Source organism: Dendropsophus ebraccatus, chromosome 15, assembly GCF_027789765.1.
Source record: "Dendropsophus ebraccatus isolate aDenEbr1 chromosome 15, aDenEbr1.pat, whole genome shotgun sequence".
NCBI classification, from domain to species: domain Eukaryota; kingdom Metazoa; phylum Chordata; class Amphibia; order Anura; family Hylidae; genus Dendropsophus; species Dendropsophus ebraccatus.
Genome location: NC_091468.1, coordinates 54,378,953 through 54,505,493, shown reverse-complemented (window position 1 = coordinate 54,505,493; position 126,541 = coordinate 54,378,953). Strand labels below are relative to the sequence as shown.

The 126,541-nt window shown below is 42.6% G+C and overlaps 1 protein-coding gene and 1 pseudogene across 1 annotated transcript; one reads left to right on the top strand and one right to left on the bottom strand.

Moving 5' to 3' along the window:
• The first annotated feature begins 6,393 nt into the window (after positions 1-6,393).
• On the top strand, positions 6,394-118,605 carry APLF (aprataxin and PNKP like factor). Its single transcript, XM_069955103.1, has 11 exons — positions 6,394-6,603; positions 15,704-15,775; positions 39,505-39,671; positions 52,222-52,378; positions 56,949-57,069; positions 72,712-72,800; positions 81,275-81,561; positions 87,488-87,613; positions 107,161-107,207; positions 110,887-110,919; positions 118,307-118,605. Exons 1-11 carry the CDS (start codon positions 6,511-6,513, stop codon positions 118,516-118,518), a joined length of 1,404 nt encoding a protein of 467 aa, XP_069811204.1. The 5' UTR covers positions 6,394-6,510; the 3' UTR covers positions 118,519-118,605.
• Positions 11,399-11,554, bottom strand: LOC138774608 (U2 spliceosomal RNA; annotated as a pseudogene).
• Positions 118,606-126,541: the final 7,936 nt, after the last annotated feature.

Here is a 126,541-nt window from a genome sequence, read left to right as displayed (position 1 = left end):
CTGCATCATCTGCCGAACAGACCCCTGGCCAGATCTTGGATTAAAAGCAGCGATCCGAAGGTAGAGGCAGTTTGGGGGAGGGTCAGATTGTGGGTACAGAGTCACTTTAAATACTCCCATCTTAGTCACTGAATTCCAGATAAAGCTATTATTTGATTTCCCCTGAATTGACTCAGCTAGCAGCATGCTTCCTGTCCATATGGTGTGGATTCATAGATAAGCCGTATACACGCTACAAGACAAGGTTTGGAAATGTCAAAGAAGACAGATGATTCCGGAAAAAAAGTTTAAGCGTTTTCAGAAATTGTTTAATTAATTTATTTCTGGTGGTTATCCAAGTTTTGTAAACTGATGGCCTTTCCTTAGGACAGACGAGTAATATTAGATCAGTGGGGGTCTAACTCCCAACAACGTCTATGGTCAGCTGTTTGATGGGGCCATGACACTCGGCCTCTTTCATCTATGGCGGTTCATATATACAGTTGCAAGAGATTGCAGTAATGGCAGTGATGGAACTTAAAACATCTAGTTTGTGAGCCTCAAGACATGATATATATATATATATATATATATATATATATATACACACACACACACACACACAGTGGTACCTTGGTTTAAGAGTAACTTGGCGTGAGAGCTTTTTTTGTAACTTGGTTTAAAGGGGTAGTCCACCCAAAAAAATTTTCTTTCAAATCAACTGGTGCCATAAAGTGCCAGAGATTTGTAATTCACTTCTATTAAAAAATCTTAAGTCTTCCAGTACTTATCAGCTGCTGTGTGTCCAGCAGGAAGTGGTGTTTTCTTTCCAGTCTGACACAGTGCTCTCTACTGCCACCTCTGTCCATGTCAGGAACTGTCCAGAGCAGTAGCAAATCCCCATAGAAAACCTCTGTTGCTCTCTAGACTGGAAATAATACAACTTCCTGTTGGGCATACAGCAGCTGATAAGTACTGGAAGGCTTGAGATTTTTTAATAGAAGTAAATTACAAATCTCTGGCACTTCATGGCAGCAGTTGATTTGAAAGAAATTTTTTTGGGGTGGACTACCCCTTTAAGAGCTCCCTGTACTGGGTGGAAGGGGGAGTGGGGAGGGGCGGAGCCTGCATAGTGGGATCTACAATACTCTGACCCAGGAAGTCTCCCTCACCTTCCAAATCATAGCAGATCCACTTCTGGGCTGGGGCTTGCATCAGGGGACAGGACTGTGAAGGTAATCTCTTCATAGCTGTAACCCCTTTCTTGCCTGACAGAGTGCTGCTATACTGTGCTCACATCTGCCCTGCTCATTCCTTCATGCTCCCTGCAGTCTCTGTCAGCCCTAGTGTTTCCCATCCTCTCCTTTCCCGCTATAATGTGCCTGTACTCACACTCAGCCATTCACACTGCTGTATAGGAAAGTTTCTGCCACTGTCCTCCTGCACAGCTCTGTGATTCTTACTTTCTTATTGGTCCATGCTGAATACACCCCCCCCTTACACATTGCTGTCATACGACCACAAAGACCTCTGACAGCAGCCCTGCTCCTCTATTCTAGACTTTCTTATTATCTCAGGATAGATCATCCTCTCCAGCAGCCACAGCCTGCACAGCTCAAGTCGTGACATCACCATTTTATCCAGGAAGTGAAGCCTTGATGCAGTAGTAAGTGCAGGGAAAAAAGCACTTTATGTGTATTTCCCATAATAAGTGCATATTGATAATTTGTATAACTTTGGGGGGGGGGGGCAATACAATACTTTAATAAAAATTTTCGCGGGACTTCTTCTTTAACCAGCCGCTGCCCAGAGTATACTTTTCCTGGTCTGCGCTCCGCCTGCATCTGAGGCTCCCGGCTCCCATAGATCCTGCACAGCCAATTACTGTCTGCGGCAGGGCCGTGCGCCGATTGGCTGAGCGGGACCTATGGGAGCAAGAAACAACTTTCTAAAGCCTGTTGATTTGAAAGAAAATGATTTTCGCTAGAGTAACCCTTTAAGGCTCTCAGAAATCAGTATCCCTAAATCCTTCTCCTCTGTAGTCCTTGCTAACATAAAACTGCCGATATGATGCTCGGATAGAGGATAGCTGATTTTTTTTTTACAATATTTTCTGAGCTACTTTTATAAACCATAATACTATATTAATACATGCAACGTGAGTGTTTACCACAAGGTGGCAGCATTTTCCTTCTTATTAACTTAGGATTGATATATGTTCATCTTAGGCAGGTTTAAATTCTCATGAAATTCCTGTTCAGTGTGCATGCATAATTATATATAAACACAGTAAGAAATCATAGCTAAAATGCATTGATTTATATAATAATTATTATAACAAAGTACAGTACAGTCTATGGAAGCTTTCTAGTATAGAGCTGTACAGCATGTAATTTATGTTCTGTTATCCTTTGGTGTATAATGCATGAATCCAGGGAAAACAGTACAGTGCCTGCGCCCACTATCATCGCCAATGATGCCACAGAATCTTATTACGCTGCAGTCAGGTGACCCCGGCACTACACCTGCAGACGCCCCATCTTCTCTCACCAATCAGCATCAGGATTTTCTAGTTTCTGAACATCATATTGATATCTGATCAGTCTTAGGCCGTGTTCCCACATTTACTGTACACCACCACATGCAGCCGAAGCCAGTCCCTCATGCGGTAACCAATAGGCATATGGCCAATAATCCTGGTAACAGCACATGACTACTGGGGAAGAAATGGGAGCCTGGTTTCGGCCACATGCATTTCTCTACATGGAGAAACATTGTCTGAATCGCGTTTTTCATGGTTTTTAACTGCTTAAAACATAAACAAATTTCCACATTGAATCAATGATTAGAGCCGTCTGCATATTGTCCGTGGGAATTCTCACCACAGGATTGGTAGATTGGTGATAATAGCTCCAGGCGTCACATTTAACACCGCCACACCAGACCTGAACAGCACCGCCATACTGTGACTGGGTACTACTGCCATACTAGACCTGACCAATACCAGCACACTGTGACTGCATAACACTGCCATACTAGACCTGACCAATACCACCATACTGTGATTGGGTAAAACCGCCATACCAGACCTGATACCACCATACTGTGACTGGAAAACACCGCCATACTCTGATTGGGTCATACCACCATACCATACCAGACCGCACAGACATAACTGAGGGGACCCGAACATACACCGGGACACCACACAGACATGACTGAGGAGACACAGGGACACCACACAGACATGACTGAGGAGACACAGGGACACCACACAGACATGACTGAGGGGACAGGAGCACACACAGGGACACCACACAGACATGACTGAGGGGACAGGAGCACACACAGGGACACCACACAGACATGACTGAGGACACACAGGGACACCACACAGACATGACTGAGGAGACAGGAGCATACACAGGGACACCACACAGACATGACTGAGGGGACAGGAGCACACACAGGGACACCACACAGACATGACTGAGGACACACAGGGACACCACACAGACATGACTGAGGACACACAGGGACACCACACAGACATGACTGAGGACACACAGGGACACCACACAGACATGACTGAGGAGACAGGAGCATACACAGGGACACCACACAGACATGACTGAGGAGACAGGAGCACACACAGGGACACCACACAGACATGACTGAGGACACACAGGGACACCACACAGACATGACTGAGGAGACACAGGGACACCACACAGACATGACTGAGGACACACAGGGACACCACACAGACATGACTGAGGAGACACAGGGACACCACACAGACATGACTGAGGACACACAGGGACACCACACAGACATGACTGAGGACACACAGGGACACCACACAGACATGACTGAGGAGACACAGGGACACCACACAGACATGACTGAGGAGACACAGGGACACCACACAGACATGACTGAGGAGACAGGAGCATACACAGGGACACCACACAGACATGACTGAGGAGACAGGAGCACACACAGGGACACCACACAGACATGACTGAGGAGACACAGGGACACCACACAGACATGACTGAGGAGACACAGGGACACCACACAGACATGACTGAGGAGACACAGGGACACCACACAGACATGACTGAGGAGACACAGGGACACCACACAGACATGACTGAGGAGACACAGGGACACCACACAGACATGACTGAGGAGACACAGGGACACCACACAGACATGACTGAGGAGACAGGAGCATACACAGGGACACCACACAGACATGACTGAGGAGACAGGAGCACACACAGGGACACCACACAGACATGACTGAGGAGACAGGAGCATACACAGGGACACCACACAGACATGACTGAGGACACACAGGGACACCACACAGACATGACTGAGGAGACACAGGGACACCACACAGACATGACTGAGGAGACACAGGGACACCACACAGACATGACTGAGGAGACACAGGGACACCACACAGACATGACTGAGGAGACACAGGGACACCACACAGACATGACTGAGGAGACACAGGGACACCACACAGACATGACTGAGGAGACACAGGGACACCACACAGACATGACTGAGGAGACACAGGGACACCACACAGACATGACTGAGGAGACACAGGGACACCACACAGACATGACTGAGGACACACAGGGACACCACACAGACATGACTGAGGAGACACAGGGACACCACACAGACATGACTGAGGAGACACAGGGACACCACACAGACATGACTGAGGAGACAGGAGCATACACAGGGACACCACACAGACATGACTGAGGAGACAGGAGCACACACAGGGACACCACACAGACATGACTGAGGAGACAGGAGCACACACAGGGACACCACACAGACATGACTGAGGGGACAGGAGCATACACAGGGACACCACACAGACATGACTGAGGACACACAGGGACACCACACAGACATGACTGAGGAGACAGGAGCACACACAGGGACACCACACAGACATGACTGAGGACACACAGGGACACCACACAGACATGACTGAGGACACACAGGGACACCACACAGACATGACTGAGGACACACAGGGACACCACACAGACATGACTGAGGACACACAGGGACACCACACAGACATGACTGAGGACACACAGGGACACCACACAGACATGACTGAGGAGACAGGAGCATACACAGGGACACCACACAGACATGACTGAGGAGACAGGAGCATACACAGGGACACCACACAGACATGACTGAGGGGACAGGAGCACACACCGGGACACCACACAGACATGACTGAGGAGACACAGGGACACCACACAGACATGACTGAGGAGACACAGGGACACCACACAGACATGACTGAGGAGACACAGGGACACCACACAGACATGACTGAGGAGACACAGGGACACCACACAGACATGACTGAGGACACACAGGGACACCACACAGACATGACTGAGGAGACACAGGGACACCACACAGACATGACTGAGGAGACACAGGGACACCACACAGACATGACTGAGGAGACACAGGGACACCACACAGACATGACTGAGGAGACAGGAGCATACACAGGGACACCACACAGACATGACTGAGGGGACACAGGGACACCACACAGACATGACTGAGGGGACACAGGGACACCACACAGACATGACTGAGGAGACACAGGGACACCACACAGACATGACTGAGGAGACACAGGGACACCACACAGACATGACTGAGGAGACACAGGGACACCACACAGACATGACTGAGGACACACAGGGACACCACACAGACATGACTGAGGAGACACAGGGACACCACACAGACATGACTGAGGAGACAGGAGCATACACAGGGACACCACACAGACATGACTGAGGGGACACAGGGACACCACACAGGGACACCATACAGACATGACTGAGGAGACACAGAGACACCACACAGACATGACTGAGGACACACAGGGACACCACACAGACATGACTGAGGAGACACAGAGACACCACACAGACATGACTGAGGAGACACAGGGACACCACACAGACATGACTGAGGAGACAGGAGAACACACAGGGACACCACACAGACATAACTGAGGGGACAGGAGCACACACAGGGACACCACACAGACATGACTGAGGGGACAGGAGCACACACAGGGACACCACACAGACATGACTGAGGAGACACAGGGACACCACACAGACATGACTGAGGAGACACAGGGACACCACACAGACATGACTGAGGAGACAGGAGCACACACAGGGACACCACACAGACATGACTGAGGAGACCCGAACATTCCCCACAGCCGCCCGCGCAATATTCCCACAGAAATTCTACCGACTGGGCGAGAACACGTCACGTGATTACTGTTTACATCATGTCCTCGGGCTCGCCTGTCATTGGCCGGACCGGCACCACGTGACACACCAGGAAGCTGCGCCGCACCAGGCAGTGTGGAGGGAGTTTTGTCCTGACTTGTGAGGGGAGCTGCCATAGTTACCGGCGGGCTGACACTCAGGTGACATGTCCGCCTATCAGCTGGAGGCCGCGGACGGCAGCGGGAACCTCGCTATCCCTGTGGGGGAGACTGTCCTAGGAAGAGGAGCCCTCCTGGGTGTAAGTGCTGATCAGCCTGCGGGGCTCCATCTGCGCCACTACTACTCCCAGCATGACCTCTTGACGCTGAGCATGCTGGGAGCGGGATAGGTGTGGTGGGCGGAGTCCTGACGTGTTATATGAAGTGACAGCTATTGATTATTGGCGCACAATTGCGATGTCTGTGTGAGGTGGCAATGTACATAGAAGGGGGAGGGGCAATGATGACGTCATTGCTATATATGATGTAATCCCTGTCAGTGTATTATCCATGTAGAGCATGTCCCATAAACTGTCATGCTGTTGTGTCCCAGCTCCCATTAATTTCAATGGCCATAGTGTTTGCTGACGGCATCAGAATGATTGAGGCCCATGCTGATCCAAGCTGGGAAACATCGGCGTATCATTTCTATCGTCTTCAGATGTATCCGAGCAAGCAGAGGCTAAAATCATGGTATGGACACTAAGCCGCTGTTCACACCCCAATTCTGGGTTCTGTCAGATTAAACCTGTTGCACTACAGACTCCAGCAGAGAACAGCACCAACACCCTTTGATTTATATAGGGTTCATTGGATTTCCTAAGATCACACATTTGTAAAAGATGTTATTAACCCTTTAAGGACATGGCCCATTTTCGTTTTTACGTTTTCGGTTTTTCCTCCTTGTGTTTAAAAGGTCATAGCACTTGCATTTTTCCACCTAGAAACCCACATGACCCCTTATTTTTTGCGTCACTAATTGTACTTTGCAATTACAGGCTGAATTTTTGCATAAAGTACACTGCGAAACCAGAAAAAAATTCAAAGTGTGGTGAAATTGAAAAAAAAAAAGCATTTCTTTTATTTGGGGGAAATGTGTTTTTACGCCATTCGCCCTGGGGTAAAACTGACTTGTTATGCATGTTCCTCAAGTTGTTACGATTAAAACGATATATAACATGTATAACTTATATTTTATCTGATGGCCTGTAAAAAATTCAAACCGTTGTTAACCAATATACGTTCCTTAAAGAGAACCTGTCACCAAAAATTATACCCAGTTATTTTATAGTAGGGAGGAAGTAAATATAACCAAACATAAAACAAATAACCCCTGGAAGCTTTAGGGCTGTAAGTTCTGTAATTATAAGCTAAGAAAACTACCATGGAAACAGCTCACTGGAGCTGCCATCTTGAGGCTGGCAGTTGTACACATAAGCCACGCCCCCAAATTCCAAACATGTATGCTGCAGGTTTCCAAGCTTGTGTGCATCGCAGCCTCTAATCAACAGCAGTCAGTTCTTTTACTAACATTTCTCCAGTGTAAAAGGGCAGGTTCACACTGCGTTTTTCCTATCCGTTCAATGTATCTGTTTTTATTGGTTACTTTTAACGGACAGAAAAACTTAGTCAACATTATATTTGTGTATGTTTCAATCCGTTTTTTTTTTTTTTTTTTTTTATAATGGAAGTCAATGGAAAAACTGATCCAAATAGATGTCACACAACTGCATCCATTTTTGCATCCATTTTTGCATCCGTTTTTTCCATAAAACGTAAATGTTAAACGGATCGGAAAAACACAGTTTGAACTAATACTGTCATCTGTGATAATGTCTGCTGAAAACGGGCACTGGGCCAGTGTATTTTTAACCATATTTTTTAGAGTTTGGGTGTGTTTACACAGAGATTTATCTGACACATTTTTGAAGCCAAAGCCAGGAATGGATAGCAAAAGAGGAGAAATCTCAGTCATTCCTTTATGAGCTGTTCACTGGTTATAGTCTGTTCCTGGCTTTGGCTTCACAAATCTGTCAGATAAATCTGTCTGTGTAAATGCACCATTTATCTGTACCTTTGCATCTAATCTAAAGATAATTGTTAATGTGCTGCTAACCATGTGCATCTAATCCTGTGGTAGTTCAGATACGTGTTAGTGAGCTAGTGTATCTAAACCCATGAAAATCTTTGACTTTGAATCCATGCCTGTCTGTGTGATGCTGTCTGCTCAGCATGTGTAATATAGCTTTTCTTGTTTGAGTCTATCTATAAGGCTGTGTTCACACATTGCATTTTCATACCGGTACTGCATAATTTCATTGCAGTAATTAACCATTCAATTGCCATCCAGCCGTCCATCATTGCATTACTACAATGAAACTCCAACGTGTGCGAACATACCCTTAAAGAGGATGTACCACCATCAGGTACATACTCTTTAATATGACCCACGGATAGAACGGCGCCATCACAGGGAAGCCGGTGCCGCGGTCCGTTTTTTAAACCGCGCCCCGGTTCCTGTGTACAGCGCCATTCTATCCACGTGTACCGGGATGGGGCTGAAGCACTAGAGGCGGGTCGGCCCGCCCCCAGTGGTAGGGAATTCCCTCCCCTCTATGACGCGGCTCCTTTAGAATCAATGGAGCCGCGTCATAGAGGGGAGGGAATTCCCTACCACTGGGGGCGGGCCGACCCGCCTCTAGTGCTTCAGCCCTGGCCCGGTCCCTGTGGATAGAACTGTGCCGTACACGGGAACCGGCCCGCAGTTCACAAACGGGATCAGAATTTTCATGGGGTTAGATACACATTCAGGCCTTATTCAAACGATCCAGATCCAGAGGAGGATCGCGGCACAGATGCCTTACACACTCTCACCGGAAGTGGCCTGGACTACGCTACCGAGAGAAGGCGGCAGCGTAGTCCAGACCACTTCTGGTGAACATGAAGTCGGCCGGTCTGTGGGAGTAGGTGAGTAGTAGATGCGATGACAGGAGCACACATCATGCTCTTCCGTCATCCCAGCTGCTGGGTGGTGGTGGTGGGGATCCTTGCTGCGATCTGCACTAGGACATGTCCTATTTTTTTGCAGTGCGGGAAATGGCACGGATCATGTGAATGGCTTCATTTACTTCGATGGTCCCTAAAATTGTCCGTAATCGTGGATCCGCGACCAATTTTACGGAACGTGTGAATGCAGCCTCACAGTTGCACACTATAACAAAAGGACAGCTTATATACACAAGTTTAACAGCTTACTATCAATTATAATAAGATTAGAGGTTGGGTGGACAGCCTGGGGCCAAAGGTACATTTTTTCCACCCCTAGTGGTACCTCACTTAAGATACCCACCATTTTGATTGGGAGGCAGGATACCTTTTAAGGGTGCGTTCACACGTAGCGACTCGCAGCGGAAATCTCGCTGCGACTTTTGCAGCGAGATCCGCTACGAGTTAATTTCCTAGCAGGTCGTGCACACGTACTCACAGCGGTCTGAAAGGCCGCTGAGTGTATGTAATGCAGCCCCCTTAACCGCTGCCACCCGGCTCCCGCTCGGCTCTCTGTATACATTACCTCTCTCCTGCACGGGTCCAGGCGTCCTGCTCTCCCGCCCAGCCAATCAGTGGCTGCAGCTGGGCGGCAGAGCAGGAAGCCAGGACCAGTGCAGGAGAGAGGTAATGTATACAGAGAGCGGGAGCTGAAGGGGTTAAGGGGGCGGCTGCATTACATACTCGCAGCGGTCTTTCAGACCGCTGTGAGTATGTATGCACTGGACCTGCCAGGAAATTAACTCGCACGTACCAACTCGAGATTTCCGCTGCGAGTTGGTACGTGTGTCAACGTACCCTAAGGGTGTGTTCACACATACAGGATCCGCAGCAGATTTGATGGCGTAGAATTGAAGTGGCAGATTCAAAGCAAATCAAATCTGGGCCATGAAATCTGCAGATCCCTATATGTGTGAACGCACCCTAAAACTCCTGCAGCTCTGCACTCCGTTCTAAAGCAAGCATAGTACAGGTCCGCCAGAAGCTCCATAGGCTACCCTTGGATATATACATACTATGGAGCTTCTGGCAGGCCCGTACTATACTCTTTTTACAACAGAGTGCGGAGCCGCGGTGTTTTCCTGAGTTTCCAGAGGTATCCTGACACTTGAACGAAATGGTAGGTATATTTTAACCCCCTAAGGGCCAAACAGTAAACCTTCCCCCCCTCCATTTAATACCTTTTTTTTTTCTTTGTTTTTTATATATTGTTATCCTGAGGGCTAAATGGATTTGGCAGACTATGTCGATGACCAGCATTTTTTAAAGATAAAGTTATCAACAAAGGGTGTGGGAGTGTTTTTATTATCAATTTAAGAAAAAAATTTCTCTGGTGTATTTTTTCTTTCTTTTCACTTTACAAGCTTAGAAGTGGAAGCTGCCAGACAGCATCCACAACTAAGGGTATGTGCACACTACAAAAGCCGGGCAGATAACCCGCTGCAGATTTTGCCACTCGATTGCATCTCCGCCCGTGCCATACACTCCATTCTATACAAAGGCTGATTCCGCTGTCTGCCCAATGAATGAACAGGTTTTTGCCCAGATTTTGTAGTGTGCACATACCCTAAGGCTATGTTCACACTACGTATGAGACCGGCTGTTCCATGACACCGGCCGGGTCACGGAACGGCCAGTCTCTGGCCGGATCATCTTGGCCGGTACTTAATTACCGGCCGGGTGATCTTTCCAGCCGCAGAGCTCTGATGTGGGCGCATTAGCGCGCGCCCGCATCAGAGCTTCCCATAGCCCACAGTGAAGAAAGCAGCCGGAGCCGCTCGCTTCACTGTGTGCACTGACAGGTCTTTCTGCGGCCGGAATTCACTGAATTCTGGCCTCAGAAAACTGACCTGTCAGTTTTTTCCGGCGCCATGTGGGATCCCGGCCGGAACTTATACGATGTGTGTACGCTCCGGCCAGGATCCCATTGCACATAAGGCTTTGTTACACACCGCAAAACTACGGCCGTAGTTCTGCGCCGAGAACTACGGCCGTAGTTTTACGTTGTGTGAACATAGCCTAAGCCTGTAAAATACCAGGTCAATGCCTGGAAAGGACATAGCAAGCTCTTTTTCCATCTCCCTGTTCTAAAAATCAATTTAATATATGGTCCCCAGATAAGAATAGATACTACACTCGATCTTAGCCAAAAGGCCGAGAAGCGATACACCAGTTTTTTTTTATTGAAATAAAACCACCCCATGCCCCCTCATTGGCCATTTTATAAAAAAAATAAAGAAAAATTCCAGTCATCGAAGTAGTACACCGAATCCAACATAGTCATCAGGATACCAATATCTGAAAAAGAAAAAAAAAAGGAGAGGGGGAAAAAAATCCTATCCCTCCCTGCTGCAGACTGTATGGCATCTTGCTTTGCAAGGCTATGTTCACACGGCATAAAAGTACGGCCGTTGTTGCCATTGGCAACATCGGCCATACTTTGTATGGTGTGGAACGCTGCCTATTCTTCTATGGGATCCCGGCCGGAGCATATACACATAGTATACACTCCGGCCGGGATCCCATACGGTGCCAAAAACAACTGACATGTCAGTTTTCTGCAGCCGCAATTTGGTGAATTGCGGCCGCAGAAAGACCTGTCAGTTCACGCAATGAAGCAAGTGGCAGTACTGCAGTACCGGCAGGGATGATCTTTTCAGAGATCGACCGCTCCGTGACGACCGGTCTCTTACAACGTGTGAACATAGCCCAAAGGAAAACACCAGCCAGAAATAGGGGGGAAGTGCAGAGTCCATCTACAGCAGGGGTAGGGCTGGGCAATACGGCCAGATTTTTAAATCTTTATTTTTTTTTTAAACAAACAATGTTTTTTTCTCCTTGCAGTCTCAAATAAAATTGTAATGGTGTGGTGTTTGAGTAGTAGCAGCAGAATAGGAGATGAGGGGTGCAGTAGTAGTAGCAGAATAGGAGATGAGGGGTGCAGTAGTAGTAGCAGAATAGGTGATGAGGGGTGCAGTAGTAGCAGCAGCAGCAGTAGCATAGGAGACGAGAGGTGCAGTAGTAGTAGCAGCAGCTGAATATTAGATAAGGGGTGTAGTAGTAGTAGCAGCATAGGAGATGAGGGGTGTAGTAGTAGTAGCAGAATAGGAGACGAGAGGTGCAGTAGTAGTAGCAGCAGCTGAATATTAGATAAGGGGTGTAGTAGTAGTAGCAGCATAGGAGATGAGGGGTGTAGTAGTAGTAGCAGAATAGGAGACGAGGGGTGCAGTAGTAGTAGCAGCACCAGAATAGGAGACGAGGGGTGCAGTAGTAGTAGCAGCACCAGAATAGGAGACGAGGGGTGCAGTAGTAGTAGCAGCAGCAGAATAGGAGACGAGGGGTGCAGTAGTAGTAGCAGCAGCAGAATATTAGATAAGGGGTGTAGTAGTAGTAGCAGCATAGGAGATGAGGGGTGTAGTAGTAGTAGCAGAATAGGAGACGAGAGGTGCAGTAGTAGTAGCAGCACCAGAATAGGAGACGAGAGTTGCAGTAGTAGTAGCAGCAGCAGCAGAATAGGAGATAAGGGGTGTAGTAGTAGTAGCAGCATAGGAGATGAGGGGTGTAGTAGTAGTAGCAGAATAGGAGACGAGAGGTGCAGTAGTAGTAGCAGCACCAGAATAGGAGACGAGAGTTGCAGTAGTAGTAGCAGCAGCAGAATAGGAGACGAGAGGTGCAGTAGTAGTAGCAGCAGCAGCAGAATAGGAGATAAGGGGTGTAGTAGTAGTAGCAGAATAGGAGATGAGGGGTGTAGTAGTAGTAGCAGCATAGGAGATGAGGGGTGTAGTAGTAGTAGCAGAATAGGAGACGAGAGGTGCAGTAGAAGTAGCAGCAACAGAATAGGAGACGAGAGTTGCAGTAGTAGTAGCAGCAGCAGAATAGGAGACGAGAGGTGCAGTAGTAGTAGCAGCATAGGAGATGAGGGGTGTAGTAGTAGTAGCAGCATAGGAGATGAGGGGTGTAGTAGTAGTAGCAGAATAGGAGACGAGAGGTGCAGTAGTAGTAGCAGCACCAGAATAGGAGACGAGAGTTGCAGTAGTAGTAGCAGCAGCAGAATAGGAGACGAGAGGTGCAGTAGTAGTAGCAGCAGCAGAATAGGAGACGAGAGGTGCAGTAGTAGTAGTAGCAGAATAGGAGACGAGAGGTGCAGTAGTAGTAGTAGCACCAGCAGAATAGGAGACGAGAGGTGCAGTAGTAGTAGCAGCAGCAGAATATTAGATAAGGGGTGTAGTAGTAGTAGCAGCATAGGAAATGAGGGGTGTAGTAGTAGTAGCAGAATAGGAGACGAGAGGTGCAGTAGTAGTAGCAGCACCAGAATAGGAGACGAGAGTTGCAGTAGTAGTAGCAGCAGCAGAATAGGAGACGAGAGGTGCAGTAGTAGTAGCAGCAGCAGCAGAATAGGAGATAAGGGGTGTAGTAGTAGTAGCAGAATAGGAGACGAGAGGTGCAGTAGTAGTAGCAGCACCAGAATAGGAGACGAGAGTTGCAGTAGTAGTAGCAGCAGCAGAATAGGAGACGAGAGTTGCAGTAGTAGTAGCAGCAGCAGAATAGGAGACGAGAGGTGCAGTAGTAGTAGTAGTAGCAGAATAGGAGACGAGAGGTGCAGTAGTAGTAGTAGCACCAGCAGAATTGGAGACGAGAGGTGCAGTAGTAGTAGTAGCACCAGCAGAATAGGAGACGAGGGGTGCAGTAGTAGTAGTAGTAGCAGCAGAATAGGAGACGAGGGGTGCAGTAGTAGTAGTAGTAGCAGCAGAATAGGAGAAGAGGGGTGCAGTAGTAGTAGTAGCAGCAGAATAGGAGACGAGGGGTGCAGTAGTAGTAGCAGCAGCAGCAGAATAGGAGATAAGGGGTGTAGTAGTAGCAGAATAGGAGACGAAAGGAGTAGTAGTAATATAGCTGAATAGGAGATGAGAGGAGTAGTAGTGGTAGCATCAGCTGAATAGGAGATGAGGAGTAGTAATATAGCTGAATAGGAGATGATCAGTAGTAATATAGCTGAATAGGAGATGAGGAGTAGTAGTGGTAGCAACAGAAAAGAAGATGAGAGGAGTAATAGTATAGCTGAACAGGAGAACAGGCGGGTGGTATGAGTAGCAGGGCACAGTACAGGCAGTGTAGTGTGGGGCGCTGTGCTGACTCCTCACCCTGTCTCTGGTGATACTGAAGTCTGGGTGAGTGTCCTGAGGGGCTGGAGTGGAGACTGAGGACCTGGATCCAGCAGGGGTGCTCTCCCTTCAGGAGGGCTGGCTGCTGTGATCAAACCCTTCTAGCCCAGCAAGGCAGGAGTTAATGGAGGTAACTTCTTCCCTGCAGTGTGTGTTGGGGGAGGGAGAGGAGGATTGTCGGCCCTGATACACAGCACAGAGGAGGAGATAGAACTCCCTTGTGCTTTCAACTTACTTCAGAGCCGATCACTGTCCGTCCTCCTCTCTCTTTACTTTGCAGCCAGGGAGCGGTGACAGAGCTGTCAGAAGCAGCCCCCGCGGGCCACATCCCAGCAGATCGGGTTACCTGATTACAGGAGGGTCACTCAGGAGGCCGGTGGAGGCTGCTTTTGAAAGCTCAGTCTGTGCAAAGTGAAGAGAGGAGGGCAGCACTGATAACAGCCCTGATTCATGCTGCTGCAGCCATGTATAGAGTGTAACAGAGGGCAATCTCGCGATACCTGTGTTTCTCTGTTCCCGGCTCGCAGAGGATGCTGGGAACTTCCGGATGGCAGTCTCGGGCCGGCTCTTTTGAAAAGAGCCGGCGCGAGGCACTAATTAAAACTGCTGTAACAATGAAAATCTATAACTAAAGTAATGAAAGTTATTTACAAAAGTAAAAATAAGGTAAAAACAAATGCAATTAAGTATTAAACCCAAAAACCCACACCCCCGTGATTGGTTCTCTTTAAAATCGCTCCATTCCCAGGCTTATAGCGCTTTTATCCTTTGGTCTATGGGGCTGTGCGAGGTGTCATTTTTTGCGCCATGATGTGATCTTTCTATCGGTACCTTGATTGCCCATATACGTCTTTTTGATCGCTTTTTATTACATTTTTTCTGGATTTGATGCGACCAAAAATGCGCAATTTTGCACTTTGGGATTTTTTTGCGCTGACGCCGTTTACCGTACGAGATCAGGAATGTGATTTTTGTAGATTTTTAGCACAGATTTTACCCATTACACTATAGCGGGTTGAAATCACTGGTCTATTGTGACTCCTCTGTATATATATATAGGGGTCTTACATAACGTTTTACTTGTATTTTTGGTCTATTCATCTCAGGCTTTATATTGGTCACTGATTTCTACATATGTTCTCCTTTTCTTTAGATTGCAGACAAGAGAGTATCTAGGAACCATGCCGTTCTTGAGCTGGTGGATGACAAGCTCCGTTTAAAATCAGTAAGTGCTGATAAATTGGAGTGAGGGGTATGATATGTTGTAGAATACAATTTTGTAATGTGTGTTATTTAGTGAAAAAATGTTTTACAACGCACTACACCTTTATTAGATGCTTTAGATTAGCACAGTGATGGCCAACCTTTCCAGCTTGGTGTGTCAAAATTTGGCAAATAAAAGAGCATAACTCAGGTTGTGTGTCACTTTGACAAAAAACATAATTTTGTGATATTTATAGTTTAAATAACAGAAATATACACCGCCCAGTCCCCATCCCTTCACCAGCATACACCCCCAGTTACACCCTGAGTCCCCCTGCTCTTATCCCTCCACCTGCAGACACCCTCAGTCCCCCTGCTCCTATCCCTACAACCTCCCCCCCCCCCCTGCCGAACATATTTACCAACTTGCTGAAGGGCCACCAGTAATCAGGTTTTGGCGTCAGCACAAAAACCCACCAAAATGCGCGCATTTTTCTTTACATTAAATTTAGAAAAAATGTAATAAAATGTGATCAAAAAGGTGCATTTAAGCAATCAAGGTACCGAAAGAAAGAACAGATTGTGGTGCAAAAAATGACACCTCACACATAGACCAAACAATAAAAGCGTTATAAGGATGGCAATAAAGCAATTTAAACACTTTTTTTTTTTTTTTTTAGTTTTAAATTTTTAAAAGCCATCAAATAATATAGTTCTACAAGTTACATATTGTTGTATTCGTACTGACTTGAGGAATATAGATAGCATGTCAGTTTTACCATAGGCCGAATGGCGTAAATACGAAACCCCTCCAAACAAAAGGAATTGCACCTTTTTTCCAATTTCACTGGACATATAATTTTTTTCTGGTTTTTTTTCAGCATGTTTTATAGAAAAATTAAGTCTGTATTTGCAAAGTATAATTGGTGTCGCAAAAAATAAGGGCTCATGTGGGTCTGTAGGGGAAATATGCAAGCACAGTGGCCTTTTAAACATAAGGAGGAGAAAACGAAAGCGCAAAAATGAAAACTGGCTCCGTCTTTAAAGGGTTAAGCCCATCTTTAACATAGGGTAAATCTTTTAAAAGACGTTTACAAGAAGTGATCTGCGAGTTTTTATCGAAAGATCAAAATGAACGATTTCTTGCTCGTTGCTTGATCGTTTGCTGTGTTTACACGGAACAATTATCGCTCAAATGCGATCGTTATTGCGAAAATCTCCAGAACTCTTTCTCCCTTACTCTGCTTCATGGGTTCCCAACAGTTTGTTCCCACACTTTAATGTCTTATAAACTATCCATTGGAAAATTAGAAAAGCCTGTGATAAGAAACCCACACTATGTAGAACAGTGGTTTTATCCCAATAAATGGAATATCTAATACAGAGGCATTTCTATTTTTATCCATATGTTTTAGGGTCCGTTCACACTACCGAATCCTGCCTGCTGTGTGTTTCAATGGGAGGCCTCGCACGCCTCCGCTCTCCGCGCCTCTCCGCGATTTTTTCAGAAATCAACATTACAGGCGATTTTAAGAAACGTTGTAATTGGGTTTATTAGGCAAATATGCCATTATCTGCATTCAAAAAGACTTTCCCCAGGTCTCCCCCCCTTCCTCTCTCTCATTCACTGCTCATTATCAGGAAATCTCGACCCTTTTACATCAGCCGAGCCCTGTGTAATCTATGGAGAGGGGAGGAGGGAGATTAGTCGCCAGCAGAGAACAAAGCAATACACAGCAGGACCTGCATGAAAGCCGGTATTCAGACGTCACAGAGGTTAGTGCTGACTTCAGAGGAGATAGCCCAGAGATGTAGCTGTAAATTAACTCTTTGTTGTCCTGTTTGGGTGCCTCATCTCCCTCCACCCCTTCCTTCTCCATAGAAAACCATGAAGACAGGGGGGAGAGCTTCAAATTGCTTTTTTATGCTAAAAATGCATTTTTCGGCTAATAAACCCAAATACAAAGTTTCTTAAAATCGCCTGTACTACTGATTTCTGCAAAAAAAAATTTAAACGTGTTATCCAGCGCTACAAAAACATGGCATTTTTTCCCCCTACTGTTGTCTCCAGTTCAGGTGCAGTTTGCAATTAAGCTCCATTTACTTCAATGGAACTGAGTTTCAAAACCCACCCAATCTGGAGACAACAGTAGTGGGAAAGTGGCCATGTTTTTGTAGTTCTGGATAACCCCTTTAAACGACAGTGACACTTTAATGGAACCTGAGTGCTTTGTATCATGCACAGAGCTGCCGACATGGGCAAATAGCTGAATGGGAGAGAAAACAAAGACCAGTCTCTTAGCTGATGGCTGTTTGTTATAGAATTAGAGAGTTATACAATCATGTTTTCCTTTCAAGCTCAGAAGTTGTAACTGCTGCAGCATGTACACCTCGCCCTCCCAGCCCTGCATGACTGATGTACAGAGTTTGGCTTCCAGCAATGAGCCTTGTACATCAGTTCTGTAGAGCAGGGATGGGTGGGGGAGGGAGGAGGCATGCAGGCAGTATCCCAGTGCTGCCTCTACAACTCTTGAGCTTAGAAGGAAAACATGACTTTAACTTTGCAAACAGCCATCAGCTGAGAGACAGGTATTTGCTTTAGCTAATGCCTGTGTCTGTAGTTTTAAGGATAATACATAGCTTGTGGATTCCCTTTATTGCAGATGAAGGTTAAAGGGGTTATCCAGTGAAAATCTTTTTCTTTCAGATCAGCTGATATCAGAAAGTTATATAGATTTGTAATTTACTTCTATTAAAAAATCTCAAGTGTTCCAGTATTTATTAGCTGCTGTATGTCATGCAGGAAATGTTTTTATTTTCAGTCTGACACAGTGCTCTCCGCTGCCACCTTTGGCCGAGACAGGAACTTTGTCTCGGTTTTCTATGAATCCCCATAGAAAATCTCTCCTGCTCTGGACAGTTCCTGTCTCGGCCAGAGGTGTCAGCAAAAAGCACTGTGTCAGACTGAAAATAAAGCAACATTTCCTGCAGGACATAAAGCATGGAAGTATGGAAAGACTTGAGATTTTTTCATAGAGGTAAATTACAAATCTATATAACTTTCTGACACCAGTTGATTTAAAAGAAAAAGATTTTCGCTGGACATCCCCTTTAACATTTCCCTTTGTATTGTCTTGGCCTGTTCCAGGGTTTATTTCACCCTGCAGCAAAAATCTGCATACAATTCCTCCACATAGCTACAGAGCAGGAGGTGATGTAAGGGAAGGGGGCGTGGTTTTGGCAACTTTAATACTTATACAATATATACTAATATCGTTCAGCTATTTTGTTATTTCTTTTGGTGATATATACCTCTGGTGTGTAGGGCATCCTGAGAGCTTACATTTAGGGGAACAGAGTACCTGGCATGTAATATGATCCTATTTGGTTTTCACTTTATGTAACGTACGCTGTTTTTATATAGGTCAACATGGTGGGTAAAGCCCCTGCGTCTACAAGTTCTTAGCAATTGAATGATTGATCAGTATTCTGCATACATCCTGGCCCAGTGTACAATCTGTCAATGTCCCACGAAGAACCTAATATATGTTGTGTTTTCCCATCATCATTTTCCTGTGACTGTCAGTATGCCATGTGAGGTGAGGGAACGTCTGACATCTGCTTACCAGGGATCTGTATCTTCCGGCGGAGAGCAGAAGATACCATCTCTCTAACTTTAAACATGGAGATTTAGTGCAGAACTCGACCTCTTTTAGATTTTATAAAGTGGGAAATGGACGTCATTTCATTTTTCAGTTCATGGAAAATAGTTTTTCAATCTGTTGTCTGACGAAATTACAGAAGGACCTTAATTCACATAGAAACCGTTCTGTCCATAAAGATGAATCACTGAGGTCCCTTAGCTAACATCATACGTACCAGATTCATAGAGGACATTTTAACATCCACAAAGCAAAGAAATCTCTCACAATACTGAGTCTCTGGATCTACTCCCTGTATCTCCTGGCTTTGCCCCTATTCTTATGGTATTTGCCACAGGCCTCAGAGAAACACGTTTAGCCCCCCCATATTATTCCGCAGATAAAAGCATCTTGTGATATGTTATAGGGAAATGTTAGTGAGGTACATGGAGCAGTTGATTATGTGTTGCATACACTGCTCGAAAAAATAAAGCGAACACTCAAATAACACATCCTAGAGCTGAATTAATTATGAATTATTATGAATTATTCTGGTTGAATACTTTGTTCTGTACATAGTTGAATGTGTTGACAACAAAATCAAACAAATTATCAATGCAAATCAAATTTATTAACCAATGGAGGTCTGCATTTGGAGTCACACACAAAATTAAAATAAAAAAACACTACAGGATGATCCAACTTTGATGTAGTGTCCTTAAAACAAATCAAAATGAGGCTCAGTATTGTGTGTGGCATGAGACCAACTCTACAACCCATACAAGTGGCTCAGGTAGTGCAGCTCATCCAGGATGGCACATCTATGTGAGCTGTGGCTGTCAGCGTAATGTCCAGAAACTGGAGCCGCTACCAGGAGACAGGCCAGTACACCAGTATATGTGGAGGAGGCCGTAGGAGGTGGTGTAGGGCAACAACCCAGAAGCAGGACTGCTACCTCCTCCTTTGTGCAAGGAGGAACAGGAGGAGCACTGGAGCACTGCTAGAGCTTTGCAAAATTCACCTCCAGCAGGCCATAACGGAACCAAACGGTTAGAAACCGACTCCATGAGGAGGGTGTGAGGGCCTGACATTTACAGATGGGAGTTGTACTCACAGCCCAACACCGTGATGGACACTTGGCATTTGCCAGAGAACACCAGGATTGGCAAATTTGCCACTGGTGCCCTGTGCTCTTTACGGATGACGACAGGTTCACACAGCGCACATGTGACAGACGTGACAGAGTCTGGAGACGTTGTGGAGAGCGATCTGCTGATTGCAACATCCTCCAGTATGAGTGGTTTGGCAGTGCGCCAGTAATGGTGGTGGGGTTGGGGCATTTCTCTGGAGGGCCGCACAGCCCTCCATGTGCTGCCAGAGGTAGCCTGACTGCCCTTTGTGAGACTGTGTGAAGCAGTACAGTTGCTGCTTCAAACACCATTAAAATAGTATCTGAGGCTTCCTGTAAGGAGAAAAAATGGATAAATGTTCTGTTTATTCAAAAAAAAAAAAAAAAAAAATTAAGATTTAAATTGAAAATTTTCTGTAATTAAAAAAAAAATATAGATTTTATTTTTTGGCCATATTGCCCAGCGCTACTGCAGCCATCATTTTCTATTACACTGAATGTTCCTGACAGGTCGCTTTTATTATAATAATAGACAACGTCCTCATTTATTTGCTTGTTGTTTCTCCGTCCTGTTCTTCATTCAGAATTAATTCCTTGTGTTGTATAGCTGTGTGCCATGTAATATCTTGCATCATTACATGCAAATTATAACTAACATTTCCATTTAGTCTTCATAGACTTTGTTTGTCCTAAAAACACCTCGGCAAATGAAGATATAATTATAAGATTCAGCGGAGACGAATGCAAAGTGTACAGCGGCTTATTGGGGATGTTAATAGAGCAGGCTATTGTTTCTGCCTGCAGCAAGCGGCATACGCTCACCATTGATCATGCACAGGCCTTTTGTTAGAAAATACTATTATAATATCTGAGCATAACCTCTGCTCATTTGTATATGTACACTCTGTATAGTTCACAGAAAAACAGTGGAAATATATATTTAACCAATCATATTCCATGTAGACACAGCTCTTACAGATACGATGGAATGGTGTAGGCAACACTATATCATTGGTTAGAGCCATGCAGTTCCTGATAGAAGCATTGGTGGCAGCAGAGGGGGCCGTGTCACCCAGACAGAAATGGATATGTAAACAAAAAAATATATACATTCATTTTAACAAGGTTATATTACAACGTCCAACCACATGAAGAGCAAAACTAGCACAACAGCATGACGGAATCTCAAAAATCCTTACCTTTGTGGAGACGTACTATGGTGGTGCTAAGCTCTGCCCAATCATGTAATAAATTGAAAAAATAGCTGCGCTCACCGTTTGGTCGAAATGGGATTCTTTGTTCGGGAAACACTTACAGATTGCGGTCACACATGGTGTTCTGAATGAAGAATCCTGTTTCAACCAAACGGTGAGTGCAGCTACTTTTTCTCTTTGCTAGATGATTATATTACAAAGTAATACAACTTTAGGCTGGGTTCACACTATGTATATTTGAGGCTGTATTTGTGAGGCTGTATAGCAACCAAAACCAGGAGTGGATTGAAAACACAGAAAGGCTATGTTCACATAATGTTGTAATTGAGTGGATGGCCGTCATTTAATGGCAAATTTTTGCTGTTATTTTAAAACAACGGCTGTTATATTGAAATGATGGCAGTTATTTACCGTTATATGACGGCCATCCACTCAATTTCAACATTGTGTGAACAGAGCCTTTCTGTGTTTTCAATCCACTCCTGGTTTTGGTTGCTATGAGGACCTGACTTGAGGACCAAATACTGCCTGAAGTATACAGTGTGTGAACCCAGCCTTAAAGTGTAAAGTGTCACTGTCGTTTATTTTAATTTTTTTCAGATAGTCCAGGCGATTTTAGGAAACTTTGTAATTGGGTTTATTAGCCGAGAAAAGCATTTTTATCATGAAAAAGCAGTTTGAAGCTCTCCCTCCTGTCTTCAGGGTTCTCTATGGAGAGGGGAGGGGTGGAGGGAGATGAGGCACCTAAATAGGACAACAAAGAGTGAATTTACAGCTACATCACCAAGCTATCTCCTTTGATGTTAGCACTGACCTCTGAATAGTGGCTTTCACACAGCTCCCGCTGTGTAATCCTTTGTTCTCTTATCTCTGCTGCTGACTCATCTCCCTCCTCTCCCCTGTCCATAGAACAGACAGGGTTTGAGTGATGTAAAACAGTTGAGATTTCCTGATAATGAGCAGTGAATTAGAGAGGGAGAGAGGGGGGTCCTGGGGAAAGTCTTTTTGAATGCAGATAATGGCATATTTGCCTAATAAACCCAATTACAAAGTGTTTTAAATTTCTGCAAAAGAAAAAAAAACACACGACAGTGACACTTTAAGCAATGTATTAAAAAAACACTCTTAAGAGTACCTCTTTAAATCCAAAAGGTTTCCTTTATTAGTGCTTCATGCAGGTATAACAAGGGAGATAGACACAATAAGAGGCCTATGGCAGTTTCATGTCACCAGGGGATTTATAGGGGGACTTCTCCAAGATACCACCATGCCGCATATATAACTTTAGTGTTCTTTATGTGATACTGTCTAGTATAACAGTGTATTCTTTCTTAAAAAATTGTGCATAGACAAACTTGTCATTACTGCTATCTATGTACAACTCCGTACCGTAGGGGAATACACCCTAAGACCCATTGTTTTAGACTATTCTAGGGTAATGCATAAAGAACACTTAAGTTATATCTCCTGCATAGTGTTACTTTTATCAGGGTTTGCACTGGTCAGACGTCTCCTATACTTGTCAATTGAATTTTGTGAATAATTTTGCAAGAACTTAAGAAAATGTCAGATTGCATTGCTCAATTTTTACCTTATCCATTGGCTCTGCTGTGTGTAATCCTGTATATGTAAATTAACATATAACATGGGTATGGGGTCACCAAGCTTGAGGACTACCTTGGCACATAGCGTGCATTGCAAATACAAAGGCTCAGACAAAGAACAGTGAGTTAGTTATTTCATTGGACGCCATTTCTCTTTGCGGACAGTAGATGTCAGTCTTTGTACAGTAGAAGGGACGTTGTCCTTATGTCCTATTGGGATGAACGGCTTGAAAATCAGAGACTTTTTTCATAACCAAAAAATTTTGGTTCCAGATTTCCAGGCTGTGATGATTTTCCGCTTCTGGGAATGTGAACGGTCAAAGTCCTTAGAGTCAGATTGTTGTTCCATCACAACACCGGACTGTTGCCAATGCTCTCAGTTAGGATGTTGTATCCATTAGAAAAATAACATTAAGTCATGTGCTAAAATATCAGGTTATACTGTCCTGGCACTGGTGTGGGTGACTTGGTTTGACAGCTTTATAGATGTCCCTCAATATTGGCAGGAGTATTAACACCCAGTGACCACCATTTTACGTATTACATTTGGTTTAAGGTGCGTGAAAATATACCTTAAAAAATGCCATAGTTTATTATTTGTTTTAATATTTGGTTTTAATGCTAGTTTTTTTTTTTTCTTGGCTTTGTTTGTGGTGTTTTTCATGTGAGCCAAAGCACCATTGACTGAACCCAGACTTCATTCCCTTCTAATAAAATGTGGAAAACACTGCAACCCCAATAATGTGAGAAACTGAAAATCTTTTTAAAGGAGTACTCCAGCCTTTTCCTTTTCCTTCAAATCAACTGGTTTCAGGAAGTTATATAGATTTGTAATTTATTTCCATTTAAAAAACCTTAAATCTTCCCATACTTATTAGCTGCTGTATGTACTGCAGGAAATGTTGTTTTCTTTTTAGTCTGACACACTGCTCTCTGCTGCCACCTCTGTCTAAGACAGAAACTGTCCAGAGCAGCAACAAATCCCCATAGAAAACCTCTCCTGCTCTGGACAGTTCCTGTCTCCGACAGAGGTGGCAAGAGGAGCACTATTTATGTTCCAGCACTCACAACCGAGTGAGACTTAAAGGAGAAGTCCAGTGAAAATTTTTATTTAAGTGTTGCACTGTCCCCAAAAGTTATACAAATCACCAGTATACACTTATTACAGGAAATGCTTATAAAGGGCTTTTTTTCTCTGCACTTACTACTGAATCAAGGCTTCACTTTCTGGATAACATTGTGATTTTACTTCCTGGATAACATGGTGATGTCACTTCCTGGATAACATGGTGATGTCACTTCCTGGATAACATGGTGATGTCACTTCCTGGATAACATGGTGATGTAACTTCCTGGATAACATGGTGATGTCACGACCCGACTCCCAGAGCTGTGCTGGCTGTGGCTGCTGGAGAGAATGATGGCAGGGGGACACTGAGGGACACAGGGCACATCGTATATGCTCCGGCCGGGATCCCATGCGGACCCGCAAATAACTGACACGTCAGTTTTCTGCAGCAGCAATTCAGCGAATTGCGGCCGTAGGAAACCTTGTCAGTTCACACATTGTGTGCTTGCAGTAGGGCCATCGTCATTATGTAGTGTATCTGCGTAGCTAATAGGAAACCTCTGAGAACTGTGGTTGGTCAAACTTTGATCAATATTGTGTTGATAATTGTCCACAGTATTATAACATTTAATAAATATTGTAGCAAAGAAACACTGTGTAACTACACTTCGTAAGTGCAAAAATCATTTATTACAAAAGGCTAAATCATGTGACAGACACAAGTACAAAGTACGAACATACATAAATGTATACAAATTAATCTGTAGTATCCCTGCCTATGCTAGTTTAGGTGCCCCTGGTATGGGCGTCCCCAGAATCCAGGTGCAGAGAGACTGTCCCTGCACTAAAATAATAAGACATATATACATATATGGTACATATGTGATATAAGCCCGAAAGTAAATTAGATAGCAGTGATTACAGGCAATTGGTCATAACAACATGAGATTAATGCTTTGATATGTGCTAGCATTGGCAGGCATAGATGACTGATGTATTGCACTGACTTGCATATATGGCTCTTATGGTTTAACTAATATCAGATTCTGTCAAACCTAAACTGTCATAAGCCGTCGTGAGAAATAGACGTCACACTTTTTCCAACGCGTTTCCCCCTGCTGTTACAGGTTAGGCGGGTTCATCAGGGAAATGTGTGGGTAACGTATACAGGTATCAGTATAACTTGATCGTCAGAGTAGATATCCTGACAGTAGAGATATAACGCGTTTCCCCCTGCTGTTACAGGTTAGGCGGGTTCATCAGGGAAATGTGTGGGTAACGTATACAGGTATCAGTATAACTTGATCGTCAGAGTAGATATCCTGACAGTAGAGATATAGTGTATTTCGGATGGTATCTAATCCGTTGAGCCTAGGAGACAGCGAGGATACAGGGTATTCCAGACACTTGTGTAGTCAGGTGCGTTCAGGATAAATTAGGAAGGCCATAAGATATTGTTGACATGTAGGGATAATTGTCCGAATGTCTGTATGATGGCGTCTGCGGATAGCGTCTGCGGATAGCAAAAAGGTGCTTTGCGATGCAGCTATACCAAAATATAGTTTTATGGTCTCGGCGTCCCTGGTGTCTGGTTTGTCATCATAGTGCATATCCAAGATGCGGTAGCACGTGTCTGGAGCCAGACACGTGCTACCGCATCTTGGATATGCACTATGATGACAAACCAGACACCAGGGACGCCGAGACCATAAAACTATATTTTGGTATAGCTGCATCGCAAAGCACCTTTTTGCTATCCGCAGACGCTATCCGCAGACGCCATCATACAGACATTCGGACAATTATCCCTACATGTCAACAATATCTTATGGCCTTCCTAATTTATCCTGAACGCACCTGACTACACAAGTGTCTGGAATACCCTGTATCCTCGCTGTCTCCTAGGCTCAACGGATTAGATACCATCCGAAATACACTATATCTCTACTGTCAGGATATCTACTCTGACGATCAAGTTATACTGATACCTGTATACGTTACCCACACATTTCCCTGATGAACCCGCCTAACCTGTAACAGCAGGGGGAAACGCGTTATATCTCTACTGTCAGGATATCTACTCTGACGATCAAGTTATACTGATACCTGTATACGTTACCCACACATTTCCCTGATGAACCCGCCTAACCTGTAACAGCAGGGGGAAACGCGTTGGAAAAAGTGTGACGTCTATTTCTCACGACGGCTTATGACAGTTTAGGTTTGACAGAATCTGATATTAGTTAAACCATAAGAGCCATATATGCAACTCAGTGCAATACATCAGTCATCTATGCCTGCCAATGCTAGCACATATCAAAGCATTAATCTCATGTTGTTATGACCAATTGCCTGTAATCACTGCTATCTAATTTACTTTCGGGCTTATATCACATATGTACCATATATGTATATATGTCTTATTATTTTAGTGCAGGGACAGTCTCTCTGCACCTGGATTCTGGGGACGCCCATACCAGGGGCACCTAAACTAGCATAGGCAGGGATACTACAGATTAATTTGTATACATTTATGTATGTTCGTACTTTGTACTTGTGTCTGTCACATGATTTAGCCTTTTGTAATAAATGATTTTTGCACTTACGAAGTGTAGTTACACAGTGTTTCTTTGCTACAATATTTAATAGGAAACCTCTGTCAGACTAGAAATGTTCTTTATGATCAGGGCCCCCGCCATCATTAGCATAACATAGCCGTATACTCTTATATATGTCATGACCTTTCTGCTTAATGTACAGGATGAGATCAGCCTGTGACTTTTCTTTATGCCTGAATAACACATGATTACGGAAACAAGACGCTATTAAGAAGCTGTCATTATTTTAATATGCATTTTATTTTTTCCTGCATTTACAGTACTTGAAAGAGTAAAAAAAAAAAATGTGGGTTTTATTCGCCCTATGGATACATATAAATTGCATGGTGCCAGCATATAGCAGTGTTCTACAAAGTGAGAAAATTGCACTTGTACTTTTCCCATACCAGAATCTGATGCCCGCGATAACCTTAATATTGCTGAAGATGAGACTTTCCCCTCCGATGCTGGGAAATATTTCATTACAGCTCAGATAGCAAAGATACATTCATGTTGACTGAGGCGACAGTATTTTTTGTGTGAGTAGTGTTGCTTTGGAGGAATCACTTGTCAGAATTGAAAAAAAAGGGGCCAAGCATACGTTTTTCATTTTTTTAATGTAGTTTACAAATAGCTGTTGGGCAATTTCATTGTCTTTTAATAATTCCAGTATTGGCTCAATACTTAAAGGGCAACTTCGGCAAAATGTTTTTTTCTTTTAAATCAGCTGGTGTCAGAAGGTGATTTGTAATAGATATGACATAGATATGTAGGACATACAGCAGTTAATAAGTATTGGAAGACATGAGATTTTTTTTAAAGGAAGTAAATTACCAATTGTGGCACTTTCTGACACTGGTTGATTTGAAAGAAAAAATTTAAATAAAAATTGTTGGAGTTGCCCTTTAACCCTTTCACGACCTAGGGTCATTGATGCATCAATGCCCTGGTTGTTTTAGGATATCAACTAATGGGATCGTAATGATCCCATAAGCTGATGTCCCTATGTCTGCCCAGGGCTGTGGAGTTGGTAAGCCGCAGCTCCGAATCCAACTCCGACTCCTGAATTTTATCAGGACCGACTCCTGCTCCTTCATAAATGGTCGGTCATATACCAGGGGAGTTATTTATCACTCTGGCTCAGCAGCTCCTCCCTAATGTCCTACATGATCCTGGGGCGAATAAAGGAGTGAATAAAGGAATACTGTATATAAAGCAGCTTCTCCTGTGGGTTCAGTGGATGCAGCCAGTCTCCAGCCTCCATGTCCTGAACTACTCACAACTAGACTAGATGGAGCAGGTGATCTTTTCCTGCTGACAATCTTCTATGTTTCTAACTAAATATTCACCATACTTAAAGAAACACTACTAACAATTTCAGATACCTGTAATAGAGAGGGGTCATACATAGTGATATAGAGAGGGGTCACACATAGTGATATAGAGGTCACACAGTGATATAGAAGGTCACTGTGGGGGCACGCAATAACACACACACACACACACACAGCCTGCTGCAGCCATAGCATACCCACACAGCCTGCTGCAGCCATAGCGCACACACACACACACACACACACACACACAGCTTGCTACAGCCATAGCGCACACCACACACACACACATACACACACACACACACACACACACAGCTTGCTGCAGCCATAGCACACATACACACACAGCTTGCTACAGCTATAGCGCACACCAAACACACACACACACACACACACACTTATGCCTTGCTGCGGCCATATCACACATACACACAGCCTGCTGCAGCCATAGTGCACACACACACACACACACACACACAGCTTGCTGCAGCCATAGCACACATACACACAGCCTGCTGCAGCCATAGCATACACACACAGTCTGCTGCAGTCATAGCACACACACAACCTACTGCAGCCATAGAACGCACACACGCGCGCACACACACACACACACACACACACACACACACACACACACAGCTGCAGCTATAGAACACTGAAGAAAAACACAATCTTCTCCCAGAGAGAAAACACCACACTGAGGACAGAGGTTACTGCTACACTACTTATGTCTTCTCCTCCTCTATATTACACAGGAAATCTTCATATTACACTGCTGCTTATATACAGTCATCCAGCATCCAGGAAGAGAACAGCACAGATCTCCCCCCACACAATGGACTCTTCCAGCTCAGAAACAAACTGCCAAAAAGTGGCCGACAACTTTTCCATGACCACCCTTATGTAATAGGGCCAATGTCCTATTGGAATGTTGCTCATAATATATTTTCATGAGCAAAACTTGTAAAATTCATATCAAAATTCAATTCTACATTTTTTAAAGATTTTTTTTAAAGCTGGAGTCTTGAGTCGGTACATTTTTTTCCGACTCCAACTCCGACTCCAGCCAAAACTAGCTCCGACTCTGACTCCAGCCAAAACTAGCTCCAACTCCGACTCCACAGCCCTGTGTCTGCCCCCTCTCCTCTGTCCCCTGCCGCTGTTACAATATTGCGACAGCGGCAGGGGAGAGAGGGGAAGGTGCAGGGCTCACAGCCATGCGCCCAGCCTTCCCTCCCTCCCCCTGCTGGACTCTGTAGCCAGCTACCATTGGGGCTCTTCGATCACTTCAAAGAGCCCCGATGGACAACGGACAAAGAATTCTCTCTCCGGAGCCCTTCAGATGCTGTGGTCTTGCTGACCGCAGTATTTATTGGGTTAACTCTCAGCACCGGAGCGCGGCTACGATGCTGAGAGTTGCGGCGGATTCCCGGCTATCACTGATACCCGGGACTCACTGCAGATTACACAGGCGCAGCTCCTGCGCCTGTGTCATCCTGGATTGTAAATTAACGTTGCTGCAGCATCTGTCATAGGTTGCTGTGACGTTAATTTACAGTGCAGCGGCGGGAGGGGGTTAATATTATCCCCTATCCTGATAATAAGCTGATGGTTTTCCACCAATTTGGAGAAAACTGTCCCCCGAATGAACAGAGAATATATTCTTGTTCATTTTCCATTTGGACTTCCAAACATTGCTAAACATTGCTATTCAAAGGCCTCATGTAGAATGAACGAAGAGAGCTGGGCGCGACTCTATGGTGAGTTCCTTTCACACCAGGTTTTTGTTCCTGTTTTCTGGTTTGGTGGTGGTTCAAGTGGTCAGACACCCACTGATCAGCTTGTTATTCCCTATCCTGTAGATGGGGAATAACGTCTTGAGCATAACTCTTCAAAGATTGTAAGCTCTTGCAAGCAGAGCCTCACTCCTCGTGTTTGACTTGACAGCCACATGGGTATGTCTCATTTTATCTGTATATGTATCCCCAGGATTGTAAAGTGCTGCAGAAGTGGTAGTAGTAGATGGTAAGTAGAGGTTCACTGTAGGTGAGCTATGAGACTCTCGAGAAACTAAGTAATAAAAATGGATCATGTAAATATGGCTTTGTGTATTTATTTTTTCCCTTTTTTTTTCGTTTCGTTTTTTCTTTATTTGTTTGTTCTTTTTATCTTAAATATAAATTGATTAGAGGTTGGGTCCTCTCTTCCTGGTGGATTGTGTTCTCGAATCTAGCTGGTCGGATGTCGCCGTCTTGGGGCTCGCGAGGGTTCGCAGCTTGATCCCGTATATATGGCTTCAGTTTAAGTCTATTGTAAGGTTTTTTTTCTTTGACGATTGGTTGTTATGGATGGGGTCTTCTCATATCGGTACACAGTATGGTTATTTGTAATATATGTGGGGATTCAGCTAGAATTATTGTGGTTTTTGTTATTTATGGGCCCTACCCTCCGCTCCGAAGTATGTGGATAGGTATTCTTTTTTTTTTTTTTTGATTGAACGATTCTCTCAATTTTATTATGGTGATTCTTTCTATGTGTATTGCTTGTTTTTTTCAACTTGATGGCTAAAATATTCTGGGTCTTTTTTTGTTTTTATAAGAAATATATTTATAAATAAAGATTATTAAAAAAAAGTGCTGCAGAATAAGTTGGCGCTATGGAAATAATAAAATTATTTTTCGTCTTTGCATTTTTACAATTTGCTCCTCACGATCTAAGAGCCATAACACTTATTAATCCATAAGCAGAGCTGTATGAGAGCTTATTTTGTGGAACCAATTTTACCCTTGATTTTACATAAAAAAGGTAATGCATAACTAAAATAAATTATTTTGACCGTGGCATCTAGGTGGTTAAATGGCTATGGTCGCATTCCACTGATAGCAGCTGCCAGGTATGGCAACCAACAGTTCTTGGACCTGCATTTTATATTGTTATAGAGACTCTGTCAGCAGGTTTATGCTGCCCTCTAAGGGTAATATAAACTAGTGACAGAGAAGCTGAACAGAATGATGGATCACTTACATTGTTCTATGTAGCTGATCCAGAGATATCCTCCTGAATAAAATGGACAATAAGTAGTCCTCTCAATTATGTGCATGAGCCCAGTAGTCCTGGATATTCATGAGAAGCAGAAAACTCTTCCCACCAGCTGCTGATTGGCAGTTATCTATCCATGCTGTGTATAGGCAGTCAGCTGTCAAGTCAACAGCTGGAAGGCGGGGGAGAGGTGCGGCAAGAATCCTATTCTCCTGCATATTAGGAGAACGGATAAACAAGTAATACATCAATTTGTATATATCACTCGTTCAAGCTGCCCTCATTTAAGGCAGCATAAATCTAGTGACAAATTCCCTTCAGTGTCACCGTGATGTATATGTATACTTTTACTTTCATGCTACACCCCTGTTCTCAAGATATAGCGGTTTTACTTTCTGTATGACTGTTATTTTCCCTGAATAGTAAGATGGGTGGGAATCTTATTGCATAGTGAAATGTGAATGCTAGGGATGAGGGGGTAGTGATCAGGGGACTGAGGGGGCTTGGATTCCCATTGAAGCTCCTTAGCACATCTCTTTAGCCCTGGCCTTCACACCCAATTTTGCACCTCTGACAATTTCGTGAAAAGTCTATAGATAGTCAAACAAATAGTATGGTCATGAATGGAGGGTTGTAGAGAGTAAAACAGCAAGACAATAACATGATATAGAAAATGTTTTTATTATTTTTTTACAGGTCCCTTTTCAGGGTTTATATTTGCCACATTTATATATGCCAACTTTTCATAAAGAACTCACAAATGGAATTTATCAGGTCAGAATAAAATCATGTTCTATATAGCAGGTCCACAATCTGCAGAGTGCAGCTCAGATAGGAAAACCATATAGTAAATTGCTTGCAAAGCAAATAGCAGTTCTCTTTGTACAGGGAGTGACATTTAATACTGGTGCCCCGGCGATGATTGTGTACTTCAGGAGTGTGAAGTTCCATGATAAATCTTTGTTATGTGACATAAATAATAGCCAGCGCATTTTGGAATCTATCAGTCCATGCCTTGAGAAGGGCAAATCCTCCCAAATCTGTAATGCAAATGGGAAAATAGGCTAGGATTTTACATATAGTTTACATGACTTTTTACAGCATGTAGGCTTAAAGTGACTCTGGACCCACAATCTGACCCCCCCCCCCCCCCCCAAACCACTTGTACCTTCGGATAGCTGCTTTTAATCCAAGATCTGTCCTGGGGTCCGTTCGGCAGGGGATGCAGTTATTGACATAAAAACAACTTTTTATCCGGCAGCGCTGTGTCTAACATCCGGGGCTTACATTTGTATATGCATTAGGCTGGCACACCCTCTCTGTCCTTCCTCCCCACCCTCCTCATCATTAGGAATGATCCAGGCAGATTGCTTCCCATTCCCCACCTGTGTGTATAATGAACATGGGCTGGATCGTTAATACACCTGTGCAAAGCTCAAACAGCAGTAAATGTTCCTGAATCATTCCTAATAATTAGGAGGGTGGGGAGGAAGGACAGAGAGGTGGTGCCAGCCTACTGCATATACAAATGTAAGCCCCGGCCGTTAGACACAGCGCTGCTGGATTAAAAGTTGTTTTTAGGAGAATAACTGCATCCCCTGCCGAACGGACCCCGGGACAGATCTTGAATTAAAAGCAGCTATCCAAAGGTACAAGTGGTTTTAGAGGGACAGATTGTGGGTACAGAGTCGCTTTAAAGGGTTTTTACAGTCTAAGGGTCCTTTTACACACGCAGATATCTGACCAATTTATCTGACTGATTTTTAAAGCCAAAGTCAGGAACAGACTATATAACAGGGAACAGGTCATAAAGAAAAGACTGAGATTTCTGCTCTTTTCAAATCCATTCCTGGCTTTGGCTTCAAATCTTTGGCAGATAATCTTTTGGTGTAAACGCACCATAACCTGATGAGTAAATTTACAGTAAAAAGGAAGGGAATCAGCCTGCTGCCTTTTAACTCGGTGCTGCTTTGCTGAGGGTGCAGGGAAAAGCTGGATTCAGTCCTTGGAAACTGGGATCCAGTTTTTCCAGGCACTTGGGGAGAAGCAGCACTGAGTTCAAAGGCAGCAAGCTTTACTATGTGTTACTCCTTTACTTCATCTGATCCCAGCAAATGAAAGAACGATGAGGAATCACACTAAACGATTAGTGAGTAAATGCGGAATTACAGTGAACGAGTAATGATGATTTTTGGTGTCGGCACCAGATGGACGGTTTCTTGCTGGTCGTTTGATCATTGCCTGCATTGACATGAAGCAATTATTGTTTAAATTGGAATGATATAACAATAATTTGCACGATAATCGTCCTGTGTAATAGCCCCTTAGCCTAATGATATAACTGCAAACTGCAGTCCCATGCATCACCATGTTATCCAGAAAGTGAAGCCTTGATGCAGTAGGAAGTGCAGGGAAAAAAGCACTTTATAAGCATTTCCCGTAATAAGTGTATATTGGCGATTTGGATAACTTTAAGGGGGCAATACAATACTTTTAATAAAAATTTTTGCCAGACTTTTCCTTTAATTTAACATGCTGATAGTTTCCCTATAAAGTTGTGTGCAAATGGTATAAATTCATTATGGTCTCTCACATACTAAGGCTCCAGGTTGCATGGATGATCGCTGGATTGTTCATGTGACCTTTACCTTCATTGTTGCCGGACTCCGACCCTCAGCCCCCCTCCCCCTTTCAGGAAGCCGTCATCCTTTTTAATGCTACATAACCCTTTAAATTGCTTTGCTCATAAGTACAGCTGTATGGCGGCTATATAGATTTCATTCAATAGCAGACCAATTAACTCTTAAAGCCACAGGAACCTTTTAATACACTTATCCGTGTCCTAACCACTAATAAAAAGCTTTTCCATATAGAGCCTATTAATACATGGATGCATTTAGCCGTCTAAAACCACCATTATAAACCAGGAATGGGCTTATTTCATCCAGATTATTTTGTACCCTTATGTAATTTGTATTTCTGGAAAATTGCACTCTGCAGCACATGACGTGTTACTCAAAGGAATCACGTTTTTCACTTTTGTATTCAGAACCCACTTTAAAGCAGATTTTTACTCCATTAGTAATAATCCTATTGATTTGTTATGTGTTTTCATTGTGAGCGGGTTGATGCTTCATATAATGGTCCCAATCTAGTCCTAATAACGGCCTGCGGGCATCTCGCCGGCCGCCCTTCTATCCTCCGCCGGCTCTCGCCAGCTAAGTGAAGCCTACATGTTTAAAGTATGAGCAAACAATGGGATTAATACAGGCCAAGAATCTGTGGCTGCGGTGAAAACACTGCGTGCCGTGGGATTTTCAAGACAGGCTTTATGAAGTGTGCTGGAAATGTAGAAATGTCGATGTTCTTTATAGGTGCGCTGTGTCACTTATCGGTTTCAGAGCTTGGAAAGTGCAAATGTGAGAACATTGACAGCCTCAAAGATTCTCCATGTAGGGACATCTGTTCCCCCTTCATAAATGTGAAATAGTCCCTTATTGCTTGAATGTATCCTGATATTTGTCGGATAAATACATAGTCTAGTATTGAGTTTCAGGAGGGATAAAAGATTGTCTCCTTCTCAGGACCCGGTTGTTTCTCATAATTGCAGTGAGTCCTGGTACTCTCCTATTGTTGGAAAGCCCTTGCCACTGGGACCATAAACAATCTTAGGCTATGTTCACACAATGTAAAAATAAGGACAAATAACATTAATTGTTGCAAAACAACGTCCGTTATTAATGTTCAGATTCATTAATAATGGCTGTTGCTTTGCAACTACAGAAGTTATTGGCACTTATTTTTACATTATGTGAACATAGCCTTAAAGTCTAGTTGTTTCAAATAGTTCTCCTTTAAGAAAAATTATCATCAAGCTAAATCTAACCTGCTGATATGTCCCTATTGCACAGGAGACACCGAGGAGGAAGGTATGTCTCTAACCTTCCTCCTCTGCACTGTTCTGGGCCGCATCGGTGCTATGGGGGAAGGCAGTGCTCCTTATGGTCTCACCGGACCGTGGAGCAAAAGACTAACTGCACCGGTACAGCTCAAAGGAGGAAGGTAAGAGACGTATCTTCCTCCACAGTGTCACCTGTGCAGTAGGGACATATCAGCAAGTTAGATTCATCTAACCTGCTGATAGTTCCCCTTTAAACCTGCATATTTTTTTTATATTAGCGCTATTATGTTTATTTTTATTAACAGTGTCTCCCCCCAAAAAAAACCTGTAGCCTCCTCCGAAAACTGCAGCCGCCATTATCAGTATGAAGGTACCGATCCACAGATTACATTCTAGGCCCTCCCATTCCTTCACTATTGGTGCTGTTAGTTTGAGCTCCTGATAGGTTAAGGACAGGGCTGTATTAACAGCTGCTGCTGCCCTAGGCACTAAACCTAAAGACACCTCATCTACACGCACCTATTGGCGATACCAGACCTGACCAATACCACCATACCCCCCACCCCCCTGGAAAAGACACCAGATTTACTGGCAAGTCTGAACAGGAGGAGGCAAACTAAAAAAATAAAAACAAAAAAATTAGTTTTTTTTGTCCCTCTGCTCCCTGGTGCTGCCCTCCTGCAATGTGCTGCGCTAGTCCCCGGACCACAGGTGCCTAATGGTAAATACGGCCCTGGTTAAGGAGGGTTTAGAGCAGAGTTTAGAGCGTCAGCAGTGCTGCGGGTTACACCATGTTGCTGTGAGCAGTAGTACCATCCCTTTGACATTGCAAAAACTGCGACTGTGGATGTAGACTGTAAGGTCACCACTGGTTAGTTGTCAGTAGAGTATACATCTACCTGCTTTCCTATTTAAGTACTGGGCACTGGTGACCATCTAGTTGACAGTATAGGTCCTTATTACCATACTGGGCACTAATACTAATAAAACTGATCACACAGTTCCTGACTGGCTTAGATGTGATGCCCAGACTACTGCTCTGTCCTCCCTGCTGTACACACCAGCACTCCTTGGTCATTACTAGAGATGAGCGAACTGGGTTCGAGTCCATCCGAACCTGAACGTTTGGCATTTGATTAGCTGGGGCTGCTGAACTTGGATAAAAGCCCTAAGGTTGTCTGGAAAACATGGATACAGCTAATGACTATATCCATGATTTCCACATAGCCTTATGGCTTTATCCAACTTCAGCAGCCACCGCTAATCAAATGCCGAAAGTTCGCTCATCTTTAGTCATTACTTAGTCAGACTGATGCTCTGTCCTCCCTGCTGTACACACCAGTCCTTGCTTGTTCATTACATGTCAGGCAAAGAGATATGGAAGTCAGATTACAACAGTGAAGGTATCCGGTGCTCCAATAGTGTTCTTTAAAACGTATAAACTTTATTTCATAATGAAAATGTATATAAAAAAAGGTCCTCTCGGGAGATCTAAGCATTTCACGCTCGGCACTTAATCATGGTGGCATAATTAAACACTAGAGAGCGAAACACGTAGGTGCACAGGTCTCCTGAGAGGAGCTTTTTCTATATTTTTGTTATGGAAAAAAGTTTATACGTCTTAAAGAACCCTATTGGAGTGCTGGATACCTTCACTGGTGGAAGGTTCATAACATCATCATCCTGCTGTACACACCAGCACTGCTTGTACATTACATGGTCATACGGATGCTCTGTCCTCCCTGCTGTACACACCAGCACTGCTTGTTCATTACATGGTCATACGGATGCTCTGTCCTCCCTGCTGTACACACCAGCACTGCTTGTACATTACATGGTCATACGGATGCTCTGTCCTCCCTGCTGTACACACCAGCACTTCTTGGTCATTACATGCTCAGGTTCATAGAGTAACATATTTCTGTATGGTGAATAATGTAGTGTACAAATATAATAAAATGCTCTTATCTCTGACTAGTTGAGTCTCCTTACTATATATCAGCGGTAGTTTCCATGTAATAGAACGCGTCTTCAGAGCCGATGAGTTCTTGCTGTGGCCGCAGATCGGATAAACCGTTTGCAGCACTGGCAAGTGTTATATCTCACAAAGTGGTTATAGCTCAGAAATAGCAAGTATATTAGATTGTACAGATTTAGCTGGAGCAGCATGCCGCATAGGGGGTCTGAGCTAGCAGATAACAGGGGCCTGTGAGTGATATGGAAAGCCCAGATCCATGTAATGACTAATACTGTAGGGTTCATGCCATCTGCCTTTGGGAGTATAATTATAACATCCATACATAGTGCAAGGTAACTGATGGCTGTCATAGATAGATGGCAGTGCCACGCCGCTGCAGGTGCATCTATACAATAACCCTTCACAATTACTAATAAAACTGTATGTAAAATATTCTTCCATGCGACAAGACTCTGCAGCCCACAATGCAGATCTAATTTTATTTTCTGCTGCCGGTGCAGTGTATAAATCACTTTCTGTCTGTATATTAATTTATAATGTTTACTTTTGCATACTAAATATAGAAAGTTAGATTCACATCTCAATGACAAATTACCAGGGTGCGGGCTATGTGACATACACCAGCAGCTCTATCCTTACTGCTTTTTTATTATTAATATTATTATTATATATACAAGGCTTCATGACGCTTGTGACATTGTTTCCTATATGTAGGTATAACACTAAAGGTGCATTGGTTGCTGGACAGTAAAATCCACTGAGCCACTTTTCTGTAGCTTGTCCTCATTGCTGCTAGAAATTCTGAGGCAATTGGCAGATCTTCAAGTCATTTCTGTATGTATATATATATATATATATATATATATGTGTGTGTGTATATATATATATATATATATATATATATATATATATATATATATATATACACATACATACAGCCATGACTAGCCAAAAGGAATTGTTTGCAGAACAGCAAAGTGTGGCTCAAGATAGGGTAGGTAGGGTGTACAGCCGTTCGGTCCCAGAGCCAGTCCAAACGGCAATCTAGCAAAATATAGGAAAAGCCGGCACTCCAAATTTAGTGAATAAAAAAGTGGTTTGGTTTATTCATGCATGTTGGGTGAATAAACCAAACCACTTTTTCATTCACTAAATTTGGAGTGCTGCCTTTTCCTATATTTTGCTACAGCCATGACTAAGGTTGCGGGTTGCAACTGAAACGTGCCAGCGTTCCTTTTTGGGGGTATGCCGCAATGTGTGGAAGGTGTAAAAATAAAAGTTCTGTTCATATCACTCAACAGGAAGCTGGACACGGAACGATAATCGGCCGAATCGGCCCTATCCAGCCAATTATTGTTCCATGTAAAAAACACAACGATCAGCCGATGACAACGATCATCGGCTGATCGTTGATATAGGCTTGGACCTATAATTGTCCGGCGCCGACCGCGCACCGCTACGTGTAATAGTGGTGTGTGGCCGGCGGCTCACGATTTGCAAAGTGCATACATTACCTATCCATGGTCCAGGGCTCCTCCTGTGCTCTGCTTCTCCCCAGTCCTGCACGCTCCAGCTTCAGAGAAGCCTGTCTTAGCTGACAGGCCGCTCAGCCAATCACTGGCCAGGACCACCTCTGCCAGTGATTGGCTGAGCGTCATGTCAGCTAAGACAGGCCGCTCTGAAGCTGCAGCACGCGGGACCCGGAGAGAAGCGGAGAATGATGTCCATGCAGCCCTTGTTAAACGATTATCGGGCCGTGTAATAGGCCTAGAAAACGAGCACCGAGCTAGCAGATCGGCACTCGTTTACAGTTATTACCGGGCCCCCATTGGGCCATGTTATAGTACCCTTACTGTATACTGCCCCCCACCCCAGCACTGTAAAGTATAGGAGATGGTGGTGCACTGACTGTACTACTGCTGTGCTGTATATGCACTCCAGTAGTCCTATACATTGCTGTACTGTATGTGAAGCCTCACAAGTGTTAAACTTACTACAGAAAAATTCACGATCCACGCTCGCAAAAATGTTCGGATACCGCGCAAAGTTCGAATTCAGATGCTTTTGAACACAGAGGTATTACTGTACTTCACGACTGGGTGCCAAAAAACATGTTTGAGAACTGAAGCAAACTTTCCTTAAACACTGTTTGAGTTCAGAGCACTTTGAGAACCGAGGTATCACTGTATACTATATGCCTGATGCCTTCATCTTTATGTCACCTTTTCCTGTCTTACAGACGCACGTGAATCCTTGTTTCTATCAAGCCAGCGGCAAAACCACGTTTGTACCCTTGCAACGAAACGAATGGCGTTGGCTTCATCCCGGTGACTGCATCTCTCTTCTGCCAGACAAATTCTCTTTTAAAGTCATTGCAAATACTCCATCAGAGGAGGCGACATTAAGGTAATGACTGCAGTATCATGCCACAATGACAAGCTAATTTTTTTGTTCAACCTTACAGAGGCCTATTGCAGAAAAAGAAGCGTTATTATCCTCTTTATCATTGTGATGAATTCCCATTACATTTCATTAATAATACTGAGTTTAATGCAAACTCCTCAATCTTACCTAATACTTCGCCTTGATCCATCAGATCTGTTGTACTGCTGCTCTCAAAGGCTTTAATATTTGTAATGTTTGCTCACCTTTAAAGGGTACCAATCGTTTTATGGTGTTAGGTCTGGGTGTTTCATCCCCTACAATCACTAGGGGTCCTATTACACGGAACGATTTTTAACGATTAACAACTAACGATAAATGATCACAAACAAGATTATTTATCGTTAACCTGAAATCGTTCACCATATTAAACAGAACGATGGTCGTTAGTTACGAACGTTACCACGATCGTTATTGCGATCGTTACTACGATCGTTTACTCGTTCCGATCCCAGCTAAACAATGAACAATGTGCAATTACACTGAACGATTAGTTAACAAATGCGGAACTTGAGCGAACGAATGTGGAATTACAGCGAACGATTGTCAAACGATTAATGGTAATTTTAGGTTCAGATGTAAATCAAAGATCAACAACACACAAACGATTTTTCGATCCTTGCCTGCAATTACACAGAACGATTATCGTTTAAATTCAAACAATATAACGATTTTTCACACGATAATTGTCCCGTGTAATAGGGCTCTAAAACAAAGAGGAGCTGGCCAAATGCAAATTAAAGCAAATGTACCACTAAGTACATTGCTTTCTGTTTTTACAAGAACAGACTGGCGTTGTTGCGGGGATGCTGGTGCCGCGGTCCTTTTTTTTAAACCGCCACCCAGTTTCCGCACACGGTGACGGTCTATTACCGAGCACCAGCCTGGCATAAATCACGGTGGGCGGGCCTGCCAGCCCCCAGTGTGATTATACCCCCTCTCCCCTCTGTGACGTGGCTCCATTAGAATCAGGAATAGACTTGCGCCGTACATGGAAACCGGTTGCTGGTTTAAAAGAAAAGGGTCGTGGCACTGCCATCCCCACACCAGCGCCAGTCTGCTCATGTAAAAATTTGCTTTTTCCTGTCACAGAAGTGCCGGGCCTATTGGTTGCAGTCATGCTGGTCTCATCCCAAGTTCCACCAAGTTTCAGTGACCTCTGATAGTTTCTATCTCCAGGGACATCACTTAAAGGAGAAATCTGGTGAAAATTTTTATTAAAGTATTTTATTGCCCCCCAAAAGTTAGACAAATCACCAATATACACTTTCTATGGGAAATGCTTATAAAGTGCTTCTTCCCTGCACTTACTCATTCATCAAGGCTTCACTTCCTGGATAAAATGGTGATATCACTTCCTTGATAACATGGGGATGTCACTTCCTGGATAACATGGTGATGTCACTTCCTGGATAAAATGGTGATATCACTTCCTTGATAACATGGTGATGTCACTTCCTGGATAACATGGTGATGTCACTTCCTGGATAACATGGTGATGTCACGACCCGACTCCCAGAGCTGTGTGGGCTCTGGCTGCTGGAGAGGATGATGGCAGAGGGACACAGGGCACTGGAGGGACACTGAGCATCCCTCTGCCATCATACTCTCCAGCAGCCACAGCCCATACAGCTCTGGGAGTCGGGGCGTGACATCACCATGTTATCCAGGAAGTGACATCACCATGTTATCCAGGAAGTGAAGCCTTGATGCAGTAGTAAGTGCAGAGAAAAAGCACTTTATAAGCATTTCCCGTAATAAGTGTATATTGGGGATTTGTATAACTTTTGGGGGGTAATACAATACTTTAATAAAAATTTTCGCCGGACGTCTCCTTTAAGCTATGGTGGGTTAAACTTGAGCAAGGCCAACATGTTTGCAGTAAATAAGCCAGGCATATCTGTGATTGAAATAGCTTCATTTGCCTACAGTATAATAATTGTCAAAGGACTCATTTATGTCAATTTATTTATACATATAAATTAATCATAAGAAAGCTATTCAACCATTCTGTATGATACTTAGGGTTATTTGCTTGGGATATATGTGCTGATTGCTTTTTTAAGGGATCTTTAACCCCTTAAGGTCAAAGCCTATTTTCGTTTTTGCGCTTTTGCTTATTCCATTTTAAGTTTAAAAGTCCATAGCGCTTGCATTTTTTCACCTAGAGACGTATATGAGCGCATATTTTTTGCGAAACCAATTGTACTTTGCAATGACAGGCATTATTTTTCCATAACATATGCTGCGAAAACGGAAAAAAATCATTTGCGCTGTCAAATTGAAAAAAAAAAACAAATTTGTTTTGATTTCGGGGAGTTTTGCATTTACGCCGTCCGTCCTATGGTAAAACTGACTTGTTATGCATGTTCCTCAAGTCGTTACGATTACTATGATATATAACATGCAGGGCTCCAGACGGCGACCAAAATGGTCGCCAATGCGACTGACATCTTGCAAATGGCGCCCAGATTTATTAATCTGGGCGCCATTTGCGACTGGCCCCGGCGGCGGCGAGCTGTCTCTTTAAGGACAATGACTGCCTTCCGCACGCTGCACTGAAGTGTGTCCCCGCACACTGGGGACACGCTTCTACAGTGACGTCATTCATTGGACGGACGGCCGCAGAGGTGCCACACTCCTCCAGCGCCTCTCTCCCGCCTCTCCTCACCCGGCGGTTCTTCAAGTTCACCCCAGCGGCACCAAGCTTAGATTGTGGGTGAGTGGGTGAGTACAACCGGAGGGACGGCAGGGGTGGCGGCCGGCCAGTAATGTGTGTGGGGGGGGACCGCGGCCTGGGCGGGGGATTGGTAGTGTGTCTGTTGTGATGGCGGCCAGGTGCGGTAGTCAGTGCGTGTGGGGTGCGAGGGGGGGGGGATGTATAGACTGCACAGTACCACTTCCCTCAGTGTCAGTATGTATAGACTGCACAGTACCACTTCGCTCAGTGTCTGTATGTATAGACTGCACAGTACCACTTCCCTCAGTGTGTATGTATAGACTGCACAGTACCACTTCCCTCAGTGCCTGTATATAGTGCCTGTATATATAGACTGCACAGTACCACTTCCTTTAGTGTGTATGTATAGACTGCACAGTACCACTTCCCTCAGTGTCTGTATGTATATACACTGCACAGTACCACTTCCCTCAGTGTCTGTATGTATATAGACTGCACAGTACCACTTCCCTCAGTGTCTGTATGTATATACACTGCACAGTACCACTTCCCTCAGTGTCTGTATGTATATACACTGCACAGTACCACTTCCCTCAGTGTCTGTATGTATATACACTGCACAGTACCACTTCCCTCAGTGTGTGTGTAAGTATACACTGCACAGTACCACTTCCCATATACATTGCCACAGGGGCTATATGTCATCGGCTGCCGGGGGCTATATATATATATATATATATATATATATATATATATAGTAGATCATTGCCGGTAAGATGGCAGCTGGCTGAGGGAACACACCGGCAGCAGGGGGGTATATGGTTGTCAAGTTGCAAGTTTCCATGTTGAACGTTTTCAAACTAAGAAAAGAAAGAATCTAAAGGAGGAGGAGGAGGAGGAGGCTGCCGCGGCCTCTGCACACAGTAAGTCCCATGTAACATAACATTAATTTTACATGTTTTAAAATGTTGGCGACCAAATATTCTATTTGGCGCCTAAATTTTTCAGGTTAGGAGCCAATGGCTCCTAGGTAAATTTTTTAGTCTGGAGCCCTGACATGTATAACTTATATTGTATCGGATGGCCTGTAAAAAATTCAAACCATTGTTAACAAATATACATTCCTTAAAATCGCTCCATTCCCAGGCTTATAGCGCTTTTATCCTTTGGTCTATGGGGCTGTGTGAGGTGTCAGTTTTTGCGCCATGATGTTTACTTTCTATCGGTACCTTGATTGCGCATATACGACTTTTTGATCGTTTTTATTACATTTTTTCTGGATTTGATGCGACCAAAAATGCGCAATTTTGCACTTTGGAATTTTTTTGCGCTGACGCCGTATACCGTGCGAGATCAGGAATGTGATTAATTAATAGTTCGGGCGATTACGCGCGCGGCGATACTAAATATGTTTATTTATTAATTTATATTTATAAAATGGGAAAAGGGGGGTGATTTGGACTTTTATTAGGGGAGGGGATTTTTTATTAATAAAAACACTTTTTTACTTTTTTTTTTACTGTAACTAGAAGCCCCCCTGGGGGACTTGTATATAGACAGCACTGATCTCTCATAGAGATCAATGCTGTGTATATACACAGCAAAGATCGATTAGATCGGTCATAGATTACTATATAGCAATCTATTGCCGAGTCGGGATCAGCGTCATTCCGACGCTGAGGCCCGGCACGGGCAGAAGAACGGATCTCCCCCCCGCGATCGCATTGCGGGGGGGAGATCCGTCCCACTAGACACCAGGGACGTGAGGTCTGAAGCCTCTAAGTGCAGCTGTCAGGTTTGACAGTTGCACTTAGAGGCTTAATTAGCCGGCGCGGCAACGGGACCCGCGCCGGCTAATAGAGGCAATGCCTGGCTGCACGTGTCAGCCAGGATCAGCGCCGCTCTGAACACCCCGAGCGGCACCATGACGGATCAGATACATCATGGGCCGCTAAGGGGTTAAGGATCCAACGACCTGGACCCCTAAAATCACATAAATGATCAATGATTTTACTAGGAAAACCCCTGTAAAGGGAATGTGTCATCAGAAAATGACCTTTTGTTTAAATCAAGTTTTATGTTAAACATTTTTTAAAGAATTTTTGGTGTTTTGTTTTTCAAATTTTTCAGTTGACTCTGTTTTATAAAATAATCCTGAAATCTTGCAGTTTTCATTCTCATGACTACATCAAAACTAAGCTGAGACCTTCTGTTGTGTCTGTGATAATAAGGAGGAGGCTGCTGTAGAGTGATCTGTATAGAATTACAGCGACAGGTGACACCAGTAGATAGTGGAATATGCAAAAGAGGAGCCTGTGGAACCTCATTGAAGAGTCTCAAAACACAGGACTAGCCAGATATCCCTCCGGGAAGGACCCATCCAAGGGGTGGCTCCTGTTAGGAAACCACCAAAACCACCATATTATGTGGCCCTATAAGTCATTGTAATGACAAGGGATAAACCAAGACTAGGTAACCATCCACATACAGCTGTTTCGGGGTGTTGCCCCTCATCAGTGTGGAGCAGGATTCTGGCTAGGTGGGAGCAATGCCTAGTAGAGCCATAAGAGAAACAGATCGCTGATCTCAGGGAGACCAGCCAAACGACAACACTGCCGGCTGCTAGTGAAAGCGCTCAATGCAGTGAAGTCCTAGGTGGCTAGCCCTGTGTTTTGAGACTCTTCAATGAGGCTCCACGGGCTCCTCTTTTGCATATTCATGTTTCCCAGGGGGCAATGCACCTAGGACTTCACTGCATTAAGCGCTTTCCCTAGCAGCCGGCAGTGTTGTCGTTTGGCTGGTCTGAGTTCAGCAATCTGTTTCTCTTATAGTAGATAGTGGAAACATAGCAGCTCCGTGTGGAATGACCTCTTAAAAGGTCACAAAGTACGCTCAGTAATGTTTCACATTCATAGCAAGGGGACAGGGTCTGTCTTTTGTCAATAGGCTTGCTGCAAAGCTTAGTAATAAAAGATCATGTTTCAGTATCTGTCTCTAATCGGTAAAAGAAAATCTAGGTGATATAGTCCCTTTAAGTTCATAACTGGGGGTCTCCACAAATTCAGATACATAAAATTAAAATGTGATGTTGTAGCCTAATGTGTGTATTGCCAATATTATACCCTTAGGCAGTGATATATCCTCGGCAGTTAAAGGGCTTATACACTACCGTATTTTCCAGTGTATAAGGCGACTTGGAGTATAAGACAACCCCTGACTTTTAACAAAAAAAAGCATTTAACTCACCTGGGGCCCATTCCCGGCATCGGCGTGCCTCCCTTTACGATTACGGACGCAGGCAGTGTGACGTACACTACCTGCGCCGGAGACGGAGATCGCCGAACCTCTCCTGGGCAGCCGAGCGTCTCATGGGAGAGGCTCGGAGACCCTCGGCTGCCAGGAGAGCTTCGAGAGAATGAGAGAGGCTTCTGGAACTTCCGGCGCCTCTCTCATTCTCCCGAAGCTCTCCCAGCAGCTGAGCGTCTCCAAGCCTCTCCAATGAGATGCTCAGCAGCCCGGGGGAGGTTCAGTGATCTCCGTCTTCGGCGCAGGTGGTGTATGTTACATTGCCTGCGTCGGGAGCTGAATGTTTTATAGTGTTTGCCCCCATACGGTGGGGATGGGGCCATTTTTGAAGCCCCCCCCACCAAATGGGGCGACTACACCTGGCGTATAAGACGACCCCTGACTTCTAAAAAGAATTTTCAGGGTTAAATGTTAAAAAGTCGTCTTTTACGCCAGAAAATATGGTATTTCTTTGAGCATTGTAAACATGTTAATTTGCTCTAAATGATATCATAGGAATATTTGTAAGCCATGCTAAGATATAATACACTACATGTTGGCATGAGCCTTGAACTGCAAGAACCTATTACTGTATATCACACAACCTAATGTTCTCATTTACATTTATAAAAGTATTAAAAACGAAGTCTCCTGTTAGGAAAGGTAGTGGTAAAAACAATTTATACAGAAATATTATGAATTGAAGTTTATAGTGGTGCAAAAGGAAGAACTTACAATATATTCAATGACATAGTAAACATGTTTTACGAATATAACATTTTTTAACCCAAAGATGTTTTCCCCCAAGTAGATAATATACACATAGTACAGAATATGTTACATATGTTCACAGAATATGTGAACATGAAAAATATGTTCACCCATTAACACCATAGTATAAATTATATGTAATCTATCAGTTAACCATGGACAAAGGATATATTTTTCTTCTGTTTTAAAATCTATTTGCTTATAGTGTATTTATAATGACAATACCTTGTTGGGTTCACTGGACTGTTTTATTAAATTGCTCAAAAAAATGACGTGCTGCCTAGTTAATGGCCAATAAGACAGAATGCAGTGAACTCGTGGTTGTCAGTCCATTATGTTTCTGCCCAGCTTTTTAGCAGTGATTGATGGATATTGTGACTGTATACACAGCAGCCACCAGTCATTCCGAAGATTGTGGGCAAAGGTAGGAGAAGAATGCTTCTCATATCAATACATTGAAGCAGCTGTGTCTTTATTTGTAGACAGTTATATATATGTATATATGCACACACACACACACACACATACTGGAGGAAGCAAAACTGCTTATTAAAAAAAAAACACTGACTTACATGACGTGCACCACATTTTTAGTGTGTTAGTACCAATAAAAGTGCATTTGAGTAAACAATCTGGTGCTGGGGGATGATTTACATTATATTAATATAATTGGCTTGTGGAGAGTAAAAAGGTTACCAATGCACTGACTGTGCAGGGTGCTATGTGAACAGAAATAAAAGAACAGCGGCACAGATGAAAGGGAAGCCTTGATTTACATTTCAGGGACAGTGTGGATTGCCTGGAGGATGAAGACAGGTTTATAGACTGTATAACAACAACCCTGGTTTATTCATTCTCTGCACTCAGCAGAGCACTGTCCCCTGTCTCTCTTTTATTTGAGATGGACTGAGCCTAACAATAGGCAGTGAACATCAGATTGCAGAAAAGTTAAATTGATAGTAGTTCAAGCAACTCTGTACCCACAATCTGACCCCCCCCCAAAAAAAAAAAAAAAAAATAACAAACAAAAACAAAACAAAAACAACAACAAAAAAAACACATGATCTGTCCTGGGGTCTGTTCGGCAGGTGATGCAGTTATTGTCCTAAAAACAACTTTTAAACTTGCAGCCCTGTGCCAAACTGGCCTGGCCTAGTGTGTCTGTGCCCTAGGTCTGAGCACTGCACATGGGTCTTAATGATTCAGCACATGCGCACTGTTCAGACAAGTGGGAGGAATCCTACCCAGGGACATTCCTAATAATGAAGAGGGGCGGATGGGCGTCGCAGGCCTACGGCACAGACACTCTAGGCCACGCCAATTTGACACAGGGCTGCAAGTTCGTAATAGTAATTTTTTAGGACAATAACTGCATCACCTGCTGAACGGACCCCAGGACAGATCTTGGATTAAAAGCAGCTATCCGACGGTACAAGCAGTTTGGGGAGGGGGGGCAGATTGTGGGTACAGAGTCGCTTAAAATTTGTTCAGTGAAGTGATTTGCAAATATGTTAAAGATCACACAGGCTATAAAATAGAGGGGACTTGTTTGAAACAGTGACCATCTCTCATGAATGACTGATAGATGTAGGAAATTAACATGTCTTATAAGCATATTAGTTGTGATGAATGAACTTGCCGAATGTTTGGGTTTGGCCAAACCTGAATGCTTGGCATTTGACTTTCGTGGCTGGAGATTTTGTATGCACCCCTAGAAAGTCCTGGAAGACATGGATACAGTCATAGGCTATATCCATGTTTTTCTAGCAGCCCGTTTGGCATGTTCGCTTATCACTACTTATAAGGTACCTGAGTATTGTTGTACAGTTGTGTCAGTAATGCACCTTCCATGCATTTGTAATGTTTTCAGAGAAAGGTTTGGGATTGGCTTGCAATAATCAATCATTGTAATGCCGCTGTGGAGGGCTAATCTATATCTACAAAATTTTAAATGTGCCCAATGCTTTTTAAAGGAGAAGTCCGACCAACATTTTTATTAAAGTATTGTATTGCCCCCCAAAAGTTATATAAATCCCCAATATACACTTATTATGGGAAATGCACATAATGTGCTTTTTTCCCTGCACTTACTACTGCATCAAGGCTTCACTTCCTGGATTACATGGTGATGTCACTTCCTGGATAATATGGTGATGTCACTTCCTGGATAAAATGGTGATGTCACTACCCGACTCCCAGAGCTGTGCCGGCTGTGGCTGCACGAGAGGATGATGGCAGAGGGATGCTCAGTGTCCCTCCAGTGCCCTGTGTCCCTCAGTGTCCCCCTGCCATCATCCTCTCCAGCAGCCACAGCCCGCACAGCTCTGGGAGTCGGGTCGTGACATCACCATGTTATCCAGGAAGTGACATCACCATGTTATCCAGGAAGTGACATCACCATGTTATCCAGGAAGTGACATCACCATGTTATCCAGGAAGTGACATCACCATGTTATCCAGGAAGTGACATCACCATGTTATCCAGGAAGTGATATCCCCATGTTATCCAGGAAGTGACATCACCATGTTATCCAGGAAGTGACATCACCGTGTTATCCAGGAAGTGACATCACCATGTTATCCAAGAAGTGAAGCCTTGATGCAGTAGTAAGTGCAGGGAAAATAACACTTTATAAGCATTTCCCGTAATAAGTGTATATTGGTGATTTGTATAACTTTTGGGGGTAATATAATACTTTAATAAAAAATTTCACTGGACTTCTCCTTTAAGAAGTCCTGTATAAATATTTAGATTTTGCAAAACCTCTCTTTATAACTTCCGCTTAGCATAGTCACATAAGTGGAGGCTCAGACCGTCTCTCCGCCAGTGAGTGATCAGCGCTGGATGAGAGAACTTAATTATATCGGAACATTTAATCTTTACTCAAATAGCTCTTGTAGTGTTATATGTAAATCTCTTGTACTTCCATTAATTAAAGGAATCGCTGTGTAACTATTCTCCTTAGTTCAAGAAAACATGTTAATAAGCCGTACACTGGGAGAATTCATCCTTTTCTCATTATACAGTTTTATCTTTTAATTGTAGCATATTGTTGCCTCCGTTTTATTATCGCTAAAGCATATCACAGTTCATCTGCTGGTTTAATAACATAAATGCCAACCAATTTTGACAAAATGCAAGCATTGATTATGCAAGAATGGACTGCTGTCAGTCATTATTTGGTCCAGAAGTTGATTGAGAGCAGCCGGGGAGAATTGCAGAGGTCCTGAAGAAGAAGGTTAAACACTGCAAATATTGACTTGCTGCAATAACTCATTCTAGCTGTCAGTATAAGCTTTTGTTACTCATAATATGATTGCAATTATATTTCTGTATGTGATAAAAACATCTGACAAACACACATAAAAAACAGAGGGCAGCAGATCATGTGAAAATATAATATTTGTGTCATTCTCAAAACTTTTGGCCATGACTCTATATTGTGCTTATGGCTATGCACAGCGGCGCCGCAGAAAACTGACATGTCAGTTTTCTGTGGCCGCTATTCATTGAATAGCGGCCGCAGAAAACCCTGTCAGTTCTCACAATGGAGCGAGCGGCTCCGGCTACACGCTCTATTATGTGCTGTTTGGAGTTCAGATGCGATCATGATCTTTTCTGAGGCCGGCCATTCTGTGACCCGGCCGGTCTCATACTACGTGTGACCATAGCCTATTTATGTGTTTTATGCAGAATACACATATATGCAAACCCAGCTTTAGCCCGTACCTGAGATGGATGTACTGACATTAGAGATGAGCGAACCTCGAGCATGCTCGAGTCTATCCGAACCCGAGCATTCGGCATAGCGGGGGCTGCTGAAGTTGGATAAAGCTCTTAAGCTGTCTGGAAAACATTAATACATGGATATGTTTTCCACATAGCCACAAGTTCAGCAGCCCCCGCTATGCCGAATGCTCGGGTTCGGATAGACTCGGATAGTCTTTGTGTCCAGTACAGGAAGACGTCCAGCTTCACAATTGTTTCCAACCGGAGTGTTACTGTGGAAAGCTATAGGAGAATTTATCAATGGATTCGTCAGAAAACGAGTGCAAAAAAATAATATTTTTAAGTTTTATGTGCAATCATCTCAAATTTTGCCCAGAATCATCTATAAATTCACCCCTAAAATTTATGTATGAAGGAGTCCTTATAACTAAGACAGCCAGGATTATAACAATGTGTAAAATATACAAATTGTTATTGTTCATTTATTAGCCATAGATAGTCCTTTATTGTTTATTATTTCCCAAGGTTTGGGCCATAGACAGTCACTGATTGCTTATTGTGTGATATACTGTATGTTCTGTACATGATTACTGATTGCTTATTGTGTCCTGTTAGTCCCTGCTTAGACCCTCACCGAAGAGAAGTGAGGAGTAGCGCATCTCACTCCCCTCACAGCAATGTTAGTCCGGGCTTCTTTATAAGCTTGAGGCCACTGATAAGCCCCATAGTGAATCAGTAACCCCTTCTATCTCCACAAGCCATTTATAGGGATGTAGTGTAAATCATCCCATTGTGTCAGGCTGTTTAGACAGTACTATGTGATAGGGGTTGGGGTTCTCAGCACTGAGACCCCTGACTGATCAAAGCCTATATATTCAGAATGGATCGACAACGCATGTATATTAAAAGAGAACTTCAATGAAAAAATGCTGGGAGAGGGTGGGGGAAAGCAGCTATACTTAAAGGAGAAGTCCGGTGAAAATATTTATTTAAGTATTGCTTTGCCCCCCCCCCCCCCAAAAGTTATACAGATCCCCAATATAGACTTATTACGGGAAATGCTTATAAAGTGCTTTTTTTCCCTGCACTTACTACTGCATCAAGGCTTCACTTCCTGGATAACATGGTGATGTCACTTCCTGGATAACATGGTGATGTCACTTCCGGGATAACATGGTGATGTCACTTCCTGGATAAAATGGTGATGTCACTTCCTGGATAACATGGTGATGTCACTTCCTGGATAAAATGGTGATGTCACTACCCAACTCCCAGAGCTGTGCGGGCTGTGGCTGCTGGAGAGGATGATGGCAGAGGGATACTCAGTGTCTCTCCAGTGCCCTGTGTCCCTCAGTGTCCTCCTGCCATCCTCCTCTCCAGCAGCCACAGCCTGCACAGCTCTGGGAGTTGGGTAGTGACATCACCATGTTATCCAGGAAGTGACATCACCATGTTATCCAGGAAGTGAAGCCTTGATGCAGTAGTAAGTGCAGGGAACAAAGCACTTTATAGGCATTTCCCGTAATAAGTGTATATTGAGGATTTGTATAACTTTTGGGGGGCAATACAATACTTTAATAAAAAATTTTGCCGGACTTCCCCTTTAACTGTCCCTGTGCCCCTGCCAGCCTACAGTTTCTTTAGGCTTCCTGTGAAGCCACAACCTGGCGGAAAGTACCAGCTCATCCAGTCAGTGACGATATCGGGGTCCCACCTCAGTCTGGCCTGAACTGACTGGCCGAGCTGGCATTCTTTAACTGGGTTGTGTTGTTGCAGGAGCAAAAGCTACAAGAGGTCAGCGGGGGTCTGTGAGCAGTAAGACAGGGCTACAGGGGGACAAGTACAGGGAAGGGTAAGTATAGCTACTTTACCCCACCCCCTTGCCATCACTGGGTTTTTAAATTTTTGCCATGGTTCTCCTTTAACATATATACAGGTTAGCTGCCTATAATTCTTTACAACCATCTTTCCTTTAGGAGATCTTATTGCCATAAAGCTTTCTAGATTTCACTGCTTCTTCGTGAAGGTTTTGTTATGAATTTTTACAGGAATAGTCAAGGACTTGATGAAGAAGGTGAATTAAATAAGAAGTCTCCCTGCTCTCCAATAACTTCTGAGATAAAGGCAAAATCTCCGCTACAACACGAGCCGTCACTATCTGCAGCAAGCAACCCTAAGACTAATGGAAAGATCTGCAGTGATGCGGTATGCTTCTTGTGATATTTTTTACATAACACGTTATTTAGAGGTGCTGTCTCTGGAATAAAACATCTGTCATTTTGTAAGCTTGGATAACCCCATAAGGGGGGGGGGGGGGTGCTTTTCGCAAAGATAATTCCTATCACCATCACAGTGACAAGGAAGGCCTTCACATCCAGCTAGTATATAAAATACTGGGAGATTATTTCAAATATAGTAATTGTACATCATTAAAGTTAACTGTTATTATAAACAGTATACTAATATTACCGGTACTATCACTGCAGATGTCCCAAATAAAAGTTACACTGCCTGATCTAAGTTACCCCTATACTTCTGATTAGGCACTCCACTAGGTGACTATATGCTCAGTATTAGCTTTACAGGTAAATATATATATATTTTTTTAATTTTATTAAAATGTCACAGTTGAAAGCCAGTATTCAGAGTTCAGAGAGGTCAGTGCTGACTTCAGAGGAAGTGGCAGGTGATGTAGCTGTAAATTAACTCTTTGTTGTCCTGTTTTGGTGTCTCATCTCCCTCCACCCCTCCCTTCTCCATAGAAAACCATGAAGACAGGGGGGGGGGCTTCAAACTGCTTTTTCATGATAAAAAATCGTTTTTCCAGCTAATAAACCCAATTACAATATTTCTTAAAATCGCCTGTACTATTGATTTCTGCAAAAAAAAAATAAAAAATTTTAACGACAGTGACACTTTAAGCCTTGAACAATTGTGTTGCTTTTCCTAAGAAATGATTAGTGATGCTATGGTGTCACATACTGCACTAAGGCTACTTTACTTTACTGAACTCTAGGGCTGGGCGGTATACCGCAAAAATACCGATACCGTCACTGGCGTCGGTTAACCGACCTCAACTCTGCCAGGACGGTATCTGCTGTATTTCCCCCCCCCCCCACCCGGCGGCCGCGTGCTCTGGTGCAGGGAGAGAGAGGGGTCCCGCGTGGAGAGGTGAAGGCTGGAAAGCTGATGATCCGATTCACCTCCTGATCCCAGCCAGGACGCACATATACTGCTGCAGAGGAAGGGATGGAAGATCCTGCTGCGGGGGGCTGAAGAGGAAGGCTGGAGATGTGACAGGCTGCACACAGACGGCAGGGTCCCCTCCAGTGAGTGCTTTGTGCTGCTGCTGCCGGGGGCTCACTTCTAGCTTCTCTGGAAGCTGCACGGTGAGCCCTGCCCCCCCTCTCCCGCATATACAGTTGGGGTCAGGTATCGGTCGGCACCACCATGCTCCACTGGCCACCGCACTCTGTACCGCACAGGAATTCTCGGAGCCCCGCAGTGCTGGAAGCGGCCATGTGTGACGCTCAGTCCGGGACACAGATATATGTGCTACATCACTGCGTGACAGGGGCCGAGGATTCCTGTGCGGGAGAGAGAGCGGTGCCCGGGGGAACATGGAGGTGTCGACCTATACCTGACCCCCTGCAGCCACTGAGTGACTGGGGATGGATGGATAGATAGAAGATAGATAGATGATATGATATAGATAGATGATATAGATAGATAGAATATCTATCTATCTCCTATCTATCTATCTCCTATCTATCTATCTATCTCCTATCTATCTCCTGTCTATCTATCATCTATCTATCTATCTCCTATCTATCTATCTATCTATCTATCTATCTCCTGTCTATCTATCATCTATCTATCTATCTCCTATCTATCTCCTATCTATCTCCTATCTATCTCCTATCTATCTATCTCCTATCTATCTATCTCCTATCTATCTCCTATCTATCTATCTCCTATCTATCTATCTATCTATCTATCTATCTATCTCCTGTCTATCTATCATCTATCTATCTATCTATCTCCTATCTATCTCCTATCTATCTATCTATCTATCTATCTATCTATCTATCTATCTATCTATCTCCTATCTATCTCCTATATATCTATCTATCTCCTATCTATCTATCTCCTATCTATCTCCTATCTATCTATCTCCTATCTATCTATCTATCTATCTATCTATCTATCTATCATGTATCTATATCATCTATCTATCTATCTATCATGTATCTATATCATCTATCTATCATGTATCTATCTATCTATCTATCTCCTATCTATCTCCTATATATCTATCTATCTCCTATCTATCTATCTCCTATCTATCTCCTATCTATCTATCTCCTATCTATCTATCTATCTATCTATCATGTATCTATATCATCTATCTATCTATCATGTATCTATATCATCTATCTATCATGTATCTATCTATCTATCTATCTATCTATCTATCTATCTATCATGTATCTATATCATCTATCTATCTATCTATCTATCTATCTATCTATCTCCTCTCTCTATCTCCTATCTATCTGTCTATACATACATACACGCGCACACACACACACACACACACACATATGTGTGTGTGTATGTATAGATAGATAGATAGGAGATAGATAGATGATATAGATACATAGGAGATAGATAGATGATATACGTAGATAGGAGATAGATAGATAGGAGATAGATGATATAGATACACTCTGATGGTAATACAAACGTGAATTTATTACATATAACAATGTGCAGCAAACTTTACAAGTAATATACGATGTTTCGCCGTCTCCTACACCATTTTCAAGTGGCACTTGAAAATGGTGTAGGAGACGCCAAAACGTTGTGTACTACTTGTGAAGTTTGCTTAGTTATATGGAATAAATCCACGTTTGTATTACCATCGGAAAATGGGGTTTTCAAAAGGGGTGTGGCTTTTAAAAGGGGCGTGTCATAATTATCGTTCAATTTATCGTTACCGCGGCTACATGTACGATAAATCGCGATATTCATTTAGGCCATTATCGCCCAGCCCTACTGAACTCCTTTAATGAAGAATATAGAGTCAAGCAGTATCGCTATAAAACATGAGATGTAAACTATTACTTATACCGCCTATTTACTCCCTGCCAGCATCATCTTCTGTTCTACCTTGACTACTAGACTCATCATACTGCGCTGCCTGTATATAAAATTCTGATGATCATTAAGCATTACACACTCTTTTTTCTTCCCGAGTGACCATAATAATTAGAAAATTTGGACGGAGATATACACAATGCAGAAAGTTTAATCCTCTTACTGGAAAAAAATTGTAAAACCTGAAGTCTCTGAGCTGCAAACCAGTACCGCTCATGAAAACTAATCTGACACTACAAGGTTTTAAATAGAAAATGCTGATACTGACACTTTGTGCTGCTTATCAAGGGTCTTGGCTTCTGCACGTCTTATTGCAGATGACTTATTGCCCGTCATCTGCAGTATTTGGTATTACATTTCACCATTATTGTGATGGCATCTTAGCCTGTGCCGTCCTCCACGCTCATCTCATACTGATTTGATTCTCAGCAGGAATCCCTTGGTGTCCATCATTTTTCTCTAGTCCCTTACATTTCTCTAATTTCCATGCATCCTAGGGAGAGGGACTACAGCTGATTTCTTGACAGCTTGAAGTGAAGGCTGGGATACGCGAGCATTGGTGATACAATCCTTCATTTCAACATTAGATAAAATCATCTCTCTGTTTACCAATGACCTTTTATTTTCTCATTTCTGTGGGGCTGTCTTCACACTATCAGTCCCATTTAATCTGAGTAGTCATCAGTTGTCATGTTGTTCTAATACTAAAGAAATCTAAGTCCTAAAAGTTTTTCTTTAGTAAAAGTTTGTTTTCTCTGCCATCTTTTCTTCCATGTTTTCCACCTTCCTCCTAAAATTTTTAGGCTATGTTCACACAACGTCTTTTTTTTGGCCATTTTTTAACGCCATTATAGCAGTTATTTGCATAAATTGGATGTGTTTTGGCCACAAAATGATGGCCGTCCAAGAAAAATGGCTGTGAAATGGGCAAAAAAAAAAAAAAAAATGTGTGAACATAGCCTTAGGCCATGTTCACACAGTGTATGAACGTCTGCCGTGGTTTGACCCAGCTTTTGTCAAGAACCGATGTCTGAGATGCTTACCCGGTCGATGCTGTAGTCTGCAACAACGGCTATTGTTTAACGGTCAAATATACTTTGTGAACATGGCCTTAAGCTGCATTTATTAAATCTCAGGAAATCCTAAACTAAATTTAGACCCACATCCTAAACCTATAAAAGTAGTCGAGTTTTAAATAAGAATGGACTATAGAATCAGACTACACTGTGTCTGTTTGTAGTCTGTAACCATAGAGACACATAGACCTGCACAGGAGAAGCGGTTTATATAATCTCTAGCAGGTCTATGATTGCAAACTACAAACACAAACAAACACAGTGTAGTCTGATTCTATAGTCAGTTCTTGTTTAGTGTGACCCTTCACCAGTGTAACCCTTGTGCATCCAAATTTAGGCTTTATGCCTGAAATATAAGGAATGCCCAGTATTAATGTAAGTGCTGAGGTATTTTTAGCTAATGCCCCCTAGTGCAGTGAAAGTAAAGAAGCAGCTATACTCACCTGCCCCGCTCTCTCCATCTGCTGCTCTGACGTCCTCCCAGTCCCCACTGCCTTCCTCCTGATTTTCTAATTCACTGTTAAATGTTTTTTCAATAGCCCTCTGCTAAAGATGACGCAGAACCAGCAAAACTCGCACAGAGAAAACGTGTTCTTCCAGATTGGATGTTGCAGGGAAACCTTCCAATCCAGGCTCTTCCATCCAATGTTATTACAGCAGGTAGGTTTGCATTTTATTCCGCATTCGGTTATCATCACTAAAGCAGACATTTAGCCGCAGTTCTTGGTAATCGGCACATGCTGGATTCCCTGTAATTATACATGTATATTGTGCACGTGGCGTGTATATATTAGAGAACCTTCACTGCTCGCTGCGATGGTGTTCTCAGTGTTTTGTCGTATTCTAGGAAATGTTGTAGTTCAGTATAATAAGCAGCAGACACCCTGACGTCACATTCATTATGGTACAGATAACAGCACATATATACATGTAAACATCATTATCTTACAGGATTTTCTTGTAGAACTAATAAAGACCATGTTAGCACTATGCTTGATGGGCATAAGGTGTAAGGATTAACAGCTCGCTTACATTCACGTGAATCCTTCACCAAAATGAATGCATGAAAATCTGCTGCAGTATGGAAGAGGACTGCAAGCTGAGATAGCATTCATTTAGCAGGACTACAAAAACATGAACGCATACAGACACAGAAAAGGTTTTAAAACGCTACTGTCCAGCTGAGACATTACGGCTGACAAAACTTGATACGTTTTTTTCACAAAATAATTGAAAATGGTCATTATTGATGTGCACTTATTCCAGTCCACACAGGGACTTAAAGCGACTGTACCCACAATCTGAGCCCCCCCCCCCCAAGCCACTTGTGCCATTGGATAGCTGCTTTTAATCCAAGATCTGTCCTGGGGTCCGTTCGGCAGGTGATGCAGTTATTGTCCTAAAAAACAACTTTTAAACTGGCAGCCCTGTGCCCAACGGCCGGGGCTTAGAATATCTGTGCCCTAACTTTTCACCACCCCTCCGTCCCTCCTCCCCACCCTCTTTATCATTAGGAATGCCACTGCAACCTTTTCTCCATGCTGAACATTGCACAGGTGCCTTAACGATCCAGCCCATGTGCCGTGTTGACACAGGTGGGGAATAGGAGACAATCTGCCTGGAGCATTCCTAATGATGGGGAGGGTCAGAGAGGTTGTGCCAGCCTAATGCATACACAATCTAGGCCACGCCCGTTGGGCACGGGGCTGCCAGTTTAAAAGTTGTTTTTTAGGACAATATCTGCATCACCTGCCTAACGGACCCCAGGACAGATCTTGGATTAAAAGCAGCTATCCAAAGGTAAAAGTGGTTTGAGGGGGGTCAGATTGTGGGTACAGAGTCGCTTTAAAGGGGTACTCCGGACGAGAGGGCTTTTTTTTTTTTTAGCTATGGCTGGGAAGGGGGTGGATAAAGGATATGACGTCCACTTACCTCCCCAGTCCTAGCGCCAGGTCCCATGTCGCGCAGCTCCGCTCTGCTGCACCTGGGCGCTTCTTGGTCTGTGACGTGGCTTGAGACATGATGTTTCCAGCCTGTTCAGCCATTCAACGGCAAAGGCGGGATCCCGGGTCACGTCTCAAGCCGCACCAAAGACCAGGAAGCGGCTAGGCACTGCAGACTGGAGCAATACGATGCACGACCCCAGGAGGTAAGTGGACGTCGGCACCTTCATCCACCCCCTCCCCGGCCATAACTACAAAAAGCCCGCCTGGAGTACCCCTTAAAAGATGTAGCTGATGCCAAGGGTGATACAACTCACTATTTGGCAACCTCTCATAAGAGGATGCCTACATAAATTCCTGGCTTTAATTTTTTCTTATGTACATGTCTGTATAAACCAGCATTATCGGCGCTCTGTTGTAGGGAGTCCTGAGATCTGCACCAGAGGTTATGGTATCTATTATAAGTGCTTACATTTGTTTCAATACACAACTCTTTATATAAACACTCTTTAGGCCTGGATCATCATAGATATAATTATAAATGTCAGATCAGTTGTAAGTGAGTACTTGCAGGCACACTTGTTTTATCCACAAGTTGTGGACAAAAATAATGGAGCTAAATGAGGGAATACGCTAGGGATCTGTAGAGAACTTTGTGTAACCAGAACTTTTGTGTAACCAGCACAATTGAGGTTTGTATCACGGACATTCTCTCTGCAGTTCACATAGTAACATTACCTTTACATTCTAGTTAGTACGACATTTTAATCAACATGTAATTATAAAGTATAGTACAAAACAGGGAAAAAAGACGCCATGGTTTTTTATGCTTTTTGTTTTTTCTAACCAAAGGTCGAAGGGGATCCTCACATTAAATGGACAGTGTCATAGAGAAAAACTTTTGACATATGACAAGGACATTGCCACTACACAGTTCTCCCTTCTTATTGATTGGATGTGACCGATGAAAACTTTAGACAATTTTTTTTCTTAATAAGAGATACCCTTTAAGTTTCTCATTCCTTTTGAATCAACTTCTGTATACCGTAATTCATTTTTTAGCTTAATTTGCTTTCATATTGTCACATTGGGGTGAATTTACTAAGGAGCCTAATGTGTGTGACTCTTCTAATTAGGATTGGTGAATATTTTGTTCCAATATCTTGTGACTGATTTATTAAAATGTAGCACCGCCACAGTAAGTGTGTTTAAGTAAAAAGTCGCAAAAATTGTGCAAGCATATTCACCTGGTACTGACCAGACGTAAGCCTGCACCTGTTTGTACGACTTTTTTAAAAGTCGCAAATGATAAATAGGACGCTAATCCCGGATTATGCAAACTTTTGGGTGAATACTCAAAACAGGCAAAATAAGAAAAAAGTTGCATTTAAAAAATGTTCGCCTGTCGAATATAAATAGAATTAAAAAAAAAAAAATAGGTGAAATATACAATTATTACCTAAAAATAGGCGCAAAGCCCTTGATAAATTTACCCCATTATTCCTTTAACCCTTAGAGGACCGGGCCAATTTAAATTTTTGCGTTTTCGTTTTTTCCTCCTTGAGCTTAAAAGGCCATAGCAGTTGCATTTTTTCACCTAGAAACCCACATGAGCCCTTATTTTTTGCGCCACTAATTGTACTTTGCAATGACCGGCTGAATTTTTTCATAAAGTACACTGCGAAACCTGAAATAAATTCAAAGTGTTGTGAAATTGAAAAAAAAAAAAGAATTTCTTTTATTTTTTTTTTACGCCGTTCGCCCTGGGGTAAAACTGACTTGTTATGCATGTTCATCAAGTTGTTACGGTTACAATGATATGTAACATGTATAACTTTACTTTTATGTGATGGCCTGTAAAAAATTCAGACCATTGTTAACAAATATATGTTCCTTAAAATCTCTCCATTCCCAGGCTTATAGCGCTTTTATCCTTTGGGCTATGGGGCTGTGTCAGGTGTAATTTTTTGCGCCATGATGTTTACTTTCTATCGGTACCTTGATTGCGCATATACGACTTTTTGATCACTTTTTATTACAATTTTTCTGGATTTGATGCGACCAAAAATGTGCAATTTTGCACTTTGGGATTTTTTTGCGCTTACGCGAGATCAGGATTGTGATTAATTAATAGTTTTGGCGATTACGTGCGCGGCGATAACAAACATGTTTGTTTATTTATTTATTTATTTATTTATAGCATGGGAAAAGGGGGGTGATTCAAACTTTTATTAGGGGAGGGGGCTTTTTATTATTAACAATACTTTTATTTGTACTTTTACACTTATACTAGAAGCCCCCCTGGGGTTAGGGTTATTCCCCCTGGGGGACTTCTAGTATAAGTGCACTGATCTCTCATACAGATCTAGGCTGGGTTCACACTATGTATATTTCAGTCAGTATTGTGGTCCTCATATTGCAACCAAAACCAGGAGTGGATTAAAAACACAGAAAGGCTCTGTTCACACAATGTTGAAATTGAGTGGATGGCCGCCATTTAATGGCAAATATTTGCTGTTATTTTAAAACAACGGCTGTTATATTGAAATAATGGCAGTTATTTACTGTTATATGGCGGCCATCCACTCAATTTCAACATTGTGTGAACTGATCCTTTCTGTGTTTTTAATCCACTCCTGGGTTTTGGTTGCAATATGAGGACCACAATACTGACTGAAATATACGTAGTGTGAACCCAGCCCTATGCTGTATAGATATGCAGCTGTTGCAGCCGGAAGCAATCGAGTGCCGAGCCTGCATCAGCGCCATTATGGCGCTGACCCCGGACAGGGTAAGATGTGGGGATCGCTCCTCCGGGACAACATCCCGGAGGAGCGATCCTCCCCACTAGACACCAGGGAAATGCTGCATCAAGTAATCAGATGCAGCTGTCAACTTCCCCTCTCCATAGGTTACACAGGGCCCGACTGATGCAAAAGAGTTAAGATTTCCTGATAATGAGCAGTGGATGAGAAAGAAGAGAGGAGGGAGGGGGGGACCTGGGGAAAGTCTTTTTAAATGCAGATAATGGCATATTTGCCTAATAAACCCAATTACAAAGTTTCTTAAAATCTCCTGTTTTCTTTGCTACCATACAACTTCTAACTTGTTTTTCAGAAAATAGTCTAACTTCTGTGACACCTTGAAGGTACAAATCAGCAGCTCTGGTAACATGTCCCATAATAAATTGCCCTGGTGTCACAAAGGGAGGTGGGAGCGGATCACATCAGACAGAAGCTAAAGGTATATAGATCATACCAGGTTAAAATTGGTGATTATTACAAAAATATATGTTAGCTTTGTCTATAGGATCCCGTCCGGAGTGTATACACATAGTATACGCTCCGGCCATAATCCCTAGTGGCACCGCAAAGAACTGACATGTCAGTTTTCTTTGGGCGCTATTCAGTGAATATCGGCTATAGAAAACCATGTCAGCGCACACTGTGGAGCGAGCGGCTGCGGCCACACACTCAATTGTGTGCAGTGGTGAATTCTGATGCGGGTGCGCACGGATGCGCCCGCATCAGAACTCTGCCGCAGGAAAGATCATCTGGCCGGTACTGCAGTACCGGGCGGGATGATCTTTTTAGAGACCAGCCGTTCTGTGACCCGGCTGTTTCACGGAACGGCCAGTCTCATACGTTGTGTGAACATGGCCTTTAGGTGTAATGCCCAGGAGAGGCTGGGTACTCGTCAGAAGTATTCATATCCCAAGCAATGTAAAAAATATTCCAGCCCACTGCTAGGAAATTTGCTGTTTTCATCCAGTGGATTTTTGTATTTTTCCTGGCAATGATCAGGCATATCCTGTCTATTATTTTATTTTCTCTAATATTTTTTTTTTTCCTCCTTTAATTACAAGTGACAGCGATGGCATCACAGGAATCTCCCTATATGTGCAAAAGGTCCTGGATTTTAAAATATGGCTGCTTTCAAATGAGATTTTCCAAAACCCGACGGTATTCATGTCCTTTAAATGTCAACATGTGTATGAAATTAGAGTCTTTGCTTTTAATTATCTTTTAAATATGAATATTTCCATCTCTTTCATGTAAAAGTCTTTATAAAAATTAGACAGAAAGTCTAATTGACGTCCATTACAAGAACTTTGTTATACTTTCAGTGGTGCAGTTAGCTTCCCAGGGAAACTAACGTCTTGCTTCCTATAAATCGGATGTTTCCATATTGCCTAGGGCTCAAAGAAAAGTATTAATATGACTCATGGGAAGTTCTGGGGAGTTTTCCAAGGAAAGACTGATCAGCTGAATCGTATAGATAGATATTGAGAGAGAGAGTAGAAAAATAAAGTTATAGTTCAAAAAAATGCAAAAACATTTTTTTAAGTGCTCCTTTTCTGGTGTGGTATATATGTGTGTATTTATGTGTATATATATATATATATATATATATATATATATATATATATATATATATGTGTTTGTGTGTGTGTGTGTATGTATATATATATATATATATATATATATATATATATATATATATATATATATGATCTCCCCTGTTCACATAATACAATTTATCTCATTTTCTTAGATTGTACTGTAAATTTTTGCCTTGCACAATCCTCTTGAGAAATGTCATTCAGGTCTTGTGATGTTATCGCTTTGTACTTGATGTATAATGTTACTTTGCTTCCTATATGTGAATAGCTTCTCTTCTGAGCATGCTCAGTACTCTTTCTTTATCAGATTTTAATTATTCTGCCATCTCTATCTTCTGCTACTAGCTGATATATGTTGTTACAGTGAGAAACCAGTTTTGTGGAACATTAAAAAGGGGTTTCCGATCTCATAGAGTGAAGTCATATGCCTCTGGGACCCCCTCTGACCCTTCAAAAGGAGGATCAGTAGTGATATATCAGTGCAACACCTCCAGTGATGTTCCCTTTCCCAGCAGCACCCATCAACCTACTCCCTGTAAAAGGGGAATGCAGGGGAATGGCCCTATTCCACGGAACGATTATCCGCCGATAATCGGGCAACGATCGGCTGACATTGTTCATGTCGGCTGATTGTTGAAGTCGTTTGTTTTTGATCATGTTGAAAGACAAACAACTTATATAGCAACAATCTGCTGCCGTCGCTCCGCGGACTAGGAGCGGCGGCAGCAGACCGCTGCTGTATCCTATGGGCTGCCTGGACGATCAGCGATCACCCAAGCAGTCCCCCCAGCCCTCCTCGGACACTCCCGCTCACTGCTGCGTGTAATAGCTGAGCACAGTTATGCACAGTTATGCCAGTTATGCCAATCGCGGCTGAGCAGCTGATGACACGGCAGAGGGGGCCTGGCATGAGGGACGGCTGGAGCGGTCCGGCAGGCCTCCCGAAGGTGACGTCGTTCGATTCAAGATGGCGTCCAGGGTCGACAGTAATCTAGTGAGTATACTGCACCACACTTCCGGGGGTGCGGAAGCACGGGAAAGGGGGCCAATCGCTTACATAACACACATTACAAAGTTGTATAACTTTGTAATGTGTGTTATTTAGTGAATAATTTTAAAACGCCGCACTACCCCTTTAAGTTGGGAAGCTCCATAAAGTGCTCTATAATACACTTGCAGTCTATGGGTGCATCCTCTTTAAGATATGTCTGGGTGAAATTGTAACAATATATTGGAAGATTCTTAATCTCAGCCCTGTATAAACCACCATAATCCCTGTCATAGGATATTTACCATATAACATTTTCTCCACATATTTCTTAATACTCAGTGACCTCTATGAGATGAGGATGTTTAAAAAAAAAAATAGATGCACTGAGGAAACCAATGAAGACTGTATGTCACTCACAAGATATAATCAAGTGGACAGTATGAGGCTAGGTTCCTTGGGAATCCCGTTAAATGATTCTTGTTCTCTGCACTGCTTGTGAGGTCAGGCCCCCCGAGATCATTGTAGTCCTCTATAGTCTTTAAATAAATCTCATGCTTTCCTGACTAGATGTCTCCAGAGGGATACAGGGCCTACAGGTGGCTGTTTATAATATGTACGGTGTGTTCAGAACGCTGCTAATATGAAGATTGTGTTCCTGTCTTTGCACTTTTCAACTAAAATCTGCCCAAGGTTCACATATTCATCCTACTCTCCGATCTATGTAGAAACAGGGTTCACATCAGTTCAACTTTATAATAAAAGATGTCTGTGTAAAAGAGGGGAGATAGATAGATAGATAGATAGATATAGATAGGAGATAGATATAGATAGGAGATAGATAGATAGATAGATAGATAGATAGATAGATAGGAGATAGATAGATAGATAGTGAGATAGATAGGAGATAGATAATTGATAGATAGAGATAGGAGATAGATAGATAGATAAATAGATATAGATATATATAGATAGATAGGAGATAGATATAGATATATATAGATAGATAGATAGATAGGAGATAGATAGATAGTGAGATAGGAGATAGATAATAGATAGATAGATAGATAGATAGATAGATAGATAGATAGATAGATAGATAGAGATAGGAGATAGATAGATAAATAGATAGATAGATAAATAGATATAGATATATATAGATAGATAGGAGATAGATAGATATAGATATATATAGATAGATAGGAGATAGATAGATAGATATAGATAGATAGGAGATAGATATATATAGATAGATAGCTGCACATTATGCCAATGCTGATACCAGTCAACCAAAAGCATCTACATTAGTCATATAAACATGAGAACTGGACTTGAAGCAATTAAAGGAATTGACCTACAAACACAAGAATAGACAGTGCGCCATAGCATAATTCAGACTGGTAAAATAATGGAGATTCTCACCTAGTAGATTTGTGCTACAAACAAGGCACAACTTTTGGATAAGCCTTAAAGGAAAAGTCTGGTGAATTTTTTTTTGTAGTATTGTATTACCCCCAAAAGTTATACAAATCACCAATATACACTTTTTATGGGAAATGCACATGAAGTGCTTTTTTCCCTGCACTTACTACTGCATCAAGGCTTTACTTCCTGGATAACATGGTGATGTCACTTCCTGGATAAAATGGTGATGTCACTTCCTGGATAAAATGGTGATGTCACTTCCTGGATAACATGGTGATGTCACAACCCAACTCCAAAAGCTGTGCGGGCTGTGGTTGCTGGAGAGGACACTGAAGGACACAGGGTACTGAAGGGACACTGAGCATCCCCCTGCCATCATCCTCTCCAGCAGCCACAGCCCTCACAGCTCTGGGAGTCTGGTCGTGACATCACCATGTTATCCAGGAAGTGACATCACCATGTTATTCAGGAAGTGAAGCCTTGATGCAGTAGTAGGTGCAGGGGAAAAAAGCACTTTATGTGCATTTCCCGTAATAAGTGTATAATGGTGATTTGTATAACTTTTGTGGGGGGGGGGGGGGGCAATACAATACTTTGATAAAAATTTTCGTCTGACTTCTCCTTTTACCTCTTCCTGCATGAGGGCGTAACTGTATGTCCTTATGCGGGTGGGGGAGTTCAGAGGGCTATCTGCAGCCCGGGACCGTGGCAATTAGCGGCCACAGTCTGATAGCTATGCCCACTAATTAACCTTTTAAATGCAGCTGTCAAAGCTGACAGCTGCATTTAAAATGCTCCTTTGCCACTTCCCTGGTGTCTAGTGCCTATCTCATGGAACTATGCAGTATAACTATACTACATAGATCTCAATGAGAGATAAATGTGGCTATACTAGAAGTCCCCCGGGGAGAATAACCCTAACCCCAGGGGGACTTCTAGAATTTGTGTAAAAAAGTAAATACATTTTTTTTTATTAATAAATAATCCCCTTCCCTTATAAAAGTTTGAATCACCCCCCCCCTTCCCCATTTTCTATAAATAAATAAACATATTTGGTATCGCCGCGCGCATAATCGCCTGAACTATTAAATTTCCACATTTTCCCGATCTCTCACGGTAAATGGCGTGAAGGCAAAAAATTCCAAAGTGCAAAATTGTGCATTTTTGGTCTCATCAAATCCAGAAAAATTGTAATAAAAAGCGATCAAAAAGTCGCATATGTGCAATCAAGGTACCGATAGAAAGTACAAATCATGGCACAAAAAAATGACACCTCACACAGCCCCATAGACCAAAGGATAAAAGCGTTATAAGTATGGTAACAGAGCAATTTTAAAGGTTTTAATTTTTTAAAAGCCATCAAATAAAATAAAAGTTATGCAAGTTACATATCATTGTAATCGTAACAACTTGAGGAATATGTATAACAAGTCAGTTTTAGCCTAGGGTAAATACAAATACTCCCCAAATTAAAGAAATGTGTTTTTTTGTTGTTTTTTTCAACTTCATCACACATTTAACCCTTTAAGGACGGGGCCAATTTTTGTTTTTGCGTTTTCGGTTTTTCCTCCTTTTGTTTAAAAGGCCAGAGCACTTGCATTTTTCCACCTAGAAACCCACATGAGCCCTTAATTTTTGCGTCACAAATTGTACTTTGCAATGACAAGCTGAATTTGTGCATTAAGTGCACTGCGAAACCAGAAAAAAATTCAAAGTGAGGTGAAATTGAAAAAAAAAAACGCATTTCTTTTATTTGGGGGAAATGTATTTTTACGCCATTCGCCCTGGGGTAAAACTGACATGTTAATGTATCTTCCTCAAGTCGTTACGATTACAATGATATGTAACATGTATAACTTTTCTTTTATGTGATGGCCTGTAAAAAATTCAAACCATTGTTAACAAATATACGTTCTTTAAAATCGCTCTATTCCCATGCTTATAACGCTTTTATCCTTTGATCTATGGGGCTGTATGAGGTGTCCTTTTTTGCGCCATGATGTTTACTTTCTATCGGTACCTTGATTGCGCATATACGACTTTTTGATCGCTTTTTATTAATTTTTTTCTGGATTTGATGCGACCAAAAATGCGCAATTTTGCACTTTGGGATTTTTTGCGCTTACGCCATTTACCGTGCAAGATCAGTAATGTGATTAATTATTAGTTCGGGCGATTACGCACGTGGCGATACCAAACATGTTTGTTTATTTATTTATTTACTTTTATTTAAAACCTGGGAAAAGGGGGGTGATTCAGACTTTTATTAGGGGAGGGGGCTTTTTACTTATAACAATACTTTTTTTTTTTTTTTTTTTTTTACACATATACTAGAAGCCCCCCTGTGGGTAGAGTTATTCCCCCTGGGGTTAGGGTTATTCCCCCTGGGGTTAGGGTTATTCCCCCTGGGGGACTTCTAGTATATACACTTTGATCTCTCATTGAGATCTTTGTTGCATAGTTATACAGCAAAGATCAATGAGATCGGCAATTGTTTGCTTTTGGCTGCTGTAGCCGAAAACAAACGAGTGCCGAGTCGGGGACAGCGCTATCTTGGAGCGGTCCCCGGCCGGCAGCAGTAACGGAGATCGCTCCTCCGGGACAACGTCCCGGAGGAGCGATCTCCCCCACTAGACACCAGGGAAGTGCTGCATCCGGTAATCGGATGCAGCTGTCATGTTTGACAGCTGCATCTGATTACTGTATTAGCGGGCATGGTGATCGGATCGTGCCCGCTAATACCCGCGGTCCCGGGCTACAAGGGGCACCCGGAACCGCGGCGCTTCAGAGCGGGGTCACCGCGCGGTCCTGCTCCAAACACCTCTTACGGGCGCATGAGGTACGGGTACGTCATGCGTCCTTAAGAGGTTAATTTTTTTCTAGTTTTGCAGTGTACTTTATACAAAAATTATGCCTGCTATTGCAAAGTACAATTAATGGCGCAAAAAATAAGGGCTAATGTGGGTCTGTAGGTAAAAAAAAATGCAAGTGCTATGGCCTTTTAAACACGAGGAGGAAAAAACAAAAGCGCAAAAAAAAAAAAAATTTTGTCTGGTCATGAAGGGGTTAGAGGTGCGTTCACACGTACAGGATCTGCAGCAGATTTGAAGTTGCAGATTCAAAGCAAATCCGCAGCATCAAATCTGGGCCATCAAATCTGCTGCAGATCCTGCATGTGTGAACACACCCTAAATGAGGACGCTGCCACTACCAGGTTATCTACATAGGATCCAAACACAAGACACCAATGCAGAAAATGAAAAACAACCCTTGGACTATTTTGGATCTTTGGCCTGGTGGGGTGAAGGTTAGGGTGAGAAGCTGGAAATGAATGGTGCCACGTGCCACGTTTCGAGACCGGTCCAGTCTCTTTATAAAGTTTCTCTACTTGATAAAGAGACCAGACCAGTCTCGAAACGTGCTGTGTCAGATTTTAAGAAATGTGGATTTTATTTTTCTTTTTATTGGTTATATACTTTACTAGTGGACCTGCGCCCTCTGACCCAGTTGTGGAGAGGAGGATTTTTGTTTTAGGTTGTGATTTTGTTAATAATAGTAGTGACGACTTTGAAGTGAAAGTACCATTGCATCATATTACCCGACCAGCATCAGCGAGGGGATCCCGGTGGCACAGTCCTTTTTTCAAAACGTTGTTCGGTTTCCGCACTTGGCGTCGTTCATTTCCTGCCTCTAACCCTAACCTTCACCCTATCAGGCTAATGATCCAAAATAGTCCAAGGGTTGTATTCCATTTTCTGCATTAGAGGAAGAGGATTTAGTGGGTCTTTTTTTTTTTATCTATTACAGATTCTCTATGGGTAGAGAAGACCATTGTCCTTCAACTATGACGTACTGACTGTAGTCACAGTATGACATCTACATTAGTACCCTATGCTACATTGCGATGCCAAACGTCTTCAAGGGCAGAACGCAGGGCAAATATTAGTAATGGTACATATTTCCATTCTCAAGGGCACTACTTGGGAACCACCAAGGCTTTAGAGAGTAGCAAGAGTGCAACCTGTCCTCAGAATAGGTCATCAATATCAGATCAGTAGGGTGCTGACACCCGGCACCCCTGCCGATTAGACGTCTGCCAGAGCCATTGTGCATGTATAAACAGTGAAACTAAGCAATAAGCAGTTCCGTAAATGTGTAGCGGCCAAAATAGGTTATCCCACCTCACCTCCCATTAAAGAGAGCTGAGCTGCAGTAACCCAGAATGGCCACTACATAATGTATGGAGCTGTCTGCTTCCTGCTCTGCTTCACTGCATATAGGAGCACCGCACATCTGGCAAGCAGAGTTGAAATTGATAATCTGTCCTGAAAGAGGTTGTTAGAAAATTTTACCTTTTAAAGAGGGTGTTTCGGATGAGAAAAAGTATCTTCAGAAACGCTGCCACACTAGTTCTGTTTGGTATTGCAGTTCTGGCTCATTCACTTTTCAAAACCAGACACAAGGGCTGCTGCTGCTAGTTAATGTTATAGCTATTTTAGTAGTGAAAAAAAAATGATACATATAATAATACAGACATTAATTTTACAAGACAATAAATGGTTACTGTTCTGGCAGTAGTGTAGGAGGGAGTAGGAGGTAGGGATCTGCTGACCAGGATTCCTATAGCCTTATACCTAGGGAAATGTTTGTATTGGAAATAAAATAATAATGATCGTATAATGATCTGTTAATCCACATGGTGCAGACATGACTCACTCTCCGGTCACGAGTGAGAGCATACAGCTTCTCTTCATGTCATCCTTGGATCGAAGGTGTTTATGTGATATTCAGATGGTTATTATATTACAGGTTGCTGAGGAACACCTCTTCTTACATGTAGTCTGTTTTTAGGGCTCAACCTATATACTTGTAAAGAAATTCTCTTCTAGGATAAGTATGGAGATGGGTTATTTGTTTAGTTTTAAGGAGAAGTCCGGTGAAAATTTTTATTACAGTATTGTATTGCCCACCAAAAGTTATACAAATCACCAATATACACTTATTACAGGAAATGCACATAAAGTGCTTTTTCACTGCACTTACTACTGCATCAAGGCTTCACTTCCTGGATAACATGGTGATGTCACTTCCTGGATAACATGGTGATGTCACTTCCTGGATAACATGGTGATGTCACTTCCTGGATAACATGGTGATGTCACGACCAGACTCCCAGAGCTGTGCGGGCTGTGGCTGCTGGAGAGGATGATGGCAGGGGGACACTGAGGGACACAGGGCACTGGAGGGACACTGAGCATTCCTCTGCCATCCCGCACAGCTCTGGGAGTCGGGTCGTGACATCACCATGTTATCCAGGAAGTGACATCACCATGTTATCCAGGAAGTGAAGCCTTGATGCATTAGTAAGTGCAGGGGAAAAAGCACTTCCCGTAATAAGTGCATATTGGTGATTTGTATAACTTTTGGGGGGCAATACAATACTTTAATAAAAATTTTCACTGGACTTCTCCTTTAAGAGTAGAGATGAGCGCTACTAAAGCATGCTCAAGTCCGAACGTTCTGCAATCGATTACTGGTGGGTGAAGAAGTTGGATGCAGCCCTAAGGAGTCTGGGAAGACATGGATACAACCTATAGCTTATGGCTGTATCCATGTTTTCCAAGCAACCCTTAGGGTGAGGTTAAAGGGAAATTGTCAGCTACAAAAGACATCCCAAACAGCTTACATGAATAAATAGCTAGGTAAGACTGCAGACTGAGACTGCAGTCATCTACAACTATGCTTTATATTGCAGCACTTAAGTGGGATAGGGCTGTGACCGGGGCACCGAAGACCTCTGGCCACACCTCCTATGACACTTCAGAGCAGTTTAAAAAACCTTTTTTTTTTTTTGTTAGTTGATTGCAGCCTGACAACTCAAGTTGAGGGATGAATAGTCTCACTTTGAGGCAGTCTGAGATGTAAACCTGTTTTTTTTCTGCTCTACAGCGAGGTTTGTGGGTAAAATTACATTAAAACAAAAAACTCTGTACTCACAGCACACTTTGTTTTTTGGGGGAAACACCACAAAGAACATTAATGCCATGTATGTAGACTTTTCAATAATTTATTTATAGACATAAAAACTAAATTTACACAAAATTCGAAAACATTGCAAGACACTGTGTGTGAATCCACCCTTAAGAGTCTACCTTGCATCATTTATTATGGTTTCTATAAAGAAAAATGTTTTTGTCTTCTTTTTCTCTCCGTTGTGTCTGTAATAAATTATAGAACTTGTTTTAACACAGTACAGCAGTTCTCCACAAAATTAAAGGCCATTCATCATTGTATCCATTAGTCCAGAGTTTTGCAGGAGTAATGCACTACTAAAGTAATATTTCTTGTATCTTTGTACTCGTGCTTGCTGTGTCTATTGATCTTACCCAGGAATTAGACCAGGAATATATGGAGGGTTGTTGCATATAAATTACTTTCCTTTTGTACTTTTTCTGCTCGGTGTTCTCTCTGCCTAAGTGTCATTGATCCGTGTACTGTACTTTCACCTTCTGTATGATGGGCAGAACTGCTAATTTAGATTTCTTTTTGTAAACATTGGGTTGTAAAAGCCCCCCTAGGGCGGGAGAGAAGCCTTTCCACGCTACCTTTTAATTGCACCCTGACAACTAATATATATATATATATATATCCGGAAGAGCATAACTCAAGGGGTTTAAACAATGTTGCAGCAATGTTTATAGCACTTACGCTTGCCAAGAACTAGAAAAATGGTTATTCTTGCACTGGCACATGTGTTCTCAAATTATTTCTTTGTTCCAGTGTATCTAAACTGCAAGTACATACATTTGCAAACAGTCTTGAACAAAACCTCTATTGAAATATAACGGCAGAGTAAATATGTACTTGTAGCTTAGCGGGAACCTGTCACTCCAGTTATGCTACCTTTGCTGTTTTCAGCAGTCTGATTCTTATTAGGATACATATAGTAGTTCATGAGAACTATCATCATGAAGTAGGCAGCGCACACCTGGTACCTGGTCATGCAGGGCTGCTTGGTTTTCCCTTGTCATTACATTGACTTATAGGGCCACTTATATGGTGGTTTTGGTGGTTTCCTTACAAGAGCCACCCCTTGGCCGGGCCCTTCCCGGAGAGAGAGTCCTGTGTTTCGAGACTCCACGTGCTCTTCTTTTGCATATTCATGAGGGGCTGCTGGCCTTGCTCACCTGCTCATGATTGGCAGGTTTCCTCCTATTACTGTGGATAAGGATAATCCTACCAATCATTAGCTGGTGAATAGGACCAGCAGCCCCTCATGTGTATCCGTGACTTCTTATCATGCAGTACCACGTGTACGCTGCCTACTTCATCATGTCAGTTCTCATAAACTGCTATATGTATCCTAAGACCACTAGAAACAGTGTCTTATGCTGCCCTAGAGTGGTGACAAGTTCCTTTATATGCTCTTGTTAATAAAATCTCTCTCTTTGAAAGTTTAGCGGTTAATGTTTTTTAATCATATTATACCTGCTATGTGTTGATTTGGTTTTGAGTTTCATGAGAGTTTTTCTCATTAATTTAAGCGAAAAAGAAGAGGACTGTAATACAGAGAACTCAAACAACATCATGTAAACCAAAGGATAAGGACAGCCCTGTAGAGAGACCATCAGCGGTAAGGCTCTGACCACTTTATAATGACCATTTCTTCACATGGGAATAAATAAATAAAAAAAGGTGTCTTTGTATGTAAATTGATAAATGTTATCATTAGTCTCCGTCTTGTTACAGTATGTCTATTTTGGGCCCATAGCTTTTTTGCTTAGTTCTTTAAATATCTATTAACCTCTTTTTTATTTTAATTTCCACCATTGGTGGGAGCATATTAAGGCTGGATTCACACTATGTATATTTGAGGCTGTATTTGGTCCTCATGTCAGGTCCTCATAGCAACCAAAACCAGGAGTGGATTGAAAACACAGAAAGGATCTGTTCACACAATGTTGAAATTGAGTGGATGGCCACCATATAACAGTAAATAACGGCCATTATTTCAATACCACAGCCGTTGTTTTAAAATAACAGCAAATATTTGCCATTAAATGACGGCCATCCACTCAATTACAACATTATGTGAACAGAGCCTTTCTGTGTTTTCAATCCACTCCTGGTTTTGGTTGCTATACAGCCTCACAAATACAGCCTCAAATATACATAGTGTGAACCCAGCCTAAAGGTGTATTCTCATCTTTTAAAGTTCTTGGGGGAGATTTATCAAACATGGTGTAAAGTATAATTGGCTCAGTTGCCCCTAGCAACCAATCAGATTCCATCTTTCATTTTCCAAAGAGTCTGTGAGGAATGAAAGGTGGAATCTGATTGGTTGCTAGGGGCAACTGGGCCAGTTTCACTTTACACCATGTTTGATAAATCTCCCCCTTGTGTCTAAGATAATGCAAAAGTATGCAATTTTACAAATGCTTTTAATTATTCAAAGTGCTTACATTTGCTGCTGTGCCCAGTGCTCCTTTCATTGTTGTGTAGGTTACCGACCACTGCTCTTACAGTGTTTGGCTGGTGTGTACACTTCTGTGTCTCCCTCTCATATCACATATCTCCTTCCGCCTTTGGCTAGTTTCAGTGGCTGTGCACTGATTGGCTGAGTGGGACCTCAGGGCTCCGGGGCCACGAGAGGAGGCCGGAGTGTGGACCAGGTAATGTATGCACCTGCCCGCCGTGGGTTAGGGGGCGGCATTTATACACTCGCAGAGGAATGAAAACTCTGCTGTGAGTATGTAACCCTATTGAGAATGACAGTAAGGGATTTCACAGCGTGAAATCTGCTGCGGATCTGTTACGTGTGAATCTAGCCTTAATGTTTTTCATCCACTGTCTGCAACCATTACATTGGACCTATTACTTCTGACATGTCACTATGATATGTTTTGATCAGTGGAGGAGAGGATTGTTAAAAGGGTCTTCTATACTAATGTGTATATATATATATATATATATATATATATATATATATATGTATATATATATATATATATATATATGTGTGTGTATATATATATATATATATATATATATATATATATGTGTGTATATATATATATATATATATATATATGTGTGTATGTGTATATATATATATATATATATATATATATATATATATATATATATAATTTATTATGTATACCATGCCTATATATATAAAAACCAACCAGACCACTATAGCTATATATTCACCAGACAGACCACTGTTTTTGGAAGTGGTGTTCAGTAACCTTGACAATGATCTGTCAACAGTGGGTGGGAATGAGCGGCCATATCGGGAGAAGGAGACAAGTTTGCTAAATGAATATAATTGCAAAAAAATATATACTTGACAAGTCTCATCAGTACAACTTTGTTAGTTGCGAAGAGAATACCTCTTTAAGGCCTCCACCAAATGCTAAAACAAGTGGGCAGAAGCTCCTTTTCCCAGGCTCCTGCCAGACTCCAGTTATAATGATATAGGTATAATTCTACAAGTTGTATGCAGACCCCAGTGTCCTATTAGAGCCTAAAATGTCCATTACTCGGCCTCTTTCTTCGTGCACATTGCCCTGCAGTCATTATTAACCTTTTGTTTCATTCGTCTGAACTTCAGTTATGTTATTTATTATCCAATCTAATACTTTGCTAGCAGTGGATGTTTTTGTGGAAGGGTTCCTTTGTCTGTCGCATACCGAGACAAAAAATCAATCGAAAGAAATGAAAATGTTTTCGCTGTGATAGTCAACATAATGTGCGGCGAGATGGAACATTGTAATGACTTTATTATTATTATGAATCTGTTCACTCAGCATTTTATAGCCCATAACCCGTCCCTAACCTGCAGTCTATGTATAAAGACACTGGGGTGTTAATAAATATTACCATGCAGCACTAGAAGCTGCTAACGTAATATACAAGTCCATCTCTGCAGATGAGGGAAATGCATATGTACATATTATCACTTGTTGTTTTATTTTTCTCCGCACTTTATGCAGCCAATATCGCCCTCACGCTTTGCTGGCAAATAAACTTCTCGTTCTTTTCCTCTTGTGTTGATTGTCTTATTTTCCTCATCCGCCCCCATCTCTTTCACAGCGCCGCGCTGGTTGGCTTTCTGCGAACTGTTTTTCCTGTGGCATGGCGTATTCTTTTCAGCCAGAATGCATACTGTGAATGTAAACTAGACGCAGAAATGTAAAAGCACAGAAAACCTTTTATATAAAACTACTAGTGGGGGTGAATATAAAACGTCTTATTGTGACTTGAGAAATTATGGAATTACACTTTGTTGCCTGGTTTTATATCTTTTGAGTTTTAAAACATAGGCAAATATATATATATAATATATACCTTTTCACAGCATCTTCCTTCATGACAGCGCCATGATTGGAGGATTCTCCATTCATATGTGTAGGGACAGGACATAGTTAAATTTAAAAGGCTCCTCCCCAGAGCACACCTACACTGTTCCAGTGGATTTTCTCTTACTTTGGTGGTGGATAAGAAATGTATACTCGCTGGGTCTAGCCCCTTTGGTCACAGACTGTGACAGCCTCCTGGCTGGTGGGTCGGTGGAGGTTGGCCTCCATTCTTCCAGTGCTTCTGTGCCAACTCTCATCTCCACCACCTCTCAGGGCAGAGGTCCACCGGAATCCTTTTTCCTCTAGCGTCCAGGAGTGCGGGTGTGTCAGCAGTGTCTTCAGACAGAGGTCTTTGCTTCCTGGGGGGACGCCTCCGGCACTGGGAGTCACATGTGTAATCCTTCTATTTTAAAATGGAACTGGAAGTGCCTATGGGTTCCAGTTTCCGATACAATTGATGCGCATTTGGCGGCAGATTTAAATTTGAGCTGTGCGGCAGTGCTCTGTCTCTCCCCTACAGCTATGGAGCAAAGCCAGAAATCAGATCCGGACATTGGGAAACCTGCAGCCATGAGACCTGGCCCAAGGTGTGTTACTTTTCTATGTTATGTCTTTTATTAGGGGAAGAAGGAGACTTCTAAAAAAAAAAAGCAAGGATGTGCCGCCTAAAGGAGATACAAAATCTTCTTTAGGGTGCCTTCACACCTACCGTATCGCAGCAGAAAATCCGCTGCGGATCCGCAGCAGATCTGCAGCAGATTCAACTAAATGAATGAACACAGCATCAAATCTGCACTTACAAATTTGCTGCGGATCCGCAGCGGATTTGACAGTGCGTATTTAATGCTGTGTTCATTCACTTAGTTAAATCTGCTGCGGATCCGCAGCGGATTTTTTGCTGCGATACGGTAGGTGTGAAGGCACCCTAAAGAAGATTTTGTATCTCCTTTAGGCGGCACATCCTTGCTTTTTTTTTTTAGAAGTCTCCTTCTTCCCCTAATAAAAGACATAACATAGAAAAGTAACACACCTTGGGCCAGGTCTCATGGCTGCAGGTTTCCCAATGTCCGGATCTGATTTCTGGCTTTGCTCCATAGCTGTAGGGGAGAGACAGAGCACTGCCGCACAGCTCAAAGGTGTGAAAAAAATGATCATGTTTAATTCTAAATTAGAGCCCATCTATAAAAACAAGAAAACAATGTTCCTCCTGTATCAGTCAAGTCCTAAGAGATTAGAGAAATTCCCTTCTATGGATGATATCTGCTCTATTGTGAGAAAGGAGATTGCTGTAATTCAGGGGTAGGAAACCTTGGCTCTCCAGCTGTTGCAAAACTACAACTCCCATCAGGCCTGGACAGCCAAAGCTTTAGCTAGTTTTGCTAAGAGCTGGAGAGCCAAGGTTCCCTGTGCCTGCTATAACTAAATCGTGGGCATCTTGTTTTGACGCTATACCATGCAAAAGAGCTAGGCAAGTATCTGCTTCTTCCTCCATTTTGGATAAGGAATGGGGTTCAATCTGATGCTAAACTGGAGGAGGGAGAAACAATAGAGAAGGAACATGGGGGTATTACTTTGATTCCGATTCCTATTGAATCAGTAAGAGAGACCATGAACCTGAAGGAGAAAATCCAAATCAATGGTTGACAAGATGTTTCCAGCAGCGCAGCTTCATTCCGGTGGAACAGCACCGTTCGGATCCCGCTGAAGCCCACGCAACCTTTTATTATAAGCTTGCAGGTCAGCCGTCAGCCGAAACTTAGACTCTCCAATGCATCTCTTTAAAAACGCTTTCATATAGGTGCATTGGAGACCCTGACTTCCAGTCTTTAAAATCAATGGGTAAAGAAGAGGGTCAGAAGAGCGGTGACGTCACCACCAGCTGGACCTGTACCCCACCGCACCTCCAGAATGAAGCCACACCGCTGAAAACTGATCATCAATGGAAAGTGTACATATCAGCCTGCAGCAGGGGAGGAAACAGTGCACTGCCTCTTTAATTCATTCCTCTGCTTTGTAATACAGTTCTAATGCTCACAAGTCCATTGTAAGCTCTTTTAGTAGTGGACAGGATTCAGCCATGGCTACTCTAAGTGGTCTTTGGCTACCGAGACACATATGCAGCACATTGTGATGAACAGTATTTTCATAGTCAATATTAAAGATTATGGATACCATACCTAGGGCAGAATTTTTATAAGTGAATGTGTTGTGTGATGGATATGCACATCAGCTCTCTGATGCCATCTTTAGGACGTAAGAGAAACAGATCGCTGATCTCAGGGAGACCAGCCAAACTATAACATTGCCGGCTTCTAGTGAAAGCGCTCAATGCAGTGAAATCCTAGGTGCATTGCCCCCTGGGAAACCTGAATATGCAAAAGAAGAGCCCATGGAGCCTCACCGAAGACCCTCGAAACACAGGACTACCGAGATATCCCTCCGGGAAGGACCCAGCCAAGGGGGGGGGGGGTTCCTGTAGGGAAACCACCATATTAAGTTGTCCTTTAAGTCCATGTAAGTCCACATACAGCTGTTCGGGGTGTTGCCCCTCTTCAGTATGCAGCAGGATTCTGGCTCCACAGGCTCTTCTTTTGCATATTCAACTTTTGGACGTAGCTTTGCCTAAAAGCCAGAGGGCTCTACGGAAGCTGTAAAACATTCCTTCTGGAGAGTTCTCTGGCTTGGCTTTCATTCTCGGTCTAAATACTTGATATCAGAGTCTGACACTGGCTTATAGGAAAAGTAACTACAAGGGGTGGCATCGGAGAACTGTTTTGCATATCCTTCCCAGAATTCCCCAGAATAAGTCTCCATGTCTTTTTCATGGTCTCCTTATGGAGAGACAGTATTCCTGTGTTCTGTGGTGAAAGATTTTTCTAATAGGCTTTTGTAACGTTTTGAACAGCTTGGCTTCTTCAGCCTCTATATATGTGCCAGCTGCAGAATCTCGCTCAAAGTGACGTACAGTACAGGAGAGACTTTGGCTGCTGGTCTGATAGTTTGTTCTCCAACCACTGCTGCCTTCTGTTCAGCCATCTAAGCACAGATCAGTGATGATCAGGGATAATTATATTTATTCTCTACTGTGATCAACTTATAATACCTACAAGCCCAAAATTGTGTAACAAATACATATCTTTATTTACACATCTTAAAAAAATAATATATACACTACCGTTCAAAAGTTTGGGGTCACCCAAACAATTTTGTGTTTTCCATGAAAAGTCACACTTCTTCACCACCATACGTTTTGAAATGAATAGAAAATAGAGTCAAGACATTGACAAGGTTAGAAATAATGATTTGTATTTGAAATAACATTGTTCTTACATCACACTTTGCTTTCGTCAAAGAATCCACCTTTTGCAGCAATTCCAGCATTGCACACCTTTGGCATTCTAGCTATTAATCTGCTGAGGTAAGCTGGAGAAATTGCACCCCACACTTCTAGTAGCAGCTCCCACAAGTTGGATTGGTTGGATGGGCACTTCTGGCGTACCATACGGTCAAGCTTCTCCCACAACAGTTTAATGGGGTTCAGATCTGGTGACTGCGCTGGCCACTCCATTACCGATAGTATACCAGCTGCCTGCTTCTGCTGTAAATAGTTCTTACACAATTTGGAGGTGTGTTTTGGGTCATTGTCCTGTTGTAGGATGAAATTGGCTCCAATCAAGCGCTGTCCACTGGGTAGGGCATGGCAAAATTGAGTGATAGCCTTCCTTATTCAGAATCCCTTTTACCCTGTACAAATCTCCCACCTTACCAGCACCAAAGCAACCCCAGACCATCACATTACCTCCACCATGCTTAACAGATGGCGTCAGGCATTCATCCAGCATCTTTTCATTTGTTCTGCGTCTCACAAACGTTCTTCTTTGTGATCCAAACACCTCAAACTTGGATTCATCCGTCCACAACACTTTTTTCCAGTCTTCCTCTGTCTAATGTCTGTGTTCTTTTGCCCATCTTAATCTTTTTCTTTTATTGGCCAGTCTCAGATATGGCTTTTTCTTTGCCACTCTGCCCTGAAGCCCAAAATCCCACAGCCGCCTCTTCACTGTAGATGTTGACACTGGTGTTTTGCGGGTACTGTTTAATGAAGATGCCAGTTGGGGACCTGTGAGGCGTCTGTTTCTCAAACTAGAGACTCTAATGTGCTTATCTTCTTGCTTAGTTGTGCAACGCGGCCTCCCACTTCTTTTTCTACTCTGGTTAGAGCCTGTTTGTGCTGTCCTCTGAAGGGAGTAGTAGACACCGTTGTAGGAAATCTTCAATTTCTTAGCAATTTCTCGCATGGAATAGCCTTCATTTCTAAGAACAAGAATAGACTGTCGAGTTTCAGATGAAAGTTCTCTTTTTCTGGCCATTTTGAGCGTTTAATTGACCCCACAAATGTGATGCTCCAGAAACACAATCTGCTCAAAGGAAGGTCAGTTTTGTAGCTTCTGTAACAAGCTAGACTGTTTTCAGATGTGTGAACATGATTGCACAAGGGTTTTCTAATCATCAGTTAGCCTTCTGAGCCAATGAGCAAACACATTGTACCATTAGAACACTGGAGTGATAGTTGCTGGAAATGGGCCTCTATACACCTATGTAGATATTGCACCAAAAAACAGACATTTGCAGCTAGAATAGTCATTTACCACATTAGCAATGTATAGAGTGTATTTGTTTAAAGTTAGGACTAGTTTAAAGTTATCTTTGAAAAGTACAGTGCTTTTCCTTCAAAAATAAGGACATTTCAAACTTTTGAACGGTAGTGTATATATTTATAAGAGTGGATGAACACAGAACAAAACAACTAATAATGGTACACATTGGGGATCCAGAGGCTACATCTTTTGTTCAGGCACTATAGAAATATATGTATGCAGTCCCTACCTGACACATGTTTCTGCAAACTCAACCAATCATAGCTCAGGATTCATATTACCAAACCATGTTAACATTTAAAACATGAGCTGTGATTAGTTGCTATGGGTAAAAACTGTTTAGGTTCAGGCAACTGACTTTGATAGACCGATTGAAGACCACAACCGTACTTTTTTTTTTCTGGACATCTTTTTTCCTTGTCTTAAAAAACATGGTGGACTGAAATAAGGAAATAGAAATAGCCTCGAGAAAGGGGTTGCCGAAATGCGCATCGGGGCACACACCACTGGGTATAGACTGGAGTACATTTTTTCATAGATAATGTGTTGCAATATTTCTTTGTTACTGTGAGATGTACAGTATTATGCACTTCATGGCAAATCTCATTTTTGCTCGACATTTGTGATATAAGTTCTTATACCCTCCATTTTTCTTTTATGAATATGTATTGTGTATATTTAAAGATTTGTAAGAAAAGATGTGTATTTGTTATACATTTTTGGGCTATAGTTTTCTTGTCGGTATTCTATGTATTATTGCTGGCAGGCCGAGTATAGGTAATGTATAATATTAGTTTCTGGTCCTTCGCCCTCTGAGGGATTAGCAGTGACCAGTGATACACCAGGTTTATTAGTTTTACCAGTGAATGTTGTTTTATTCTAGAAGTTAACAGTTGCTGCTGGGTTCCCCCATAGGTAACAGCTGATTTCTGAGGTCTCCAGCAGCAGGACGTCTGTATTTCTTGGGGCATCCTTCTAAGGAAATAGAGTGTCCAAAGTAGACTGTTGTTTTCAACAACTGTGATGTATTTTCCTTTTTAGATCAACAGATCAACCTCACATTGTGTTATTTTGTATTTTATTAGGCCTCAATTCCAACAAACCCAGCTAGTTTGACAAGAACAGCCACTCCAGTCAACTTAGAGAAGGCTCTGGTGGTGGAGAATGAAGAAGAAGAAATGGAGGTGACACCCTGTGACGACTACCACAAACCCTCAACCCCGCCGCCTAGTCCTTCTGCTTCTGGCAACAAGCCTTCCTTCTCTAGAGCAGTCAGCAATGACAACATCAGCCTTAGTCCAGCATCATCCCAGCAGAGCCAACAAACCCAAAAGAAGAGGGTTCCCTGCATGTATGGGGACAAGTGCTACAGGTAAGTTCATTAGTGGTCCACACCTCACCTTATGGGGAGAACAGGGCTAATGTTAACTAAAACAGAATTCATTGCTGTATGTGTTTCTTCTTGTGCAGTCCTTCTCTCCTAATCTCCCAGTCTGATATCTGAGAGACGCTGCTGTTCGCAGGGAGGGGTACCTGCTGGGGCATCTGTCCAGCACCCAGCAATTATCATGCACATTTGCAGTTTTAATGAATTGGATATCCACACAATGCTGTAAGAGATCAACACAACCCTCAAACTTGCTTCCTGAAAAAAAAAAGTCCAGTAATTAAATCCTACAGAAATGTAGATAAATATAACATACGTCAAAAACTTTATTTTTTACAATTTTATAAAAGTTTCATCTTTGGACAGCCAGTTATTACGGTAGGCCCGTCCAGATTTACCAAGCTGCCTGAAAATTGTTTTCCTTCAGCAACCAATCACAGCTCAGGATTCATTTTACTAGACCAGGTTAACATATAAATCATGAGCTGTGATTAGTTGCTAAGGGGGGGAGAAAAGGGGGGGGGGGTTCAGGTAGCTTAAAGGGGTTGGCCATGTTATAGTAAAATTATTCAGTGTATAGTTTTAGTAACTACTCACTGTACTTACTGACAGCCCCTCCTCCAGGCTGTGCTGTCCTGCTCTGTAGTGTGTCTGTCCATAAAATGGCTTACATGGAGGAGCATGTGACCATGCCCCGCCCCCCAGGGTCCACCAAAGGCATATACAGGCTTAGTATTGGACATTTGGGGGCAGCAGGGTCAGCCATCTTATGGACAGACTCACCACAGAGCAGGGTAGCATAACCTGAAGGGAGGGGAGCCTGATTTTAGCTCTATGAGGTACACAGGGAGCTGCTGTCAGTAAGTGGTGTGAGTACAGTTACTAATACTATTTACTGAGCAATTTTACTATAAAGTGGCCAACCCCTTTAATAAATATAGGCAGCTAACTTTTAGAGACTGACCATGATCATACAGTACACCTTTTTTTCCATGGCTTGAAAAACACGGTGGACTAAAGTAGGGAAATAGACTAAAGTCAATCCCTAGTAGCCTTTTTATTTAAGCATTACTGCCAGTTAAAGGGAAACTGGCAGCACAAATATGCATATATCCATGCTGCCAGTTTCTAGTTACATACTTAGCAGGCATGGTTGCCATGTCTCTCTGATCCTGCGATTTCTGAAAAACTATCCTTATTTCGGGCTGCTGGTGTTACAGAGGGAAGTCTATGACACTGTCTGCACTCACTCACGGCTCACATTGAAGTCCTGTGCAGCCAAAAAGGAAGGAGTCAATCATTCTAGAGGAGGCAGGGGGTGGCCTGAAAACACATCGGTGGCGGGAGTCTGACATGCGCAGTGTCACAGATACTGACGCTGGCTGCCCTGAATAAAGATTTTTTTTCCCATAAACGCAGGATAACAAAGACAAGGCAAAGGTATTTCCGGGATCCCACTAAGTAGGTAACTGGAAAGTAGCAGCACGGATATATGCATAAATGCGTGTCCCTTTAAAAAAAATTTTTTGACAAACTTTAGTACTATGCAATTCTGATATTGTTGTCCATGAGAACGTACAAATCGCCTATATGGACATTTTTTCCCCCATGTAGTTTTTTATTTATTATATTACTAATGATATAGGGTTATTGTGGTTGTTTTTCCTTTGTTTGTTGAAGTGTTTATGAGATATTCAGATATATGCGACTATTATATATTATGGTTGGACAAGTTCTTGTCCCATGTTTTATAATTAGTTTTATGTCCTGCGCAGTAATTATTTGATCCTATTGATTTTCAGAGCAAGGACAACCTTATAGATATGTCTGGGGTCAGCGTTTTCCTGTCCAAGTAAAAACAATAGCTTATAGTAGATCAATGTTTGTCACCTGAAAGGTAATGCTATCACTTGTGCGCCAGGCCATAAAATCTACTATATCGATAGTATGAATATAATTTAGGAATTTAAGTTCTGCCAAAGTTATGATTTCTAGTAAGGAAAGAAAAATGTCTACAGAAAGCAATTGGAGATGAGCGAACCTTGAGCAGGCTCGAGTCCATCTGAACCCGAACTTTCGGCATTTGATTAGCGGTGGCTGCTGAACTTGGATAAAGCCCTAAGGCTATGCGGAAATCATGGATAAAATCACTGGCTGTATCCATGTTTTCCAGACAACCTTAGAGCTTTATCCAAATTCAGCAGCCCCCACTAATCAAATACTGATGGTTCGGGTTCAGATCGTCCCGAACCCGGTTCGCTCATCTCTAGTTACGATGCGTTAGAATGAAGTTTTGTTACTCCTACCTATCTTTTTAAGCAGGACAGATCTAATTTATAATACAACAGGAACGTGTAAGGAATATGCCCTGTAGCTTTCCATCGTACTATTAGCATTTTCTTTTTTTAAATACATTGTCCTGGGTCTGCTGCTCTATAGCCAGGAGACAGATTGCATCCCTAAGCAGGTGACTGGGGACTAGTTGCTGTTATGTCTCTTAATGTGGCCATATGTGGAGCCCTATGGACAACCGGTCTCTTGCCAGATGGTGTTGTGTGATGCCACTACTGTGGTGGTTGGTCGAAGTATAGCTCAGCCGGATGGAAGGTTGTTGTGACGCCAGTGCCGGTTGGGCACACAGGTATGGGAGCACATCTGCTTTTATTTTAGGGAGGCTGGCTATACCCTTTCCCCTGTGGATGGCGACCTGCCGGGCTGTGAGGGGGTCCCTTGGGTACTTATCACGGTGGTCTGGAGTGGAGCTGTGACCCACCCGGACTATCTGTACCGCCACCCACAGAAAGGGGAGATGACCCAAGGATGGTGTAATGACTGTGTAGGTGCTGCAACAATAATCACTGAGTCCTGTTACCATAAATAAAATCTTCTTTACTTCGGGAATACTTAATACAGTAGCTGATAATAGACTTCTGACTTGACTAGACAAAATCTGTGTTAAGAGCTTTTGCAGCAGAAATGCTGTGTTGACTTGGTTGTGTGCTGAGACGTAGAGTGAACTAAGAGCAGTAGAGAAGAGTTTGTGCTGAATATTCAGAGTAGTAGAGAGGAGCCCTGCTGAGAGTCCCAACCAAGGTTAGAAGTGTGCTGTGCCAGAACTTTAGAAGATGAAGAAGTAGAATAATGAATAATACTTGAAAGTAGAAGACTACTTGTGCCTGTGTTTCGACCTGTGTTGTCGCTGTACCACCTGTTGCCCTACAGTGTCGGGTGACTTGTCCTCATAGGGTGACACAAGCCCCAGACCTTGTTACCTGAGTTGAGCAAGGTGGCCAAAATTACCTGGTTACACCTGCGCTGCAAGATAGAGTACATAGGCTTGTAGCAACTTTGCTCTTTCCGGATCAGTTCCTCTTGTTTCAGTATACTGTTCTGCACCATTAGAGATTTTCACGGCGTGGGTTGGGGTGATCTCTGACTTGTCCTCTCCTGAGTGGTTTAGCCCTGCATAATAGGGGTTAGTGTTGCTTTGGAGAAGAAAAGGGTCTCTGTGCTTCCCATCCGTCCGTCCACTACCACACTCTAGATTACAAAATATAAGACAGCGCTCCATAGCTGAAGTGGTGAAAGTAAGCACATAGAACTCTCACCTGAGTAGGTTGTGCTGATGTAAGGCACAACTCTTACTGATAGCATGTGAATATACCGCAGCCACTCCCGACTAATCCCCACAGGGATTAAAGACAGTCAGTATCCTCCTCCACTCCAAGGCGGGTAAAACAGACGCAGGTCCAAGAGGTAATAGAGATATAAAATATCATAAAATTTATTAAAAGAATTATGCCAGCGACACAACGCGTTTCGAGACCGGTCCGGTCTCTTTATCAAGTGTCTAATACCAGGTGTCTAATACCAAGACTTGGAAAAGACTGACTGACACTTCCTCCCCCCCATGTGACAACTTCCTACACTTCCTGTGAGTGTGAGAGAAGAAAGTGCAGAGGAAGAAAAGATAATAGAGATAAGTGGAGAACAGAAAAGAGCTTTTATTGGTGCGCAAATTACCAACAAACAATAACCCCTTGTTCACTACAACTGTGCACTATATAAGTGCATATACAAATAACAGTTACATATAGTGGTATAACTTCATTACCACTTCACTTAGAGTACAGGCTTTTGTGAAGAGTGTATAAGCTAGTAACACCCATGGTGGGAAACCATACACATACACTTTCAATGACTGACAACTGAATGATTTTTCCTCCCCCCAGTGATTTCTCTCGTCCTCCTACACAGAAATGTTCAGCATGGCCGAGCGATCGTGTGTTCTTTATGGGGAAGCCCCAGCCAGAGAGCTCTCGCTGCAGATTATCTTTACCAGAAAAAAAGGATCAGCCAGTGATTTTCCATCAAGACTAACCCCTTTAACTACCGACATCATCTGTTGGTGGTCAGTCGAGAGAGCCTCTTAAAGCCCATACCGACAGCAGAACCTGCCATGAGCTGTGGGTACACCTGAAATAGGTACACCAGGATTGCTGTGTTTTTTTTAATTATATCACGAAAAAATGTATATAAAGCGATCAAAATTTTTCTTTTACACCAATATGATGTTCATAAAAACTAGAGATCATGGTGCAAAAAATGACATCCCATCCAGCCCTGTAGGTGGACAAATAACAGCGCTATGGCACTTCGGTCATGAAGTGGTTATAGAGTTGAAAAATTGCCACAGATGTTTAACATGCTCTGTATCCAATAGACCAAAGGGGCTTTTATTTTATATATTACACAAGGCCACCACTGTCCGCCCCAAGGGGAATTTAGGTCATGGTATTTTTTTTCTGTCCTGCAACCCCTTTAATTCTTCTCAGACTGGCTGCATCTTCAACCAGACTTGTTGTTTGTCCTGTAAACTTCACATTTTGCCATTTTTAGTAGTATCATAAAGATCTCCTAATCTAAGGGCAGGTTCTGGTGACTAGTTTACAGCGTGTGATACAGATTTCTCCGTATTTGTGATATCTGTATACATACTTATCTCTCTCATAATGTTTATGAGCGAGGGCACGGAGCTTTATTAGGTTTGAGCTAAGTTGTTTGCTGCATTGTTTTATTGATGAGAATCATGAAGCGCTATCAGCAGTGGACAGTGTACGGCATTGAGTATAGATACAGCCTGTGCCTTGTATGTAAAGCATTTAGTTTTAACTGGAAATTCTTCTCGCTCTTCCTGTCGCCCATCTCGCTATTTGTGGTCTTTTATGTGACCTTGTGTTTCGGCTGTCATTTTATTCATGTTTTTCTATCTCCTTTTCTCCACATATTTATCCACCTTGCATCAACCAGAGACGTGTTCTTTCTCAAGCAATAACATTTATGGGTTCTGAATTGTCTATTTAAGTGGCCATTATTAAAGGGTGCATGTTTAATGGAGGATTCCATAGTGGAGTTTAGAACATATGATTAGTACGAGTCGTTTTAACATTGCAGGAAATTGTTCTGGGTGACTTTTATTTATTTTTTTGTTACTGTTTAAACCCCTTTAAGCACAGTGTCTTGGGGCGTCTTTTAGAGTCATTAGCTTAAATAGACATGTCCAGTTGACATGTTTTATGTTAGTGTCTTTTTTTCCCCCACCCCCCCTTTAGTGCATACATTGGAAAAGCTCCCGATACAGATAGTGATTCCATAGGCCCCATATAATTTTGTATGTCTTTGTTTCACCTCTGGAATAGCCAAGTATGCTGTTTTTTACATAGGTTTCTATAATGTAGATAGGCAACTGTATACCTATACAGTGGCACATGGCCAGATATGAAGAAAACCTCTAGATGTATACTTGCATCATGCTCTGCACATAATGTGAATGAGATGTGAATGAGATGCCAACATCTCTATTACATTTCTTCAAACTTGGACAAAATGTATGTTTTCTCTACATTTCTAGAAAGAACCCTGTTCACTTCGAAGAATTCAGTCACCCTGGAGACAGTGATTTTGGTGACGTAGAGAATGGAAGTCAGGATGACAATGATGACAGACCGGAGTGTCCCTATGGTACAGATTGTTACAGGTAAGAGCAGAAAGAACACTTAGGAAGTTTGCTTCATGTCATGTAGAGACACTTTATCACCTGCACAGCTTTGTTCAGCAAGTGAAAAAAGGCTTCATTGTCCAATCTGAACATGTAGAACACCTTTCAGAATATGTACAGGAGGACCTGATAATGATCATTGTCATTCTTACATCTTGGTACGTTTAACATGTCCCAGGGACAAACATTAAGACATCAGAGTAACGGTCTTTATTTTATAATCACTGATTATTAAGTTTGACATCTTACTAACACATTTAAAACACCTCTAATGGTTGTTTAGCCAATTAACCACACCGTTTTTTGTTTTTTTTCTAGTGAACAGTTTGTGTCTGACAGATAAAGGCCAATTATAAACTAGACAAGAAAGAGGAAGAAAGTGAGACTAAGTACATAACTGAAAACTTTAAGGGTGCCTTCACACGTAACTGATCCGCAGCGGATTTCACGCTGCAGATTTTCAGTGAAATCGGCTGCGGATCCATTGCCATTCATCCCTATAAGAGCACATACTCGCAGCGGGATTGACATCCTGCTGTGAGTATGTGAGTAAACCCCCCGCTGCCCGCAGCCCTTTGGCCGAGAGCATACATTACCTGCTCCGCACCGTGGCTGCATGGGAGTCTCCCAACTCCCATCGGTCCTGCTCAGCCAATCAGTGCACGGCAGCACTGATTGGCTGAGCGGGACCGGAGCCGGGAGCCTCACATGCTCTTGCACATGCAGGTAATGTATGCTCTCGTCTGCGGGCGGCGGGGGGTTAACTCACATACCCATCCCTAATGGTACTGGATCTGTGAAGTATAAAGGCACCCTAAATTTCCTTTTAATTTTTAGATGAAGTAAAAAATGTTTGATTTCCAGACTGCCTTACTGCTGAGGACCCCCACAATCATCAGAAATGGGGTGAGAAGAAGGGAGCAGCTGCCGAAACAGTGCTGCTGCTTTGTGAGCATTAAAGCGGACCTGTCAAAGGGTTTTAGGTGGTTACTCTAAGTGCATGATTGTGAAGGGATTCTCCATCTGATTTCATGCATATGTTGCTTTTGCTTTAATAGGTTGAGCCCTCCAGCACTGAGATAGCTGTCTTTTTTATTAATATGCAGATAGAGCTCCAAAGACCCAGGGTGTGTTGCCCCTTGATGCAAAAGCCCAGACCAGCTATGTAAATTCCAGCTTTTGCCTGCACTGCCACTTTGCTCACTTCTATCCACTTCTAGCTGTTTGATCGACATCCACTAGGTTTTACTTTAAACTTCACCTCCTAAGGTGAAATCCTGAGTGCTTTGAAAACCATTCTCAGCATATGCATGGTTCTCTAGGATTCTCCTGGCTGCTTCTAGGGCTTGTCTGAGCTGTTAAAATCCCAAGCACAGACCAGTCGTTATGGGTGCTGGGAGAACCTCAGCTCTCAGTTAGTAAAGTTGAAAGTAAAGTCTAGTGGATGTCAAGTTGCAGGCAAGTACTGGTAAGTACATAGCTGGGCTTTTGCATCCAGAGGGAACATCCCCTAGGCTTTTGGAGCTAATTTCAATATTAATAAAAAAAGACCCCTATCTCAGTACTGGAGGGCTCAATCTGTTAAAGCAAGGTATCCATGAAATTAGAATAAAGAAACCCTATACAACCATGCACTTAGTTTACCACCTTAAAGTGATGGGTCCGCTTTAAGCAGAAACATGGAGGGCATTATGCATAAATAAAAAGCAGTGTTGCAGTTAAATCAGTAAAACACTCACAGGAGTCAGTAGTTTTTGTGTGCCTGTGGCAATGCAGCTGCTTCCTCGTCCCCTCCTTCAGACATGAAGCTTTAAATTCACTGCGTAGGACTAGATAACACACTGACATCCCACAGCCACTACTAGAGAGATGATAGGAGCTTACTGCATATTTTCCTTTTAAGTTTAATGTGTAACGGTATGCAGTAAAATCTAAGCTTCTAGGTCTAATAATGCTGCAGTCACCAGCATGTAATCTTGTCTCTAAATAGGTCCATGCTGGGGGCTGCTCATCCTGTATCTATGCAGTACACATTACAACTTACAGCTCCGGCTGTAGTCTAGAGATAGGAGCCGGAAAAACTTAGCAGTATGCATTGGCAGACCTTTTTGACGCTTGTTGACATTCCTGCAGCGTATGCATAAAACAAAATGTGAACTCTGCCTTATTAATCTCCACCAAGTGGCAACTGCAGACAACTGAAAATGATTCCATTAAACTCTATAGCGTTGGAGTGAATTTACAGCACTGTAAGAGCAAAACTCAGCTTCAGCTGTTTAAAGATGTACTATGTAAAATGGAATAGTCATATCCTAGTACTTAGTTTTTTCATAAATCATAGGTACATGTGAATATATGAAACGTCCTCATATATATGTTATTTCATATCTTTCTCACTCTACAGTAGCCTCAGGTTACTTTACCCTGCAGGCAAAATAAATAATAATAATAAAAAAAAACTCTTGAGAAAATACCATCACATATATGAAACAAAAGGTAATATTTGTGGGAATAATTTATCATATATGAATGTGAGTTATTACACTGAAAGAACTGCAGTTTCTATGCAAACACAACGGAAACCTCCGATATAGATTTTATTCTATGTGAAGCCACATGCTGTTTGTATTGTCAGTTTTACACTCTACATTGACTTTCTGCTTTATTTGATGTTGTCAATAAGTATCTCCAATAAGTTGTACCTTCCGTGATGCTAAATTTCTCATACCAGGAAATGTGTCACATAGGCTGAGTTCACACTACTTTTTTGCAATGTGTTTTTTTTCTTCCGTTTTTGCAAAAAAAACCAAAAAACGGATGCAGTTGTGTGCATCCGTTTTGATCCGTTTTTTTATTGTCTTCCATTATAAAAAAAAACAGATTAAAACGCATCCTTTTTAACATGCACAAAAGTAAGGTCAGTCCCTGCGTTTTGATGCGTTTTGATCCCTTTTTTTTTTTTTATAATGGAAGTCAATGGAAAAACAGATCAAAACGGATGCACACAACTGCATCTGTTTTTCATCCGTTTTTTTTGTTGTTGCATAAACGGATGAAAAAAAAAAAAACGTATTGCAAAGACATAGTGTGGACCCAGCCTTACATGTAAATTATCTCTCCCTATATCGCTATTATTTGGCAGGTCTAGAGCGTTATGTGACAACTAAACTCCAGAGGTGGTAAACCTTACAGTTTCCAGTGATACATCCCAATAAGGACCCCTTTAATGGGAGAGTGGTCAGAAAAGGGTCAGTTATCTTATGTAGCCTTCAGGAATAGATGGAGCAAAGCATAGCATGAAGAGCTATTCTTTCTTTTTTCTGGGAAAATGGGGGGCCTAATTATCACCGGTAGGGTTATTTTCATTTTTCTCTTCCTAGGACGAAACAGAAAACAGTACATGTGAGCACAGATATGAATGAACCTAGGCTAAGCCAGTGGTGGTCACAGTTGGTTACCTTTTTAGTTGGTGGTGGTCATATTGGATCACGTTTGTGATAATCTACCACTGTTTCTGATCACTCTTACAGTAGTTTGATGCTGCATTTACGGTAATTACATTTGTAGTCTCACGTTCATAGTGCGGGCCATAATTGCAGACTGCGCTATGGATCTGCCTCTGTAGTGCTGTGCGATGCACAGACCACTCCATAGAAGATAGTGATCCGTGCCACCATTGCGGGCCACGTTAGGACTAGAGATGATCGAAAAAGGGCCGAGGTTCAGGTTCGTACAAACCCGAACCATGGGCATTTGACACCCGCTGCCTTTCCGTTCCGTGGGGAAGGTAGAGACAGCCCGAGTACCGCCTGGAAAACAGGGATACAGTCTATTACCCAGGCTGTATTCCTGTTTTCAAGGCAGTACTCGGGCCGGCTCCACCTTCCCCACGGAACGGGAATGCAGCAGGTGTCAAATGCCCATGGTTCGGGTTCGTACGAACCTGAGCCTCGGCCCTGTTCGATTATCTCTAGTTAGGACCTGTCTTTTTTTCTTGTGGCACAGATTATAGCCCCGTACACAGATTAAGTGTCTACAGGGCCATTGAAATATATTGATCCTATATTGCAGTCTACATTTGCAGACAGAACTAGGAACAGGTGAATGGGGCCTTAATCAAGTGCGTTGACCATGGTCACATGTGGATGATTTCAGTAACTATTGCAGGTACATTTAGTGATGGTCATAATCATTAGTCATGGTTGTAGTTGTCATCACTATAAAAGTAACTTTTTGGTCATACATTTTCTCTTCACAGAATACATTATCAGATACTTTTAGTTTTTTGTCACATTTTTGAGTGGCTTATTTAACTTATTTACTGGATAAGGTACTGGTAATGACACAGGCCTCGACCTGACACAGTCCGCCTTCATATGTCTCTTTCACACCATCTTCTACAGAACGCTTCCCTGTGCCAAGCTGCATCACCTGTCACTTGTGCTGTCTTGAATTATCCTATTACTTCTTCTTCTGCCCCGTTCTCATTATCACTTCTGCTTCAAGTTTTGTGTGAAATCTGTGATAGAAGATCAAAGACTCGTCTGTAATTATAGCGAGCTGTAGGATCAGACCATTTGACTTTCTTGCCGCTATACCTTGGAGGAGAAGGAAGTTGTTTGATACAACAATGTCATTCTACGTGTGAAACACAAATTTACATAGAACAGCTGAGGTCAGAGAAAAATTGATTTCCTTTGTAGTTACTAGTATTTTGTATATCCAACATAAAAGAGACGGAAGAGTTGCCTACTTGTTGGATTATATAGCAGAGCATGAAACAAAGCCTGTGAGTTAAATGGAAACAACTTATATATGGTGTAAATATATCCTGTACTTTGGGGTTTATGTATCAGTGCTTCGCTAAGCAGTATTAACTTTTCTCCAATGTTGTCTCCTATAAGGCCTTGTTCACAGTATGGAATCGGCGATGAGTTTCTTTGCTGAAACCCCCCTCACACACGCGGACTTTCTAAATCCTACCATCAATGTCTTTGAACGGGAGGAGGAATGAATGCTGCGGGTCACACAGCTTACCCGCGGATCTATTCATAACAAAGCCAGCGGGGCCCAATATGGAGATCAGCAGGGAGTACAGAAGTTGGACCCCCTGCAATCTCCTACTTTGAAAAGTTCATTTTTTTCTGGAATAACTCTTCAGGGTGAGTTCACACATAATAGAATTGCAGCAGAATTTTCATCCCGCTGCAAGTATGTAAATGCCACCCCACTTAACATGCTCAGTGAATACATTACTGGCCCACGCTCCGGCCTGCTTCTGTGGCTACCGTCTCCCTGATGACCCGCTTAGCCAATTAGTGGCTGCGATAGGACAGCGCACTGATTGGCTGAGCAGGACGTCAGGAGCCACAACAGAAGCAGGCCGGAGCGTGGATTGGTAGTGTATTCACCAAGACGCCACGGGTTAAGGGGAACGGAGTTTACATACATATGTAATTCTGTTCAAACTGACAGTACAGGAATCGCAGCGGATTTCGCTGCAAACTCGCAACGTGTAATCCGCTGCTAATCTGTTATTTGTGAACCCACTCTTAATGAAATTATACCGTTCTAGTAATACCCTATTAGCTTATCCCCACACGTATGTGTTCCTTAGGAGGCAACATTACTATTGTGCCTTCTGCTAGTCACTACTTTTGGTTCTTTTCCTACAGTTATACGAGTTTTCACTTGTATGATTTGCTTAGCCCAAACGTAAACTGGTATATGAGCAGGTAAATCACGCGAACGTAGTCACAAGTTGACTACATTTGTGTTTTAGAGGTTAATAAGGTCTATGTGAGTCTGTGCACGGATATCTCAATGCTGACGTTTTTACAGGGTACCAATGTATTTGGGCCTCAGAAGGCACAACTGTGGTGTGAATGCATCCCTAGATCAGTGATCTCTAAGCCTTGTTAGAGTTGTACTTTGTACAAGAGGCTCCTGTTCTGACAGACTTGAGCAATCCCTTGCAGCCACTACAAGGGAGATGACTGGCCGGCCACAGTTCCCTCTGCTAATCAGCTTTTTGACAAAAAAAGGAACTAAGAGGACTAACATGCTTGTCCCCTTTAACTTTATGCCCAACTCTAGTGAGTCAGCCTGTGTGTGAGTAAACGAAACCATCCATCAAAATATAAGGAGACAAAAATACCCTTCTCAATGGAAATGACTGGAAATGAAGGACAGATTTACGGTATTTAATGACTTGATGTCCCTTACTTAGAGCTCCCAGAGGGTCTCAAGAATACATCATTGTCTTGTATGGTTCACTGTGCGTCTGTTGCCAAAAATGTGGTGACACTAAATTGTTTTCAATTGTAAAAAGTTGTAGACAGTGGGGGAGAGAAATAAAAACTTGTCGACACGGTTTTAAATTTGCCTATTTGCTGAAAAAATATGGTGAGCCAAAATTTGGTGCGCAGCAGCATGATTACATCACCCCCTCCATTTGACGAAAGCCACACCCACTTTCTGATAGGCCACACCCCTTTTTGTATAGTACAGTTTAAAGATACTGTATGTTTAATAACACATGCACCCTGTTCTTGGGGCAAACTTCTTGGCCCAGAATTTTGAAGCGCTCACTTTTATTTACTTCCCCCATTGTCATGTTATGTAATAAAACATAGTCAGCACTACTCCTTGGCATTGGTTTTGAAAGTTCTAATTCTAATGAAACTTTGTATATAAGCATTTCTAATGTTAACTGGGTTCACACTCCATTTTTTTTATCAGGTTTTTTTTTATACTGGAAATCAATTGAAAAACGGATCAAAGCAATGCATACAAATACATCTATTTTTTTTCATGCATTTATGCAAAAACTGACTGCAAAAACACAGTATGAACCCAGCCTTAAAAAAAAAAAGATAGAAAGAAAATGTATAAGGCCCTGAGCCCATTTATGTGACCTATTATAATATTCTGTGCAGCTGTTTGTGAGTTATATTTTTTATATTACGAAATCTGTGTGGCTGCAAATTTGGGGTTTAAGGGGTTATCCCGCGCTACAAAAACATGGCCAATTTCTTCCAGAGACAGCACCGTTCTTGTCTTCACTTCAAGTGTGGTTTGCAATTAGGCTCCATTCACGTCACTGGAACTGAGTAACAAAACCTGCACCCAGACTGGAGACAAGAGGGGTGCTGTCTCTGGAAAAAAGTGGCCATGTTGGATAACCCCTTTAATATGAAACTATTTACCAGGGCTGTTTCCAGTGTATTACAATATACACTGGTGCACAGGGTGTTGTGATCACAGCTGCCTTGGCCTTACTTCAGGAAGGCAATTCCTCCTGTAGAACTTACTACTGGAGCGACCAAAGTAGTGACAAGACCAATGTATAGCTATAAATAAGAGGTCTGCAGGTAAAGACTGCACACAAGGGTCTATATTCTTTGTGTACCTGCTGTTTCCGATAGAGTTTTTTATGAAAAGCTGCTGCTCTGCACATTCTGTCTCTAAATTTTAGCTGTTCCTGAGCTAGTGGATAGGATGGCCTTTGTACACAACACACACAGAGGAAAGGATGCTGTTCCCCTGTATGTCTATAGCACCCCCTTAGATGCAATAGCATAGAAGACAATATACATCAGTACTGGCCAGCTTGAAAGCCTTCCTTTTTTTGTCCTTGCCTGTCCCTCTTTCATACATTTGTATAGGTAGCATGTAATCTGATCCCTCAGTTAGTCTGTATTAAAAACACAACATAGAATTGATCTGGTTTTTCTTTATCCCCAGAGTGAATAAAAAATGTAGAAGGGGGTGTAGCTTGATAGGAGAAGCAAGAAGCATTTTTCTCTGATAAGATATATATTCTCAGAAAAGGATTATAAACCTTTTACATTTCAAGACAACAGTACAATATTCCCTTTGCACGTCTTTCTATTCAGGCACATTCTAGATGCATTTAGGTTGAACTTCAGCATGTTTTTCTTTAAATAGATGTATACAGCTCAATGGCAATTATATTAAGTGAGTTGTACACTATTTTGCCTCAAGGCTGCTGTACAAGAGGGCTGTGATATTGTATTTGACAGCACGCCACCATTTATTGATTCAAAGGACATCAAGACGGTGATGGTTGAGAGGTCACAATGTACCTAAATGCCTCAGAGATTGTTTACCCCTTTAAAACCCCTTTAAATTCAATTGATAGCCTATTCTAACTCGTATCTGAATTATTAGCATATCACTGCTTTTTTTTACTGCATCCGGCCATGCACACTGCATAGCTCTCGGCCAAACTTATGCTAGGCCAACAGCTATTGTCTTATTTAGATATCGTCCATTAATGAATTCCGACTTAATAGAGGTAATTTCCCTGTTCAGAATCTATATCTATTGACCAGAAAGGATTTGATCTGAATGGAAATGTGTAATTAATTTTTCTGGAAAATCGGAGACTTTTACTTTGGGACAAGCATATTGGCAAATGAAGCATTCTAACAAGAAGGGATTATCCTGAGCAGATAACCCCTTTAAGTTTTTATTTATCAATCTTTTAGACTGCCTTCCCTCTGTAAGTGCTCAGATGGACTGGAAAAACACAGAACTTCCTGTTTTCTCACCGTTTCCTGTTTTTTTGAGGAAAAAAGAGACTCAGAAAACAGGAAGTGCTGTGTTTTCCATGATAACTAAATAAATAAATTATGAATGTAAATTGCAAACTTTATATCACATCTACTTTTGATTTTAAAAGTTATAACGACAGTGACACGTTAACGTACCCGGCTCCTGCAGCAGCAACGTCATAGCCCGGCTGAGCAATTACCTGCTCAGCCAGTCAGTGCCTGGGTCAGTTTCCCGCTGCAGTCACTGATTGGCTGAGCAGGCAATCAATGACTTTGCAGGTAGTAAAGCTGCTGGACCCCGACGGCGGGGATGGATGAGTTAACTGTCTTATTTTCACACCCACCCCTGCCTGCCTGCAGATTTCATAGTTGGTGGGACTTCTCCTTTAACATCTCCTTGAAGACGCTCAAATCTTCACATGACTTTATCAATTGCAGATGAGGTCACACAAACCAGTGTTGGACAATTTGTGCAGCGCTTTAGTTCTGATCAGCCAAGGAAAAAGCCTCTTCTTATTCATCACCTGATCACTGACCCTTTTTCATGTGCCAGGAATGATAAGTGGCTCACATGAACTCTTATTCAGCCAACAATTGACATGTGTACTGGGAGTCTAATGCTGCGCTCACACGGAACGATTATCGTAATAACGATCGCATTTGAGTGATAATCCTTCCGTTTAAACACAGCAAACAATCAAACGACGAGCGAGAAATCGTTCATTTTGATCTTTCAACGTGTTCTCAAATCGTTCGCTAAAAATTCGCAGATCTCTTCGTGTAAACAGTCTTTTAAAGATTCACCCTATGTGAAAGATGGGCTTAAGCGATCTTAAAAACGATTGTAATAACGCTGATCGTCGAAACGCTGATTGTTATAAAAACCAAATCATTGCTTCAAAATCGTTAAACTATCAATTGGGCGAATTATCGCGTCATGTAAACACAGCATAAGGGTGCCTTCACACATACCGACTCGCAGCAAAAAACTCGCTGCGAGTTTCTGCTATGAGCCGAGGTCCTGGAAGGCCCCTATCACTACATACAACAGTGGTCTGAAAGACTGCTGTGTGTATGTAATGCAGCTGCCCCCTTAACCCCTTCGGCTCCCGCACCGCTGTCTCCATACATTATCTGGCTCTGGCTGCACGGGGTCCCGGGGTCCTGCTCTGCCGCCCAGCCAATCAGTGGCTGCGGCTGGGCAACACACTGATTTGCTGGGTGGCAGAGCAAGACGCCGGGACCCCGTGCAGCCAGAGCCAGATAATGTATGGAGACAGCGGTGCGGGAGCCGAAGGGGTTAAGGGGGCGGCTGCATTACATACACGCAGCGGTCTTTCAAACCACTGCTTGTATGTAGTGATAGGGGCCTTCCAGGACCTCGGCTCGTAGCAGAAACTCGCAGCGAGTTTTTTGCTGCGCATCATATGTGTGAAGGCACCCTAACACAGAATTGGTAAAGTGAGCCCATTGCTTAAAATGACGCCATGACTGCAAGAACAGACTTTCACAATTTTATATTCACAGAATTACATCTGTGTACAGTGATGCTCCCCATAACTTCTTGGCTTATTGTTGGAAGGTTCCCACTGCTGACTGTTATATTTCCAGTTAAAACGTACTATTTGGAAATTGATATTCATGAAATTCCCTTTTTTATTCTAGTAGTTCTAACGATCTTTACGTATATCTGCCTCCAGAAGCCAAAATCGTTCAGTTAAAACATTGGTGGAGTTCTAACATTCATACATCCATATTCATTACACTTGAAAGCAATGTGCACGTGTGATGTTTAAGCACGTGCATTATATGTGAAACGCTTCAGGGAAAAATCATGCAGATAAAGTATCACTAGAGGGCAATTGATCCTTACCTGTTAGCAGAAAATCAACAATTCTCCACTCCTGACTCTCTACTGTGAAGTTTCTATTCATTACAGAGGTGAGATTTATTTCATGCATAAAATATGTTCCATGATTTCTATAGCATGTAATATGACTTAACTATATCTCTCGCTTTATGAAAGAAAAGAAAAAGTAATGCCGTGTTTATCGCCTGCAGTCTTATAATAACTTCTAGAGAACACACATATGAATTCATAAATGGAGCTGTGTTCAAATGTCATCAAATTTGGTGACAATGATAATGTGAAGAGCTCCTCCGGCAATTGTATAAATGTTTGGAATAATCCTCCGAAACCCGGCTGAATAGTATGATTGGAACCCAAGTAGTAAGGCTGGCTTTGACTGTTTGGGCTTTGCTATGTGATCAGCATTACCAGGCTGATAACTTATGACGAAAGAAACACCTGCGATGAAGCCTGGTAATGCTGATCACGTGACAAAGCCCAGACAATTTGACAATCAGAGCCCATGCAAACAGTAAGGGTGCCTTTAGGGCAGGGACGGGGAACCTACGGCTCTCCAGCTGTACAATTCCCATCATGCCTGGACAGCCAAAGCTAAAGGGATGTTATCCGCAAGAATTCTGTAGTGTGCACATATCCTTAGGATAAATGCACCCTGAGCAATTCTCGAGGAATTGTAGCTGAAAAGTTCCTGCTTGAAATTCCTCACCTGGTCTATGTGCACACTGAGCAATTCTCGAGGAATTGAAGCATAAAGTATTGAATTCTATAGGATTCCTCTTGCAGATCTACAGCAGAAAATTCTGCTCTGAAATTCTGCAGTGTGAACAACAGAGCAGAAAACCCATTTAACACAATGGGACTTTGCTCTGTACATATTTTACGGGAGGAATATTAAGCTGAAATTCCTCTTCAATTCCTCACCTAATTCCTCGTCTTTTCCTCAGTGTGCACATACCCCTATTCTGCTCTGGCAGAATAGGAGCAGAGTTTGTGCGTAAATCGAGCGGAATGCAAGCAGAATTCTAGCCCCATAGACTTCTATAGGATTTCTCTAGCGGAATCCGCCCGAAGAATTGACATGTCAATTCTTTGGGCAGAACATGTATTCCGCGCAGAATTCCGGATGGAAATTTCCGCAGTGTGCACGGGCAGTCGGAAATCCCATTTTTCTCTATGGAAAGGAGCATGTTGCATTTACACAGGCGGATTCCGTCCGCTTTTTGCAGCGGAATGGATTTGAAAGAGGAGAAATCTCAGTCTTTCCTTTATGACCTGTTCTCTGTTTATAGTCTGTTCCTGGCTTTGGCTTCAAAAATCTGTTAAATAAATCTCCCTGTGTAAAGTCATCCTCAGGCTCTATTTAAACAAAGCAAAACTGCAAATCTGGGAACACCACCTAATGATGCAGTCCAGAGGGATTTTAGTAGTAGTAAGTAATATAAGATGTAAATTATTTATTGTTACAGCCAGTATTTTACTAAATGGATAAACTTGTAGAGGATGAGGTAAGCTTATATACGAAGGATAACTGAGGACGATAAATCTTAGTGTTGGCAGCTCTTCAGATACTTTGCACATTGAGTTCACATCTTAAATGCAGATGTTAGAATGTGCTTCTCAAATGAATTATGGTGAATCTTGCTTCTAATGAAGTTATCATCAGCAGATATTGTTTTTTATAATATCCATTTTTGTATAAAAAAAAAGTTAACTTTGATCCTTTTTGGACAGTGTTCTGTAAAAATTGCAGTTTTATATCCTTAATGGAACCTTATGCCCTTATGGTGCTGCCCCTGGTAGAGCAGCAAATATAGCAACATACACATAGAAGGGGGAACATTTATCAAGACTCACGTACCAGTACTTAAATAAAGCCCCGCCTCTTTTCCTCAGCTGGATTTACTAAGAGGCACACACCTCCTAGTACAGCCGTACAGCCTGGCGCAGGCTCTGAGGGGAGGTAAGTGTTGAACCCCCGTCTGTCAGTATAAGTGATTGTGACCCCCTGCAGCCTTGTGCTTATGCTGTCACTGACTTCATGACAGGCAAGATTCATGACAGTCTGCTGCCTGACCGCGGCTCCGCCAACATTGAGGTGTATGGGACCGCTCACAATGGAGCGTCCCAGCACACATTTAAAGCTCCTTCACTGCAGAAACGTATATGTACTGTACGTTCCTACTGCTCGCGAAATGTGCAATCGGAATGTATATTTACAGATTGCTGACGTGAAAGGGTTAAAGATAGCTTTCAAATCTACATGAACTACAAAAAAAAAAAGCATTAAAGCTGGAGAAATGTTAATTCTAAATTCAAGGATGTAAATTATATAGCTGCAGTCAATTATATAATTATTCTTTTCCTATGGATGTGAATTTTTTTATCAATAAAATAACTTTCTCTTTTTTTGCATGTACTAATGGATATCTCTCCTCTCTGAGGAGTAGTCTGGTAATTGTTACATTCATAGAAATAATTTACATTATAAAATGCCTTTTCAACTCCATCCACTTCCGTTACTTTAGTGAAAATGATGTTCATTTAGATTTTCCGCTCATTGAAATCACTAGACTGCTTTTAACTAGGGTTTTTGTTAAAGAGTGAGTAGCATTATGCAATATGTAGGTACCTACATTGCACATTACCATACACTGTAGCCACATGTTCACAATAGCCTCATGTCTGAGCTAACACGTTTTTGGAGACTACAATAATTTTATAGCATTGGTAGTGTTGAATACTGTGCTGTGCTTGTCATTAAAGGAGAAGTCTGGCGAAAATTTTTATTAAAGTATTGTATTGCCCCCTAAAAGTTATACAAATCCCCAATATACACTTATTACAGGAAATGCACATAAAGTGCTTTTTTCCCTGCACCTACTACTGCATCAAGGCTTCACTTCCTGGATAACATGGTGATGTCACTTCCTGGATAACATGGTGATGTCACTTCCTGGATAACATGGTGATGTCACGACCCAACTCCCAGAGCTGTGCGGGCTGTGGCTGCTGGAGAGGATGATGGCAGGGGGACACTGCATTTCCTGTAGTAAGAGTATATTGGTGATTTGTATAACTTTTGAGGGGCAATACAATACTTTAATAAAAATTTCCGCGTGACTTCTCCTTTAAGAAATGGAATCCCCAACAGAGCTGTGAGGGTTATGTAAAGACTTCCAGAATTGTATATGTACCTTACATCTAAATGTGGATATTGTATACACCAATGTGCTACATAATTAGGGGAAATTAGTTCTTTAGCAATGGAAAAAAAAAATCAAATAAACTGTTTATGGGTGGGTTCACACATAACATATCCGATGTGTGAACCCACCCTATAGCTGTTTTACATCTGCATTTCTTTATTTTGCTAACGGCGGCTTAGGCCCCTTCATCAGTATATTCATTGAGGGGATGGGTAGGGGTTCAATCAAAGTGAGGTCACCAACCTCAGAGTAACCCGCCAATGGAGAGAGACGAGTACAGCACTTGGCTCTTTCATCTGGCTCCATAGAAAATGGATAGAGCCACAGGTCACATACCACACTCTCGGCTGTATTCAAAACAAGGGAGCCGAACTAGAGATAGCCAGGGATATAGATTTGGAAAGTTATAAGGATAGGTCACAGACATGTCAAAGCTTTTGTTTGGTCATTGTCTGATCAGGAGATCGAGCCAGAAGTCAGTGTGCAGTGCGTTTTCTCCTGGCTCTGTGTTACTTGACCTTGATGGCCATGTAATGGAAGTCTATGGGGCCATCCAGGTCATACAGACACAGAGTGGATAGAGAGGAGTACACGGCATCGCAACCATCATCGAGCTGGTAGTGTTGAACAAACTTCTCTGAACCTGAACGATTGGCCTTTTACTCCCGGTGGCTGGAGAAGTTGGAAGCCATTCTAAGGAGCCCTTTAAAACAGGCATGCAACCATAGCCATATCCATTTCTCCTGATCGGTGGTGGTCTGAACACTCAGACCTCTACCGATCAAAACTTTTAATTTGTCTCTGGAACATTTCAATGTTTTTTTTTATGGCAGTTTTTTTTCTAATGACTACTCTACAGAGGTGTAAAGGGTAAATTTAGCAGTTTTCATACGTTATTTTATATTATACGCCATGGTGCTTGTTCCAGTAAAAAGTGATCTTTTATCAGTTGTGGATTGTCCTACCTAGGCTTTACGGCCACAGGGCCACTTATCCCAACCCACATGGCCACTGTAGGCCCCGTCCTCGTTGACGTCATCACTGCATAGGCTCCCTAAGTGGCCATTTTTGTGTGCTGACTTAGAGGAGGTGGGGCCTAGACCTTTAGACTGGCCCATTCCAATGGTCATCGAGGGGTCGGGGCCTATGCAACAATGATGTCAGGTAGCACAATACACAGATGATAAAAGATCACTTTTTACTGGAACAAGGGCCATGACGTATGATATAAAATAAGGTATGAAAAGTGCCAAATTTACCCTTTACACCTAGAGAAGTCAGAATGCAAAAAAGTGTTACTTTTAAGTATCCTGCTGGTGTGTTTCTGCAGCTTCTAAGCCAAGCCCTGTATTCAGAGTTACTGTATATACCTTAAACAGGGTTTGTTTGTAGTCTGTAGGCAGGTAAGAGCTATAGGCAGGACTGTAGATATTCTGCCTTATTTCAGATGCATCGAAGCAATCTTTAGTGTATGGCTATGTCCTCACAACGTCTTTTTTTGCCATTTTGCTGCCTTTTTTATATAGCCGTCATTTTGGCGCCAAAAGATAGCCATTTATATGAATTACAGCCGTGATTTGTAGAAAACAGCTACTTTTTGGAACTGAAATGACGACAGTCCCCCCCCAAAAAAATGCTGTGAAACAGCTAAAAATAGAGGTTTTGGGAATATAGCCCATAGCTTTAAGGGTAAATTCACACGGGCGTCTCGCATAAAAAAACCGCAGCTAATCCGCACCTAATCCGCACCTAATCCGCAATACACGTATTAATTATAATAAGAATAATAAATGTATTGCGGATTAGCTGCGGATTAGCTGCGTTTTTTTTAATGCGAGACGCCCGTGTGAATTTACCCTAAAAATGTGAAATGACATAGATAATCATTTAATGAATTGTGATAATATCTCAAATTTTATAGAATTTCTAACATTTTAAAATACATCACATTTCTTTTTATCCTTCAAATTATTTCGTAAAAGAAAGACCAAACCAGACACAGATGTCACGGCTACTTTGTTGCTCTCGCCTCCCGATTAATTGCTTTTTGAGACCTATTTGCTTGGAGGTAAGTTAAGACAGCAGCGGAGCAATCATATGGATCCCAGGCACCGACTAGCACAATGCATTTGAAAAGACCAATTTGATAAACCCCGGCAAAGCTGTTATGTTATTACGCAGCTGTCACAAATTACAGTTTTGGCCTTTTTCTTAGTATTGTACATCTGATTTGTTGCGCCTCACCAAACCCATTTTTGTCAGGGCACGGATAACGTGTTGGCTTTATCCATGAGCCAGGAGTGAATTTATTGGGTATGTGCTGTGAATTTTACAGCCTTCTTTTTAAATCACATACTTCAGTATCCTAGATTCGAGCTTGTTGCCATTCAGCGGCTTGGCTACCAAGCTACATCTTGCAGGGACATGTGATTATAATTAATGGCTGTGCGTGGAGCGGCATATTTTATTATTATTTTTAGTCCGCTTCCATTTGACTTTGTAAAGTATATTAATCACTGACCTGTGCTTGGTGAAGGGCTCTATGAAGGACTTTTAAGAGGTTTAAAGTCTACATAATTATTATTATTTTTGGCTAATTTCCTAGAATCATCAGCTCATGACATTTGTTCACATTTGTTCGGCGACTGCCTACACAGTAATTTGTGTTGAATCATTAATAATAGGGTTCATGATCCTACGTGATGTAAAGGAAAAACATAAATTGACCCACCTTTCTGTTAAAGGACAATCGGAGAAAATTAGTTCACAATAGTTAAAAGAGAAGTTTGGTGATTTAAAAAGATTTGTCAGCCGGCAGGGGCAGAGGGGAGCATAATAAATAATCACTACTCACCTATGCCCATGCCTTTACAGCGCTGTCTCACCACTACGGGGCCTTTTTAGCTGCAATGTCATGACGCGGTTGATGGACTGCCCATTCAGCCAGTAATTCACTGGGGCGGGACATCGCTGCAGTCACTGATTGGCTGATCGGGCAATCCATGGGCCAGGTTGGGTATTTTCCCCAAAGTCATGAGGACATTGGAAAAATGCCTTCAGGAAGGGGTTCCGGAGCCTGTGACAATGTGCTTTACAGGCATGGGGAGAGGTAAGAAGTGATGCTGATCATTTTTTTTTTAAATCACCGGACTTCTCCTCTTGGTTCTCTTGAGGAGGACTTATACTTCTCTTTCCCATTGGAGCCACTTCTGATTTTGGTACAAAAACTGCCGTATGTGAAACCAGTAAAAACACAAAAAACACTATGGGCATAGATTCTTAAAAAAAAAAAAAAAAGAGTACTATTTTATTAACACATTTCATCAATAGACATGATAATAAAAACAGAAATGCTAAAAAAAAATTGACAAAATCACAAATCTTCTGAAGTAAGATTTGTTGTGTGAGAACTCAATGTGTGACTCTGTTTAACCAGTGGGGTGACAGTTGAATAGTCATATCTAGGGTTACTAGCTATTATTGCAGTTAGGGATGGTCCGAACCTGACGAAGTTCGGGTTCGTATGAACCCGAACGCTCGGCAGTAGATTCCCACTGTCTGCCCGCTCCGTGGAGCTGACGGATCCAGCGGGAGAAACACCTGGAAAACTGGGATACAGCCTATGGCTATGGCTGTATCCCAGTTTTCCAGGCGGTCCTCCGGCTGGATCCGCTCGCTCCACGGAGCGGACAGACAGCGGGAATCATTACCGAGGGTTCGGGTTCGTACGAACCCGAACCGAACTCAGTTCGGACCATCTCTAATTGCAGTTTATTACAAAGCTCAGACTAAATATTAGTGCTTGGATGCTATTGTTTTATTTGTAATTTGTGATAATTTTTTAGCATCTCTGTGTTTTTTTTAGAATCATGTCTATTGATGTATTGTGGCAATAAAATAGTTCTATTTTTTTTTAAGAAACTATGCCCATAGTGTTTTTTGTGTTTTTATATGTTAAGTGGGTTCTTTCTTTTGCAGTTGCAGCTGCTATACGGAGGTATTTGTATATCCCTGTTTTTATTATCATTAGGGTTAACCTTGAATCATTTTTGTTTAATCGTGTGTGAAAACATATTTTTTTTTTACTGATTTAAACTGGATACTGAAACATGTGACCTGTGCACATCAATTCACATGGGAGCATTAGCTGAACTGTGAACCCCAGCTATTGTTAATAGTGTGTGATCTATACCCTGATGTCATCTTTCACGGTCTGTGATGATAAGGAACACACTGCTGGATCTCTACAAAACAGCAAGTGTCAACTTATTATTAGGCCTAGGGGTCAGAATTATTTTATAATATAGATAGTAAAATGGAAATTGAGAAAGGAAAAACATCTCCAGAAATTATTAAAAAAATCTGTTTAACATTGACACATGATATTACATTTTCTGATAATACATAGGACCCTTCTACAACCACCTGTAGGTGTCTTCTCTACGGAATTACAGCTTTTGGGAAGGAAATCCTTTATTGTTGCCTTTTGGACTTATCATCTTCATTAGGTCTTATTACACTATATACAGTCATCTTCAAAGATGCCCACAGTAGGATTCGCTGACCACAGCTCTTTGGATACAACAGTCAGGGCCCTATTCCACCGGACGATTATCGTTTGCACAATCGTTAACGATTAACGATCTCAAACGACCACTATTGCGAAAGACCTGAAAACGTTTACTCATTTCCATGGAACGATAATCGTTACTTATGATCGTAATTGCGATCGTTTTTTCTTCGCTATTTATTCGCTATTGCGTTCGTATCTATTGCGAACAACCGAACGATGTCTTATTCAATGCGAACGATTTGCGAACGAGCAACGATAAAAATAGGTCCAGGTCTTATAAAGCGATCAACGATTTGGTGGAATAGGGCCCTTAAGCAAATTTTCAGTCCCTTTACAAACTACGGTATATGTCAGGACCAATCAATGTCAAAGTACATATTAGATGTCTATGAAATACGGCATCCAGCACTATAGCAAAGATCATAGATAGATCATAGATAGGAGACTAATAGATAGATTTATTTCTTGCTGTTCTTAAAGCAATGCTGCTAAAAGTCGAGAGGAGGAAATAAGATGTGCCATGTCCTGAGGAGGAAGCGTTCTGTATAATACAGAGGGAGGATTTATCATGAAGTTATTTTTTTTATGATTTGGAGGTTTGGGAAAGAAGAAATGTTTTTCTTGTTAATTCTTAGAATTTTCCTAATAAAAATAATTAAAATGTTGTTCTGCATATACTGTGCTACAACACAGGCACGTACATTTTTTCCCAAGAGAGGCCTACATTTATGGCTCTGGATACCGTAATAAATTTCTGTCAGAAGAAAAAGCACATATTAAAGCTTATCACGCAACATGTTTCAATTGGTTTCTGGTGTGTAGATGGATATTGTTCACTTTTAGCTGTTTCATGAATTTCTGCATCTACAGAAGCGCAATAGTTACTCCCAATACATGCTGGATTAGTTATACACATAGCAAACACACACAGGGATTGTCCAGACAGGACATTTTCAGGTTTATTCCCCTTTTATTATGCATCTTCTCCTCCCCTCTTTGCGGAGCATTCAGGGTTGTGACATCACATGCCCACCCAACCAGTTGGGAGCGGCGGTGGGTCTACATTGTCACAAGCCTGAACTGAAAAGCGTCACAGCTGCATAATGCCGGTTGCAGTGCAGAAGCCAGGTAGGTAAGTGCATGCTAGGTTTTTCATTCACCCCTTCTCAGGCCATGTACCTAAAAAGTGTCCTACCCAACCAACTTTAAGTTACTGATTTACTGAGCTTTAAAGTCTTAATAATAGCAAATGGTGAGGATTGGTGTTATATCATGTATGTAAATGTTTTATGTTTCAGGAAAAATCCACAGCACAAGCTGGAATACAAGCACACTAAACCACCAGGTAAGGGTGACCAACAACACATGATTGTATGGAATGAGGTTATCCAGAGTTAGGCACACAGAAAAAGTCAGGAAATGTCAGGAAATCTGCATAGGTTAGGTGATCGAGAATCACTGGTTACTACAAGGATATGGTTGGCCATTATGCACAGGACAATGGGAATAGTGCCAAGCAATGTTGGTTATGTGAAGAGCTCAGAATGGTGTCTCCTACCTGTTTAATTTATAAACTGTTCGGGGAGGGGACCAGATCTGTTACTATGGGGGAGGTTACTGGCGGCAGCTGTGCAGGGGTGGCGGCTGCTGGGGAGGTGGGGTGGATGGGGTGGTATGTCGGCTGAGGAGGGGAGGGGGCTCGGTGATGGGGTATCTCCCTGGTACTACTATCCCATCATCTGCTCATACTATGAGCAGATGATGGGAGGAGTAGTAGTGTCTATCTGTCCCACTGCACCAGGGAGGGAGGGAGGAGGTAGTTAGATGCACCAGCACCTCTCTCCCTCCCTGCTCAGTGCTCTCCATTTGGAGAGCAATTGTTCTTGTTCCCCAAATTATTCCATAAACATAGTCCATCAATAAAGGGTAGTTTTTACATTACATACTCTTCCATATACTGCAATACAGTGCCATAGACTTCTACATATACTGCGCCTCCTGCTGGACACTCCATAGGAATTACTCCTGATTCGTGACGTCAGTTTTTCAGAGAGTTTGAAGACTCCCTGATCTACTAAATTAATGAAAATAGCAGTATATGTACATTTCCCATAATTAATGTACATTAGGAGTTTGTCTAACTTCCATGAGTAATGACATATTCAAAAATACTTTTGGCTGGAGTTGTCCTTTAAGGCATCAACACCCAAAAGAATTACTGCATAATGACCCCAAGCATGTTGTAATGATCATAGACATACTCATGAAACCCATATCAGTGAATGTCTTTGGGATTACTTACTTTTTTTTCACTTGCTTACAAGAAGCATGGACAATATACATCTGCAGACTGAATGTAGTTATTTTCCAGCATAATATTAAAAAGAATAAACACAGCTGTGCCAACGAGTTAAGAGACATAAAATGAAGTCTTTCCCCTTTATCCCCTCATGGCCACATACATCAACATGTCAACCTTCTGTGCACCCTTGATGAGAACACAGTATTTGAACTGGCAGCACTTAAAATCCGACCTTTGTTGTAGAAATATTGAAAGCAGACAATGCAGCAGCATAACATTTCTCTTAGAAAAACAGATGCATTTCACTTGCATAACGCACTTTAAATCATGGTCATCGTGTATTATCAACTTCAAATGTGTCAGCTGTTTCTAAGCAGAAAGTTAAGCTGCGGTATTGTCTGCCCCCTCCAAACCGCTTGTACCTTCAGATAGCTACTTTTAATCCAAGATCTTTCCTAGGGTACGTTTGACACGTGAAAAAATAACTTTTAAACTTGCAGCCCTTGTCAATTTGGCGTGGCCTAGAGTGTTTGTGCCCTAGGCGTGCACCGCCCCTCCACCCTTCCTCTCTGCCTTCTTCATCAGCAGGGATGGGGCAGGATTTCTCCTGGTCATCACCTGTCCGAACACTGCACATAGGCCTTAAGGATCCAGCACCTGTACAGTTTTTAGACAAGTGATGAACAGGAGAAATCCTGCCCAGGGGCATTCCTAATGGTGAAGAGGACAGAGAGGGGTCACAGGCCTAGGGTATTTACACTCTGGACCACGCCAATTTGACACAGGGCTGCAAGTTTAAGGGTGCCTTCACACCTACCGGATCCGCAGCGGATCTCACGCTGCGGATTGGCAGCAAGATCCACTGCAGATTCAGCCCCATTCATCACTACAGAGCACATACTCGCTGTGAGTACGTGCTTTAACCCCCTGCTGCCCGCAACGCAGCCCCGCCGTCTGCATCAGCCCCGGCGCCCCCATCAGCCCGCCGCCCGTCGCCCCCATCAGCCCGCAGCCCCCTACAGCTCGCATCCTGCAGCCCCCTACAGCTCGCATCCTGCAGCCCGCCGCCGAGAGCATACATTACCTGCTCGGCGGCGCGGCTGCAGTGAGGCACCCGGCTCCGGTCCCACTCAGCCGATCAGTGCTGAGTGAGAACGGAGCCGGGAGCCTCACTGCAGCCGCGCCGCCGAGCAGGTAATGTATGCTCTCGGCAGTGGACTGCAGGATGCGGGCTGATGTGGGCGATGGGTGGCGGGGCTGCGGGCTGATGGGGGCGCCAGGGCTGATGCAGGCGGCAGGGCTGCGTTGGGGGCAGCAGGGGGTTAAAGCACGTACTCACAACGGGATGTTAATCCCGCTGTGAGTATGTGCTCTATAGTGATAAATGGGGCTGGATCCGCAGCAGATCTCGCTGCCAATCCGCAGGGTGAGATCCGCTGCGGATCCGGTAGGTGTGAAGGCACCCTTAAAGTAGTTTTTTAGGACAATAACAGCATCACCTGCTGAATGGACCCCAGGACAGATCTTGGATTAAAAAGAGCTATCTGACGGTATAAGCAGTTTGGAGGGGGCAGATTGTGGGCACAGAGTCGCTTTAAACTATACTGTTTCATCATCTCCTTTTTAATTCCACATTTACATTGACTTTATCATAGGGATTTACACTTTGTACCATGGGTGTTTATATTTCTGTGTATACGTCATACTGCCATACAGTTCCATCCCTAGGAATAAATACAGACAATATTCAGAAAGGCAATTTTGAGTTGTCAGTTTAGAGATAAATGCAACACTTTTGTCGATTGGTAATGTCATCCTGTTACGAGGGACTGTCTAATTTTATCTTTTATGGTGGAAAACTATTTCTGAAACAGTATTTTAACCTTGAAAATTGCCTACAAAGAACTCAAGAAAAGGATGACAGATCGTATAAGACAACAAGATAATCGCCTTAATAAAAGGATATTTTGACACAGATGGTAGCTTAAAAATATTTAGGTAAAGAAGCAAACCGACACATAATTGTTTTGCAAAAAATAAAAGTAATTGGCTGTTTTGTTCGGACAACCCCCAACAGAACTCTTCTATGGGGTATCACTAATGTCAAATGGCTGTCAAAGACTTGGTAGTAGGCTTGACTGCACTTAAAGGGGTTATCCAGTGAAAATCTTTTTTCTTTCAAATCAACTGGTGTCAGAAAGTTATATAGATTCAAAAATCTTAAGTCTTCACATACTTATCAGCTGCTGTATGTCATGCAGAAAATGTCTGTCTGACACAGTGCTCTCTGCTGACATCTCTGGCTGAGACAGGAACTGTCCAGAGCAGGAGAGGTTTTCTGTGGGGACTGAAAATAAAACAACACTTCCTGCAGGACATATAGTAGCTAATAAGTATGGGCAGACTTGAGAGTTTTAAGTAGAAGTAAATTACAAAGCTATATAAATTTCTAAAACTATTTGATTTGAAAGAAAAAGATTTTTGTTGGACAGCCCCTTTTAACCTTTTTTTTGCACAAATCATGTTAGGGTCTCTGCACTCCACATTTTGGAATACTCCGCATATAAACTGGTTTGTCTTATCATATGTGATTTTTACACTCTATTCCTCAGTTTTTTGGCTGCACATCGTATTACAACTGTGATAAATAGAACACTGTGATAAATAAAAGCTAAAAAAAAATAGTCTGTCATAATTTTTTTTTGTATTTTTTTTTTTTCAGGGAGAAAGCTAAGGAAAAGGAATCCTAAAAAAGGTACTGTCTTACTATAACCTTTGAATTGTAGTAGTTTTATTTGCCTTTTTAGAGTTGGCGCCAGTCATATAGTTTATGAAACAAAGATGAAAAGTGTAATTGTCATGAAGCGTGCTGACCCGATCAGTGTGAAATCCATTCTGCCAGATGTTCAAGTATTCAAAGATATGACCACTGTGGATCGTTACTGTGCCCAAGCCAAACTGTATCAGAATGGGGGTCACGTGCATTAACGGCCCAGTGTGGTCGTGTGCTTGGGTATCCTAACTTCCAGTGACAGAAGGAATTTCATGCCGATCAGGTCAGCGTGCTTTATGTCAGGTACTTTATAACATAATAAAATATATATCTTCCATGCAAAAAGGGGTGTGTGTGTGCATACTTTAAAGGGGTAGTCCAGCAAAAAAAAAAACAATTCTTATCATCTGCTGTATGTCCTGCAGGAAGTGGTGTATTCTTTCCAGTCTAACAGTGCTCTCTGCTGCCACGTCTGTCTGTGACATGGACTGTCCAGAGCAGTTACAAATCCCCATAGAAAACCTCTCCTTCTCCCTAGACTGGAAAGAATAAACCACTTCCGGCAGGACATACATCAGCTGATAAGTACTTGACTCCCCCCTTTAAAGGGGTATTCCCCCCAAAATTATTTTTGCATTAATACGCTGCCCACCCGTAGCTTTCCATCTTTCCCATATAAAGTTATTATGGATTCTGCACAGTTTTGCTGTTATCCAGCTGCATTCACCCCCATGGATTGCATAGAATCATCAGACCTCAGTCCAACCCGACATGGCTCCCTGCTCCTGGCCCGCACATACCGAGACGGCATCACGCGTCCTCAGTCCCAGCACAGTGAAGTGACTGAACACTGATGGGGTGGCTGCTGTTAGAGAGGGAGACAGTCATCAGCGCAACTGTTACTGTCTCCCTCTCTAACAGCAGCCACCCGGTCACCCCCAGCCCAGAGCTCACCCCCTGTGTCCAGAGCCTCCCGGCGCACTGTCTAGCACTCACCCGCAGCACACAGCCCCCCCCGCCCCACAACCGACCGCCCCCCCATCACCCGTGGCATCTCTCACTCACCCGCGACACTAGCAGCCCCCCCCCCTCCCCACGATCAACGACCCTCCCCACGATCAACGACCCCCCCCCCCCCACGTGATCACCCGCGGCAATCTCCCCCCCACCGCTGCAAGACCCGCCCCTCGCAATCGCCCAAGTCACCGCCAACTCAGCTCTGCTACATCGGCATCCCCAACTCAGCTCTGCTACACCTTTCCCCCAACTCAGCTCTGCTACTCCGTCATCGCCAACTCAGCTTTGCTACACCGTCACCGCCAACTCAGCTCTGCTACACCGTCACCGCCAACTCAGCTCTGCTACACCGTCACCGCCAACTCAGCTCTGCTACACCGTTATCCCAACTCAGCTCTGCTACACCGTCCCCCCCAAATCAGCTCTGCTACACCGTCCCCCCAACTCAGCTCTGCTACGCCGTCACCGCCAACTCAGCTCTGCTACACAGTCACCGCTGTCACAGCCGCGGCGGCGTCCCGCGTTCCGGGCCGCCGCCGCGACCGCTTCCTGCCCCATGCAGCAGCCGGTGTCCATAGTCGGGGACCCGGCGCTGCTATCACCTCGGCCCTGGGGGGCGCCTCACCTCTCCACGCTCCTGTCTCCCGCTGTGCCGGCCGGCGCGCGCGCGCCGGCTGTCTCAGATTTAAAGGGGCAGTGCGCTCCTAATTGGTAGTTGCACCTAATCACTCCCCTATAAATCCCAGCTTGCCCTGTTCCCTGGGTTGGAGCCTCTACATGCTTCCCATAGCGTTTGGCCCAGCTCCCTGTTGTTCCTGTGTCCTGTCCGTTACCTGGTCCCAAGTCCCTGTTCCTGAGTCCTGTCCGTTACCTGGTCCCAAGTCCCTGTTCCTGGTTCCGGTTCCCCTGTCACTCCACCTGTTCCCGTGTCCAGCCTGTCACGTGCTCTCTCATCTGCAGACTATTGCCTGTGCCATCTCCTGCCACGCCTCGCCTGCCGACACCAGCAACCAAGCCAGGGGTAGCGACCTGGGGGTCGCCTGCCGCAGCAAGTCCATCCCGCCTTGCGGCGGGCTCTGGTGAAAACCAGCGGCCCCTTAGACTCCGCTCCCTGGTGAGGTTTGTGCCATCGCTGGTGCCGGTCCAGTGGATCCACTACTCCGGGCGTTACAACCGCCAACTCAGCTCTGCTACACAGTCACTGCCAACTCAGCTCTGCTACACAGTCACTGCCAACTCAGCTCTGCTACACAGTCACCGCCAACTCAGCTCTGCTACACAGTCACCGCCAACTCAGCACTGCTACACAGTCACCGCCAACTCAGCTCTGCTACACTGTCATCCCCAACTGAGTTCTGCTACACCGTCACTTCCAACTCAGCTTTGCTACACCGACACGGCCATCTCAGCTCTGCTACACTGTCATCTCCTTCATTGTCTCAGCTCTGCTATTTCACCATCATCAGGCAGAAGCATTGCATGATGGGAAATGTAGTTTCCTATCTTGGATATAGATCGGCTTTTAGAAAAACTTGCAACTCAGGAATGGCAGCAGCTAGAAAGATGGGAGACAGCTCAAAATACTCAGAGGGACTTGCTGAGTAAGGCCAGCTAGGTTTGGGAGCATTAAATTTTTTTAGCTCTTGGGGGGAATACCCCTTTAATGAAACATGTTTAATGAAATATGTTAAAAACCATCTCCAGGATGTTGGTATATAATTTGCTCAAACCATATTGCCCCATGTACCAAGTACCGGTCTCCTGGTTCACATGGGTCCCTACGCTAACTCCACACTGTGTCGGTCAGAAACCGCCAACCCTGCACAGCGTGCACATGCAGGGAAGGGAGGCCATGGAACGGCCTGCAACCCAAATGTCACAGGACCAAGCCCAAAATGCCCCCCCCCCCCAAATCCAGCCAGCACCACCGGCGTAGAAGGCTAACCCCAAACAACACAAGTATGAATATGGTATTGCACTTACCATTACTGCTGCAGATAGAATGGGAAAAATAGGAGGTACTGACATGTGAGCACAGGTGTATCCTGCTAATTTGGGTCATGTGGGTCCTATGAAGGGCAGTGCCAACTGCTCAGAAAAGGGAGAAAAATAAAATACGACATGGAGAGAAAGGAGCTGCTGCACACCACACCTATGGCTGATACTAATGCCGCTAGGCTATGTTTAAAAACCAACGCCAGGAAGTTGGTATATGATTTGATCAAACCATATTGCTCTATGTACCACGTGCAGGTCCTCTGGTTCACACGGGTCGCTACGTTAACTCCACACTGTGTCGGTCAGCGACCGCCAACCCTGCAATGTGTACACATGCAGGGAAGGGAGGCCATAGAATGGCTTTGCATTCGTACTTGTGTTGTTTGGGGTCAGCCTTCCCCGCCGGTGGTGTCGGCTGGGTTTGGGGGGGGCATTTTGGGCTTGGTCCTGTAACATTTTGGTTGCAGGGCCATTCCATGGCCTCCCTTCCCTGCATGTGCACGCTTTGCAGGGTTGGCAGTCGCTGACCGCCACAGTGTGGAGTTAGTGTAGGGACCCGTGTGGACCAGGAGACCGACACGTGGTACATGGGGCAATATGGTTTGACCAAATTATATACCAACATCCTGGTGTTGGTTTTTAAACATAGCCTAGTGGCATTAGTATCAGCCATAGGTGTGCTGTGCAGCAGCTCCTTTCTCTCCATGTCGCAAAACAAAGGATGATTGAAAACACAGAAAGGGTACAAACACACTGGGCGTATCCGCCGCGGATTTCTTGCTCCGACTTGCCAGATCGGTGAGCAGATGAAGTATACTCTCTGGCGGCGGGGGGTTAATGGGTTGGCTGCTGACATACTCACAGTGGGATGTCCATCCTGCTGCAAGTTTGTCGGCCCATATGTATACAGGGCAGGGATCCGCAGAAAAAAAAGAAAAAGGAGAGGGGGAGGGGAGGGAAAAGAAACAAACTTCTTTCCCCCTTTATTTTTTAGTTTTTTTTTCTTCCCCCCCCCCTTTTTCTTCTTTTTTCTTTCTCAGTCTTTCTCCCCTCTCCCTCTTTTTCTCCCTTTCTTCCCATCCCCCATCCCTCTTTCTGCCCCCCTCCCCGCTTTACTCCACCTTGCTGTAACCCTTAATGCCATGTTTGTGGATTTTAAAACTATGCTGTGACAAAGGCTGACGGCTGAAACGCGTCTAGAGTGTACATATTTCCTATGTACTACGGATTCAACATAATAAAGAACAAGTCTTTTATGGATTTCGTGCAGGACTTTTCTCTTTTTACTTACTCAATTTTGGGAACATAGCCTTTCCGTGTTTTCAATCGACTCCTGGTTTTGGTTGCAAAAATACTGCGTGGGAGCATAGCCTTAAAGAGGTTGTCCAGAAAAATGGCACTTTTCCCCTATCCTGTGCAGGTCGCACGGGGTCTGACCTTTGTAACCCCCTGATATCTTTATGAATAGAGCCATAGGTCCGACACACGATTCACTACTCTATTTACTCCTATGGAACTGACCGAAAGAGCCAAGTACAATGCTCTTCCGGCGTACTTGGCTCTTTCCGTCACTTCATAAGAATAAACAGAGCCGCGGATCGTGTGCTGGACCCACAGCTCTATTCATAACAGAGCCAGCTGGGCCCGATATGGAGATCAGTGGGAGGTACAGGGAAAACCTTCCCCGCAACCCCTCCTACTTTTCCTCTGTGCATCCTGTAGATAGGGGAAAAGTGATTTTTTTCCCCCGGACAACCTCTTTAAAGCCAGGACAGTACAAATAGAATAAAAACTATTAAGCCGATAAATTGATATAAGTCTGTAGAAAAGCATTTTAGTGCATCTTAGAGTCAATTTATCATTTAATAGGGGGTTTTATTATTTGATTAAAAAAATATAATTTGATATTCTTATGATCATAGAAAAAGTACATAGAAAATCGAAATGCTGCCTAGTAACATAGTAATGATGTATCATTAACATATTTGACAATTTGTAAATTAATAACCTGTAGTGTTACTGATCTCTATCATTATTCTAATGATCTTTTCTATTTCACACATGCGTCATTGAGCAATAAATAGACTTTTTGCTTTGGGCGATGCAGATTTTTTCTCTTTAGGAAAAGCAATGATCAGATCAAACTGTACATCATCGCAGGATTTCAGGGCTTGGCTCTATCTTTCTTGCGGTTTGGTCCCTCATTAACACCGTAGGAAGCATGTTTAGGCGACATTCTTTGGGAATTTCTAAAGCAAAGGCAAAATAAGAATGCAAACGTCGTGCCCATCTATCAATGTTATGAGCCACATTTCTCCAGCTAAATTACATTTATGGAGGATTATTATTGAAGCGATTCCCGACTCTTGCCTATAATCCTGCCTTCATGTTGGAGGTACATGGATCAACATAATATGAAGTACCAAGCTGGCATTTCTAATACTAAAATGTTCCTCATTACAGCTTCTAAAAATCATTTATGCCTGAGGCGGATTATCCTGACGTCTTATATATGTTTGGGGTTTGAGCCACAAATTATAGCCGATTTACTATAATTTTCTGAAATTCTTTTTCATATTATCCCCCTTCCTTCTCCTATTTGTCTGGTCCCCCTCCTGACTATTTTGTCTTAGTAAACACCTACATTTCCATGAAATAATAATAATGGAGTTTTTCAGGAAAGCGTTGAGGGGTTCTTTAACCCCTTCATGACCAAGGTCATTGATGCCCGGATGTCCAGGTCAAATTAACATAATGTTCTTCCCCGCCTTCTAAGAGCCATAGCGCTTTTTATTTTTCCACCTACAGGGCTGGTTGGGGTGTCATTTTTTGCACTATGATCTCTAGTTTTCAGTATTATCAAATTGGTGTAAATGAAAAATTTTGATCGCTTTTTATTATTTTTTTCTGATTATATAGTATTTTGTTTCGTTTATTTTGTTCACCGTGTGGGTACAATATTGTTATATTTTAATAAATTGGACGATTCTGCACACTACGATGTAATATGTTTGTTCTTTTATTTTTATTTTTTTACATTTTTATTTTTTATAATGGGCAAGGAGATATTTTAAACTTTTATTTGGGGGGGGGGGTATAGGGGTTTTTTTGTACTTTAAAAAAACTTTTTTAAAACTTTTTTTATACTTTCTTTTTATTTTACAGTTGACCATGCAATCATTAGATTGCATATACTGATCTATGCTATGCACAGCATAGATCAGCACTATCGGCGATCTGTGCATAGAGTCTGCCTGAGAGCAGACTCAATCTACAGAACGCCAATCCGACAGGATGGAGATAAGTGTCTTACCTCTGCCCGTACAAGTGATCGGGACCCAATCAATCAGTGACAGGTGCTTAACCTAATACGACACACACTTCTCTCACCCAACTAACTATACACCAAACCCTCAGGCACAAAGACCTGGGCTGCAGAACCCCTATATCCCCCCCTTTATTAATTGGAAAATAAAATATGACCTTTAATACTCTAGTAAAAATAAATAAAGAAGTGGAAAAAGTTTCATAAATACATGCATTGTATGCCAAATCAGGATAATATATATATATATATATATATATGTAATACGGGAGGAGAATGACTCCTATCACCCTGCCTCAAACCTTGCACAGCCTGCAGTGCTGAGCTAGCAGTCACTTTGTAAGCAAAGGGTATACGCTATTTAAAACACTAACAGAGGGGGGATTTTGTGTTTTAAATAGCATATACCCCTTGCTTACAAAGTGACTGCATATATATATATATATATATATATATATATATATATATATATATATATATTATCCTGATCTGGCATAGGATGTGTATATTTTTTAAACTTTTTCCACATATTCATTTATTTTTACTAGACTATTAAAAGTTATATTTTAATTTACAATTAATAAAGAGGGGGGGGGGGGGGGTTGTTAGGGGGTTCTGAACACCAAGCCTTTGTGCCTGAGGGTTTGGTGTATAATTAGGTGCTTAAGGGATTGCAGCGTTTAAGGGGTTAATCACAGGTAGCTGCCTGTCATTATCCTCTGCTTTGGACACACTGATGTGCAGGGATTGAGAGGATAAATATAAGACACCTATGATCACCCATCCTTGTATCCTTGTCCTAGACCAGAAATGCTTTGTAGTCCCCTGTAGAAGTTCCCATGTGATGTCACCCTACACTGTGCATAGTATACTGTAGCCAATCACTGGTCTCAGCTGACACTCAGGGGGACCGGCTTGTGACTGCTTAGGCCATGGAGTGATCGGTTCCAGTTGCTGTGTACTTATCACTGCCTATTACTTAGACAGATAAAGTCTTATTATTAAAGCACTGCTTTCATTGTTTTTCAGCCAAAAGAAGTGCTTTGGATGATGGCAGTGATAATGATGGTGAACCAAATGAATACGATCTTGAAGATAGCTTCATTGATGATGATGAGGAGGAGGATTTTGACATCACAGATGAAGATTCAGACTGGATGCCAGATTCGGAGGAAAAAGACAGTGAAGATGTGAAGGAGCTATTAAATGAGGCAAAAAAATTTATGAGAGGGAAACGCTGATTTCTGTGTTTTATACACAACATTTTGTTATTCAATCATAGGCTGCTTCCTTTTATTTTCAGTTTAAAAAAAAATATATATATATATATAAAATAGTGTATATATATATATATATATATATATATATATATATTATACTTACTATATAATTATAAAATAATAAAGGTAAGGATTGAAAGCTTTAATTTTGAAGATCGCTATGTATTTCGTTGGTATTTTACACCTACCTGTTTGATACATATTACTGTAGATATTTTGTACATTGTCAATGCTATTTGCCAGGAATACAACATACTGTATTTGGATTGAGTGTTTAAAAAATGCCCTAGTACATGCTTCTCTGCCTTTTACTTAAAGCGGCTGGACAGTCACTATAGCCACCTAGATCATAGGAGTGGCTAATAGCATAGGAAAGTAACACAATGGAGAATGTCCGTGTGATCCAAAGTTCTGTTCATTTGGATATAAAGGTATTTATGTACAAGTGCATCTCATTAAGTTAGAATATCTTCAAAAAGTTTTTTAATTTTTTTTTTTTTTGTAATTCAATTCAAAAAGTGAACCTCCTATATGATATAGCTTCCTAAGTGTTTAAAATGGTCCCTTAAGGTTGTATTACACCGGACGATTTTTTTTGGCGATTACCAATCTCAAGCGACCGTTTGCGAGAAACTATCTTAAATCGTTCACCCTACACGGGCCGATGGGCGCCTGATAATAACTGTAAACAAGCACCGATCTGCTAGATCGTCGCTCGTTTACTGGGCCTATTACACGCCCCAATAATCAAGGGCTGCATGGACATCGTTACCGCGGCGGTCCCGGCCAGTGAGTGGCCGAGCGGCCTGTCACCTCAGACAGGCCACTCTGGAGCTGCAGCGTGCAGGACCCAATGAGATGAAGACCGTAAGAGGAGCCCTGCAGCATGGATAGGTAATGTATAGAGTTTGAAAATCGTTAGCCGCTGGCCGTTATTACACGTAGCGATGTGCGGTCAGTACCTGACAATTGTAGGTCCAAACCTATATCAACGATCAGCCGATGATCGTTGTCATCGGCTGATCGTTGTGTTTATTACAGAGTGATAATCGGCCGGATAGGGCACATTCGGCTGATTATCGTTTTGTGTAATAGGGCCCTTAGACCATAGAACGACCAAACGACGTGTTATTACACCAAATGATGTTCAAATGATTTGTGAAAGATCAACGATGAAAATGGGTCCAGATTCTATCAAATGATCAACGATTTCTCGTTGGTCGTTAAATCGTTGCCTGCTATTACACAAAATGATTATTGTTTAAATCGATCTAACGATATTTTGAACGATAATCGCCCCGTCTAATATGCCCCTTAGTCTGGTCAGACGGCACAATGATGAGGAAGACTGCTTACTTCACAGATGTCCAGAAAGCAGTCATTGACAAACTCCACAAGAAGGGTAGGCCCCAAACGGTCTTTGCTAAAGAAGCTGGCTGTTCTCAGAGTGCTGTATCAAAGCTTAGTAATAGAAAGTTAATGTAAGTGGAGGAAAAAGGTGCACAAGCAACCGGGATAAGCGCAGCCTTGATAGGATTGTTAAGAAAAGGCCATTCAAAAATGTGGGGGAGATTCACAAGAAATGGACTGCTGCTGAGGTCAGTGCTTCAAGAGCCGCCATCACACAGATATATCCAGGAAATGGGCTACATTCCATGTATCATGACTAGAGATGAGCGAACCTCGAGTCCATCCGAACCCGAACTTTTGGCATTTGATTAACGGTGGCTGCTGAAGTTGGATAAAGCTCTAAGGCTATGTGGAAAACATGAATATAGTCGTTGGCTGTATCCATGTTTTCCAGACAACCTTAGAGCTTTATCCAACTTCAGCAGCCCCCGTTCGAGTTACGATGGACTCGAACCCCAACCCGGTTCGCTCATCTCTAATTATGACCAATAGACAACAAACGGACGCATCTTACCTGGGGCCAAGGAGAAAAAGAACTGGACTATTGCTCAGTAGTCAATGGTGTTGTTTTCAGATTAAAGTAAATTTTGCATTTCATTTGGAAATCAAGGTCCCATGGTCTGGAGGAAGAGTGGAGAGGCTGCACACAATCCAAGCTGCTTGAGGTCTAGTGTGAAGTTTCCACAATCAGTGATGGCTTGGGAGCCATGTCATCTGCTGGGGTTGGTCCACTGTGTTTTATCAAGACCAAAGTCAGCTTAGCCGTCTACCAGGAAATATTAGAGAACTTCATGCTTTCTTCTGCCAACAAGCTTTTTTGTCACTTGTCCACTCTGCCAAAAGTACCAATACCTGGTGTAATAATCAGTATCCCTGTGCTTGATTGGCCAGCAAACATGCCTGAACATAACCACATAGAGAATCTATAGAAGAAGATGATAGATACCTGAACCAACTATGAAGACAACCATGCAACCTGGGCTTTCATGACCCTCTGCAGTGCCACAGGCTGATCACCTCTATACCAACTCTCATTGATGCAGTCATTCATTCAAAAGGAGCCCCGACCAAGTGTTGACTGCATTTACTGTATGCACTTTACATTTTGATAACATTTATATGTTACATTTTTGTGTGTTTGTTTTTTTCACAGTTGGTCTTATATAATCTAATTTTGTGATATAATGAATTTTTGGTTTTCCTTGGCTGTAAGCCATATTCATCACTGTTAACAGAAATAAACAATAGAAAAAAAATCCCTCTATTTGTAATTACTCTATATAATATAATGAATTGAATTACTGCATAAAATAACTTTTTATTGATATTCTAATTTATTGACATGCACTTGTATTTCTATTCCCTTGACGATAATCAGAGCCAGGTCTGCCTAGGGCCTACAAGTAAATATGCACAGTGAAGTTGAGTGTGGCTTTTTAAAGATCAGGTCAGGAATCCTGATTTGCTGCTAGTTATTTTATTGACACTAAAAGTCCTAACAAAAAATCCATTACAGGTAAAACCTAAAGGCTACCGAAATATTTACACAGATTTTTATTATACTCATTATTATTATTATTTAACTGAATGCAAAATTAAGACTTTATTAGGGGTGGAGTGGGAAAGCATTGAAACCTGTAGCACTTCATGAGCTTGGAAAAGCCTCGTTGACACCTTGCACAGGTATGGAAAAACACCAACGAACTCCAACAACTGGGATCCAGGTGCAGGTCCGACTAATGGTGACCATATGATTTTATTGGGCGTTTTGATGCGGAGCTCATTGCACAGTTCCCGATATCTGAGATGTTTAAGCAATATGTTTTTTTCTATCGTCGTTTTATAGACTACTTGTTCATGGTGTGGACAGGGACCAAAGAGGATGCGTTTTCTTTTGTTGAGCTTTTAAGTCAGAATAATTGGGGTATAAAGATGTTATATGACTCTTGAAAAAGGAACGGGTACGGTTCCGAAACGCGTTGGTCTTTTTAATAAACTTTTATAGTTTTACATTATTCATCTGGTCACCATTAGTCAGACCTGCGCCTGGATCCCCGTTGTTGGAGTTTGGTGGTGTTTTTCCTCATTGTTCCCTTGGTGGAGTTCGGGAGTGGCTGCGGTTCACAGGTTTATACTTTTTATGCTATTCCGAGAGTTGTGCCTCCTGTTCAGCACAACTCTATCAGATGAGAGTTACCATATTCTATCCCTTCACCCCTTTTAGTCCAGCTGATCCGTGCCATGGAGCGCTGTTCCTTGTTTTTCTTTTAGACCTTGCATAGGGGGCTCTTTGACCTAACAGCTGTAAATGGAACCCAGATTGCAGCTGTCAGGCTGTGTGTACACTTAGGCCTCATTCACACTTAGGCCTTATTCTCCCCCACCCCCAAGAGCAGAGATGACAGGAGCGCATGATGTGCTTATAGTGCTTTTGGTGGTGATCTGTGCCGCGATTCGCACTAGAACATGTCAACTTTGACAGCTGCATCCAAATGGCTAATTAGCGGGCACAGAGATTGGACTGTGCCCGCTAATTGCCGCGGTCCCAGACTGCAGATAGCACCCAGGATTGCGGCGGTTTAGAGTGGAGTCACAACCCAACCCCCCTCTCAGAACTCCCCTATCGATGCCAGGTTGTACATTTACGCCCTGTGTTGTTAAGGGGATGTGCCAGATGTATCAGGCTGTTTAATGAATCTGTCGCTCTTAAAGACTGTCTACTTTTTGGTACAAAGTTTACACCATCTATTACTTGGCTTGAAGTCCGATTCAGCCAGAATATTCAGCCAGATTTAGATGCAGTTTTTAGTGCAAAATAGCCCACACCCCATTTTTGCATAAACCCCACCCCTATTTTCATACCAGGAGGAAAAGTCCACTTTTTCAGCCAAAATTTTGGCTTAGACACATTAGTAAATCTGGGCTATTGTGTATTGGGCAGACGTCATTCCATTGACCTCAATGCATTCCATTGACTTCAATTATAATTCGGTAATAACGGTCGTTATTTTTTTATTTTATTTTTTTAAACAAAACTGGCTCCTTTTCTTTTTTTTTTTTTTTTTACTGTGTGAACATATCCCATAAGTGAACTTTTTGCAGAAATTAGTGGTGCTAGTGGTATGGAAATAAAACAGGAGTATTCCTACATTCAGAGTCTAATATTTGTTACTTTCAATATTCTAACAGTTAAATGTGAATCTGGATTCTGTCACTAAGCAAAATCCTAATTATTTAGACTTTTTCTCATCATCTGTTTTGACTGTTCAGTTTGCATTGGGTATAGAAAGAAGCAAAAGTAGCGTTGCCCCACATAGGAAGTAAGCCGCCCGTGACTCATAGTATTAAATGGAACACAATATTTATTAAGTGTGGTTTTTTCCAAATTGCTCGCATTTCTTAAAGAATTTCATGGAAGACTTACTCTTAAATAGCTCTTTGGGAATACTCTGTTTCTGCCGGAGTCACATATTCCGCTTTAGTTTTTAACATCTTCAAAGGATATTCAGATGAAATATGTTATTACGGGTTTATCATCAGTTGTACACATCCTGATTTACTGGGTGCTGTAACAAACCAGAATATTTTTTTTTATGTTTTATATCTGAAAAACACATTAATAAAAACCCTAAACTAACCAAAAAATGATAAATGTTTAGCTAATAACTATAAGAATGCATCTGTTCCTAATTTGTAGAAGTAATTCTCCGAAGTATCTCAATAATATTACATTACAAGTACAATAACGCTTATTTTTACCTACATTACGGGCTGAAAAGAAACCTCGCTTTGCGCAAAAAAGGCAACGTTTGGGGAGTTTTATGCAGTCCATGGCAACTTTTTTTTGAAGTAGGTGGGATTTAATGATTTAATAGGTGGGGCCTTGTGTGACCTTCAGCTGTACTAAATCTTTAACCTGCACCCAGATGTATGTATGCTGATATCTATGGCAGCTACTAGCAGATGAAGATTTTAGCAAGATTTTTGCCTCCTCCTTTACTTAGAGGTGTGTGCCTCTTGATTTAACCACCAAAATCGTACAATGACAAAGTTTAACCCCCTCCCGCCGCTCCACAGTTAATTAACGTCGCTGTAGCCTATGCCTGATGCTTCAGCGACGTTCATTAACGATCCAAGATGACACAGGCGTAGCTCCTGCGGCGGGTCCCGGCTATCAGTGAAAGCCAGTAACCCGCCGCAACTCTCAGCAACGGAGCCACACTCCAGTGCTGAGCGTTAACCCTATAGATACTGCGGTCAGCGCAACTGCAGCATCTATAGGGCTTCTGACACAGAATTCTCCCTCTACAGAGGGAGAATTCTCTGCCGGTGTCCATCGGGGCTCTGCGAAGTGATCGCAGAACCCCGATGGTAGCCATGGCTACGGAGGACGGTGGGGGGAGAGAGGGAGGTAGTGAGGGAAGGCAGGGCACACGGCCGTGAGCTCTGCCCCCTCCCCTCTCTCCTCTACCGCTGTCACAAGATTGTAACAGCGGCAGGGGACAGAGGAGAGGGGGGAGACACACGGACATCAGCTTAGGGGGTGATGGTAACATACTGTAATAATCAAGTTATACTTATCTGTCCCGGTGCCCCCACAGCCGTAGCGCCACAGATCACGGTCACCTGTGGGTCTTCTCTATTTCCTGGTCCTGTATTGGTATGGCCCTGCTCAAAAATGCCCACTGGGCCAATCTGTAGCTAATGGTGCGTTTACACGGAACGATTATCGTTCGAATTTTCTCAATAACGATCACATTTGAGCGATAATCGGCTCGTGTAAACACGGCAAACAATCAAGTGATGAGCGAGAAACCGTTCAATGTGATCTTTCAACGTGTTCTCAAATCGACGTTGGTTGTTCGCTAAAAATTCGCACATCGCTTTGATAAACAGTCGGATTTACCCTATGTGTGAGATGGGCTTAAGTGATCTTAAAAACGATCACAATAACGATTTTTCTAACTATTTATTCGTCTAAACGCTGATCGTTATAAAAATCTAATTGTTGTTTCAAAATCGTTAAACGATCGATTGGGCGAATTATCGCTTTGTGTAAACAGACCATAACACAGGACAACCCTGCAGTCATTGATTGGCTAAACGGGTAGTTCCTCTGGGGTCATGAGAACAGATTAGGAGAAAAAAGGACATACAGTACTTCAGTATTTGGTTCTAATCAGTAAAAAAATGTAGGAGATAAATTCATTTTAAGCATGGTTAGTTGCAGTAATAGGTCTCTGGGTGATTAATCCAATTCATTTGATTAATTTGCCTACAATTTATAAAATGATTTAATTTTTCTTTTTAATTGTGAATTTGATTTTCAAAAGAAAAAAAAAAGTGTGCTCCGACCTGTAGAGGGAGCAGTGGCGCTTTGGGCACTTCAGTTTTCCATGCCTGTACTAAAGGAATTCTCAGTTTCAACACTTCTATACTCAGAAATACTTTCCCGGCTTCTTTCACAAAGTATTATTATACCAATACAAATGTCCTCTATGCAGCAAGCGACTCCGACCCTGCTTCACATTCCATGCCGTGCTATTCATTCCATTGAGGTGTTCATTAAGGAGATAGAATTGCATTGCAGGGAGGCTCCTACCTCTTCATTAGGTGTTAATAAGAGAAACAGATTGCTGAACTCAGAGAGACCAGCCAAACGACAACACTGCCGGCTGCTAGTGAAAGCGCTCAATGCAATGAAGTCCTAGGTGCATTGCCCCCTGGGAAACATGAATATGCAAAAGAGGAGCCCGTGGAGCATCATTGAAGAGTCTCAAAACACAGGACGAGCCAGATATCCCTCTGGGAAGGACCCAGCCAAGGGGCAGCTCCTGTTAGGAAACCACCAAAACCACCATATTTAGTGGCCCTATAAGTCAATGTAATGACAAGGGATAAACCAAGGCCAGGTAACCATCCACATACAGCTGTTTCGGGGTGTGGCCCCTCATCAGTGTGGAGCAGGATTCTGGCTAGGTGGGAGCAATGCCTAGTAGAGCCATAAGAGAAACAGATTGCTGAACTCAGAGAGACCAGCCAAACAACAACACTGCCGGCTGCTAGTGAAAGCGCTGAGTGCAATGAAGTCCTAGGTGTTTTATTCCCTGCATACAATAACACCATCCCGAATATACTATGACTGTCACAATAAGTTAATTACTCTTAATACCTACATCAGTCGTATATTTCTTTGTGAGATTTTACTCCTGATCCTCTGTGCTGAGGACTATACATTTCGCTTTCACTGTAGCACATTTATCCCTTTAATTATACATACACCTCTCTGCCGAAATCCCATTTACATGAAGTATCATTCTCTAATTTTGCCCTCCGGCAATTGCATCTGATACTTCATGCATATTACCAGGAACCAGAGACTGAGTGCCGAGATATTTTTTTTTATTTTATGTATTTTACATGATAATTTATATGATTTACAGTTATGAAGATCGGGGAATTCATCTGTCTGTATAGAGCCGGAAAGATTGTGTTTGCATAATGTCTGTAACAAGGGGGCTGTCAGGCCTCGGGCTGGATGTCATTCTATGCCAGTGCTTGCAAAGTTTTGAGA

Bases quoted from the DNA above. Each gene is read 5' to 3' on its own strand.
- APLF (XM_069955103.1), top strand. From the start codon at position 6,511: ATGTCCGCCTATCAGCTGGAGGCCGCGGACGGCAGCGGGAACCTCGCT. The intron at 57,070-72,711 runs GTAGGTTTGCAT...CATTAATTTAAG, and splicing joins ATCCAATGTTATTACAGCAG to CGAAAAAGAAGAGGACTGTA. The intron at 81,562-87,487 runs GTAAGTTCATTA...CTACATTTCTAG, and splicing joins TATGGGGACAAGTGCTACAG to AAAGAACCCTGTTCACTTCG.